This window comes from Tachysurus vachellii, chromosome 1, assembly GCF_030014155.1.
Source record: "Tachysurus vachellii isolate PV-2020 chromosome 1, HZAU_Pvac_v1, whole genome shotgun sequence".
Classification (NCBI taxonomy): Eukaryota; Metazoa; Chordata; class Actinopteri; order Siluriformes; family Bagridae; genus Tachysurus; species Tachysurus vachellii.
In genome coordinates, this window is record NC_083460.1 from 10,215,721 (window position 1) to 10,332,554 (window position 116,834).

The 116,834-nt window shown below is 38.2% G+C and overlaps 6 protein-coding genes across 9 annotated transcripts in view; all 6 read left to right on the forward strand.

The window, feature by feature from the left end:
- Positions 1 to 42,134, forward strand: part of kcnab1b (potassium voltage-gated channel subfamily A regulatory beta subunit 1b) — a 43,089-nt gene extending 955 nt beyond the window's left edge. Inside the window, exons 2-14 of the mRNA XM_060896481.1 lie at positions 12,092 to 12,135; positions 15,168 to 15,205; positions 16,292 to 16,371; positions 17,232 to 17,276; positions 17,505 to 17,549; positions 19,936 to 19,979; positions 23,293 to 23,379; positions 34,393 to 34,478; positions 35,714 to 35,834; positions 38,214 to 38,308; positions 39,780 to 39,900; positions 40,545 to 40,633; positions 41,296 to 42,134. Of these exons, the coding sequence (XP_060752464.1) occupies positions 12,092 to 12,135; positions 15,168 to 15,205; positions 16,292 to 16,371; positions 17,232 to 17,276; positions 17,505 to 17,549; positions 19,936 to 19,979; positions 23,293 to 23,379; positions 34,393 to 34,478; positions 35,714 to 35,834; positions 38,214 to 38,308; positions 39,780 to 39,900; positions 40,545 to 40,633; positions 41,296 to 41,385 (985 nt within the window). The 3' untranslated portion in view covers positions 41,386 to 42,134. The remainder of the gene's footprint in view (positions 1 to 12,091; positions 12,136 to 15,167; positions 15,206 to 16,291; positions 16,372 to 17,231; positions 17,277 to 17,504; positions 17,550 to 19,935; positions 19,980 to 23,292; positions 23,380 to 34,392; positions 34,479 to 35,713; positions 35,835 to 38,213; positions 38,309 to 39,779; positions 39,901 to 40,544; positions 40,634 to 41,295) is intronic.
- A 2,966-nt stretch (positions 42,135 to 45,100) lies between these two features.
- On the forward strand, positions 45,101 to 60,485 carry pask (PAS domain containing serine/threonine kinase). The gene is made up of 20 exons (XM_060871715.1): positions 45,101 to 45,249; positions 45,362 to 45,550; positions 46,287 to 46,480; positions 47,640 to 47,807; positions 48,326 to 48,457; positions 49,947 to 50,081; positions 50,222 to 50,348; positions 50,553 to 50,740; positions 50,937 to 51,051; positions 52,547 to 52,633; positions 53,084 to 53,237; positions 53,760 to 54,469; positions 54,626 to 54,795; positions 54,902 to 55,066; positions 55,187 to 55,312; positions 55,719 to 55,853; positions 56,014 to 56,213; positions 58,007 to 58,140; positions 58,390 to 58,533; positions 59,818 to 60,485. Exons 2-20 carry the CDS (start codon positions 45,370 to 45,372, stop codon positions 59,997 to 59,999), a joined length of 3,447 nt encoding a protein of 1,148 aa, XP_060727698.1. The 5' UTR covers positions 45,101 to 45,249; positions 45,362 to 45,369; the 3' UTR covers positions 60,000 to 60,485.
- Positions 60,486 to 60,720: 235 nt separating this feature from the next.
- On the forward strand, positions 60,721 to 64,854 carry mterf4 (mitochondrial transcription termination factor 4). The gene is made up of 4 exons (XM_060871726.1): positions 60,721 to 60,785; positions 61,982 to 62,381; positions 63,904 to 64,088; positions 64,375 to 64,854. Exons 1-4 carry the CDS (start codon positions 60,756 to 60,758, stop codon positions 64,786 to 64,788), a joined length of 1,029 nt encoding a protein of 342 aa, XP_060727709.1. The 5' UTR covers positions 60,721 to 60,755; the 3' UTR covers positions 64,789 to 64,854.
- A 3,262-nt stretch (positions 64,855 to 68,116) lies between these two features.
- LOC132846933 (probable G-protein coupled receptor 148) lies at positions 68,117 to 72,984 on the forward strand. 3 transcript variants are annotated; one of them, XM_060871750.1, is made up of 2 exons: positions 68,117 to 68,335; positions 70,723 to 72,984. In XM_060871750.1, exon 2 carries the CDS (start codon positions 70,778 to 70,780, stop codon positions 71,750 to 71,752), a length of 975 nt encoding a protein of 324 aa, XP_060727733.1. In that variant the 5' UTR covers positions 68,117 to 68,335; positions 70,723 to 70,777; the 3' UTR covers positions 71,753 to 72,984. The 3 variants fall into 3 exon arrangements, with proteins under 3 accessions (XP_060727733.1, XP_060727752.1, XP_060727742.1); XM_060871769.1 differs by lacking the exon at positions 68,117 to 68,335 and adding an exon at positions 68,364 to 68,556; XM_060871759.1 differs by lacking the exon at positions 68,117 to 68,335 and adding an exon at positions 70,006 to 70,288.
- Positions 72,985 to 73,055: 71 nt separating this feature from the next.
- On the forward strand, positions 73,056 to 74,648 carry LOC132846927 (probable G-protein coupled receptor 148). Its single transcript, XM_060871737.1, has one exon. The coding sequence runs from the start codon at positions 73,351 to 73,353 to the stop codon at positions 74,461 to 74,463; it is 1,113 nt and encodes a 370-aa protein (XP_060727720.1). The 5' UTR covers positions 73,056 to 73,350; the 3' UTR covers positions 74,464 to 74,648.
- A 9,034-nt stretch (positions 74,649 to 83,682) lies between these two features.
- Positions 83,683 to 112,143, forward strand: klhl24a (kelch-like family member 24a). Of its 2 annotated transcripts, XM_060871788.1 has the most exons (9): positions 83,683 to 83,892; positions 84,351 to 84,400; positions 85,516 to 86,359; positions 87,180 to 87,295; positions 88,464 to 88,648; positions 95,199 to 95,317; positions 106,656 to 106,844; positions 108,259 to 108,447; positions 110,288 to 112,143. In XM_060871788.1, exons 3-9 carry the CDS (start codon positions 85,559 to 85,561, stop codon positions 110,486 to 110,488), a joined length of 1,800 nt encoding a protein of 599 aa, XP_060727771.1. In that variant the 5' UTR covers positions 83,683 to 83,892; positions 84,351 to 84,400; positions 85,516 to 85,558; the 3' UTR covers positions 110,489 to 112,143. The 2 variants fall into 2 exon arrangements, with proteins under 2 accessions (XP_060727771.1, XP_060727763.1); XM_060871780.1 differs by lacking the exon at positions 84,351 to 84,400.
- The last annotated feature ends 4,691 nt before the right edge of the window (positions 112,144 to 116,834 follow it).

Sequence of the window (116,834 nt, forward strand, 5' to 3'; positions counted from 1 at the left end):
CATTTCTCTACTCTATTATTTAATAACACTAAAGAGTTAAAGACAGTTCATATTGTTAAAATAATATTCCATAACATTTAAACACCCTTTTTTGATAAACTGTAATAATGTAATGTTTTCACTGTGAGGGAAAACTGGTGTCTCAGTTAAGACTTATTTAAAGATTACTCTAAATTATAAGAGATATTCTAGGAGCAATTAAAGTAGAAAATGTATGGTGAGAAAGCTCTCATGTACATTTAGCCATTCTGCTCACTGTTTTTGAGTGAAAGAGTGAAATAGAGAGAGAGAGAGAGAGAGAGAGAGAGAGAGAGAGAGAGGGAGGTGTGAACTAATGGTTTTTCAAGTTGGAATAATTCATTGTGGTGTGCAATCTGTCAAGAGGAAGCACAACATTACCGTAAGCATGCAACGCAACATTATGTTTCCATAACAACATGGAACTTACTGATGTGCTTCATCAATTTCAAATATTTATACAAATGTTCATTTAGAAATAGATTTAATTGGTTACTTTAATTAAAGTAAATATATGGATATCAGTAAAAAAATGTCCTTATTTTGTACATTTTTTATAGGAATTGACTCCATATGGCTTACTAAACAAAATTAAGTGACCCAGCTTTCTAAAACACCATCATAACAGTTGTTTAATTAAAATTACTCTCTCTCTCTCTCTCTCTCTCTCTCTCTCTTTCTTTCTCTCTCTCTCTCTCTCTCTCTCTCCATCTATCTATCACTCTTTAGCTGTACTGTATAAGTGCACTGTATATCGTAGGGTCTACATTACTACATGCATTTTGTAATAGTTTCACTAGTTATTAAACAATTCTTGACAGTTATGAATAATATTAATTCACTAACAGCTTTATCATAGTTGGGTTCATGATGGACTGGTTTCCCATTCAGGGTTAATTACTTGCTTCATTTTGTGTTCTAGGTCCATCGCAGTACACAACACACACACACACACACACACACACACACACACACACACAAATACTCACATTTTAGCCAATCCAACAACGTGCATGTTTTTTAGAGGAATCTGAAGAAAACCCATGCGGACACAGGGAAGAGCATGACACAAACAATTACTCAAAGACCCAAAGGTGTTCACCGGGGTTGAAGTCAGGGCTTTGTGCAGAATACTCGAGTTCTTCCACTCCATCCGTGGTTTGTGCACAGGGGCATAGTCATGCTGGAACACGTTTGGTCCAGACCTCTTTGTTTCAGTGAAGAGAAATGGTAAAGATACTGTACAGCAGACAAAACTTCTATCCTATTGTGCTTCCTACTTTGTGGCAACAGATTGGGAAAAGACACATATGAGTGTAATGGTAAGGTGTCCGCATACTTTTACCAGTGGTACATTTGCTGCATCATCATGCCACATTACAGAGATGTTTATTCATGTTTTGTCTCTGTAGCCACTAGTCATGTTTTTTATATTTATATTTTTCACTCAGTGTCAGAATGACTGTAATGAACCACGGCTTTTAGTGCCACCTAAAATAATAACACCATAGCTTTGATAAGCATCTTCAATAAGTGGTTTGTTGTTGCGTATTTCATCCCACACTGTAATAAACAGTCTTTTTTAGTATTTTTAATGTTGTACTGCATATGACCTTCTCTCTCTGTATTAATATTCTCTTTTTCCTTGACCTTATCCCCGTGGTTAATACTGTTAACCATGACATAGTTCTCTCCTCTGTGTGTCTGGTGGGAATCACTGACCCTGCTCTTGCCTTGATCATTATTTTATTTGACGGCTAGTAGCAAGCACCTTGCGTGTTTCTGTCAACAAAGTGTTCTCCTCGGATCAATCCTTTCTCAATATAAAAATCTTCTCAGATCTTCTGAATTTTCTCTAGTTTCTTCTTTAGTGCTGTAAATTCATACAAATGTACTTAATGTGACCCACATTAATGGTTATAGCATTAGAGATACAAAAGTGTACGATTATCTACTGTAAGCTATCGAAATCGCAGTCTAAATGTAGGCAAAAATGAACTTATTAACTATTAACATTGGGGCAGGGACCATAGCTAGGGTGGGTGAGTTATTGGAGATGAACAACACCACAGTGGTTTTCATGTTTTTCTGATGGCTATGGTGATTATGGATTCAATACATGGATCTCACATAAAAATCACATACTTCAAACTAATATCATGGCTCCTATGTGGTATAACAGAAAAGTGCTTGCCCTAAGGGAGCTTGCAAGTTTGAATCCAGATGGTGCCTTGGCCATCCGTGTCTGAGAGTCAACGGAGCAAAATTGCTCTATAGGTGGGAAATATGTCATAATCTCTTTCCCAAATCAGGCATCAATTATGTGGAATAAGGTAGATAACGTAGATAGACTTCACATGTCTTGGAGGAGGCATCTTAATAGACAAAATTTCGTCTCTGTCAATCTCAGGACTGAGTGAGTTTTGGCATAATCCTTTGAGTTCTACATTTATCTTTCCTCTCACTAAAGTCGTTTCCAGCAGAAATAGGTTGTAATAGGTTCCCCTGAGTTTCCAACTTCCAGAACCACTTTTTACTCTGAGCTCTAAATCAATTCTGATTTTCATATGAAAAGCTGGTTTTTACACCTCTACAGCACACTGTAATCGTTGACTTGGCTTTAACATTGTTAAATTTGACACACTTCCATTTAGACTATGGTCTGAGAGATGTCATAAATGTAAATGAGTTGTCAAAAGCAAACCGGAGACAGTGAGGTGCATGGTTCGGAAATTCCCCATGACAGCAGCAGCAACTGTAACTGTTCGATTGCTGGTGAGCAAACGGTTCAATGCACAGAACATCCAATGCAATAATGCTGTTGCTGAAAACAACAGACTGAAGACACGGCAGAGAGCCAAGCCATTATGTGTGAGTACAACAGTGTATATTATCAAATGAATAACAAATGTGGAGTTTTATTAGTTTGCTAGTAAAATTAAATTGAAAACCAGATCAGTGACTACACACTTCTCAAAGATATTGTCATACAGTTACGCACAATACAACACATTGTCTGCAAAAACACCTTTATTGGCCTTGATTTCCTGGAGATGTTATTACAGTGAAAAAGCTTTTAACACCATCAGTTCTTTGTTCTCCATGATGCATTTTAACGCTGAAACCAAATCAGTTTTGCTGTGGCAAAGTAGCGAAGAGGGATCAGTTTAGATTTCGGCACTGATACTTTGCCCAATTTAATAGTGCCTTTACCTTTAAGCACAACTTCTGTGGGTAAATGACTGCCTGTGTTTCTCTTGACACCACTATTTGTTGTGAGGGAGGGGGTGGTCTGGGAGTTACCTCACTGCCCAATACTGCAGTGCAGATGAGTGCTCTCACACAGCAAATGTGTGTACATGAAGGTGTTTGTGTGTGTGTGTGTGTGTGTGTGTGTGTGTGTGTGTGTGTGTGTGTAACAGTGTGTGCGTTTTAATGGTGCAGCTGGCACTGTGAGGTTGTACTGTATATATATTAAACACCGTATATCACACACCAACAGGTGCATGTGGGTGTATATGTGTGTATTGTCTGTGTATATCTGTCCCTATGTGTGGGGATAAATTGTGCCATTGCCATTTTCCAAAGCACAGAGGTAAAGATGAAAAAGAAACACAATCACTTGACACAAACACACTGATCATTCTGACAGTTTTCAGTTTCATCTGATTTGTAGACCAGCAGCTTTGTCTTTATTATTACAAACACAAGGGCATCCCACACTGATTAAAATTTGACATATTCTGCTGTTTTATTTTTCCCGACATTTAAATGTCTGTGATCTTAGACCCTGGTTTAATTAAACTTCACAAAACATCACAAAGGAAATGTCAAAAGTTGATGTAAATGCATTAATGGATGCAATATTAAGTTTAATATAAATGTTTAAAAGGTTGGACTCTTGGGTTTTGTGAAGTGGGAACACATGCTGGATGGGATGCCAGTCCATGCACATACACACGTTCACATTTTTTGAGCAATCAGCAAACTTATTTTCTTATATGAAGGTTTGTGAGTAATTTGAAAAGGAAATCAATCTTGGTACCAGGACAAATGGCCTGCCAACTAGAAACATAAATCCCAAAAATCAATGGTGGAACAGGAACATACTGAGAGGAAATAAACACCAGGTATCACTGTTTAGCTCCAAACATGGAACACACATACACCAAGAAATAATAGTGTGGGAAGACAAAATCAGTGCAGTCCATACATGACTAGACAATAATAATAGACAAATGACCTTATAATGGCTTTATAATGTTTCAACAAATATTGTAATATTGATGAGTTAGCAGAGATGAAGTAGTATGATTTTTCATCCCATCATCAGACATGACTGAAATTTTTAATGTTTGGCTTCGAGTAATCTGTGTGTGGCCTTCTGGATAAATTGAGTCCATCTATATCCTGCTACACAAATGGTGAAAGATAAGACAGAAAACTGAAATCTCCTCTCATTTTGATTTTTTTTTTTCATTTCTTCTCTTTTACCTTTCAGGTCCCTGTTTTCTTTCCTACTCCTTTGTCTTGTTTCCTTCCTTTTCACTCTGCTTTTTTTCAATAGCAATATGCCAATTGATTTTTTTATATTGTGTAGCTGTTAGCTCTGTGTGTCGGTGTGTGTGTGTGTGTGTGTGTGTGTGTGTGTGTGTGTGTGTGTGTGTATAAAAAGAAAATATTGCTTTAGCACAAACAACAGCTACATATGCGTATAAAAAAAAATCAATGACATCAGTCTGACATCTTAGTCATCTCTGTGTGAGTCAGGCCAAGCGTTCAGATTAACCGAATCAGTCGAGTGGACACAAACCAACAAGAATGGTTTTGAAGTCCCGACTCCATCAGCCCTGATGTTTTGTTCATTACATTATCTTACAAATAATGCTAAATGTATAATCTGCTATGTGTATAATATCTATAGTATAGTATATATATACTAACAAAATTGATAAGGCAAATTTTAAAAAGTTTAGCGTTACATATTCTCACACATCTCTACACACTCATAACATCAAATGAAATGCTTGTTCACCTCTCAGATGAGCATCTGGTGTGAGACACACCGAGACTTCACTGTAGGCCTCCACTCATTCCCATGAGTCTCCTAAACTCGTTACCAATTCCCTTTAACAGAGGGCATCTGATAATGAGACTCAAACGCACACAGAATGTGTGACCCATATAGAAGGACGATATTTCTGCAGAACTGCAGAATACTGATATTTTCAGCATCTGGTTGTCGTGTGAATGACTAACAAAACTTCACACCTCGTTCCACACACCCTCTTTAGTATGATCGCCATCAAGATACTCCTTTCATCACATGCAGCTGTGTGAGAACATCCTGTTTCATCCTGACACGTTAATCCTCTTAACAAATGTGATGTTTCTTCAGCATTTCGTGTTTTCGAAGGTTCAAGTTCAAGTTCAAGTGCTCTTTAATGATTTACTGTGATGTTGCTCTGTACTAAACTGCTCTATTAGATCTGTGTAATCGCAAACATACAGTTATGATTTAAAACAAATCCACTTTTCATATATACAGGAAGTGGAACAGAGTGGAATTATTAAAAAGATCAAATATTTCCAGCTTTTCGCAGATGCACTTATTCAGAGCAACTTACAGTACAACTTTAATACAACTGAGCAATTGAGAGTTAAGGGCCTTGCTCAAAGGGAGCAAAATGCAGCTTGGTGGATCTGAGATTTGAACACACAACCTTCTGCCCAGTAGTCCAACACCTTAACCATTAAGCTAGCACATCCCTGACTGAAAAAATGAAGTAAGAATGAGTTACTCAGGTGTCGGACATTCAGTGCCCATCTAATGTTGTTCTGTCTGTATGAGCGTTAGGTTTATAATTATGGACCTATTTTAATACGTTATTGTTTCTATAGTAACAGCTTATACACAGAGGCTTGTACCATGAACACTCCATATAAACAATGACTGATAATTAATTCTTTGCTTAACAAGAAAAAAATGTGATCATTGATGCGTTAAAGTTAATTGTTTGGAGATCTTTTTTTACACATGGAAGCGTCTGGGTTTTCAGCGCTTTGTAACTGTCACAATAATTTGGACAGTTAAATTAGACTAAACTGTCCAGCAGAGTTAGTTTGAAATCAGTTTATTTTTAATCTGTTAAAATGAATGATGTGTCATTGAAGAGTAAATTAAAACAATGAAGTTTCTGTCAAATCACTGTGGTATAAGTGGAATAACACACTGAACACACACTGAGCGCTAATATTTAAATTCCTGTAATTTTTCTTTGGACTCTTAGTCACACCTTCGGTCGCTATGCCTTCAAATTACACAGTAGTGTGTTCAATTTCTTTGAAAGCTGCTTGATTTCGAACAGAAATTCAATTCTATGTATGGATTGAGGTCCAGCGTTTTGGTCAGTATTTCTTTTAACCTTTAGCAAATGTGCACAACAGTGTGTAATGTTTAGCAGAGTAGAGCGAGGGACTGCTGAGCTGTGAGAAAATACTTTCAGAAACAAATGTAAATGAAATCGTAAGCAGTCTCTGCCCTGCATAGAAATGAGTTCATTTTAGGAGTGTGGATTTAGTATTCTGTGTAAACTCCTGTATATTTAGTCACTGGAGATTGGACTGGAGATGGTTTGCCAAAAGCAATCCCAGAAGCATAAAAAACACTGTCAGATATTCAATCTTCATCATTGAACATTTGATGGCTTAAAAAATCTATTATGAATTCAAAAATTGATTCTTATGTATTGATGCTTATATAAATTATTTATAATCACAAAACTGGTATCAGATGTTTATCACCTTGATGATGGTTTTCTTTTTGAGTCTGATTCCTCTCAAGGTTTCTTCCTCTTACCATTTTAAGGAGTTTTTCCTTACTACCGTTGCTTCTGGCTTGCTCATTTGGGAAAAAATACAATTTAAATGTAATTTTTATTCTGAATTTTTAGATTCCTGTAAAGCTCTTTGGTGGCTATGTCCATTATAACAATGTGCCACTCTCACTCGCTCATTTTCTACCGCTTATCCGAACTACCTCGGGTCACGGAAATTTGCTGAGATATCATGAAGATTCACTGAGATATCATCTGTGACCAATTTCAAATTAAATTGCAAATCCAAAATAGTCTGAATTCCAGTTGAGCTGTTGAGGCCATGAAACTCACTCACTCATTCTCTACCGCTTATCCGAACTATCTCGGGTCACGGGTATCTCAGGCATCATCGGGCATCAAGGCAGGATACACCCTGGACGGAGTGCCAACCCATCGCAGGGCACACACACACTCTCATTCACTCACACACTACGGACAATTTTCCAGAGATGCCAATCAACCTACCATGCATGTCATTGGACCGGGGGAGGAAACAGGAGTACCCGGAGGAAACCCCCGAGGTGTGGAGCGAACATGCTAACCACTAAGCCACCGTGCCCCCAACAATGTGCCATACAAATAAAATTGAATTGAATTAAAAGGAGGAACTCAGACATGTGTAGATACTCTGCAACACTAGTGCTAACTGAAATATATGTAACATAAGACCTCTCTATATGTCCAGTGTCTCCCAAATGAGGATGAGTTCCCTTCTGTGCCTGGTTCCCTTTCAACGTTTCTCCCTAATATCATTAGAGAGTTTTTTATTGCCACCGTCAACTCAGAGATAGATGTTAGAGATAAATAGTCATTTTACAAAGATTTTACAATTTTTATCCTGTTTTTATACTTCTGTAAAGTTGCTTTGAGGCCTTGTTAAAAGAGTTATTCGAATAAATTAAATTGAATTAAATATCATTCTCAACCTGTGAGCCGGTCTGCAGCCTACAGTTCAGTTTCTACAAGTTAATGTAAGTTAGTGTTCATTCATTTAAAATGGCTGCTTTTTATTCTTCTTGCAGTCCACCTCTTCATTAATACTGTCTTTCTTTTCGATTGCAAAAGGCATGACGTTTACTCACCAAAGATATTTAAGGAACTTCTCTTAGTTCAACAGTCAGGAATAAAATTACTTTAAAGTAATATATAGATATAGTTATCTATATATAGATATAGATAAATGCAAATCTGTGCATTAGCAAAAATCAGTATGAACTTTGTTTAAATCATATCAGTGATCTATACAGATATACACAGGGATGCAGTTGGTCCTTGTATTTCAGTATATTTGTAATTATTCACAGATGGTTGCTTGCAATGGAGCAATTGGATTTATATTATGTCTTACTGCTGAAGCATTTATCTGTGAATTTAGTCTCTCTTGTTTTCTTGTATGTCTGTACACGCTGGTGTCACTTGTGCTACTGGTGTAACCTGTACTGTATCTGTGGCCTTGTTCACACCTTGCATGAGTGGTCTTCTGTGATGTAATGTTTTTGAACAGAGAGTGAAAAACTACTGCATAATCAACAAAAATGTCAGGCGAGAAAACAGCCTGCGTTTAAGGCATTGCAAAACCAGACACAGTATTCAGAACCAACTTTGTGATGTTTCCTACCTATAAAGGCCCATTTCTGTTCCCTAAGCTACCACTGATATACTGTAATACAATATACCATCATCTGTTTAATATCTTTCCCTCTGATAATAATAAAAAACCTTTTAGGATACCTGAGAGTGAAAAATCTATACATTTTACATATTGAGTTTAAAAGGTCTAACTCTATGTTTTCTCCCTTAGCAATCAGCATAAATTGTTTACAGAAGCACTGTGCTACATCTGAGAGCATAGCAGTCAGTCAGAAACAGCTCAAATGACCAAAGCCTGGGGGAAAAAAAACATACGTGAATTCAAGAGCCACTAAATAGCTAAAATCAGTTGTGAAAAATGTACAGGGGAAAAAAGAAACGCAAAATCTTCCATTCTCTCCAGCTGGGTTACATGACAAGTTTCGACTGCTAGTTTCATAATGCTAATTGACAGAGACATGTGAACATGCAGCGTGCGTCACGCAGCCTGCTGCCTTTAACAGGTGGCAGCTCAGCCACAACATGGGTGGTGTGAATTTGGATGAACATATCATAAAAAAAAATTAATAAATAAAAAACAATGGCTAAGAGAAATAGAAATGGGGGTGGGGTGGGGAGTTGGGTTAAAAAAATTAAAGAATCATACTCAAATTCCAATAAAGGTTTCCTTATTCATTAATTGTGTCTTTACCGTACAGTAAAAATCTCATCTAGTCAAAGAGCGTTTCAATTTCAGTGCAATATTTTAACAACCTGAACCTTGTTTGCAGTTTAATAATAATCAGTGTTGTGAAACAATTATAGGAAGCACATCATGTAAAGTATTATTAACAATAATAAAAGTCAAGCATTAAAACTAAAATGTCAATAATCACAACTCTAAAATATATGCTTAGGCAACAAAATACAGAGTTGTAATTATTAAATACGAATCAGAGGTACAGACTTCGATCCTCTAGTGCTCAATATAGTAAGAGATGTAAAGATACACTTGCGTACGCCATGAAGCTGAATGACTGAGCATGTGAGCTATTCAAATGTATAAAGATTGGACATTAGCACATTTTCTAGCTTATTGCATGCTTTGGTATCAACATTAGATGTACTCATACACTTCATTTCATATATCTTGAGTACCATGAATATATATTCAAACAGGGATTCTCTACATAAACATGATGGTGTAAATGTAGCCATGACACGTTTTAAATCTGATCACTTAAACCACTTCAGGAGGTGGTGAGAAGCATTGAAGCCACTTGTCAAAATGCTTCTGTCTTCCCAAGCTACATTTAGCAAACTTTAATAAAATGTTCATCAATATAAAACCTTTTTGGTTTATTTTAAAACAAATTTCACTACACGTGACCATGGAGCTTAAAGGCCACAATGTGAAGCCACCCTGTAAGCCTAAAGTTCTTGTATTAAATGACAGTAAGATGCTATGAAGCATGTAAATTGACAACAAGCCAGAGGCTCGGTATAAATCAAATCATGGTTGACATGAATCATAGAAACAGGCGTCTAAGAGCTAAGATTAACATTTATACTTCTCAGAATTGGTCAGAAATAAGTGTTTAAAATAAGTTTTTTTTTTTTTGTTTTTTTTTTAAATATGTGCAATAAATAATTTATTTATAATTACAGCATTCCAAGCAGCCAAACAGGACCTAGAAAACAAGCTTTATACTCTACAGTATATACACTATACACTGTACACCTTGACATAGAGAGCAGATTTTGCAATTGTAATTGTTATCAGTGTAGAATTTTTCACAGATGAAGATTAGGCTAAGTGATAACTGCTGAAGATTAGAAGTGTATTACAGTAGGTGTAAACCTTCACTGCAGCAGAACAGCATGTCTCTGATGAATAAAAGTATTATAGCTTCCCTTAATGTGATTTCTACTGCAGAGTAGCACGGTGCTTTAAGTGCAATTGGTGAAGGCATAAAACAATTTAATGGCATTATCTCAACTGATGAATAGTCACTGCAGGATGCATTTAAATGCTGTGGGGGAAAAGAGAGCAAGAGAGAAAGACAGAACGAGTGAAAAATATCTTCCTTTTTTTCACTAAGGTCACAGGGCAGCCTGTCTTACACCACACTGTTTTATAAAAGCAGTAGTAATGAATGTGATTGTCATTGACTATCAATCCAGATCAGTATTAAGGGCTTTGCAGAGTGATAGGGTGTTAACTTAAATTTGCATCAGGACCATAATACACACAACAATTCTAGTCCTCCACTGGAGCAGGATGTGAGGAGCATCCACATTAGGGCTGATCCTTCCTACAGGCAAGTGGCCTGGTCCCCATTCTGTCTTGCCCATTTTACCTGCCTCACAGTGTTATATTAGTGCTTAGTAACTATTGGTGAATGACATAACAGGTCCACTCAGGTCACTGGGATTCTTCATTGTCTGAGGAATTTCTCTAAATATACTTAGTACCTCGTTGCCCTGCACCCTTTCACTGTCCCCAGCTCCTCTCACTGCTCTGGGTTGCTCACATCTCATTTCCTGGGCCCATTTTAAGTGTCAGGAGTGTTGTGCGTCAGTCAGCAAAAATTAAAGGAAAGGTGAACAAGACAGTAGTGAGAGCAGCTATGCTGTATGGGTTAGAGACTGTAGCAGTGAGGAAAAGACATGAGGCAGAGATGGAGGTAGCAGAGATGAGGATGTTGAGGTTCTCTTTAGGAGTGATGAGGATGGACAGGATTAGGAACGAGCACATCAGAGGGACAGCTCAGGTTGGCTTTTAGGGGACAAGGACAGAGAGGCTAGATTGAGATGGTTTGGAGGGAGATGGCTATATTGGTAGAAGGATGTTGGAATATGGAGCTGCCATGTAAGAGGTCAAGAGGAAGACCAAAGAGGAGATATACAGTATGGATGTGTTGAAAGAGGACATGAAGTTAATTGGTGCGACTGTATGCAAGAATAGAGTTAGGTGGAAACAGATGATTCGCTATTGTGAGAAAAAATGGGAAAAGCTGAAAGTAGAAGAAGACAAAAGTATAAAAATGCACAATGTAAGTGGATTTATTTTTAATTCATTCATTTATATTCAGGAGCCAATTATTTTTATCTTTACACACACACATACACACACAAACACACAGATACATACTTACCTACCAGCATTTTGTGTCAGTAAAAAGAAAACCAGAGAGAATGGAGGAAATCAGTGTAAGAAACTCAAATTATCTACACAGAGAAACTGTGTAACACCAATGGTACCCACTGTGCCACTTTTTTTAAATTTTATTTTATTTTGGTGTTTTGAATGCATTTTTTCAGCTTGATCATAAGGTACCAGTTTCAGTAGGCAGGACATAAACGTTAATAATAAATAAATAATAAATAAATAAATAAATAAATAAATAAATAAATAATAAAAGTGATTATTAAAGCTAGCTTTTATGAACTAGCACCACAGCACCACCACAGCCATGATATTCCTGTAGAATTTTGTGAACTGAATGAAGCATCGTATGCTTATATACTGTATCAGTAATATTCACTGCATTAATTAACTGTTCATGTTACACCACAAACCAGATGAATGTGAATTCAACAACTTTCTTTTTTTTTCTTTACAGGAATCTTGGGAAATCCGGATTGCGAGTATCATGTTTGGGACTTGGTGAGTCTTTAGCCAATTATAAGTCTCTGGCTGTGAGCTTGAGCTCTTCATTTTCCGCTTCACAGCGGAGAGCTTCTCTCTCGCTTTTTGTGTTTCTCACCACTCACTCTCCAAGTGTCCTGACTAATCAATGCCTTTATGAATAAGTGATGAGCCAGTTTGAAAACAAAACAAAAAAACAAAAATTTATATTATCCTATTAGTTGCTTTGAGTACAAAAAGCAACAGTTTCATGAATGAATGAAAAGTTTCTTCTCCTGTTTCATCAAGTCAGATTTCATCCACTGTGTCTGAAGCATTACATAATTCATTGCTTTAACTGGCATCTGCTCAGCTAATCCTCCTGTTAAGCTTTCTCGTATTAATGTTTAATTTATAACCCATGACAGTTACAAAATGCTTTGCAGTAATAAACTCACACAGCTAAGACACAGCAGGGCTAAAACGTGTTGATGGGAAATAGTTTTCTCAGTCACATCTCACTCCATTTATAAAACCCAATAAAAGAACATTCCTGCTTAGAGAACGAAAGCGTTAACTTCTGTTTTGTGGAGAATGAGCTGTAGGGTGGAAAAGATTCTCTTTGTTTTCAGACATTTCATGATTTATGCTAAACATTTATTCAATGCTTTTGATTATTTTTATTAAACACCAGAAGCAGGTTATTAGGGATTATTGTACAGTGACAACATTTGTATTGTATATACACATGTATATCCTGGTCCCCAACGAGAGTTTTGTATGTTGGTGCTTTTTGTTAATAAAAAAAAAAAAAAGTGCTTATATGCAATTATAAACCATTAGACACAAATCTATAGAAAAAAATGTAAATAAGTGTCAGTGATCTGTACATTTTGAAGAACTGCACGCACTAGTTATCGATTCTAGGCTGGGATGTTACACTGAGTCTCTGGACACTTCTGATGCAATATAAAAAAAAAAAGGCTAAAAAAGCGTTAAAGCTAAAAGCATTAAAGCTAAAAGCATTTCTAAGGCTTAGGCCTACAGAATAAATGGAGACATATGGTGAGCACACAGCACAGCACATCAGAAATATGTGTATAGAATATAGCAAGAATGGGAAGAAGTATAATAAACAAACACTACCTGGTAAACTTGTGATTCCTGTTCTTGAAACAGAAGTGGAACCTGGGTCTGTATTCATAAAAATTCTAAGTGCAATGAGTTTCTCCTAGTGATAAAAGTAAGAAAGTTCTTAGAAATGTAAACGTTTCTGCTTAAAATTAAAGACAAGATCCTAGTAAAAGTTATTCATAAAGCAATTTAGGAGAAGTTTTGGGAAAGATTTAGAAGTAGTGAGGAGGAATTTTAAGAGGCTTATGAGTTTCTTTAGCAGAGGAGAAAATGGTGAAGAGAGAGAAGAATATATAATAATGATAGTGACTTAATAAGATGCTACAGATTACAGATTAGATCATGCAGGGATTAATTTTGTGACCAATCATTTTAGAGATATCATCTCCAATGCAGTGCAGCAATGTCATATATATATATATATATATATATATATATATATATATATATATATATATATATATTTTATATATATATATATATATATATATATATATATATATATATATATATATATATATATATATATAAAATGGCCAAAATGCCATACTGGCAGAAATGACATAATTTGGCACTGTGACATTTCTGCACTGTGTCGAAAATGTTTACATTTACATTTATTATTATTTGTAACATACTGTACAGATGTTAGCACATCTCTAATATAAACTGTCACGAATGTCATCCCTACACGATATAGCCTCAAATATCATAACATAGAGACAAAGTGAAGGCTTATAATAGACCATATTTTAAAAGCGCTCCTGTATTTTTTTATTTGATAACCAATCACATGTCTAAAGAAAGTGTCATACCTAGTCAGGGGTTAAGTCCCGCCTCCTCTCTAAGATAAACTTTGTTGTCTTACATTGCTGACATTGGTCCTGAATCACTCTTAAGCCAAGATTCCTAGTTAGAAATTGTGAAGTTAAATTAGGAGCTCTCTGAGATCATTCTTAGAGTCTTTATGAATACGGGCCCTGGTATTGAATAGCCTAGGTGCATTTCTGCTCACCACATTGGTATAGAGGGGTTATTTGAGTTAATGTAGCCTTGTATCAGCTCAACAACTCACTTCTGAGTGCTCTGCTGTGGACTCTCACGCTTCTCCACACTGCATGTGTTTTGTTTTTTTGCACCACTGTTGAATCTTTACCACTGCAATTCTAGAGATTTTTGTGCATGGCCTAATTTGTAGTGAAAACTTGTAGTGTAAATGATATATTTTTCTATTCGAGGAAACCTCAAAGTGGCTTGAGGTTAAATAACATAACAGTCCATTTAAATTTTATTCACCATTCAGATATGGGCCACCTGTTGTGTAATGGGTTGGAACTTCTACAATAAAACTCTGTTCCCTTGAAAGAAAGAGAAAGTTGAGTGTTATCATGTTTGAAATGCTGATGGCTGAAGTAATATTATGTGGATCTTTTTGTGGGACAGAGAACTGCGATCGCTACAGTGATGACTCAATGCATCTACCCAGAGCCACATAAAAGTTATGAATCATGGTTGTTGTAGTCTGTGGGCAAAGTCAATATAGGAATAACCTCTCTGAGGGTCAAGCGTTTCATACTCCTACTGATGATGCTCTTTATACATTAACTTAAAATATGGAAACAATTTTAAATATATTAGCAAATGTACTTCACTCATTCAGTATTTAGGAACAAATAAGATTAGCGTAGATGTTACTAACATCGAAGAATTTTTTTAATCAACATATACAATATACTTTACAGCCAGAAATATCAATGTCACAGACAGCAAATAAAAGCTTTTCTACTTTGATAAGTTATATTCAGATTCTTGTGTTGAACATCCTGCAGGGAAATAAGCTACAGAGGAAAGGATTGAAACTCTTTCTTCAATTTTGTCTGTTTATTAACGACTGACTACATGGAATTTAATAATTTTTTCCCCTCTCTCTCTTTCAGGAACATGGGTGACATTTGGGGGTCAGATTTCCGATGAGGTGGGCATGCCTGAAACACCTGCATACACAAGTAGTAACGTTTCATTTTAAATAAAAGATTCGTCTCTCAGGCAAACAGCATATCCGCAGTGCCAGAAGCCACCACAAGCTCTATAGTAACACCACATATGAATCATTCTGTGGTGCTCTCTTACTAACAATAGCTAGATTCTGCGTGGGTTCTTGCTGTCTCTGACATTCACTGGGGCATAGACACAGCCCCATTAGTCAATCATCCATCATAAAGGCTTTTGCAGAAAACTCAGTGTCCCCAGAAGCAAGGTTTCTGTTGTCCAGTCACATCAGGGTGGATATCTAATCAAATTAAGGTTAAGAGTGGAACATCCCATGTTTTGTTGCCCTATAGTAATTTGTCTAATTTAATAATATCTATAATTGTCATTGTTGCTTTTATGGTCAAATCTACACACCACCCTACGGTCACTGTCACTCGGAATAATAACACACATTGTGCACATCATCAGATAGAGAGAGAGAGAGAGAGAGAGAGAGAGAGAGAGAGAGAGAGAGAGCGAGACACACAAAGAGATTTTTCTGACTCCTAACCCCCAGTATGTTATTATTACAGCATTTGTATTTGTTCTTGTCATAATTTTTAAGCTTTGGGAATATAGTATTTGATATGTATAATAATAACAAAAAAATCTGATTTGAGAAACTTATACACTCGTCTTGTTTTACTCTGTTTTGCTACTTACACAAAACATGCCAAATATGCAGATGTGTTATTATTAGCTCTGACAGCTGTGCCTAATTTATGCTACATTACATAATAATGCATGTTGCACTGCTATTTTCAGCTATATTAATGAAGGCATCGTGTATGAACATTTTCTTTAAAAAAAAAAAAAAAAACAGAAAAAGAAAGAAAGAAAGATAAAGAAATATAGAAATAAAAAAGGAAAAAGGAAAAAGTAAACAGAACAGTACACTATATATTAGCTCACCACTCATGAACTGAAGTGCTAATAGAAAAAACAGTTATAATAATAATAATAATAATAATAATAATAATAATAATAATAATATATCATTTGTATAACTGAAATGGATGCGTGTGTGTAGGTAGCAGAGCAGCTAATGACTATCGCCTATGAGAGCGGAGTTAACCTCTTTGACACAGCTGAGGTTTACTCAGCCGGGAAGTGAGTATCACCATTCTGTTGTCTGTCTGATCTAACCAGCTTTTTTATAACCAATGTTAAAACATACCATCTGCATGTATAACTGGACCATGTTTAACTGGACCATGTTTAACTTTATGTTTTTTGTATTTCATACGAACAACGTCAGTAAACCTGCGCTAGCCATTAGCTTTTTCCCTTTTGATTTGACTTGACATTTTTATATTATGCCTTCAGAAAGCTCTATAGCACAAAACTACTGCTATCATCAGGAGATTGTTTAATATCTATGGCTAGAAGTCTGAAAGACGATATTTGACCTGATGGTAGCCTCATGTATAAAGTGAGAGTTAGTGCCTTTGTCCAAGCTCATCTAGCTGCCCTATGACACTGAAAAAAAAATGGATTGGTCTCATCCCACGTCTCATCACCCTCACACAGTACAGCAGTTATGCTAGCAAAGACTTAGCCAACTCCAACTGACAGCTGAAGTGTGTTCAAATAAGTTAAATCAAATGAAATGCATTTGCATAAAAACTCTGACCTCTGTTTGCTCATAGCCATGAAGCAAAATTTTTAATAGCTCAGAGAAAGACTGTTGGGGATCGAGCACAAAGGCAGGAGCTTTGTGTGTACATAACTAACCGAGACATAAAGCGCTTAATTGGTCTGTTAATTGGTCTGTTGAAAGAAATCGGATTATCTGATAACATTGACCACGTAGCTAATGCAGAAGCGTGCCTTGCACATTTCACAATAACAGGAATGTCAAGCTTTTGGTCAAATGTTTTCAGTACCGATAAAATATAACTCACTACTTCTCATGGTGTTGACAGATACACACGCTTGCACATTTTTGATGTGTGTTATCCTCTCCACAGAGCTGAAATCATTCTTGGAAATATCATCAAGAAGAAATGCTGGAGGTAGGAAACCACTGAGGCAAATTGCACTAACACTATGTATTGCTAAAATCAAATTGCTAATCTATAGCTTGTTACACTGATGTGATATATTACCATGGCAATGTGAAATATTGCTAAATTATTATACACGCTTCTTCTGACTGAATTATTTGAGATGTGTTTAATTTGTGTGTACTTGTTTGGACCGTGTGTGTGTGTGTGTACATGTGTGTGTATTTTTCTATTCAGGAGGTCGAGTCTAGTGATCACTACCAAGCTTTACTGGGGAGGAAAGTGAGTACATAAAAATACAGGATCTCACTTATTTATTGGTGTGTTGCTGTGTTTTGCAGGTATATCATTAATCATTTATTTCACTCTTATCATTTGCCCACATATACACATTTATTTATTACAAAACAAGGTGTATTCTTGTTTTTTTATGTCATGAATATAATAGTTTAATTCCAGCTAAACCAGCTATACCTTTATTCTCTGACCAGCTTTTCTAATTTGATTATCATAAAAACAAAGCAAAGCACAAGAGCCCTTTGCTGAGAAGGCTCCCAGAAAACCTCAAGTTACATTTGATTAAGATGTGACATGACTCTAGATCTAGAAGTTGTGCTGTCGTAGAAAAGAAACGACCTGAAAAATAAGAAAAAACGAGAGAGAGAGTGAGTGAGAGAGAGAGAGAGAGAGAGAGAGAGAGAGAGAGAGAGAGAGAGAGACTTTGTAAAGTAAAGGGATACTAATCAATATGCATTAACCATTAAGCTGAGGATCAGTTCCACAGATCAGAGTTAGTACCCCTTCAATCAGAGCAGACACACTGCTTAAGTCTCTAACTCTCTTTCCTGTAATGGTGGATTAGACAGAGAGGTTCAAAAGAAAAAAAAAAAGAGAAAATGCAGAGAAAGCAAGGTAGAGAGTGGAATTCCATTAAAACTATGACAAGAAAAAAATACTGTTTCATTCCAGAAGAAAAAGCATGCAGTGGTTTTGAAAACTCTGAATTAAAGTCTGTTGAGATTTTGTTGTAGCAAATTGATTTGTGTTCTAAAATTGAAGATGGTTTTCCATTTATTCAAGAGTCTTTATCCGGTCTTTAATCTTCGTTTGAATTGAGTTATAATTTATTTGAGCAAAATGCTTGGAAAGTCAATCAGGTCATTTTGGAATGTTGTGTAAGGTGCGCCAAATCGGTCTGGTGCTTTAAATGACATTTCCCCACTTATCCAAAGGTGCAACAGGAGCTTAGAAATGTCTTCAATAGCTTTTATAGCTAAAAACTTTTTATAGCTTCAATTTTCAATTCAATTTATTTGTATAGCACTTTTAACAATTGACATTGTCACAAAGCGGCTTTACAAAAGCGCAGAAACAGAATAGAATTTTTAAGTGGAAAATTACGTTATTATTTCTCTCTAACATCTAATTTACTATTTATTTTCTTCCAAAAACGTTCACTTCTGGTGATGGTGAAACTCAGGACAATGGACCTGAGTAACCATGATATTATGAAGACTTTCCACTGGATTTTGAAGCATGACTGTGGGATCTGTGCTTTCAGCCCTAAGAGCATTAGTGAGGGATAAGGATAAGGATAAGCACTGATGTTGGATAAGGAGGCCTTGGATACAGTCAGTGTTCCAGTTCATCCCAAATTTTTTCTCTTACAGCTGATCCAGTGCCAGCCAAAAATATGTACTGTTTTTCGATCAAATTAAATGTGGTTTAAGCGATTTAATGATCTCTAGATAGACATCAACGCTACAGGAGATTTGTGTAATGACAGACAGGTTCATACAGCTTGTAGTCTTATAATAGTTTTAAAATGATAGTAAATACATGGGTTTTAAGAGAAGTTTCCAGACAAACTATACACAAAACAGATATCAATTGGGGAAGTTTGACCCTAACAGCATTTTTTGTTCCATTCAAGAAGAAACTGTGACATTTGAACAGCGAATTGCAAAATATGAACAAGAGTTAGTAGAAAGTTGTAAGTCTTTTCAATTTGCCTTTATAATGTTATTAAGAGAATAGTTGGATAATTAAAATCTAAATATGCTTTGTGCAGTATTTTGGGTCAAATTACATTTTTTTCAACACTACTGGCACTACATCACTGCCTCCGTACACCCTACGCACATTTAAAATAGATGAGTCACCAAGCAACTGTTATTTTTAGATCCACACAAAAGCCAAACTAATATGTTTAATGTGTAATCTCTTTTATTTTGTGTGAGCCGAAAGTCCCGAGTCAGTAAATACTAAGTTCCTTGGTGCCTTGAATGCAGACTGAGTGCATGTATCAAGGGGATGAGACATAAACTTCAACGTCTTTCAGGAAAACGAAGCACTCCACATGAGCGTTCAGAGTGTGTGTGCGTATGTGTGTGAGTGTGTGTGTGTGTGTGTGTGTGAGTGTGATTTGTTTGTTTGGGGTTTATTTTTAATATTTTGTGAAATAATTTGTAGTTGTGATTCCCTCATGGTGAGTGAGCAAGTGTTACCTGTCAGCCCACATACATAAAACAACAGCAGATTATTTTAGGAAGAAATTCTGACATGAGAAGTGTAATATGATGCTGAGGTCAAGAGTTGAATGTCTTTTCTCTCTCTCTCTCTCTCTCTCTCTCTCTCTCTCTCTCTCTCTCTCTCTCTCTCTCTCTAGAGCAGAAACAGAAAGAGGTCTCTCAAGGAAGCACATTATTGAAGGTGGCTTTTTGTTTGTCTTAATTGAGTGTTTTTCTATTGCATGACGCTTTTTCAACATCCCGACGCTCTTCTGTATTCCTTCATGATTGATCCATTCATACTTCTTAATGCTGCAAGAGCTAGCTAATCCCGACATCAGACTCTCAAAAGAAATGCAGACAGGAACTCTTCAAAAAATGCACCAGAATGAATCTTGTGCCAAGGAGAATAATTACCTGTAAGGCCGTAACAGAGCTCTGCATCGTACTGACCGAATGTATTTTCCTTCTTTCTTTTCTTTTCTTTCTTTAGATAATATTTTGTTTTGCACCCTAGCTATTTTCTATGCTACTTACCATTGGCATTAACCTTTCATGGTCTTATCTTTCTAGGATTTTTGCACTTCCTGCCCACTTCCTCTACCTACGCTCAAAATGATTGACAGTAATACAAGGACACCTCAGTGTGTTATTGGTTAACACATTTGCAGTCACAGCAACTGGGTTTTTTCTTTCCTCAGACCATCTAATTTATTAGCAGCTGTTGGACTGCAACAAGAATTTAACCCTTTCTTTAAGTGTTTAAAAATTACACCGTGGAGGTTTAAATAAGTGATTTTCTATTCTTGTTCCTTCCTCCAGGTTATCGTGTCTTTAACAGGTCTATCATGACCACCTATTTGTGCTCTCAATATGTTTGAGCTTTGGAAAGCTGGGAAAACATTCCTCTGTCTCTGACCTTTATTTTTCATAATTTTGGGTTTTAGTTGAAAAGATAAACTTTCGTGAGTTGTTGTGAACCTAAAGTATCTACACATATACAAAAAAAAAGAAAAAAGTCAGTAGGTGTCAGAGCTGTGGTCACTGAAGTCATAATTGACTCACAGCAGCTGATTGGCTGGACCATACACGGCTTTGGCTTTGCTAGACTCAAGAGTGATCATATGCGCTGCTACAACTATTACCTCCATGTCACATCCTAGTAATGCATTAATCACCTTTAGGTTAATTATGAAGTCCTAGTGAATTGATCAGCTGTGTTTAACAAGGGGAAGTTAAAAAAAAAAAAAAGCTGTGTAATTCTTCCATCTTAAGGAATTTAATTTGGCACTTTAATTCACTTGATAACTATTATTGAAAACTACATCAGCTGTTTGTGAAACTAATTACTAAATATATTTGGTTTGATTTATTAGGTTTTTTATTGATGTGATGCATTATATTTTCTTAGAGATTTCAAACACCATTGTTTGAATGAACCTAAGACACTGTTTTTCTCACAGTTTCTTAATAACTATCATCTAATAGTAATTTAATAAGCTGATGCAGTGTAATGCTTTATGGTTGATACTGATTTCAATAAAGTGAGGTAAAATATAATTTAGGCTTTTTTTCCACGGTGACGTGTGATGTCATTTTTGAGCAATTTCATTTGGCAAAATTGATTTAGGGTTCCATAGCTCGTGGGGTGAAAATAGATTTTTGCACACTACTGTAGATCATCCTGGCATTTTTCCACTACTGTAATTGATTTTGTTTAATAATACTTAAATAGCTATGTAATAATATGCATGTAGACAGATCACATCAGTTAACAGCCTGTAAACCTCCATACCTCCATTTAAACGTACATAAATTAAACTTAATGTAACATTGCCATATTTAGGAGCTGTTTAAAATATTAGCACACTAAATCACTTCCATAATTAACACCTAAACAGTAGCCTGTCTTAAGTCAGAGTCCAAAATGATTCATTTTACATGGGGAGGAGAGGTCACTCCTTTATTTCTGGTTATTTCTCGTGTATCTCTGGGATTTTAATCCTCTCCGAATGCACCATGTCAATCATTTTTATGTATTGTGCCTATCTGGCTTTAAAATATTACTCTGATTTTTAGGTTTATTGTGTTCCTACAGTAACAGAGGCAACAAGCAGTTATAATAAAGGTCATAACAGTCAGTTTGTATTAGAGATATGAAGTTATATAGTAAGTATAGAACCTTTGGTGTGACAGCAATGAGTACTTTATGAAAACAACCCTATCTTTGTGACCTATACAGAGATCATTTCTAATTACTATAGATGTCCTTCTGCATTTTAACAGAATTATATCATTTAACTTTACATTTAATGTATGATTTTATATAGACTTCATCAAATATAGTGTTCCACAAGTCTCTGTTCTAGGGCCAATGTTTTTAGCCATTTAGCCACATGAGCATTAGAAGGGTATGGCACTGATGTTAGGCGAGGGGGTGGAGTCAGTGTTCCAGTTCATCCCAACGGTGTTCTGTGAGCTTTTGGTCAGGACTGCATACAGGCCAAACCATTTCATCCACACCAAACTTGGAAAAAACATGTCTTCATGGCCATCACTTTGTGCACAGGAGCATGGTCATGCTGGAACAGGTTTTATTAATAGGCTGAAACAGGGCCTGTGAACTCAGAAACGGGAAAATACACAAAGATATTCTAGACAATTCCTTGCTTACAACTTTGTGGCAGTTTAGAGAAAGCCCATATATGGCTGTGGTCTGGTGTTCATGTACTTTTGGCCAAACAGTGTATATGGTTCAGCCAAACCATATGACCTTTGATTAATGCTTGCTTAATAAAGAACAAATGCGTAAAGGACAGCAGACAATGACACATGCTAACTTATACCTACTTAACTCTCTTTCTATTTCTCACACACACACACAAACACACACACACACACACACACACACACACACACACACACACATTATGATAGCGTTAGCAAACTGGAAATCTCTTGTTTATCCCTTGCGAATGCCAGAAATAGCTGTATGCTAATAATACTTGCATGAATGGACCCAAAACACTGCTGGAAAACACACGCTTGAAAGATGTGTTCGCTGAGATTGCTGTTGCTGGGGTTGTCTGGGATTATAGAGCGTGAAGAAATGTGACAGGGTGAGAGTGGCGTTTGTTCATGGGATTAATTAGAGCAAACCACCTTGAGGTGACAACCATCACGTGCGCTCGCAGGCACGCACACACTCACGCGCACACACACACAACTGTCTACCTAACAGCTACCCAACAACTCTGCTTGAGCGTGTCTTTTTCTCAATGACTCTCATAAATCCTGCTCTCTGTATTCGTCATCTGTCTTCATCCCTTTCTTTCACATCCCTTTGATCTTTGTTCATCCTCTTCAGAATACCTGTACATTTTTTTCAAACAATTCCAATTCCAGGGGCAATATTTCATTCATTTAAACTTTGTTTTTGCTGCACATTTTACTGATATTTAACTAATCTCCCTAATCTAAGTCTCTCTATTTTTTAATGCTTTCTTCCTCTTCAGGTCTGAGAGGGTCTTTACAGAGGTTACAGTTAGAATATGTGGACGTCGTCTTTGCCAATCGGCCTGATAACAACACTCCTATGGAAGGTAAGTGTTTCTCACAGTGAAAATGATTATACAGGAAATTTAAGGAACTCTTTCTACAGGTCAACATTGCTGAAACTAATATGGCAGTGGAGGACAGGCTGGTACAGTATTACGCACATTAGATATGCTAATTTGCATATTGCTTATCACATTAAAGAAGCAGCAAGAACGTCTAGGTCAAGTTGTCCCAGTTCAATGCTACAAGTAATTCAAATCTTTGAACAGAATTTCCATTCGTCAGCCCAGACTGACTGTAGACAAAAACATGTACAGTACTTGTTCAGAGTAGCACAATTATATTTATTTAATTTGCAGCAAATTTCAGCATCAGATTTTATTTCGTGCTGAACATACGGAATAGGTTAGGTTCCTTTAGAAATGTGGATGAATGTATATAGAAACATATTTATACTTAGCACATTCTTATTAAACAGATAAATGCTGTGTTGTTATAATAATAGTTGTGCTATGAATTAAAACTCTTTTTAATATATTGAAAACAACGGAAAGCATCCTATTCCATAATCCTGTGGATTTATATAATTTCTTTGTCTTTTACAACTCATATCCCTAATTCATTTTTACGTACATACAAATAAGTAGCTAGAATTGTTTTTTTTTATTATTATTAAAGTTTCTAACTGAGTTTTTACATAGATTGAACATTATAATACTAACAATTATTTGCTAATGTAATTTTTTACATTTTACATTTTTTATTCACTTAATAACAATATCTTGATCAATAAATCACAAGTAAAAGAGGGTGTATTCATTCATTCATCAATTTCAAGTGTTGGTCATTGGTCACATTACTCGTAATACGTTCAAATTTATTTGTATAGCGCTTTTCAAAATGGACATTGTCTCAAAGCAGCTTTATAGAACATAAACATTGAAAAGTTTATATAAAGATTAATATAATACAACAATTCAATTCATATTAGATATATTTAAATGTGTTTGTATTTATCCCCAATGAGCAAGCCTGATGTAACTGAGGTGACTGTGGCAAGGAAAAACTCCCTTAGATGGGAGAGGAAGAAACATTGAGAGGAAAAAGACACAAAAAGGAACCTCATCCTCATTTGAGTGACACTGAAGGGTGTGATTATATTATACAGTCCAACAATTGTGTATTGATGAGGAGGTTGTTGTTCTCAAAGACCAGATGTACTTGGCATCTCCTCTTAGAATGTCCAAATACTTCATGGAGCAGAGTCCAACTGGAGCTGCTAAGTCTTTAGATGCCTTGGGATCCTCACATGGTTGACCTCATCTTAGTGAAGGTCCAAAATCTTAATGGCACGGAAGACAATTGAGGATTCTCTATTTAAATCTACAAAATGGTATCGATCAGACAAGTAGGATCTGAACCATCTAAATTCCTGTCCCTAAATACCTGTGTCATTTTGTAAGCAATCTAGGAGACTGTTGTGATCTATAGTGTTGACTGCATTATTACGATTCAGCAGAACTAATAAGTGAGATGCAGGCTTGGTCTGAAGCTAAGAACGAGTCATTTGTAACTTTAACAAGTGCAGTTTCTGTGCTATGATGTAGCCTGAAACCTGACTGACACTCTTCAAAGATGTTGTTCTCCTGTAAGAAGGAGCACAGTTGAACAGACAAAACATTTTCTAATATTTTAGACATAATGATAAATAATCATTAGAGCTATTGTAAGAGGTAATGCATGGTTTGGTATATACAGCATACATTTACACTGCTGCTGCTGTTAAGAAATGCACAGTTTTCTACTCCTGTGATTATTGCTGATACAATTAGGTTTTATAGGTTTTGTTAAAGATCACTTCAGCAAATGAACGGGGTAATATCATGCCTTGGAAATTAGCTCACTGCATGTATTGGTGGCCAGCTCCAATGTGACACTGTGGTAATTGACCTTGTTCCATTAAGGGGAACCTGCTGAAGGTTCCTGGTTATGCTCAGTGTGTGCCCTTTGGTGCTATTTAAACCAAAGTGTGATGATTTGATCAACAGATCAACTGTTTTTATGTTCACACCACTGGGTTTTGCACATAATCACTTTGGCCTAAAAATGAATCCTTTTCAGCTTCTGCAAGATTAAAATCATCTCTTCCACTGGCATGAGTACAGCACTGATCTCAGTCTTTGGGCCTAAGGTATTTCGTTTCATTATGATTTTTGGCATAGGTGATTAGCACATTATTCCTTGGAAGTAATGCCAATTAAGCAGAAACTTAGAAGAACTTAACAGAAGAACAAAGGAATAATGGCCAATAACAACAGTATTTATATCAAATATTACATCATACAGTCATTTATTTGAGACAGTTGTTGAATTTTACAAGAAAATATACCTTATTGTATAACAGCCAGTTCTGTTTCACCTGTTCCTATCGCTTGGGCCGAGGAGAGTCACCGTAGAGCAACAGTAAAAAACAAGGTCACTTAGACCACTTCTGCTCTACAAGCTAGAATCTGATCCTGAAATCTGTGGGCAGAGTCAGCGGTTGAGTTAGAAATGCATACGACAAACATCACAGCCAGCTGTACAGCAGTGTGTCCTGATCTATCAGACTGACAGTCTGAGCCATAGTCCCCAACTGATTTAGCAAATGATCCGCCTGTACGCTGGAAAACCTCTCCAGGTTTTGGCACCAGATTCCACTATCTCTATAAACATTTTATAAAAAGGCTAAAATACTTTATTTTGAGCATTGAGCTTTGAACTAAAGTTTTAAATAAGAGTCCCTTTTTCTGTTTTGCTTGCTGTTTACTGTTAACCAATGCACAGCATCACATTTGTATTTGTATGTGTGTTCTGAGATAATTCAGGCTTCACTGTTCAACATGGAGGAAAATGCTGCCCTATATTTACATTCTGACTCGCAAAGTCATGAGTCTGCCCCTCACCCTTTCCCCATCCCTCTCTATACTAGTCTCTTTCTCTCTCAGATGGGATTAAATGAGAACCTGTGGGGAATAGACAGTGTATTTTTAGGCTGATCTGCGTCGCAGTGAAAGTGAGGGAGAGAGAGAGAGAGAGTGCTGCAGGATGACTGAAATAACTGCAGTCTCTCACCAGTGGCTCATTTCAGACTTGCACAAAGAGAGTGAGGAGAATCCATCTGGATGGCTATGTGTGTCATACGTGTGAGACTGAAACAGAGAGGCAAAGAGACAGCAGGTAGAGAGAGAGATAGAGAGAGAGAGAGAGAGAGAGAGAGAGACAGAGAGAGAGACAGAGACAGAGAACAGGAGAGGGAATCTTTGCTGGATACTGACCTTCACATTTGACTCCCTGCTGCTATTAGACACACACAGATACAGACACACACACACACACACACACACACACAGACACACACACACACACACACACATACAGACACACCCCAACTGAAGCTGTAGTCCAAAACAACTTTTGTAATATTTGTGAGAAGCCAGAGGTTTCGTGTGTGAATGACAGTCACAGGCTTTGCCACATGCCAGAGTTCTACAGAGTTTTAGCTGACAAGCCAAGCAAAGCTTCCGCATGACATCTGTGTTGTTGTTTTTTCCACAGTTGTGTCATATTGTTTACCAAATCCATGTAAATGTCAGCTCCACAAGATGTACTGTATACTGAGCCCTTAAATGTGCGTTCACATTGCAGTGAAACACTTCATTTGCCACTGGCATTTTCATGTTACTAAAACAGGTTCGGAGTTATCTAGTGTTTACTGACACTATGTGGACATGGAATGACGTGGAAATATTGCCTATGTTCCACTGAATGATATCATCTACATCTATGCCGGTCTAAAGACCTCTACAATACACTTTCTGTAATACGGATCCTTACATTTGCTTTCTTGGCAAAAGCATGGGAAATAGTTTCTTTTATAATGTGGATGGTGTCTTTATAGAGCATGATGTTAGAACAATAAGACAGTGTGTTTTTTTTGGCAAGCTTATTTTGCTAAGAAAGAAAGGAAGGTTTTAATGGGAACCTGTACATGTGTGACTTGGTGAATAACCTAGCTGATAAACTTTCTTTTTTGGTGCGTCACACAGCTACGTGTTCACCAGTTTAGGATACAACATGTGACTGATGTTGACTGGTGATGTTTGTTAGACTCTGATACAATTTTTTTATTGCTGCACATTTTGACCCACGCTGCACAACAATGCAATTTATAAGAATAAAATATTTTATATGAGCTGAGAAAAAATACATTCATGAAACACTGAAACACAGAGACGCATGCTGACTTGGAGGTGGAGTGGTTGTGTGGGTTATGGTGTTGATGATAGTGGGTCTGTTGTCTGAGGCATGGATACAGATACAGAGAGGGTGCTGTAACAGATTAGTGGGGATGTGGAGCTTATACATGGTGTATTGGTTGATGTTTTCAAGCAAACTTGATCAGGGACAGAATTCACAAAAGTAAAAACCAATTAAATAAACGACATATAAATAAATGTAATTCAGGTCAGGTACAAACACATTGAGTGATTACCGCTTGTGTGCGGAAATGGGTTATTGTGTCCAGGTATGACTAAGAAGATGTCAAAGTCGGAAGGTGTCAGGATGCGTAGTTTATTGCATTGTAGTCTGCGTTGTGCTCTGGGGAAAAGAGTTTTCTGTGGAAGCAGGAGTTGACCTGACAGCATGAGGGTGACAGTTTGCCGATAACGGAAACATGTCAGGAAAAGCAGAAATCTTTTTGTTGTTGTTTTTACTTGTATTCCTGGCTGAATGAATTCTCAGACAGGTAATGCTCTTTTTATGATGTCAAAACTCACTGCCATTCAACTTAAATGCTTGCACTGCTTTTCAAATATTGTTAATGGAAACTGAACCAAAGCCTGAATTCCAAATGGCTTCCTATAATAACAATACATAAACTGTCATAAACTTCATAAAGCCATTATTCAGTGGCGTGTTAAGCTGTAGTGAGTAGGGGACATCTGGATATAGTTTTTGGTTTAGTAAATTTAGCTGCTGGAATGTTAATCGTGAATATAGCATGAATAATAACGTTCTACTGCACCATTTATTTTTGTGGCAGCATAGCAAAAGTCAATGTGGCTGAATGTTTCTGCCTGTAGCGTACTGACATCTCTACTTCACCAAAATGATGTGGAATTGTTGCTTTTAACTTTTTACTAACCTTGACTTTCTGCCAGTGAAGATCACATCAGCTATGGATGCCACAAGTCTGCCTAAAGATGTCTTTAGGAGCTAAATGTGTTGTCCTTTCACATTAAATTTCAAATTGCTCGAATTGTCAGAAAAAGGATGTTTTCCAGACTTATTGTAGGGGTCAGGCGAAGATCTCAGCATCACACTGCGAGAATGCTGTTGTTATTGCTGTCACCGTTGTCTGAGACATAAAAAATAGAAAGTCATGTTCGGTTTCCCTGCCCTGACCTGCACCCTTACACCCTCGGCAGCAGTAGCGTTAGGAACATAAAAAAAATAAATAAATAAATAAAAAAGAACTGTACAACAAGAGTGCACAAACCTTAACTAAAACATAGTCTACTTGTAAGGCAGCAGTCAGTCATGTTGGCTAAGAATCTAACAACGGAAATTTGATCATTTTTGGCTTTTTTTTATTCAACTATTCCTTGCGAAATTGCTCCATACCTGTGAAACTGCGAAGGAATCTCTTGTGCACAATATTGTTCAAATCATTCCAGGATTTTATGTTTTGGGTTGTTATTGTGCCAGAAGGATTCTTTTTTTTCTTTAGCTGTTTAACAGAGTCTTGCAGGGTTTTGTGACAAAAAGCTGAATGGAGTTATTCACGATTCAAGATACCTCGATCTTGATGCTGCCCTCACGGCGCTTCATCATGGGTGTTTTAATTTATCTGCTTTGCCTTAGGATTTTTGCTTTCCTTTAATCTTAAAAAAATGTAGTAAGTGTCAGGAACATTTATTACCAGTGACTCAATATCAGAGAAAATGCAGGACAGGGTAATCATACAGTCTTAAGCATTTATATATTTGTGACCAATAGCACTGCTATATTCTGGAGTCAAAGAGCCTAATAAAATTACACTTTTTCCAAATTATTCAGCAGTTGCGACACTATACATTATTAAATAATATAAAAGATTAATCCACCAAACTGAACACACACTGGAATAAAAGAACTGTTTCGCTGACAGGAACATTGATTCTGCAGTTATCTAAAATTCTATTGTGTTGGCAATTATAATTCATGTGTAATCTTTGGCCATCACATTTTCGGTTGTCTCATGAATTAACTTTTCTTACGTTAGCTTTTGTAATGTAACAGCATCTGCTAAAGTCTTACAAACTTTATTCAAAGTCCTTTTTATGATCTAATATTTACATAGCACACTTTGTCCAGACAATGTAGTATTATTTTCCCTGCCGATAAAATGCCCTGCCAGTAAAATTGAAACTGAATTATGGAATCAAACAGGCAGAAAGAGGCTGAAAGAGAGATATAGATTCCGACAGCGAGAGAGCGTTTAGGGATTAAGAACAAATAGCACAATACAGAGTGTGTACTGAAGATATTTACACTGATTGGCACCGGAGTCAACTTAGGGACTTCAAAGCCAACTGGAATCATAGATGTGGAATAAATTATTCCCATGCTGAGATTTGACCGCATCAGTGCTATTTTCATGCACTAGAGGCAAATATAATTCACAAATTATACATATCTACAGTGATAAATCCACACTGAACACAGCTGCTTCAAGTCAACATGGTAAAGACGCCTTAACACCATACTCGGGAATGATCATGTCATGGTGTGATGATTAGGAAGTCACTTTGCTTTTATTTCTTCACACCAATGTCACCCACGCACACACACACACACATACACACAACCCTTTCAGCAATACTTTATCTTCCGCTTGCCTCCTACACATATTATTACAGAATGACAGGTCATTTCATGCACACACTCATACACACTCACGGGGGACTGCAGTCACTGCATTGCAGCTCTAAAATATAAACATCGGCCTCTTGTTCTTTGGCTTTGCTCATGAGGTAATCTATTTCAGCTGCTAAATTGACCCACACGAGACAGGTCATCTATTAGAAATGTTATTTGGGGATTTTAGCAACATAAAATTTATATGGAAGATCAAACTATAGAGCTGAGAATTAGATTATACATTAGAGCTTAAGTATTAAATGATATGGTCCCAGTTGCTCTGAAGTATGCCTACACTTGGTAAACATAATATTCAGAAGTATTGCGTGAATATTACATCTAACATAAGTGGAGGATTTCATCTTACCTTTTGGGAGCTGTATTTAGCATATCAACATCTTGTCGTATCGACATCAACAAATGTTTTCAACTATTTAGGTACTGCTTACGAATCTATTTATAATAAAAAATATTTCATTCCATTGCCTTTATTGACATTAATGATACATGAACAACACGGTATATACTGGATGGAACCTTTATTACAAGTATCCCATTACACACACACATACACACACAGCTGTGATTCATGTGTGAGGGTGGACTGGAAATCTCTTACTACACTCAGATTGCCTTCTCTCTTTCCTTTTATTTACAACCCAATATTGCAGTGACTCCTGAGTCACATTACATCTCTCAACATTTCTCAAACTCTTTAAAAAACTGTGCCAACATTTCACTCATTGTTCCTGCTTCTGTATGGATTGCGGTTAGAAAGAAAGCTGCAGTGCCTGTTGCCGCAGTGCCAATTCAGATTATCTCATGCTGGTGATTCTACAGGTTTCTGATTGTGCGTTTTCATTTTATTTGAATAGTCGTTGTGATACTCGCTGCATCGTAAGCCTTAGTATAGTGTGTATGCAGATCCTCACTAAAGACAACTTGTTAAAATGAAATACAAAAACGCAAAGAAGCAGAGCTTAAAGTGCACGCAGAACACTGCAGGACATTTTTGGAGGGTTTGATAAAAATATTTAAATATATGGCATAATACCTGCATGGCCTACAGCTGGATATGTAAAACTCCTCCAGCATTTCCCATTCTTCCTTTCTCCCACTTCTACTCTCATTTCACCCATCTCTCTCCACCTCTCTGTGTGCTGATGTATTGTGCTCAGCTGACGTCCTCTCGTTACTTCCTCCTACTGTTCTCTCCCACACACACACACACACCCCTTTTGCTAATGAATGAGTGGGAGAAGACTCTCATTTCCATTATGTGCAGCTCCAGCTTCAGTATGCCTCTTAAACAAAGCCTGCTATTTTCTCCTCGCTCATTTTCCCTCTCACCTTCTCTCACACAAGTGCACACGCTTGTTGATGATTAAATTGACAATTAAATCCTTTTTGAAAAGCCTGTTTTGCTGTAGCGTATAGTGAAATTAAAAACCATGCATGGAAATCGTTCCCTTGTGGACTGCAGTGGAGAGATGGAGCGCAAAGTCAACAAAGCACATGGTTGAGGAATAGGCAAAGCAAACTGCCTTGAGCAGGACCAATGCAGCAAAATAAAACAACACAGGCATGGGGCTGAGATGGATTTCTAGTCTCATGGGAGTTCTGTCATAAAGTCTGATAGGCTGTTTTAGAGAGGCAGTAAGTGTGCAAACCTGTTGACTGATCTAGGAGCAGTATGAAAACGGTTAATCCAAAAAATAAATAATCTGCCTCGTAGGTTGCTTCTTAATTTCTGTGTACTCTTAGTTGGGGGGTAAAAAAGAGTTAATATCTTGCTTGGAAGAAATTAATATTCATTCACTTTATTTCTGCCAAACCCAAATAGCAGATTATGAAAAGCAAAATAACTATCACATGTCCATCTGTAACATTATTTTAGGTTTTGTTAAGGACAGTATGCACTTGCTTTTTAGGCGACTATGACAAACAGCTTGCAATCACGAGTTTAATGGTATTACATTTATTTATACTCTACAGTAATGCATACAGACGATTAATATCTGAAAGATTTATGGTGGACCCAAATGATTTGTTGCAGTTTAATGGCTCTCTGTGGCATCTGTTAACATTAAAATGTTGTAGTTTTGATGTGCTTAGCAATTCTGGTGCTAATTTGCTGGTAACTGATGTAGCTATATTGATATAACAGGGATTTCATTTCAAACACTCTCACTCTCATCTTCTACCGCTTATCCGAACTACCTCGGGTCACGGGGAGCCTGTGCCTATCTCAGGCGTCATCGGGCATCAAGGCAGAATACACCCTGGACGGAGTGCCAACCCATCGCAGGGCACACACACACTCTCATTCACGCAATCACACACTACGGACAATTTTCCAGAGATGCCAATCAACCTACCATGCATGTCTTTGGACCGGGGGAGGAAACCGGAGTACCCGGAGGAAACCCCCGAGAGACGGGGAGAACATGCAAACTCCACACACACAAGGCGGAGGCGGGAATCGAACCCACAACCCTGGAGGTGTGAGGTGAACGTGCTAACCACTAAGCCACCGTGCCCCCCTTCATTTCAAACAAAAATGTAAAAATCTCAAATACAAGGAAAAGCTGTTATGTTTTATTGTTAGTTCCTAAAAACGAAAAAGCAAGAGCGCCTTTTCTTACTTATAGCTTTCGTTAAGTTAAATATCATATTAATGAGACATCCACTGAAGACGCTCTAGAGATGGCAAACGCTGGACCTGGAGTTTTAGAATACGATATAAAACGATGCGGTAGTGTTGAGGTATGGCAGTGACTCAATTCAGTTTGTTAGAAGCCTTCAAGATGACATTTGCAATGGTGCTGATGGAGGTATTGACATGAAAGTTGAAGTTTTGTAACTTAATCTATGTGAGCAGAGTATACAGATGAGGAGGTGAGACAGTTGTACAGACTAAAGCACCGCTGCATCACTTTCTTTAGGTAGAGATGAGGTCTCACTAGCAGCACCAGCAGCAGGTAACTGATTGGCACTGAGGCAATCGGGGTGGATTTGTGTGTGCATGTTTGCCTTCTCCAATGCTTGCACAAATATTTAATACCTGGTGTCTTTGGCATGTTTTCTAGTTATATTTTAATACTACAGGTTAAGGAACTTCAGCATTCAAATCATTTTTTCCATAGTGTTCATGTACTTACTGTCCCAGGACTACTGACTGCATGGTGTAGCTTATAAATAGGAAGCCAATGCCATCTAGAGTTCATAATAAAACACTGAAGAACGGGTGAGGAGGTCTGTTTGCTAAACACAGGATACAAAACATGGTTGTGTGTGCGCTCTCTCTCTATTTCTCTCTCTCTCTCTCTCTATCTATCTATCTATCTATCTATCTATCTATCTATCTATCTATAGATTCTATAGAATGTGTGTGCATCTGTCTGTTTATCTATCTATCTATAGACAGACTGATGCACACACACACACACACACACACACACACACACACACACACAGAAGCAAATTACAGACTGGTAGCTTTAGGCAACTACATGCCCTCAGACTACATGCAGGCATCACTTCACAGAAAGTAATTGAATATTTTATTTACGTACATTTTCATTTTACATCAGATAACAGACATTTGTTTCTAAATCAAGTTTAACAAGTTCCAGACTAGGAAGTAAATTAAAGTGTACTTTTTAGATGGCCCTTGCTGTCTTTCTGATGTAGTGCATTTATTAAGTTCAGTGAACAAGCTTATGTGAGCAATGTGCGCCTACAGTTTTAACCTTTCTATTAAAGAGAACAGGTTCAGAAACATGTGAAGTATTATTCAAAATTTTTCACCATACAATTTCAGCGGTACTTAATTTTACAGGAACACTGATTAGAGATTGGAAAATTCCCAAAATTTTGCTATAAGAAATAAATCATCAAAGTCAATTATTAATAAAAGCCTAAAACCCCAAAGGGTGCAAACTGTAAATTTCTCATCAGCATGAATTTTAAAGCTATTAAATGCTGGTTTGTGTTGGCAGAAACTGTTAAAGCAACTGCAGCTTGTGTGAATGATGGTGTTTGATAATCAAATTTTGACTCTCTTGAAGAAAGAGGAGTGTAATGCATGATGATGCTTCTGTGTTTCTCAGAGATCGTGAGGGCAATGACTCATGCTATAAACCAGGGAATGGCCATGTACTGGGGGACATCACGCTGGACAGCTATGGAGATAATGGTCAGTTGAACTCAAATCTTCCATATAACCTAGTTATGCTTTAGCCCAAATGTTAACAGCATTTAAAGAGGATTTCTGATTAGTCATTGGGGCCAACTCCCAATACTACAGTACTGTATATTGTAAATGAGAAACATGATGTAGTGTAATCACAAGAAGGACAAACAAATTTATACATTCAACAGGAAACATTTGTGCTTGTGTGTGTTTGCATATATGCAGTATATATATTTGCATCATTATTTGTTTAAAAAAGTATTCATGACCCATACAACATACACTTAGAAACAACTAAGCGACTATCCCAGAAATGTTAAACTATATACATGAATTTAGACATGTATTTCCATTTAATTTCTAACCACTGTTATTTTTTTAAGCCTAAAAATCTGACTAACCTCTTATAAACGATTCACTATGGAGTATTCGCATAAAGTCTGCTTAAACTCGAACTGGTTTAAACAAAACTAATACTTTTACTCACTATCAGCCCAATATATATGAGGATGATAAAATATGTTTGCACTTACAAACTTTATTCATAGTTTCTCAGATTCCACATCCTAAACATCTTTGGTGGTAATTTCATGCGCAAAGGGAGTAATTGAGTCAAACAATGTTGATTCCTCGTAGTTCTTTTAACTTCCCATCGATTTGGTTCAGACTGATTTAATATGTCTCCCTGAAATCTTCCTAAGTTGTCAGGTTTCCTTAAGCCCTGTTTAAAAACCAGAATTTTTTATTATTCATACTGTTATATTCGGTTTCTTAAGATAATGTGTAATATCTAGAGATAACAATGCTTTCTGGTGTATACTGTATCCCTTTATAATGTATTATAATTTAAATGATCCAGCAATGGAACTAGTTCTGTTACCTTCATGTTTTGGCAAGATATGGACTCCGTTTATAAGAGCAACAAAACATTTAAAGCACTTAAATTTGAGGCATTTGGCAGACTGCCGTATCCAGAGCCAAACCCTCTAGATCCACCTACAACCACTATAGTTTTTGTGTGAAAAATATAAATGTAAATTTACCTCCATTGTACAGATTGTATATAAAGAAAGAAGGACTTCAGATTGGAGGAAGATTAGAATTATATATGAGTTTCGGGTAAATGCAAACAAATTATGATGCTAATTTGTAAATGCAGCTCATTTTGATTAGTAAAGTCAATACTTGTACTTATCAATAGAGTCTTTACTTCTCTCTCTGTTCCTTTTTGTCTGTAGGAGGCATACTCTGTGGCAAGGCAGTTCAACCTGATCCCTCCAGTGTGTGAACAGGCCGAGTATCACTTCTTCCAGAGAGACAAAGTGGAAGTGCAGATGCCGGAGCTGTATCATAAAATAGGTATGACTTTATTAAGTATACGAATTTTAGACATCTAATTATGTTGGCTTTGTAGAAGCCAACATTCTGATTTCCTTTATAAGCTTATTATTATTATTATTATTATTATTATTATTATTATTATTATTATTATTATGTTGGCTTTGTAGAAGCCAACATTCTGATTTCCGTTATAAGCTTATTATTATTATTATTATTATTATTATTATTATTATTATGTTGGCTTTGTAGAAGCCAACATTCTGATTTCCTTTATAAGCTTATTATTATTATTATTATTATTATTATTATTATTATTATTATTATTATTATTATTATTATGTTTGCTTTGTAGAAGCGAACATTCTGATTTCCGTTATAAGCTTATTATTATTATTATTATTATTATTATTATTATTATTATTATTATTATTATTATTATTATTATGTTGGCTTTGTAGAAGCCAACATTCTGATTTCCTTTATAAGCTTATTATTATTATTATTATTATTATGTTGGCTTTGTAGAAGCCAACATTCTGATTTCCTTTATAAGCTTATTATTTATATTATTATTATTATTATTATGTTGGCTTTGTAGAAGCCAACATTCTGATTTCCTTTATAATCTTATTATTATTATTATTATTATTATTATTATTATTATTATTATTATTATTATTATTATTATGTTGGCTTTGTAGAAGCCAACATTCTGATTTCCTTTATAAGCTTATTATTATTATTATTATTATTATTATTATTATTATTATTATTATTATTATTATTATTATTATTCTTAGCCACAAATTTATCAAGAGTAACTCGTCCTAGGGCTTTCGAGCCACATGCACCAAATTCGGATATGTCGTAGACCCTGGTCTGAAGTTTGTTGCTACTACTTTTCTAAGCGATCGGAATTCCGGCATTCCCGGTACGGAAGCTCAAAGTGGCCTTTTTTCGTATCCACTTCCATTATAAATTTTGGAGGTTTATAACTCGGCAAGTTTTCGAGCGATTTACACCAAACTCGGACAGGTTCTTTAGGACGTTACTCCGGACAAAGTTCCGGACTCTAAAAGTATTGGCACCCCACCGGGTATACTGGTGACGTCACGTGTAGCCCCGCCCCCAGAGTAAGAGAAATCAAAAATGAGCACAATATGGACATGTCATATATCAAAACACTCAGCCCAATGAGGGGAACTGCCCCACGTGTATTTTGGTCACGTCACGTGACGTCACGTGTATAGCCCCGCCCCCAAAATAAGCGAAATCAAAAATTTGCACAACATGGACATGTGACATATCAAAACACTCAGCCCAATGAGGGGAAGTGCCTCACGTGTGTTATGGTCACGTCACGTCACGTGTCGTCACGTGTCATCACGTGAAAATCAAAAATTTGCACAACATGGACATGTGACATATCAAAACACTCAGCACAATGAGGGGAACTGCCCCACGTGTATTTTGGTCACGTCACGTGACGTCACGTGTAGCCCCGCCCCCAAAATAAGCGAAATCAAAAATTAGCACAACATGGACATGTGACATATCAAAACACTCAGCACAATGAGGGGAACTGCCCCACGTGTATTTTGGTCACGTCACGTGACGTCACGTGTAGCCCCGCCCCCAAAATAAGCGAAATCAAAAATTATCACAACATGGACATGTCATATATCAAAACACTCAGCCCAATGAGGGGAAGTGCCTCACGTGTGTTATGGTCACGTCACGTCACGTGTCTATCAAAACACTCAGCCCAATGAGGGGAAGTGCCTCACGTGTGTTATGGTCACGTCACGTCACGTGTCGTCACGTGAAAATAAAAAATTAGCACAACATGGACATGTGACATATCAAAACACTCAGCACAATGAGGGGAACTGCCCCACGTGTATTCGGATCACGTCACATGCTCATGTCCGCTTGCCTCCAAAAGTATTGGCACCCTAGCGGTCCAGTAGCTTTCACAATCTTTCTGTCCACTTGCCTCCAAAAATAACACTGACCCTTATGTCCACTCGCCTCCAAAAAGCACCGGCCTTTGCGAATACTTGCACCGTCAAAGCCAACATCAAAGTTTGTCTCGACGAACTTTACAAATCTAGTTTTAATTGAAATAATTTCAACCTAGAACCCCCTTACTGTGCATTGCATGTTATACAGAGTTATATATGACAATGATAGTCCTGGACTCATTGCGAAACATGAAGTCAGGATGCAAGTGATGCAACTAGAAGAACTTGGATATTTCAACAGACAGTAGAGTTCCAGACAGTCTACATTAAAATCTGTTCTAAAATATTTTCTAAAATAAATCAGTGACAAAACACCCTGTCACTGATAGAAATAAATTCTTGCTTTATTTGTGTTCATCATGATGTACTACAGGTGTGGGTGTGGTGTCCTGGTCTCCTCTGGCCTGTGGAATCATCACAGGAAAGTATGAAAATGGTGTCCCAGAATCCTCTAGGGCAGCAATGAAGGTGTGTCTACATGTCAGATTAATAGAACTGCGGGAGGGTATTCCATGAAGTAAGCATGAATCTCAAAACGTCAGGGTTATGTTAAGCCCAACTTTATTTCTACCAATTTCAGTTCCCCAAATGAAGCTACAGTAACTTTAAGCTCCACTGAGTTATGACAATATAGTCATGTACACTATAAAAAGGATATATATTTAAAAAGGAAAAATATATTTAATTTCTATCAAAATGTGATTTAATTTGCTTCAAGAAAAATACATTTAAACTTTAATCTAATTGTCTATTTTGAAATGTGTAGACAGAATCAGATTGACTTGATTGTACTAGCGCTTCTTTCCCTATCTTTTGCATTTATAAAAAAAAAAACAAAAAAAAAACTTTGACACTTTTTCATCGTAACTTTGAACAATGTTTTAAACTCATGGTATCTTAAGTATGTAACCTAGTGAACCAGCATTAATGTATCCAGTGTTAGAGATTTAAGCATTTATGTACGTCGCCGTGGATAAGGGCGTCTGCCAAATGCTGTAAATGTAAATGTCAATGATTGTACATGGCTCTGTGTTTTCTTTCAGCAGGTTCTGCCTTGAATCTGAGCTGAAGGTGAATGTGTAATGTGTTTGTCTTATTCTGGAGATTTGAAAATACATGATCAACTCATGTATGTTGGCTGAACTCAATTTATTCCACATGAATTCCACATAAATTACTGGGCTAATTTAAAGCCAGATTTTTATATTTATTTATTTTCTTATTTATTTATTTATTTTCTTTTCTTTATACATAAATATAAAAATCTGGCTTATTTAGGTGACTTTTTAAAATCCACTATTTGTACTGAATGTTGTAAGCATTTTGATTATAGAACCAATTTAAAATGCGGTGTTGTATTTTGTATTTAGGTTTTTTTGTATTAATGTTCTTACGCATTTATTCTGTCATAATTTTCTTTGACAAAAAAAATCTTCTCGGGTCTGTCGCTCGCTTGTCTCTCATTGGCTGCCATATCACTGTACTCGACTGTTGCGGCTGCTGGTACATTGTTTGCATGTACAAGAGCTTCATTGGCAAACTGCAATTTAAATTAGTGGAAATAAGTTGCACCTGAGCTTCATTGATAGAACTGGACCTGGACTAAATTTTTACGTTAGGTCAAGTGAAGCTGTTTCAAATAAACTTTTATTAGCTTGCTTCATGGAATACCAACGTGGTCAACATTAATTTTGCCTGAACTAATAATTTTGTATTATTATTTTGCATTTTATAATTTATTATATGCTAAATAATTTGATCTATTTGATATAATAATAATAATAATAATAATAATAATAATAATAATAATAATAATAATGTTTTTGTTGTTATAACCTAATTGTTTTATAACATTTTATATTGAATACCATTATTATACCTACAGCATCTATTGCTTAACCTGCTGTGTTGTTTTAATGTGTTCTTTGTATGGAACCAGTCATACCAGTGGCTGAAGGATAAGATAGTGAGTGAGGATGGACGAAAACAACAGGCTAAGCTGAAGGAGCTGAGTCACATTGCAGAAAAGCTTAGCTGTACACTACCGCAACTTGCTGTGGGTGAGACACAGCCCAAAGTGCCACATTTACCATTAAACCTTTTATGAGGGAAGGTTTTACAGTATGTGGGAAGGTTTAAGGGCCCTTGAGAAAGGCCCTTAAACCTCAACTGCTTAGCTGCATACAATAGAAACAAATAGAAGATCCTCATCCTACTCGAGGGCCAAGATTTTATGGCTCCACAGAAGCTTATTCATCTTATTCATTTTCAGTGTTATATCCTTTCACTATGTTTCTAATGAAATGATCTTTAATTTAGTCTCATTACATCCTAGTACAGAATTGTTCGAATTAAATAGGCTGCTGGCTATTATTTTAGATTTCAGTACTCTACACTCCTAATCTGGGATCAGGCTTTTTACATTCACATTATTCTTTTAAGATGTTATAGGGTAGAACTGATCAAGAATTTGGATTAATACACAGAATAACTGATAAACGATCCTACTTTTGCGAATGCTTACAAATATGGGGTTTTTTCACTGTAACTGAAGCCATAGTCTAAGAGAGCCATAAGAAAATCCTTGCTTGTTTTTGTTTTTTTAACCTAATAGCTTTTGGTTGACTGTGGAGGCAATCAATCTGATGACATGAGACCATGAGTTATTCTGAAATGCTCTTGTCTCTTCTCTCCTTGTCTGCAGCTTGGTGCTTACGGAATGAGGGTGTGAGTTCAGTTCTGCTGGGAAGCTCCAACCCTGCACAACTCACAGAAAACCTAGGTGCAATACAGGCAAGAATACTGGTTTATTTTATCAACCATGAGTCAAATTTTCACTCAGCGCACACACACACACACACACACACACACACACACACACACACATACTATTCTAGAATCAAAATAAGATGCAATTGAACAATGTTTAATAACAGTTATAAAGCAGAGAGTTCAAAAATGTGAGGAAATATGGAGTAAACAGGGGAAAGGCAGGGGAAAGGCAATCCGCAGACTGAATGTACAAGGGTGGGCAAGATCAGAACAGTTAATGTAGCAAAAACGTAGAGGCTTGGTATCGAAAGACTTCAAGCAAAACTAGACATATACTTTGTGAAGAATAGGAGACACACAAGGGATTAAACAGACAGATAAATCAAAGAAAAACTCAAAACAGATGAGGCTACTCACGACACATTATGGCAATAACCATTGACAATACATGTGTGGAGACATGACACGTGGCAACAAACAAAACCAACACATGAAAACATGAAACATGAAGCGGACATGAACGCCGAACTTCGGCATGAGGAAGAGATCAACCTTTTAAATTGGATTTAAGCTGTCGTTTCATTAAAATTTAAAAAACAATATTCATTTTCTTCATGAATAAACAAATATCATTCAGTTTTCCTCTAGTTATTAATGTTTTTTAAATGACCTCTTTATTTCAGGTGCTTCCAAAGATTACACCTCACATTGCCTCAGAGATTGACAAAATTCTGGGCAACAGACCCCACAGTAAGAAAGACTATCACCACTGAGGGATTCTGGGACTGAAAAGGATATGTGTCATTCCTGATCTGTCAGTGTGTCTCTCACTGTTATGTGGGATTACTGTAGACCATTGCTGTTATATCCTCATAATGGCAGTATATTCTGCCCATACTGTTTCAGTGTGTCTTGAGTCAGTCAAAAAAAGCCATGCATGCTTAAGTGTGTTAATGGTCAATCATCCCTCGTCCCCCAAGTCTGTTTGAATCATCACGTCCGATGAAAAAAAACTAAGCTTTAATTAAATGTACTTTGAAAAGGGACGCTGCAGATACAATGGATAAAGATGCCTGTATGAATACACAATGTGATTCTGATATACTGTACAAGTTGAAGCAGAATAGAAATGATGGACAAAAACTGTGCTTACCAAACTGTGTGGCATTTTCCTCTAAAAATCTAAATACCAATTTCCATACCAGTGTATGCCTGTTGTCTATTCACGGTTGTGCTGTGTTCTGTTTTTTACCACAAATCGTTATGTACCTATTCAAGAGAATCTGATATTCTGCTGCTGGATTTTTCAAGTTAAAATTCAGACATCGTTTTGTGTTTTATTTAATGGCTTTGTTTGTAAATGGCAGCGATGCTGGTGTAGTTGCTTGTGTTTAAGCTGCTCCTGCAGATTTCAGATTTGGAGAGAAATGTAGTATGATGCATAGCATAATACTATTTATTTAAATCTGACTGTTCCAATGAAATGGTCAAACTGTTTACAGATTTGTGATATAGGCTATAAAGTACCTTACTGTTCAGTTTGCTTTTAGAAATGAAATAAAAAGCTCCTCTACAAATTGCTGGCTCATTTTTCTTGCAACTCACTAAAAGAGATGGTTATCTAGACATTACAATTATGATTAATAGTGTGTTCAAATACAATTCAATACAGACTTTTTATTGCAGTAAAGCAGTATTGTTTATATCAGTCTAGAAAAAAAGAAAATAATGATAATTGCGAATGTAAAAGTAGACAAACCTTGCATGAAGGTTTGGGTATTCTGTTATATACTAATATATAAAAGAAGTCAGTGGAAGTCAGACCTCAGGACCGAAAAGGCTTCTCTGTGTCTGTATAAGTGTAACAATGTGATCAGAAATGTGAGGTGCTATCTACAGCGGATATTTTCACAAATACTTGGCCTATAAATAAATTAAAAATAGATTTTATATATATATATATATATATATATATATATATATATATAAAACACTTCATGTCAAAGTGAAACTAAAAATACAATACTTCTAACATTATTTAAGATGAACAACTACAATATGTGGTTATATACTGTAGGTATACGCCCTCTAGACTATAACATCCCTTTAAACAATTTCTTGATCAAACAATTGCCTTCAGGGTACCACAGTCATTTAACTTGATAGTTTGAATAAGAAGGCAACAGCATGGAGACCTCACAAAGACCTCACAAATCAATTTTTGTGAGATACATTTCACGTGAATATAAAAAGATCTTTAAGAATTTAAAGATAAGATGGAGACTTTGATATGTCTTCCAAAATCTAGATGTCCATCACAACTACAAAGCTGGGAGAGAAGACATTTAGTCAGAGAGGCCTCCAAAAACCAAATAGCAACTTTTTAAAAACTTAGTGGGTTTTATAGCACACAGACAAAAATTGTGCAACATACAACTATATTAAAGAGATTGCATACATCTAGCCTGCATGTGGAAAGAAGAAAGCCATTTTGAAAAAGGAGTCCTATTTGAAGTTGCACAAAGACACCTGAAGTATCTTGCAACAATATGGTGCCAATGTATGCCAATCCTCTTACTGTTTAAAAATCCTCTAATTTTCAAAATGCACTCTTTTGCATGTTTTGTGCACTTTTTTTGCACTGTTCACATTAGATTGCACATTATGCATTATGTTGCTAGGACAACTTAGCCTTTAGTCCTTAGCTGTGTGTTGTCTTATGTAGCTCTGTGTTGTTTTATGTAGCACCATAGTCCTGGAGAAACGTTGTTTCATTTCATTATGTACGGCATCACCTGAAATGATAACAAAAGCTTCTTGACTTGATTTGACTTGACTTGACTTGACTTGAACAGAGATTTACAAGATTAACAAAAAAACAAACAATTAGAGGGAAATAAAAATAGCAACCCTAATTGTATATTAATGAAGGATGTGCAAAGTGGCCAGTGCAAATGTTCCATTAAAAACGTTTTACAACATTACCACTGAAAAATGAATTGTACATTAGTGCAGGATATACAAAAGTGGACCAGTGCAAATGCTCACAGTTTGAGGTAGGAAGGTACATTATTAAAGTCCGCGTTGGTGGAACAGTGGGTGGGGTTGTTTGTTAATGTCCAATAAAAGACAATCCTGGGTCCTGGATATCGCTGATGAAGCCAGTTGCGGATGGAAACAAACTATTTTTGTGGCGTGAAGTTTGGATGGACTGCAGCCTTCTGCCAAAGGGGTGTGCCTCAAGGAGATTGTGTCCAGGATGCCACAATCTTAACTGCCTGCTTCAGGATCATGGAAGTATACAAATCCTGAGAGGTGGTAGATTACAGCCAATCACCTTCTCAGCAGAGCAAATGACAATCAACATATTGCTCTTGTCTTTGGCAGTGGCAGCAGCGTAAGAAATGATGATGGAGGTGGTGAGCATAGACTCAGTAATTGAGGTTTAGCTATGCACCATCATTGTTTTTGGTAGGATGAATTTCTTTAGATGCCACAGTAAGAAATACACCAAAAGACTGTAGCTTCTGCCAAAGATGCCCCAACCAAGCACTTACTCTGGGGAAGTGTAAAAATGAGGATATGTCAGTCCTGTCGATTAAATACACTCTTTTATTTACGTCGAAATAAATTTACTGCATTTGTGATATGCCGTGTTATTTAGATCAGGGAAAACAAGTCTTGTTTAAATCTATGACTTTTATAGAACCTGACAAAACAAAATGTAAACATTTTGACAGGATCTCTACTCATTTTCTATCTCTCTTGTACAAGCAGCGTTACTTCTCGCTCGCCAAGGGTACAAGAATAAAACAAACACATACCCAGGGCCTCCTCACCTCAAGTAAATATCACAGAGCCACAGAGCACCAACAGCACTTTTTGACTCATACTGACATCCACTAGGTAACAAATGGCTCTGAAAGTTTTTGTCTGAGGCATGATGAGGGCAGGCTTTAAGGCAACTAGTATCCAGTGTTCACAAATTGGTATAACATGCTTTTATAGAATATACATCAGTGGATATAAAATATGGAAATATGTGTCATTCAGTTGAAAATTAATTCAGTGCTGGTGCAGATATCGGCTCAGGACATCCATAACATACACAAAAGCAATAACTTAGTGGATTTTGAATGCACCCTGGTATGTGGTAGGTCTATAGTGTTGTTGTTGTTGTTGTTGTTGTTGTTGTTGTTCTTATCTCTGAGTACAAACATTAATCACATTTCCACCAATGCAGGGCAGAATTTAAGATTTTTAGAAGTCACAATATTTCAAGAGAATAAACTCAGAAATACATTACAAAAAGAATTACTCCATAATACCATTGATGTTAGTTCTCTTAAGCGTACTAGATAAAGCTCCGCCCACTGATGTTTCTAATTGGTTGATTTGCTGGCCCGTTTGCTTTCGCGGCCTTTTTATTGGTTGGTTGTGGCGCGGCATTTTCGTTTGTTGACTTAATGTATCCGTGTTAACAAAGCTGGTGTTTTGATTCTTGATCTGTGTGTGTTGAAACAAAAAGTTTTATAGTTCTTCAGTTTTGGTGAAAACTGTGTTTTGTGTGCTCTTCGAGTTGGCCTGCCTGTGAAACAGACAGTGTGGCGGTTGGTTTCTTGAACAAAATAAAACAGGTGAGTAATGAGAGCTGGCGGTGAACCGACTCCTAGGACTCGTTTATATGGCTTCATAAGGGTATAGAAAACGTTTATATAGGTGATGTGCAAAATGCGTGTTTGTTTCCAGGGCAGAAAATGTCGCTGTGGCGCCACATAGTTGATAAACAGAAGGGTAGCCATGTCAGTACTACGGATGTCAGTGTTTGTTCAGTTGCTAGGAGTGAATCGGATCTCCTGGGACTTGAGGAGTCGATGACTCCTTCAAAACATCTAGCAAAGGAGAGCTTTTTTCAACGGACTCCAGACACCACTACAGGTGAGACAACGTTTTTGATCACTTTACACATGTAAGTTGTCAAGGGAACTTTAAGTTGCTAAAATGCTACAGCATTTCAAACAACTATGCTAACAAATACTTGGCTAACACGCTAACAGGGATGGCAGGATATCATGGATTGCTGCTAGACGTCGCCTAGCAACGCAAAGCCCTTGTGTAAAATAATACGAAAGCTAGATTTTTATTATTAATTTTATGTGATCTTAACAAATGGCTTGAAGTGGATTATATTTTAACTTTTGTTGAATCAGAAACCTGATCACAGATTAAAAATACATGGGGTTGATTTTATTCCAGCCCAGGCTGTAGATTCATGCATCCTATCAGTAACAGCCATGTTTCTTGTTTGCATTTTGTGAAAAATTGTATGCTTTTGAGCTAGTGAAGCCTATTTTGCTGTTACACCCATGACATATCATTAGCACTGACATAGAAAATATAATAAACGTATGACAGTTTTTCAAAATGGTGAAACGCAAGTAAATCAAAGTCAAAACAAAACCATTTTCTGTTTTGAATGAACAAAATAATCTTTGAATAAACTTGCCATTTAGAAGACACACCGTGCAATTGCATACTTGAAACCTTTGGCAATGAAAGATGAAATACAAATGAGACTGAGAGATACAGATCATTAAATGAGCAAAAAATAACCTGTTCGATGTGAACGCAAGTGTATGTAATAACCTCACATGGTAACTCCGCTTACTCCTAGGTGATATTAAAACACCAGTGATGAAGGATGTGCATTTATCCCCCATTTCTGGTTCTCCTTGCCGTTGTGGAGCTTTGGAGAGCTCACAGCTTGAGCAACTGCTCTCAAAAAGTCCCTGTCTTGGGAAGAAAGGGCTTAAGCTTATCCACAACCCTAATAAGGCCATCATCACTGTGGACCATACTACAGCACAGGTATAATAACACCATCGGGTTGCAAGACTTACTGAATAGGATATAATACTTATTATTCAATACCTCTTGAATAGGATAACCTGACTAGGATAACCATCAAAATGTGTTTAGACTGCATCGTGCCGTCATGCTCGCAGACATGCGTCATCATACATCTACAGGTTTGATTATTACCAATAAAAAGTAAAAGAGCCATATGGAACAGCCCGAGTATTATTGTAGAGTTCTGGTATTTAATTTTATTCAGAAACTGCTACAAATGTTTATTAGCTTCGCTTATTTATAACTTCGCTTATTGACACTGCCTTCTGCTAGAGTGAAGGACAGGAGATGGGTCAGTCACTATTGCTCCCTTGAGTGTTGACTGTTCCTAAATGGACTTCTATACCTTTTTCTTTGATATGTCCTTCATCTGTTTCTCTGATTTTATACATATATAGAAGTTCTGCTTTAACCTGGAATCACCAGGAGCATTCAGGGTAAACGTCTAGTCTATATCAACAGCCCTCATAAATAACAGTCCCATGGAAAAAAACAGAGAAGATGGTATTTGATCCCAGGGTATGTTTGACGTGAAACCATTGCACAGAAGATGCATTTAAATGTGCTACTGGTCAGTTACAGTGCTTCTAACAGTCAAACTATACATGTTTGTACAGTAAAGTTATTGGACTGGAACTAACTGCTGTATTATCTTCCAGTATGTGGCAGATTCTTAATGGGATTTCGAAACCTTTCATAGGGCCAATCTTGTATAAAAATAAAAAGGCTCCTTAGGAATAATATGCTCTCATAATGAGGGTCCACCATATTGCCATGAATCTTAAACTTCCTTATTATTTTCACTGCTACATAGATACGTTTACAAAGCCCCAGCAGCAGAAATTGTCTGAGGAGATATTTAGAAATTCCATGTAGACTGTAACATGAGGATTATTCAACATGGAATGTTAAAGCTGTTGCTGTACATCACATGTAAAATGATGTACTGAATGCAATTGTGGGAGACTTAATGGCGATTCCAAAGGTTCAGGAGTTTGAATACATTACTTTCACAATAAAGTTGGTCATGTATTCTGTTGCTAGGAACAAAAAAGGCAGGGCTAATGTTCTGCAAGTTGCAGGTATAAGATTTTTGAAGTGTATGTATCTGTTGAAGGTGGTGGATGTGAACAAGCAAGCCTGCAAACTCTTTGAGTACACACGCACTGAGCTGATTGGGCATATGTTGACGTTCCTTCTGAAGACCAGCCAGTTGACTGAGGATGTGTTGGGAGAGGAAATCCTAGATTCTGCAGGGAACTTAAACACCATATCCGGAAAAGTGGTATGAACACTTGATGAGCTTTTGGAGGTGAAAAATCATTAGCATTTACAAATAACAAAATGTGTGCACAATATAAATAAAAACATCTTCATGGGCAAATCATATGCTGACTATCACAATGACGGAATTTCATTCAGCTGAAATGACTGCTTCATCCTGGTAAGTGTTTTAAGAACACTGGCAGTGAGGCAGAAATACACCCAGAATGGATTGCCAGTCCCTTGAAGGGTACCGTACACACCATGATCACATTGCAGACTCATTCACACCTAGGCCAATTTAACATGGCCAGTTCACCTACTGGCACATTTTTGGGAGGTGGGAGGAAACTACAAACCTACAAGAACCTGAGGAGAATGTTAGAAAGATCTCAAGGAGATTCGGTCCTGATTGAATCCTTGATCCTGAGTAAAGACACGCACACGGTGTGACAGTTGAGCTCACTGAGATTTGTAGATTGAGCTACACCAGTTTTCCCCCTCTAATTATTTTGTAATGTGCTCCATTCTTCCCTACAGGTAAATGCTGTGAATAAACCAGGCTCCGAGTTCCCAGTGTCTGTGTGGACATGCTCACATAATCACAAAACCTGCGTACTGTGTTTGGAGAGAGTAGAGAGGATATCAGCCCACTTCTCCTTCTCTACAGAGGTCAGACTTCTATTTGTATTTGCTGAGTAGTCAATACTGTCTGGAGTGATTGAGCACACATCAAATGATCTGGTCCACTCGTCCATGTAGCTTACACTTTCAACAACATTTAAGGATTTGTCTTTGTGCTAGAAAGGTGCTCTGGCTCTAAAGGATTAAGATGCTAATTTAAGGCTTTCGACTTCCCTTGTATTAAGTATTGGAACAGCAAGTCAAGTTCTTTTTCCAATGTATTGGACTTTTTGTTTGTGAAAAGAATATGAGCTATGGATTAGAATTTCACTTTAATTTCATTTGCTCATGATCCAAAACATTCAGCTCACGAGTCAAGCAGGGTGTTAGTAGTGTAATGGACTTGCTTGGCTGCTTCAGTAACAGGTTCATTACATTTACAGCATTTAGCAGACACTCTTATCCAGGGTGACTTACATTGTCTTATTTCAGTTTATACACCTGAGCAATTGAGGGTTAAGGGCCTTGCTCAGGGGCCCTGCAGTGGCAACTTGGTGGTCCTGGGATTCGAACCAATGATCAGTAGTCGAACACCTTAACCACTGAGCTACCACATCCCACTACGTTAATGTTTATTGATGATGTACCTCATGATGGTAGCAGCAGAAACGGTGTCTGCCAGTTTACAGAGAAATGCATCCAATCTAATTGGGAGGAAATTTATCATGGAGCAAGAAAATGACACCAGACACATGGTCAGCACAACCGAGGACGAGTCCTTAACCCAACTAGGCAGCATTTTATTTTCTGAAGAAGAGCCTGAAGGGAGAAACACCCAAGACAAACAAGAACTGAAAGCTGCCGTAGAAGACAGGAAACGCATCATAAAAGAAGAATACGACATCAGTGGGTCACAAGCTTAATGCAGTTTTTGTAAGCAAGGGATATTTGCTACCAAATATTAAGTGCTATTTAATTTAAGACTCTTTGCGGCAATATTTTTGCCCATGAGAAAATTAGGTAGTATGCCACAAAAGGTATCAGTTTCTAAGTTGCTTATCAATGTTTCTTCCTTTAGGGAAGGGAGTTTTTCCTTGCCACAGTCGCTTCAGTCACCTCAGGCTTGTTCATTAGGGACAAACACATTTACATATATCTAATTAATCTTGAATTTTTGTATTATATTAATCTTTATATTAAGTTTTTGCTTTATGTTTATGTTCTGTAAAGCCGCTTTGAGACAATGTCCATTGTTAAAAGCGCTATACAAATAAATTTGCATGTATCTGTAAATCAGGAAATAAAAGCTAGAGCTTTGATCAGTTGTGAGCTCAAACCCAAATGCCTTAAGTGTATAACAAGACAAATGAATTGCGGTTATACTTTCAGATGGGATTGTACTTTATTTATTAAAATGGATAGTAGGGGTGGGTAATAAATATTGTGTAATGAGCTGTAAATATTTACATCTTGCTACAAAATAGTGGCACATCAAGACTGTTTATGCTTATATATCATATCTTTACAAAAACTTTAGGGTGGGATTCTCAGCTGTGACTCCACCTTTGCTCATCTCCATGGTTACTGTGATGCTGAGGTGATGATGGGGCTTTCAGTCACATCTCTAATGCCAGCACTTCAAGTTCCGCTGCAGTGTCGGACCATACCAAAGGTCTAGAGCGCACTCTGATTTACGAATGCTTGAACAAAATTATTTTTATGTGGCTGTGTACCCGGAAGCAGGAATGTGAATGTCTAAGTACTTGGGTTTGTGGATGAACAGTTGATGATTAAATGACTTGCTGTGTGTAGATGATGCGTGTGCAGAAGGTTTGTTTGCAGGGCAGAGGCAACACAGAGCTGCATGCATGCGTGAGACTGCGTGCCGCTGTGTCCTGTGGAAGGCCTCTGAGCCAGAAATTCAGTGATGCAGGAGAAGGTTTGTATTTATGCTTTGATTCATTGTTTCCACAGGCTCAGCCAGACGATTGACTAAATTCTATTTTTCAGTTCTGTGTATTTCAGTGCTTTCCAACTGTAGCCACAGAGTCACTGAATAGCTTTGTGTTTTCTGCAGTTTAAAACCGAATATCACACCATATAAACATTAAATAACATTAAACCTTTTTGTTCTGTTCTCCAGTTATAAAAGATGGCGCTGGTGAAGACATGTGCTCGTCCCTCCCAGATGTGGTTTATTCTGGCTCACTGTGGACTTTTGTTCCCTCCAGCAGCCTTTTAACACTCTACCCCAATGGCACTATTAAAAGTATCAACAGCATCTACTGTCCTCTGCTAATGGGATATAGCATGACTGAGATTCTAGGAAAGGTACTGCTCTAATATACCTACTCTTTTAAAGAAAAATACAGTTTTCAGTTTACTTTGTTAATGAATTCAACAAAAACTCTTACTAAAGCATTTTTTTCATATTTACAATCACATCTTATATGTGAAATATTTGACTAGATGTGTCATGTCCTATAAGCCATCTACAATGTGCATTTGTATCTTTGCCCATGTATAGAAAATCACCTTCTTGATCCCAGCCTTTTACGAGATGATGTCTGCCTTTGGCAGAATCCCCAGTCCAGTGTCCTTTCAAGAAGATGGTTCAGCATCCTCTTCTAGAAGCCACGCAGGTATAAGCGTTCTCTGAGACATCTGGTGTGAATTGGCAGATCACAGTGGGTTTATCACGGAATATCTTGAGCGCTTTCCTGTTCTTTAGTTAAATCTGAGATGTTAATGTTTGATAGGGCCTGGTGATGGGTTGCTGTCCTACCCAGGGTGCATTCCTTCCTCATATTGTCTTCCATGGTTCCAGGGTCAAGGGCTCCAGAACCACTTGGACCCTGATAAGTTAGTTACTAAAGATGAATGAAGAAATCCCTAAGAGTTATTTTTAAAAACATTTCAAAGTGTATTCTCTAGTTATTTACATTAAATCTTTTTTTAAGATTATTTTACAGCGGTCAACAGCAGCACCGCATCCAATACGGACCCATGTTTATCAGACGCACTATTTCTGTTGATTATTTCAGGAGTTTTAGGAGAAAAGTTTTAGGTAACAAACCTGGTTGCATACATCTAGTTTTGGTGCATATGTCTGTGCTCATGAATAAACAATCACGTTTGACCTCATATTTAAGTGTTTTAACACTTGTCATACAATAAGTTATTCTGATTAACATAAAATGGCCGTTTTTAGTAGGATTTTCTTGACATTTTGGTTTCATCTAAATACTGAAGTAATTTTTAAAAAGTATTCATGAAAGGTGTGCAAAATGTGTCCAAAATATAAGAACTCCACAAAGAGCCTTAATTTGCTTCATAAAAATCGCATCCAAACCAACCTACATCATAATACACATGATAAAATGTGTTTTGGTCTGATGAGACCATGGGAGATGTTTGGTGCGAAAACAAGAACACTTATAAACCAAAGAATCCTGTATATGCAGTAAAGCATGGTGGTGGCAGCATCACGCTTTGCCAGGACTGGGGCTAGTCAAATTAACCATGGATAACAACAAATACCAATCTACAGTATTTTGGTTTGGGGGAAAAAATAAAACATCTATAGCTGAGGATGAAGAAAATTTTCAGGTAGTAGCAAACACAAATCCATAATCAACATTTATTTTGGCATAGCCCAGACATTGAATCTTATTTAAAGGACTATTTTAATCTTTAAGAAATTATCCCAAAACTGTATATGCCGCCAAAATCTTATTATAGTAACACTGCAATTTAGCAGGACCATGATCCTTGATAGTAGCCTGTAATTCTAGTTCAAGTATAAATGAGTTAAGGAATTACAAGACATTGGGGTCCTAAATTGGGCTTTAGGGCCAAAAGATTTTGAGAACCTAGGACCATATCAATCTTTGGGGAAGATTTGTTGCTGGTAAGTGAACTGTGATTGCAATGAAAAGATCAGTTGTTTGATTTCAGAGTTTGAGTTCAATAAACCGATAGCTAGTAACTGAAGTGAGAGTGAAGAAAATTGCGGGTGATGGACAAAATACACTATAGGATTAATCCATCAGGCAGTATTTATTCTTTACAACATCATATGATAAAAGCTGAGTAAAAGTTAGCTGATGCCATATTTTTCTATTCTGATCCACCCAGACTGCTGCACATGCTCCGGAGGAGGTAGTGGTGTTTTAAGCCAATCTGTGTGTGATACCTCAGCAAAGGGAAATCAAGACACGTGTAGTGAGTTGTTTTTTTTTTGTTTTTTTCTTCTTTTTTTTTTCTTTTCCCCCTCCTCTCTGTGTCTGGTTTATTATTATGGAGAGGAAATTATTTTTAAATGTTTATTGGAAGTGGCACATGTAGTGTAGACTTTGGAGTGCAGTACATCTGCTTTTGTGTACATGCTAATTTACAGCCTTTTCTCTCTTTACTCCATGGTGCTTGTGATCTTGCACTTATCTTACCCTATTATGTATAATGGTTTTTATTATAACCCTTCAGCTGAGGATGATATTTAATGATAGGGATGCAACAATGTGCACTACAAAAAGACCTCAAGGCACTGCCAATTTTGTGCCTCTGCAGTCAACAGTGCTTTTTTTTTTTTTTTTTTTTTTTTTTTTTTTTTCTTCCTTCTTCTTTTTAAATATATGCTGAACCTGTATATTGTAATGTATATGCTTTGAAAAGGTCCCCAGACTCTGCTGGCCAAAGACAGTATGTTGTTTCCAGCCCTGAAGAGAAAAGGAAGTGCTGCAAAAGGGAGGCGAGCCTTTGCTGCTATCAGGACCAAGCAAGAGCATCATGCCCCTGTTCATGCAATTTCTCCCTTGCCTGCAAACAGGTGAACTAACCTCTTGTTCAGCAGCAAGTTCAGGCAGTAAAACAGTTCTGAAATATCATCTGAACTGCCTCTCCACCTACCTACTGTTACTTAACAGAAATAGTCAGAGCTCCTACTGATGACCAGCCTGAACTCAGTACATGCATCTTAAAAAAAAAATTTAATCAAGCGTCTTATTTCTGAACTTGTTTTATTGGCCAAGTAGCAGAGACAAGCATTTTCATTTTCTAAATACAGTATATACTTTTTTTTTTTTTTTGATCAAAATCCATAACGAAACAGCTTTTTTTTAAATCTCCAGTACACCGGCATTAAAATTGTTTAACATGTTGGTTGGTTTGAGCTTCTGTTCTTTTAAAAAATGAATTGAGTTTTGTATGGAATTAGACTTTTGGGGAAGTGGGTTGTTTGTTTAAATTTAAATCACCACGTCAGACAAATTAGAAAAGAAGCATAGAAATATTCTTCATTAGTCTCTGGCTCTGGTTTTATGATTGATAATGATGTTTTTATTTCATTCAGTTTGGATGACACTACAGAGCTTTGCAAAGAGGCAGCTGCAGCAGTAGCTCAGTGTGACGAGTCTGTTCCAGCCGATTCCACCACAGCTCTACTCCACACCTTTGCATTGCTCGAGTCCCAGGATTGCACAACACGACTGCAGAACTCCAGCTTTGAGGTCATCTCCCTAGGCAGTCGCTCATCCTCGGGATTCTGTGAAAAGTGGGCAGGCCCTGAGAAACCAGACGACACGCAACACGAAGCAGAAGTAGCACATTCAAGCAGCTGCTTTCTAGACTTGGATGTTAATGGTGACACAATTGCACTTGCCTTTGGACAGCTGGAGCTAAGTGAGTGTGACACCGCTGAGCTCCTGCGCACTCCATCCCCTTGCATTGTGGAGTCTGAGCCTGAAACCGAGCCCCCTGACATCCCAAAAGACAAACTTTCTGTACAAGAATGTCTGTTTCTATGTGTCAGTCCATCACCAAAAGAATTATCCATTTTAGAGGGAGATGCAGAGCAGTGGAACATGGCGTTGAAAAATTCTGAACTGTGTACTCCATTCTCAGAGCTATGTAAAAGTGGGATGATCTTATCAAATGACAGACCAGCAACCTCAACCCCAAAGAGGCCGTTGTCGACCCCTGCTACACCGCTCTGCCCACCTACCCTGATAAAGGAGGGCAGGTTTCAAGCCAACTGCTACCATAGAGACGGAACACCTATTGGTATAGGACTATTATTCATTATAAAACTTTAAAATTGGACAGTAATTATGTACTGTTAAACTAAAAACCTCAAGGCATTATTTTACTCAAACTAGTACCTGTCTAGCAGTGGTTGTGGTTCTGATTTCTGACTGTATGCTTGTATTTGACATTTAGAGGTGCAGTGTGATGTGCGTAGAGCTGCTGGCTCTAGCGACGGTGTGGTGTTCTGCGTATGGCTGAGCGGAAGCCATCTTTTCCTCCACAAGCAGGAGACACTGCAGAGCACACAGACTTCTACAGCAGAGTCTTTCGCAGAGGATGGCTTAGCGTCCAGCCTGCGAGAGGTGAGACCAAAAGATATCGCATTTTCTCTGTCAGTTTATATGGTGCTTAATGGCAGTAAAAATGTGGTTTGCTTGCATCTAAATGGCTACTCCGGTCCTTATTCAGGTCAGTGAAGCAGACCATGGTAAAGGTCTGCACTCCTCCATGAGTCTGGAGCAGTCTGGAGCATGTGAAGGACAGTTTGAAGAAGTCTATCATCCAATGCAACCCATAGGGAAGGGAGCATTTGGTGTTGTCTGGCTTGCTTCACGACGTCAAGATGAACAAGAGGTTAGACAAGAAATTTTAAGTATCTCAGCCTTTCAATTTCTGTGTTCTTGTTCCTGTCCACATTCTCCTCCTTTCTTCTCTTTCTTTAATCTCACCATTTGTTTTCTCTTTTTCTCTAAGGTGGTAGTGAAGTTTATCAGGAAGAGCAGGGTGGTGGAAGAGTGTTGGGTGGAAGACCCCGAGCTGGGGCAGGTCACTCAGGAAGTGGCCATACTTGCTCGATTATGTCACCCCAACATTGTTAAGGTAGTTTTTCAGCTAAATATCATTAACAGAATTTCTTTTGAAGATCAGATCCCTGATTTTTAGGTACTTCTGTGAATGGTTAAGATTTCCAGGTATACGTCTGTCGTGGTGGTGATTTGATTTACACTGGATGGCCTGGTCTCTGTATACATTAATATGAATGTCTTAAAATTAATATGTTCTGCAGACACTAATTTTATATGCATGTTTTGTTTTGTTTTGGTTTTTTTTGGGTTTTTTTTAATAAATGCCCATAGATTTTATGCTTGATCATTGAGTTACACGTCCATAACCTACGAACCCTTAGGGCTTACATGATATTTAAGCCTTGTGCATATTTAACTGTCCTGTGTGCAGTGCATTTCACAAAGTATATTCTATATAATCTGTTTTGTTTTGTGTGAAGGTGCTGGAGGTGTTCGAGAATGAGAAATTCTTTCAGATGGTGATGGAGAAACATGGAGATGGCCTAGACTTATTTGAGTTCATTGACATGCAACCCAGGTTGGACGAAGCACTTGCCAGCTACATCTTCAGGCAGGTGCGTGTAAGCTGGGTCATGCGATACCTTACTTATTCAGAGTACACACCTAGTAGCTGTTGAAGACGGACCAGGAATTATTCACATAAATAAAACAAATGATTTAAATTCAAATGTAAAACTGGGAATAAAAATCAAAAAGCATGCGGATGTTTTACAGTTGGTGTCAGCCGTGACTTATCTTCATGGGAAAGGAATCTTGCACAGGGACATTAAAGACGAAAACATCATCATCAACACAGAGTTTCATATCAGACTGATTGATTTTGGCTCTGCGACCCTGCTGGAGCCAGGCAAGCTCTTCCATGCGTTCTGCGGCACGTTGGAGTACTGCTCACCCGAGGTGCTGCAAGGAAACCCGTATGTACATGGCGTTAACATTCGTTCCCCCTACACACTAAACATGCTCACATGGTGTTACCTGGCCTTTTGTATAATTTACAGTATCTTTTTTTTTAGATTTGGAGTTTTCGGGACGTCACATTGACATCACAGAGTACAAAGAGGCAGCGCTGTATTTTTTTTTTTTTTTTTTAACGCATTCATGTTCATAGGATCAGATAAGGCTACACTAAACAATGCCTGGGCTCAGAGACTGATATCATTCCCTCAGTTTAAAGTTTGGAACAATCACTGAAACATTAGACAAGTTGTGGTAAAGTTATTGACATGTTTTTATGTTCAGTGTTCAAGTCAAGAAGCTTTTATTTCTATTTCTTCTACTTATCACTTCTATTATGTGGCTGAAATTAAAAAAAAAAACATTTCTCCAGGACCATGGTGCTACATAAATCAGAGCTAAGGACTAAATGCTAAGTTGTCCTAGTGACACAAAGTGCAACCAATGTGCAACCTAGTGGAAAAAATAAGTGCAAATCAAGACAGTGCAGACAGACAATCCAATACACTACAGTGGCTTTGCGAATGCAGCGTATGGTGTAATTGTCTGTGATGGAGGGAACTCCCAAACAAGACAGTGATGCAGCTGCTCAGGATGCAGTGGTCCATCTGTAAAACTTGACAATCTCCATGGAGGATCCATCAATGTTCAGCAGAGAGTGCGTACTCTGTGCTCTTCTGAAGTCAACAATGATCTCTTTACTTTTGCTAATGTCAAGAGAGACCGGTTGTTGGCTCTACACCATGCTGTAGACTGTTGCACATAGCAGAGTGAACAGCAGTGGGCTTGAGTACACAGCCTAAAGTGGCATTAGGGCTCAGTGTGGTGGTGCTGGAGATGGTGCACCTGATCCGGAATGATTGTGGTTTCCCAGTCAGAAAGCCAGGACACGGGTGCGAAGGGAAGTGTTCAGGCCCAGCAGGCTCAGGTTCTTAATCAGGTGCTGAGGAATGATTCTGTTGAATGCTGAATTGAAGTCTATGAACAGCTTTCGAATATGTGTCCTCGTTGTCCAGGGGTAAGAGGGCCATAATGGAGGGTTGTGGCAATGGCATTGTCCATGGAGCGGATTCCATGATACGCAAACTGCAAGGGGTCGAGTGAGGGTGGCAGCTGGCTTTTTGATGTGCCTCGTGACAAGCCTCTCAAAGCACCTCACCACGATTGGTGTGGGTGCGATGGGACAATTAGACATTGAAGCAGGACACTGTAGACTTCTTTAACACTGGGATGATGGTAGTGGTTTTGACACATGTTAGAATGATGGTGCTGATCAGGGAATGTTTGTCAGTGAAGACCGCCACTAGCTGTTCTGCACAATCCCTGAGCACTCTACCAGGTATGTTGTCTGGTCCAGCAGACTTTTGTGGGTTAACTATAGAGTTCTCCTCACATCAGCTGTGTTTAGCACCAGCTCATTGGGAACAGAGGTGGTCTTCCTTGCTGCTAAATTGTTTTGCACCTCAAACTAAGCATAGAATTCATTCAGAGCATCTGGGAGCGATGTGTCACGGGCAGCTAATGTAGTTTGTGTTCACCTGGATACCCTGTCACATGTGCTGGGTGTCACCCCTGTCACAGAAGTGGCTGTGGATTCTCTGGGCATGTGAATAAAGATGATCCATTATTTACACTCTTGAATAAATTGGACTTGACAAATATTCAGGGTGACCATGTGATTACGCTGTGTAGATTTTCAGCCACATTATGGTAAATGCTTTCTCCTGAAGTTCTTCTATTCTATTCTCTGTAGGTATAAAGGTCCAGAACTGGAGATGTGGTCTCTGGGAGTACTTATATATACCCTACTGTTCAGTGAAAACCCTTTTTGTAGCGTGGAAGAGACCATCCAAGCCAAACTCCGCATCCCTTGTGACGTCTCTGCAGGTAGATTGCGTGTGCATGTATGTGTACCTTTTGTCATATATGTAGATGCCAACTGCAGTGCTCTGTATGTGTGGGTAAAAGTTACAGGTAAATGTTTGCCCTGTAAGAGGTGTATCATGTCTATAGGTGTAGGTTAATCCCTACAGGTTCCTGTAGACAAATCTGTTCTGAGATTTTTGCGCAGGGAGTCATTGGTTTAGCAAGCACTGACTTTATTACAGATAATAGAGTGGAAATGTGTGTGTCCAGATTTGTACAGTCTGCTGGCTGGTTTGCTGCACAGAGAACCGACAGAAAGAATGACACTGGAGGAGCTCCTGTACGAACCGTGGATTCGGCAGCCCATTAACCTAGCAGAGTACAGCTGGAGTGAAGTGTTCCCCTGCGATCATGGTAAGTTTCCTCTCTCATACACACAGACCTGTGGTTTGTGGCCTGCTTTTTATTCTTGAGTATTCTGCACATCTGGGTGGAAAAAAAGCAACATTCACTCACATGTCACAGACAAAACATTTCTGTGTAGCAGGTTGAAAGGTCAACCAGTAAAATGCTTAGCATTTGGATGGCATGTTTTTCTCTGTGCAAAAGCAATGACATCTTAAACATGACTGAAAGTTGAGAGGGGAAAAAAAAGAAATAACAGCTCGGTCACTGTGGTCATGAGCTACATCGCAAATTGCATCGTGGACATGTTTCCCCCTTCATCTAAACAGAAGACCATTTATTAATGTTGGCACTAGAAGATTAACAGAAACAAAAATTAAATATGATGCTCCGTTTGCTTAAGTTATTTGTATCCTCAATGTTCACATTATTATTTTGCCCAGTTTTGGATATATTATTTCAGTTCTCTACCTGTTATTATTCCATATGTTCTTTATTTATTCTGTGGAAGATATTTCCTTTTCCTTGTTTAATTTTATATAGAACTGTTGATACTAATTCATACTAAAAATAGTTTATAATGTTAATGCCTTTAGAAGTCAGGTGATGAGGAGAAACATTTTATTTTATAGATTAAATCATCATTTTAAGTGTGTTCATGTGCTCCGTTTTCAGTTGATACGCTCGATTCCAGTTGTCATAATTTTGTCTTTGCATCCTTTCCTCTTGTCCTTAGAGGAAGGAGCTAAGAAGCGATGAGGCAAGTGTAGTGTAGTTAAAGAAAGGAGAAACATCCCAAACCACCCCCTTTGAATAAGAATCGGGCCTTCGCCTGGTTAAACGTAGACATGTCCTCTGAGCATGAAGTCCCATAAGAGGCTCTTACCCAAGCCCTGTGATGTGGTACTGCTCTTTGTCAGACATGTTATACAGACACAAAACCTTTATGAATGTATGCAAGTTAAACAAGGACATCATGCATAAATGACATGGGGAAAGATTTCATTCTAAAGACTTGTTTCATAGATTGTAGCTTCAATTTCTGTTACTGTCGCAAACACTCTACCAAATCCTCCAGAATAAAGCACATCTGGTGCTTGTGTTCTGAGCTCCACTGCTCTGAATCTCAATATAATTAATGTGTTCCTTCCTGTTTCAATTTGTGCTTTAAAAATCACAGTTTAAAACAAAGTTTAACAGTTTGTTTTTTTTTTTTTTTTTTTTTTTTTTTGCTTATTGTTTTGTCCCTTATTATGGATTTGACTTGATTTGTCTTCTTTTCTGTGGCTGCAGATTCGTTTGAGCAAAATCACTACAGTCCACATGTACAGCAGGAGGCCAGCACTCATGGTGCTACTGATGAGACTCCTTTGCAGGATGAAGATGAGGAAATGGAAGAAGAAGAGGATGACGAGCAAAGGAGAACCATGGCAGCGCTGGAATCTGAACTTCTCAAGTATCTCACTGATAACTGAAGACCAATGAAGATTTAGAGCTGCTTTCGAACATAGAGCTGCACTTGGAAAAGGTTCCAATTCTGGAAGAGGGAAAAAAAAAAAAAAAGGAGGTGGGGAAAAATGGCACAGTGCTGCTACACTTTCCCGTTGTTTTTGATGATGTTCCTGAAGATGAGATTCATGATGTCCTACATGAACACCAATCTTCAGAATACATCTATTCATTTCTACACTAAATCAATGAATGGCATAGAAGAAAGAAGACTAGCTCATGTTTGGGGGTGAAATTATGTGCCCTGATTTATGTGAATCCCAGATTAAAGAAGCATTGAATGTATGAATTTTTACACTCTTGGTTTCAGAACACTGTTTTTTAAATTGAAGGACAACATTACTGAATGTAATGAATACTGTAAAAGCAATGAATAGTGCTTCATGATCTATGGTTTTATATAATCTATGTCGATTTGTTCAAGGAACAGCTTTGAAATGCAAGGTATAAAAAGAAGCAGTTGTGTAAGCAACTCATTTTAAGTTGACTTTTAAAACTAAATTATTTACATTTTAAATATTATATAAAACAATACATTGAATAAAATCTTTTATCTTCATTTTATTTTGTATTTTTGATATTAAAACCTACTTTGACTTATTCAAGAACATCGTTCTGGATTTAAATGAAAGAAATCTAAATATCTGTCTCGTCCTTTGCAACCCGGAACGACGTTTATAACCGGAATTGTATTCGGGGGAACGTATTTTGGCGTCGGACCAATGAGTAGCCAAGCGCACACCGCTTTAGGGGTGAGTGAGAAAACTAGAGAATTAAATCATTTGTGCAGCTGATTAATAATTTAAGATGTGGTTCATCAGATAATGTTAAAATAAACTACGTTTCTGAAACACTACACGGAGGGAAGATGTAGCTGTAGCTAGGACGAGACAGCAGCCGAACCCAAAATGGGTGCAGTTACAATAAAGTGTTGTTTACGACTCAGTTTGTAGAAAGTGTTTATATATCTTGTTTTACGCCTCTAAAGTCGTAAAGAGTCATTTGAGATCGGCTCAGTAATGTAAATCTAGCTAAAGCTGCACGTTTAATCAGAATCTAATCGATCACGTTATCGTTATGTGTTAATAAACTCTAGTTGTTCAGACATTGCTGTGGAATAAGAGGAATAAAACACTTAAAGACATTCAGCAACACCTAATTACAACATTTACACTGAACACTGGGTCATACAAGATACGGCGAATTTAATCTACTACATTTACAGTATTTGGCAAACGCCATTATCTCATTTTATCTCATTATCTCATTTTATCTCATTCTCATTTTATCTCGCTTCTGTTCATTATACTTTTTTTTTCTACCCGAATATTCTATATTCGAGTCTGATTGGCTGGAATTCATTTTTATTCATTTTCTATCAAGTTTAATCACCATCCTGTCAACTGATCAACTGCCTGTAACTAACTTTAACTGTAGTAACGTTCAGTTCACGTTGCATACAGACTGAGAAAGCTCACGCAAACAGTGCGTCGTTTTCTTACTCGGCTAAATTGATGATTTTTTGCGTCATTTAGCTTAAAAGGAAAACATGCCTATTTTTAAAATAACATACAAAATTAGATAAATAACATTTTTGAAGTTAAATTCAGATAATCCTTCACACACACAGTCTGTATCTACTGTAACTGTCTATTTAGTAACTAATTATTATAATTAAATCATTAATACAAGCAAACGTATCGACGCACTACATTAGCTCTGTTTGAGTTACAGTGGGATCTAACGACTGTTATAACCGTTATTTTTTATCCTGCTAATATTTTGGGCTGTTCATTCTTAAACAAAAAGTACAATAAAAATATTATTAATAATAAAAAAATTATCATAAATGATAGTGAGTGTACGTCCTACTACTAGCTAATAAAAGAGTTTTATATCAGTATAAGAGTTTTGAGCCATCATCATATGCCATTGTATTTTGGGCCAGATTCTACGATGGACGTGGAGAACCTGCTTTCCAAAGTGTGCCCCTGTGAAAGAACTGGCCAGGGCGCCATTATTTCTCCTTCACCGACCATTCTGTTCATCACAGCTGGTTCCACCCTTGTCTACTCCTGCTCAGACCGTCCCGCAAGGAAGGACAGAGCTAACCATACAGTCTTTGGCTGAAATTGGTTTCTCTGAAAGCCAGGCTCAGTTGGTGTATGAAGCAGCAAGTAAAAACCGCTGCAAGCATGACGTGCCAGTGTTAACTGTCCTCTTCAGCCTCGGATTAAACCCAAGCAGCGTGATGAAGATCCTGGAGAAATGTCCTGAGTTGTATTCTCTTAAAGAATCTCAGTTGCAACAGAGGGTTATGAATCTAAGGAAGCTTGGCCTGCTTGAAGGTGAACAGCTTTTAATTATACTTACCGTATTATTTGACTTCATATTTAATGTCTTTCATGGATCTCTCCAGGTCAGAGATCATGAAGTGTACATACCCTTACATTCACAAAACAATATATCATAAGTGGTTAAAGTCATGTGTGAGCAGAAGTTTTTCTGTAGTGTGCACGCTGCATTCAGTGGAGCTTTTTGCCTTTATTCTTACTGTAGGAGAAATAATTATTTGATTCCCTGCTAATTTTGTAATTGAATGCTGCATGATTTTAAGACAAACATTAGAAAAAACTTTAAATACAGGTTAGAAATTAATTTGTATTTGACCGAGTGAGATAAGTATTTGATCCTCAAGCAAAATGTGACTTAGTACTTGGTTCAGAAACCCTTGTTGGCAAACACCCTTGAGGTCAGGCGTTTTTTGTAGTTGACCACCAGGTTTGCACACATCTCACTAGGTATTTTGGTCCACACCTTTACAGATACTCTCCGAATCCTATCATATTCATATTCAGCATTTCTCTGCCTCCAAACACGGAGGTGGTCATTGGCAAACTTCAGATGACATTGTACATGTGCCTTCTTGAGCAGGTGGACATTGTGGGCACTGCAGGATCTCAATACATTATGGCGAAGTGTCTTACCAATGATTTTTTTTAGTGACTGCTGGTTTCAGCTCCCTTGAGATCATTAGCAAGCTCCTCCTGCGTAATTCTGGGCGGATCTCTCACCATCCTCAGAATCATCCTTACCCCACGAGGTAAGATCTTGCATGGAGCTTTTTTCCAGAGCGAGGGCGATTTATGTTAACTCGTATTAAGTTATCTTTCTCACCAAGCTTCTTTCTGGTGGTCTTGTAGCCCATTCCAGCCTTGTGCAGGTCTACAGTCTTGTCCCTGATGTCCTGTGACAGGTTTTGTTGGAAGAGGTGGATTCTGTGACAGGTGTCTTTTATACACATAAGGAGTTGAGATTAGGAGTAGCTTCCTGAAGGAACAGGACTAATTTGTGTTCCTCATGGACACATAAACGGTCTGTGGAGGTCAAAATTCTTGCTGGTTGGTTGGGGATCAAATACTTATTTCACTCGATCAAAAACAAATTAATTTATAACCTTTATTAATATTTTTTTCTGGTTGATATTATGTCTCTCTCTCTTAAAATAAACCTACCATAAAAATGATGGGGATCAGCAGGGGATCAAATAATTATTTTGCCGATTGTAAGAAGGTGCATAAATCTGGACATTGGTCAATGTGGAGAGTTAGTAACATTATTAAGGGATTTAATGGTCACTGTAGTGTTTCAGTGGTTCTGACATCCACAAACATCCTATTTGTACTTATGTGTAACCATAAATTCCTTGTACAGATCCGGTACTGACAGCGACAGTTTTATTCACAACATTGACATAGCAGTCATTATGGAAACAGTGATTTATGGCTTGGGAAATTGGCTCAGGATTTGAAGTGAAACACAGTATGGCTGAGTCAAATTAGATAATAAACCTTGCTCTCTATTTGTCAGGCTGTTTGCAGAGGGTGATAAGCCACTACCCAAAGATACTGTCATTTCCAGTGAAGAGGGTGAACGCAGTGTCTCGGCTTCTCAGAGAAAAGTGCCAGTTCACTGCTCAGCAGATGGCAGACATCCTCCGAGACTCACCACACGTGGTGGAAGAAGATCCTGCACGTCTGGAGTACATGTTTCAGGTAAGACGACTTTTTCTATATTATTCACTTTAGTTTTTTGTAACATTGTCAAGGCAGGAAATGTGCATCATGTGTTTGCAGTAGATTTGTTTGCTTTCACCATTTTCAACATGCAATGCTGCCAGCTCAGAATTCTTAAGATTTTAAATATGTTCTTTTGAGTCAGGAAGCCAGACAACAAACCAGCCAGTGTGAAGCAGGCTGCTCTTTGTCCTGACTTCTTGTCTTGAATTTCACTCCTCACTTTAGTATGCAGCAGAGTTTATTGTCCCTCCTCTTATTGCAGTATGTATATTTCCGTATGGGCTGTCGCCAAGCTGAGATGGTGAAAGCGAAGCTCTTTACACTCACCCTGGAGGAGCTGCGGTGTCGTCACAGCTTCCTGGAGCGTCGCGGACTGTTCCAAACCCCTGACAAGAAGGGCCAGACACTTGTCCTCAACCCTCGCCTCAAAGACTTTCTCAGCATCTCCCAGGAACTTTATCTCACCGATGTAGCCAACGCTACACAGGAAGAGTTTGATGTGTTTCAGAAACTTGTGGCAAGAGAGCAGGAGGAAGAGGAGCAAAGTGAAGAGTACAGCAGTGATGATTATGACGAAGACGACGACGACGACGATGATGATAATGAGGTCACAAAGAGGTCTTTCAGTTACAAAAAGAAAACAAATCAGAGAGCGAAGAATCCAGAAAGAAACTGATCACCAAAATATCTGCTACTTGTAATATGCATCTTAACATCAACATAAATTGTTTTTTATCTTCATGCCTTTTATTGATTTTCTTCTATCAGATAGCAGACCAACACTGAATTAAGGTGAAAGTTTCAATGCTAATATAGTTCAGGGTTCCCACGCGTCCTGGAAAACCTGGAAATCCTGGAAAATTAATGACCAATGTTCCAGTCCTGGAAAACACATGGAAAATGAGAGAAAACATAAATTGTCCTGGAAAAAATCTTGTTGTCCTGGAAAATTATTATTTTTAAATGTTCTTGATCATTTAAAGAACAGTTTACAACTGGTCGAAACAATTAACGTTAGTAACAGAAAGCGCTATGTTCAGGGACGCTGAGTTTTGACGGGTTTTTCGTTATGTTGTTTAATCTCGCTGTGACCGATGACGCTGTCTCGTGTTGGCGGTTTCAGGTGCTAGGAATGTTTTAAGTGCTCGAATGTTTTCAGCAAATGGTGACGGGTAAGCAGGTTATATTAACCTTGTTAATCTGAATATCATGTGCAAGGGGAATGCACAGCAAACTAAAGCATGCATGACGGCATTGGCCTGAGAAAGGAAAGGGTATTAATATGTGCGGTCTTTTTATTTTATAAAGGTTGAAATTTCATTCACATGACAAATTGTCTTTAAAAGTATAGTTAAGTAACAGCCATAAAGTGTACGTTGTTTTTAAGACTTCTGGAGAGAAGAACATATTACTTTAGGCCGTGAATCTGTGAGCCTTGTCTTTTTTTTGCTAAATTTGAAATGTCCTGGAAAAGTCCTGGAAAATGATCTCTGAAAAAGAGTGGGAACCCTGTAGTTGAATCAGTGTTGAAATTTTAGGTTTGCAGCCTCAAATAATATTAGTTCAATGGGAAAAATTCAATGTATGTTCAACATCACTTCAGTCACTGATTTTAATCAATAATTCAATACTGTAACAATATCAAATCAATCCTGCTGTATGTTGAGTAGGATCCATACCATTTTCAGCCACAGTAACATGGTTTTAAACCAAAAACTCACACACATTATTTACTCACACACATGCAAACTAATGCAAACTAAATGGAGTTAAATGTCTTAAAAGTGTAATCACTTGCAAAAAAGGAGCAGGACACAGTTTTCATAACCTTTAATGCATTCTATTTTTTTTTTTACTGTTGCCACCAAATTTCAGTATGAATTCAGTTGACAACTGAACGCAGTTGGCAGCCGTGTTTCCTTCTGGGTTGTACAATGATGTACCTGTTAACACGTGACTGGTAATGATCATTCTAAAATGTATTTGGATGTCATCACATGGAAATGTATTAAATTTAATTCAATTAAATTGTTATCACACACCAACCTATAAAGTAAGAGAGCCAAAACACAGCCATTGACTGCAGAGGTAAAATGGAGAAAGGTTAACTAGAGAAAAAAGCATTTTTTTCCCCCTAAGTAAATATATATATAAAAGTTGATAAAGATGTGGCTTAATGTGCTGTGTATCTTTCCCCTGACTTAAGGCTTCCATATCAGGAGAATACTTAGTAATCACAGGAAAGAAAAAACAATACAAGTAATATATAAAATGATTGATTAATTTAGTCAAAGCAGCAGTTTGTCTCTTGTCTGTTTACTGGAGCTTACAACTTCCCAGAATTCAAGCAAATATGCAGTAGGATAGACAGATGTGGCTTCTGACTGTGTAAACATCAACGTGGCAAAGTAGAAAAAAGCATTTATTATGTCTTAGGACAAATTTCTATAGAATGAAAAACATCAAACTGACCATAACGGCAATAGGGGAAAGATGAATTAACAAACAAACATAATTCTGTTAGAAGAATTACCGGAGCCAGAGGACATTTTGCTTTTTAACTTCAGTGTGTTGTTCCTCTGAGTCAGCATCCTGACTGTAGGGCTTAGTTTGAGAAAAAGGATCAGATAGCATGATGAGCTTTTAAAATATTTGTTCATTTTCAATAACAGTACTTTTGCTTCCAGCTTTCTGTCCTGGTCGACCATCAAACTCATCCCAAGTGATGCTCATCGTCAAGCTTTGTATCACCTGTACCAGGTCATAGTTTAACATTTGTTACAGGGTATGTCTTCTGGATCATACCATAAGTGAACAACAATCCTTTGGCCTGGTCAAAGTGAGAATATTCACCTCCCTCTATTTTGGTAGCGAGTCCTAAGTCCGTCTTTTCGGAGCCGTGGGGTGAAAAACCCTCTGAATACACTGAAGCCCTGTAAATGCATTGAATGACACTGAGAAAGTTGTGGCTCAGTATCTCAAACTCCAAACAAGCAAATCATGAGTATCATTATCATCACTATGAGGCACCTGATTCACTAGTTGCTGATATGTAAGAGCCATCAGCTGGAATTGAAAATATACTATTTCAGAAAATTGACCAAACCCTCTATTAGGAAATGCAAATGAATCTGAACCAGTAAATTCTTCATAAACTCCAATGCAATAAATCAGAATGCTCGGTCCCATTAGAGCTTCAAGATCGTTGTAAGTTTCGCTTCCGAGAGGACATTGATCTGGAAGTGGTGCGATGTTTAGTGAAAAAAAAGGACACACACACACACACAAGGCAGGAAACATACAAACAAATGAATAAATTGGGGGAGGGGAGACATACGTGTGTGCTTTAACCGCGCGACAGTCAATCGTGAGCGTTCGTGAGCTGGTGATGATAAGATGAAGACTCATGTAAGTGCTGAAAAGCAAGTGAAGTATGAATCTTCCTCCTCAACCAAAAAAGAGCCTGAACACATTGTATTTATTAAAGTAATCAGCTTTTTGGGAGAAACACTGGGTGTGTTGGTAACCTTGTGGTGAAGGTGTTGGGCTACCAATCAGAAGGTTGTGAGTTCGATCCCAGGTTCACCAAGCTGCCACTGTTGGGCCCCTGAGCAAGGCCCTTATCCCTCAATTGCTCAGGTGTATAAAAAATAATAATAAAAATTTAGATAATGTAAGTCAAATGCTGGAAAATGAAAATGTTATGAATAGCAAAAGAAGCTCCAGATCTGGGCTGGGAAGTTAAAAATCTTCCAGATCCCATTTACAGCGAATGAAGGATAAGATCAAGTGAAGTCACATTGAATAGACATCAAAGGAACGTTTAGGATTCGACACCAATGTCACCATGCATATGATCACGTGTAAATGGTGTGCGTAAAAGCAGGAAGTTGACGCGCAAATATGTATCATAAAACTTTGTTTGCTCAAACAAATCCCCAGTGATGCCAAAAGCTGTAATGATACTTACAGTTGGAGTTATCTAATTAGGGGGAAGATATCTTTGGTGACAGTCAAGTGTGGCTGAAAGCGCACTTTGTAGCCTGGAGCGCATGGAGAGCTTGTGAGGTCGCGTGCGCGTTCACGCGTCGGTACAACGCTGACGCGCAATTCGGACGCGCGCCAGCTTGTTTGTAGTGTGCGTGTAGCAGCAGGTCTGGGAATCGATTCGCACTTTGATGTGAATGAACGGACGGAATGGACGTGTGAGGGGAAAAAAAGAGGTAAGCAAGTGGCCGTTATTTCTGTACAATTGATTGGTGTGTGTGTGTGTGTGTGTGTGTGTGTCTCCTAGCTTAAAGTGATTTAAATCGATAGAACAGACGAGACTTTGACTTAATGACGCTTTCAGGGGACATTATTTTGACCATGTAAACAACAGCATGTGGAGCCTCGAATCTAATCCCTTTTTCTATGTTCAGGAGAATAACAAGTCAGGAGGAAGGTAAAAGGCTTTGTGTCAACTTATATGAATGAATAAATAAATAAATAAACGAGGGAAAAAAGTGCTTATTAACCTGTCAAATGTATTTAATGTTTAAATTATAATATCTAGACATGTTTATCAAAACAAAAGGTTCAGTTAAAGTGATTAGATATAAAATACCTGCTTAATAAGCCCAGAATACACACACACACACACACACACACTCACACACACACTCACACTCACACACACACACACACACACACACACACACACACACACACACACTAGAGCATAAACAAATAGAATAAAAATAGTTTTTATGCCATAAACCAAATATAACACACAATAGAATGAAATAGGAGAAATACGGAAATGAGCCATGCACTGTAAATGAGATAAGACAAAGTTTTACTGTCGTTTTCACACGTGTACGCTTGTTTTTATAATGCTAACAAATAACTGTCACATATACTCCAACGCCACTTGGTTTGTTCACCAACATAAAATGTATATCACACTATATGTGCCGTACTATTTCTAATATTTAGGTTACAGTAAAAACACGATTTGCCATAACCATAACCAGACCAGCGCACGTGAGAACCAGTCCCACCTTCCAGACCAGCGCACGTGAGAAACAGACCCACCTTTACACACATCCGCATTTGCCGTAATTTGGACCAAGTCTTATCAGAAGTGGATATTTGGGGGGGGGGTTCTATGGTTAGTCACTTGAACCATATTGAACATTGTTAAGGTCAATATACTTGAGATAACACAAGTCTTTGAAAGATATGAACAATATCTCAAACAACTTGCATTTAAATATTGATATATCGTTATTTAAAGCTGCAAAATGTCGTTTTAGTGTTTCTGTAAAAGTCAGTGTTATGCCAGGCATAAGGAAGATGTTAACATGTGGCAATGAAAAATTGGTGCATTTGCATAGGAGCAGGGTGTAGTGCAGGTGCACTGGTGTACACAATGCACTGGTGTGGGTCATATTATAATACTAGAATAACAAATTAATTACTAATATCTAATTAGTATTCATTTTTAAGTCAGAAATGTGTTCCAGCTTGGGTTCTAATTACAAATATTATATCAGACAGATTTGATGAGGACAGCCTAAACACTGTTTACAAGTTTATATTTACATACTTGGTGGTGCTTGAAAGTTTGTGACCCCTAAAAAATGTAAATATATTTTGTATAAATGTGACACAAAACATCATCTAAATAGTTGGTCGTTTATTGATTGAGGAAAGATGATCTAATATTACATTATGAGTGAAAAAGTGAGTCATTGCTTTCAGTAGCTGGTGTTTCAGTAGCAGTAATTGTTGATCAATCCTACACACCAGTCCTGCTCCTTTTCTCACTATAGAATAACTCCAACCCTGGGTTTCATCAACTGCAGCCACAAATTTATATCAGGAATGTAAGTCACTGGCATATTAAAAACATTATCTTATTCTTCTTTAGCCATTCTTTGGTAGAAATATTTGTGTGCTTATAGCTGTTGTCTTGCTCCATGACCCAAATTTTCCTTTAGATATTGCTAGTTTAAGTTCAGAATTCATTATTCCTTCAGTGATTGTAACCTGTCCTGCCCCAGATGTAGCAAAACAGCTCGTCCATTTCTATATGGTCACCAGGAGATCTGGGATATGGCGCAGTCGCTACTCGCGAGCCCGGATGACGCTGCTAGCACACTCTCTGATGTTGCTAATATACTTCGCACCAGGTTTGGCGTTCACAATGGAGCTTGCATAGTTTTAGCAGTTATCTAAGCATCTGCACCTCGCTGTACCAGATGTAGCAAAACAGGTCCAAAGCATGATACGACCACCACCATGTTTCGCAGATTCTTATCTAAGGTTCTTATGCTGGAATGCAGTGTTTTGCTCTTTCCAAACATAGTGCTTTTCATTTACACAATTTGATTTCAAAGCATTTATCCAGATGCCTCCTGGCTTTGTGATCTAAGTATGAGGTTCTCGTACTTTGTCCACTTATTTCGTTGCATAGATAAAATTGTCAGTTTTCTGGCTTGCCACAGTTCCCTTTAAACCAAAAGAAAATCAAGTGATTTGAAGTGAAGAGCTGAATAATCAAAGTTTGTATAGTCACTGCAAAACAAATGTTAACTTTCTTGGGTTTTTGTCCTTTATCTTGTAGGAAAAAATTGAACCTGTTTATCCTGAAGGCTCCTATCTGAAAAGAAGATACAAAGATGAATTACTCCTCCCTCTCTATCACGTCTTCAAAGTGGTTCCTGGTCATGCAAAGTGAACGAATGAATTTCCTGCTCATCCCTGCTGTTCTCCTCACTACCATGACTCTGGTGATAAACCCATTAATCCTCTTCTGCATCTTCTGCAGTCCATCTCTCCGGCAGGAAACTCGTTACCTCCTCCTGGCCAATACACTGCTATCGGACGTCCTCTTCCTCTGTTTCAACCTCGCCAACATCTCCTGTAATGCACTGGACATGGAAATTCACTACATATTCTGTGAGGTTTTAATGCTTGCCATTGTGACTACATACTGCTCCTCTGTGTTAACTGTCACGCTGATGGTCATTGACACGTTTTTGGCTGTGCGTTGGCCATTGCGCTACAATGAAATCCTGACCCCATCACGTGTAAAGAAGATCGTCGGGGTTGTGTGGGCCTTAGCTGTGACGTATCCGCTCTCTCTGCTGGTGGTAATGGCGGTCAGTAAACAGGGCAACCCAGAGAACCTGAAGGTGTGTCTGGTGCTGCTCATTCTAGGATTACTGGAAAAAGACATTGGTGTCAGTCTGCATATCTACTTCAGCGTGTGGGTGATTTTTTGCACTGTGCTGATCCTCTATTGTTACGTCCGTCTCTATATGGTTACCAGGAGATCTGGGATATGGCGCAGTCGCTACTCGCGAGCCCGGGTGACGCTGCTAGCACACTCTCTGATGTTGCTAATATACTTCGCACCCGGTTTGGTGTTCACAATGGAGCTTGCACAGTTTCAGCAGTTATCTAAGCATCTGCACCTCGCTGTGTGGATCAATTCAGTGAATCTGGCTGTGCTGATGGTTGTGCCACGTGCTTGTGCTCCATACCTGTATGGCTTGCGTTACCGGGAGATCTATGAGACAGTTCAGCTGATGCTGTGCAAAAGACGGCTCAACCAGACCACCAACAGATCGCCAACACCAACAGATTCTTAAAGAGCATAATTAGACAAAAAAAACTCAACATGGCATGAACATGAATGGAATTTAGTGGGTTACAAAACAATACAGTGGGATTCTTATCTCACTAATTTCTACTGTTGTATAAAGAAAACTAGCAAAAAATGATCATCTGGCATTAAATGAACATTTAAACGCCAGATCACAGTATCTATGATTGCTTTGGGCAGCGGTGTCCAGTCTTATCCGGAAAGGGCCGGTGTGGGTGCAGGTTTTCATTCCAACCAAACAGAAGCCACACCTGATTCCACCTGTTTAATCATTTGTTCTTGGCTTTTTGTAGACTTTGGTGTGGCTTCTGCTTGGTTGGAATGAAAACCTGCACCCACACCGGCCCTTTCCGGATAAGATTGGACACCGCTGGCTTAGGGTCATCATCATTTGTGAGGAAACTGCCTCGTTATTTTTACTCTCATGGTAAAACCTCTCTCCGTTTATATTCTTGTTAAGAAATGCTTCATTCAAGACTAAAAACAGTTACACACATTAAAGGTGCTATTCTAGTCCTTTAATTCAAAATCTACTCATAGTGAACGACTTTCTAACACACTCAGTCCTGTTTCACTTTATTATATACAGTTGTAGAAGAGTAATGATTTATAAAACCCACTGTCAGGTGTCTGGGTGGATGGTTTCCCTTTTGATTCTGGTTCCTCTCAAGGTTTCTTCCTCATGTTGTGTAAAGCTTGCCATTGTTGCCTTTGGCTTGTTTATTAGGGTTTGAAATCTTTATCTGGATTTCTGTAAAGCTGCTTTATGACAATCTGTTACAATTGTTATAAGAAAAATAAATATGCTAGACAAATTAAAATTTCATTTAGGAAATTAAAAACAGTATAAGAATTATTTCTTCTTCTTTTTTTTTTTTAATAAACTGATTAGTTTTGGCTTCAGTGGAGCCACGGGAAAGTCTTTTTTAGCAGGTTAGTTTTATGTGGTACAGACACAAAATGCTTCTCTGAGTGTATCAACAATATGCTGCCTATCATGAGCAATAAAATAATTAACACACCATGACTACAAAGCTAAATATTGTGCATCTTGTACATCTAGCTGTTTAGCCTAGTTGTATGATGTAATGTTTAGTCAGAATTTCAGCTTTATTTGCAGGAACATGATGCTTTTTTTTTTTTTTTTTTTTTTAACCAAAAATACTAGGTTTTACTCGTTTCTTTATTAACATACAAAGACTATGTAATAAATATAATTGATGTTTCATTCATTAAATCCATACCCAACAAAACTGCATTTTACTTCCAACTAACATTTTTTTTCTTAATTACTTTCTTTAATAAAGACTTGTCAACATGCTTTAGTTTATGTACAGAAGTAGATTAAGTTATACAACAGGCCTAGTTATGGCTAAGCTATCTGTTTTTATATCTCTGTGTAGTGAGAGAGCGCACTCTGCTCCATTTACCTGCAAAGTGATGTTTACCCTCATCTCCACCTCCATGGAAACATGACCAAAACCGTTCAATATCACCTAGCTCACACGCTTGCCTGTCATTCTGTAGTGAGGAGAAGAGGGATCTGCCAGCGCTGAACACTTGCTTAAGTAGATTTAAGTAGTAATGGAGGCTCTTCTGCAGGGGCGAACAGAGAGGCTTTTCATTGCTGCGGAGGATTTCATACTGTCACTTTTGTGTACATTTGGTGATTGGTACAACAGCTCGGGGCAGGCGGAGCGCCTTGGAAGACAGTTTGCCCTGACTAACACCTCTCGTACTGCAATGGAGTTGTTTGTTCAAGAGTGGCAGGTTTTTCTCCCTCCTCTGCATATGAGGGTATTCCAAATCTGCCCCATCCTTGGATTTCTGGCTGTAATTTTAACCACACCAATCATCCTGGCTCGGATCCTGTCCAGAGCTCACTTGCGGCAGCAGACTCGTTACCTTCTCCTGACCAATGCCTTGCTTAGTGACCTACTCTTTGTGGCTCTCTACATGCTTGCCACCTGTTTGAATGCAGCTACTGTGCTGATGTCAGACTTTGCCTGTGCTGCCATGCTTTTCCTAATGGGCATCTTTTACAGTGGTGGGATCTTCAGTGCCACTGCCATAGTGCTGGACACTTCCTTGGCTATATTAGCACCATTACGCTATGCTATGTTGTGGCCAGTCTCCAGAACCTATGTAGCTGTCTTTACTATCTGGGTCATTTCTGTCTTCTTTCCCGCTGCGTCTGTGGGTCTCTTCCTGTGGTACCATACGATGAGCCCCTGCGTCCAACACATCTGTTCTCTGCCTCTGGTTCTAGTGCTAACTGTTAGCCACTCAAAGCCTCTCCAGGTGTGCATGCTGCTAACTGTCACTGCTGTCCTAATCACCCTGCTGCTGGTGGTCTCTGGATATGTGGTTCTGTACTGTCATACCAGCAAGTCCGGAGTGTGGAGAGGAGAGCGGTCTTCACGGGCTAAAGGAACATTTCTCATTCACTATCTCCACCTGTTCCTGTCTGTGTGCCCCATGCTGCTACTGATTATTGAGTTGCTGCTGTACAGCTACAGCAGTGAGCTGCATCCTAGTGTGGGCCTTTGGGTCTCAATGGTGCTCTGCAACATCCTGTTGGTTTTGCCCAAAGCCCTAGCACCCTACCTGTATGGGCTCCGGTACAAGGACCTGCGTGGGGCTCTGCTGGATTTCTTTAGGCTGAATAGACCTAGGGCCATAACACCTGTGATGTGACTGCTAATCATTTTATGAAGATTGTATAAAGGAGATCATTAGACCATTTAAGTTTTCTTAGACTTAACCCTTTACACATTTTAACCGCCATCCTAATTCTGATAAAAGCCTCTTAAATTGTATTTTATGTCTTTTTTCAGTTGAAATTGTAATTTTACCGTTGTTAGTAAAGCGATTAACATTCATGTCCAGGAAAACCTTTCATAAAATGCTTTATTCAACACCCGTTGTACTGTTATATGCATTTTATTATACATGGATCATATATATGCATTTTCATATGCATTTCATATGCATATGCAAGATCATATGCATTTTATTTTATATGCAAAGATTTTCTTATATCTGGAGTCTTAGATGCATTTTATATAAAAAGTCTAAAAAATGTTTTTTTGTACTGTAAAAGAAATGAAACCAAGATAAATCACATCAGAACTTTTCCTAACTGTTTTTTGTTACATTTTCACAATAGTCAGAAACAGTTTAGGGGAAAAAGGAAAATAAAAATATTGCAATAACATAGTTGCATAAGTGTGCACACCCCAAATATTTTCTCAAAGCAGCTTTACAGAAGTTGAAGTTTTACATGGAATAAAAAGTTTAAAGTTTAAAATTAAGTTGTCCCTAATAAGCCAATCTGAGGCACTGGGAGCAAAGAAAGACTCCCTAAGATGATATTAGGGAGGAACCTAGAGAGGAACCAAGCTCAGAAGGGAACCCATCTCTTTTTTGGGTCCTTTGTACAACAGTTTGAAGTCAGGTGGAATGTGCAACCAAGAGCTGTTGAGGAACTAAAAGTTCATTAGAAATTTAATACTAATTCCATCCTGCCAGTCCTCAAATGTTCACCAGATCACAAAGCTGACGCAACGGCAGTTAAAAGACGGTGTGATCATACTGGGAGCTCAGACCACTGGGAGCTCGGGAGTGGCACATATAGCTTGACAGAGACAAAAGCAAGAGCGAGAGAAATATTAGGTATGCTTATAATCATGTGATGATTATAAACAATGGACAAAGTGGAGACAGTGACTCCGGCAAAACTAGCTACAGTCGTATGCAAAAATTTAGTAACCCCTGACAATTTCCATGATTTTCATTTATAAATATTTGGGTGTTTGGATCAGCAATTTTATTTTGATCTATCAAATAACTGAACACAGTAATATTTCAGTAGTGAATTGAGGTTTACTGGATGAACAGAAAATGCGAAATTAGACAGGTGCATAAATTTGGGCACCCCAACAGAAAAATCACATCAGTATTTAGTAAAGCCTCCTTTAGCAGAAATAACAGCCTCTAGATGCTTCCTATAGCCTGTAATGAGTGTCTGGATTCTGGATGAATGTATTTTGGACCATTCCTCCTTACAAAACATCTCCAGTTCAGTTAGGTTTTATTCAACTTCAACTTTGTGACTGATTCCTCAACATTATTCTAAAGAATCTGCTGATATTGAGTGGAATCCATGCGACCCTCAACTTTAATGATGGAACCTCTACCAAATTTAACTGTGGGTAGCGAGTGTTTTTCTTGGAATGCTGTGTTCTTTTACCGCCATGCATAACGCCCCTTGTTATGACCAAATAACTCAATCTTTGTTTCATCACTCCACAGCACCTTATTCCAAAATGAAGCTGGCTTGTCCAAATGTGTGTTTGCATACCTCAAGCGACTCAGTTTGTGGTGTGTGTGCAGAAATGTCTTCTTTCGCATCACTCTCCCGTACAGCTTCACCTTGTGCAAAGTTAATGTTGTAGGTCTTTGGAGGTGGTCTTTGGGCTGTTTTTGACCGTTCTCACCATCCTTCACCTTTGCCTCTCCAATATTTTATGTGGCCTGCCATTTCTGCCCTTAACAAGAACTGTGCCTGTGGTCTTCCATTTCCTCACTATGTTCCTCACAGTGGACACTGACAGCTTATATCTCTGCGATAACTTTTTGTAGCCTTCCCCTAAACCATAATGCTGAACAATCTTTGTTTTCAGGTCATTTGAGAGTTGTTTTGAAGCCTCCATGTTACCACTCTTCAGAGGAGAGTTAAAGAGAACAACAACTTGCAGTTGGCCACCTTAAATACCTTTTCTCATGATCAGACGCACCTGTCTATGAAGTTCAAGGCTTAATGAGCCACCAAACCAATTGTGTGTTCCAATTAATCAGTGCTAAGTAGTTACAGGTATTCAAATCTACAAAATGTCAAGGGTGCCCAGATTTATGCACGTGTCTAATTTCATGTTGATGCATACTGCACATTTTCTGTTAATCCAATAACTGAAATATTACTGTGTCCTTCAGTTATTTGATAGATCAAAATGAAATTGCTGATCCAAACACCCAAATATTTATAAATGGAAATTGTCAGGGGTTCCTAAACTTTTGCATACAACTGTATGACGGCATAACTAAAAGAGAGCCAAAAAGGTGAAACAGACATGAGGGCTTCCTGGGACTCAACCACTTACTGTAACCACATACCCAACATCCACCCAGTCAACAGTCAGCAAACCTGAGCGCCTTGCAATGGTGGCAAGGTGACAACATCCAAACATCCCAATTCACCAAACACTAGGAAACAAAAGCCATGTGCCCATGAACCCTACAGATCTGGAAGGTTAAACAATTAAAAACATTAAACAAATGTGCATTCAGCCTGGACTTATACACAGACTGTGTCTGAATCCCGAACACTAATTGGAAGGCAGTACCATAACTGTGGGGCTTTGTAACAAAAATCTCTCCCCCTGCTGTAGCCTTTACTATTTGAGGTATTAATAAATAGCCTGCATCTTTTGATTGCAGTAGTCATGACGGATCATAAAAAATTAAATTAATAAAAAATATTACCTTTCAGTGCTTTAAAGTTCAGTAATAGAATTATATAATAAAAGCAAAATTTGACTGGGAGCCGATGCAGTGCGAATAACAGTGATGTGTTCATATCTTCTGGTTCTAGTTAGGACTCTAGCTGCTATATTCTGGACTAACTGGAGCTTGTTTATGTCCCTACTGGAACATCCGTACAGTAAAGCAATGCAATAATCCAACCTAGAGGTAACAAAAGCTTGAACAAGTGTTTTTGCATCATGTAGTGATATTAAATTTCTTATAATACCAATATTAGTTGAAAGAAGCTTACCATGGTGATATTATCTACATGAGCTTCATATGAGAGACAGGAGTCAATAATCACGCCAAGGTCTTTTACTCTTGCACATGATGAAACAGAAAGACCATCCAAAGTTGCTCTGTAATCAGAAAACTTACATCTGGCTGCCTGTGGTTCTAGTATCTGCACTTCTGTCCTGTCAGAGTTAAGCAGAAGGAAGTTAGTAAGCATCCACTGTCTAATGTCCTTCACACAATCTTTAATCCTATGAAGCTGGTGTCTCTCATCTGACTAAGATAAGATAAGATAAGATAAGATAAGATGAGGGGACACGGTGGCTTAGTGCTTAGCACGTTCGCCTCACACCTCCAGGGTCGCGGTTCGATTCCCGCCTCCGCCTTGTGTGTGTGGAGTTTGCATGTTCTCCCCGTGCCTCGGGGGTTTCCTCCGGGTACTCCGGTTTCCTTCCTGGTCCAAAGACATGCATGGTAGGTTGATTGGCATCTCTGGAAAAATTGTCCGTAGTGTGTGATTGCATGAGTGAATGAGTGTGTGTGTGTGTGTGCCCTGCGATGGGTTGGCACTCTGTCCAGGGTGTATCCTGCCTTGATGCCTGAAGACACCTGAGACAGGCTCCCCTTGACCTGAGATAGTTCGGATAAGCGGTAGAAAATGAATGAAGATAAGATGAGATATACCTTTATTCGTCCCACAATGGGGAAATTTCTCTGTTACAGCAGCAAAGAGAAAGAAATACAGATAAATAAAAGAATAGAAACATAATATAATATATAGTATAAACACAACACAATGTATAAATACAAAGAAGAAAAAAAGAGACCATGAGTAAGTAGTTATACTAAAAGACATATTGTACACAGGTAATATTACACGTTTTTCAAAATGTTTGTTATTGCACGTGTTATTTAAAATACTTTGTTATTGTTGTTATTGCAGTTAAACAGTAATCCAGTGTGTAATTATGGTGACTGTTCACTGGGAGCAGCTTTGATTGTACAGTCTAATAGCAGCAGTGAGAAAAGACCATCTGTATCGCTCCTTCAGACACTTAGGATGTACTGTACTGTAACAGTCTGTCACTGAAGGAGCTGCTCAGAGCTGAAACCGTTTCATACAGGGGGTGAGAGTCATTCTGCAGCAATGATGATAGTTTTGCTACCATCTTCCTTTCCCCACCTCCTGTACAGTGTCCAGAGGAATCCCCAGGACTGAGCTGGCCTTCCTGATCAGCTTGTCCAGTCTCTTCCTTTCTGCAGTAGAGATGCTGCTGAACCAGCATATATGGAGAAAAGCAATGGGCCTAAAACAGATCTTAGTGGAACATATAACCTTAGTATGTTTAGTATGTTTAGTATGTACTAGGACCAAGTAACACCAGCACAAAGACACAACACAGGTCAGAGGCCAATAACAGGTCATTTACAACTTTAACCAGTGCTGTCTCAGCGCTATGATGAGGCCTAAATCCTGACTGATACATTCCTTGAATGTTGTTCCTATGCAGGTATGAGCATAACTGCTGAGCACTGACTTTTTCTAATATCTTGGAGATAACGGAGAGGTTTGATATTGGCCTAGGAGTTGGACAGGGGTTGAGGTTGGGTTTCAGGGTATCAGGGGCTTGATAACCACTATGTTATAAGATTTCGGCACATAGCCAGTGCTAAGGGAAGAATTTTTTTATTTTTTAGAATGGGTTCGGACAATAATTCAACTGGAATTATCTGTTTAAAGAAACAGGTAGGTAAGGAATAAAGTATGCAGGTTGATCATTTTTTAGTGAAAATAAACCAGTCTCTAGAAGGGGAGTAAAACAGTCTGTGCTGATCAGAAACAGTAACATTATTATCTACAGTGTTATCTATCAAATTGTTTGGTTTTTAATTAGTAGTCTGGATTTTCTGCCGAAACCAGTGTCAGTATATTTTCTAGATTTAATCTGAAGTTTAGAATGAGATCAAGAGTGTGATCTGCATTATGAGGTCCTATTACGTTCTGATTAACCCGTATTGAATCTGAGATGGACACAACTGCGGTTCTCAGAGAATCTTCTAACTTCAAAACATCAAAATGAATAATAAAGTCTCCCAATATTAATGCTCTGTCTATAGAAACAACTAGGTTTAAAATGAAATCTGCACATTTACAGAAAAATTAAATGTGAATTATATAAATTAACTTGATAAACTTATTTTTTGTGGCTACCTATGTTAAGTTAGTATATAGAACTGCAAATGTGTTGAATTTATGTCTAAATTTTTGCATGGCTTATCACCATGGATAACTTCGACACCTCCTGCCCTGCTTGTTAGGTGTGGCTGATGTATATTAAATGTAACCTATAAAATCTAACATTTAATGCGACAAACTCGTTTGGTTTAAACCATGTATTTATTAAGCACAGAACAATAAACGTCTGATCAGTAAACATTTCATTATCAATAAGCACTTTATATGCAAGGGATTATATATTTAACATTCCTAGCTTCAATTCAAAGATGCTGGTTGTTTATTCACTATGATGTATATTTATGTTAATCTTCTTCTTCTTCTTCTTTCGGCTTTTCCCTTCAGGGGTCGCCACAGCGAATCATCTCTCTCCACCTATCCCTATCATCTGCATCCTCAACACTTGCACCCACTAGCTTCATATCCTCATTAATTACATCCATATACCTCCTCTTTGGCCTTCTTCTTTGCCTCCTGCCTGGCAGCTCCATGTCCAACATTCTCCTACCAATATACTCACTCTCCCTCCTCTGAACAACTAACTTTGTCCCCCAAACATCCAACATGAGCTGTCCCACTGATGTACACGTTCCTAATCCTGTCCAATCTCGTCACTCCCAAAGAGAACCTCAACATCTTCAGCTCGGCTACCTCTAGCTCTGACTCCTGTCTCTTCTTCAGTGACACTGTCTCTAAACTATACAAAATGGTTGGTTTCACCACTGTCCTGTACACCTTCCCCTTGATTCTCGCTGATAATTTCCTATCACACAGAATTCCTGACACCTTACTCCACCCATTCCAACCTGCCTGCACTCTCTCCATTACTATCTAAATTTATGTTAATACTAAAACAAATTTTGTTTAGTGTTTATACATACTTTAATAGCTTGCGAACCCTGGGTGACGACTCATTGCAGCTAGTAGATGGTCAGATTAGACTGCTTGTCTGCTCCCTGGCCCTGTCTCCTATTGTCACCGAATTACTAGGCCTGTTCTAAGGCTTATAATGTGCCAAAATAATATGGCAAAAATGTTCTGCATGTAAATTTAGATGTAAAAACAACTTCTAGAAACATTTTAAAGGTTGAATAACATAGCATTGTGTGAATGAACTTTTTTTGGGACATATATTTATATAAAGACAGCGATCCACCGACACTCACAGGTCCACAACAACTCTGGTCATTTAGTGGTGTGTTTATGGTAAAGTCTTCAGCTTGGCTGAGTGTGTGTGCAGTGTCAGTGTGTGGTGTCTTATTGACTGAATGTGTGCCTGGTCCATTATTGTTATGCTTTAGGGCTTCATCAGTGATGGTGCTGTGGGGTTCCTTTGTCTCCAGGAGATGGCATGTTACTTCGATGTTCCTCTCCATCAGCAGTGCACACATGATAGGATCTCTCAGTACTGGCTGCTTTGATGATGACAGCTGGTTTCCAGTAGCCTTGCTAGAGTACTCTATCTGTTTGTCCTTCCTTGAGATGAAGATAAATACTTAGTTAATCTGTTATAGTAACCATCTTTGCTTTTTGACAATCTTGCAGTGGATGATCTTTGACAAAAGCCGTTGGTCTGCGTTGGGTAAAGTTGTACACAGACCACCAACATGCTGCTGTTATGGTTTTCTTTTGGTGATGTACTTTTTTTTCACCAAACATACCTTATGTGAGATTGTGGCCACATGCACATCAGTAATAGTCATATATTATCGGACCTTCTTTAATGTTGTTATAAATCTTTTGGAAGCCTGGTAAGTTCCTTTTATACATTTTGGAGGGACTTCCTGTTTTTGGTGATGACACAATGCTACTCCATTCCTCTCTTTGTTTGATGATGGCCTTTACAGTCTTCCATGGTACAGCTAATGTAAATTATGGAAATTTGTTTATACCCCTCTCTTGATTGACACCTTTAAACAGTTGGATGAGACCTGGTAAGAAATCCACCAGGAACAGCTGATCTTTTATGGTTAATCAAAATAATTACTTTTCAAACATAATATTGAACGTGATTGGTTCATTTTGAACACAGTTACATTCCCAGTTATAAAAGGATGTGCAACCAGGTTACTGTAAGTTATTTTCTTGTTTGTTTGTGCTCCAATACCCCAGCTTATTAACCTAATTACTACTGTAATTTAAGATTGGGTGAAGCACCTGACATAATTTATCTTGGGTTTTTATACATACGTATCGTGCAGACTTTTTATATCCATTGTAAAGTTGTAAAAGAGTATTGATTTATAATCCCACTATCACGTGTCACATAGAAGAGTACAGGTTCCCATCTGAGTACTGTTTTTCTCAAGGTCTCTTCTTAATGTACTCTCTGTTAGACTTCCATCCAGTTGTCACGTCTGGCACTGGGAATCCATACATCTATATAACTCTTGGTAGGCCTCGGTTTCTAGAACTGTACTTACATGACTGCACACACTGGTATATATTGCATATTTCTATACTTCCGTCAATGTCTATCACACAACAACTCAGGGTATTTTTTAATAACCAAAAGAGGGCGATAGTAGCTGGGGATATGGTATGTTGACAGACAGGTAAACTAACAATTCCAGTGTTATACCTATGCAGATTTAAGGAAGTTAAATGTCATGGTCAACAAAAACTGCTGATGTGTAACCCTCACTTTTACACTAACCAGCCATTTATTTAGTTAGTGTTATTTATTGTCATTGTGTGTACACAGTGGTTGAAGAAAAAAATTAAATAATTAATACCTTTATTATGAAAGTAAACAAAAGACAATATTTGGACAGTGACTACATGTGGTTTACAGTTGTTGATTGTTCCTGTAACTTCAAGGGAATTTGAAAGTTCTGCTACAGGAGCTGAATGGCTTTTATTAACAGGGACACAAGGTGGCAGCAGAAACACAACATCGATTTCCAGGGAAATTATTTTCTCTTTTCCTGTTTTTTGTTTCCTGAATGCATGACCATGTAGTCAAATTATTAAGTAAAATTAAACAATACTGTAACTCTTCTTAATGTTTCAGAGAACATACATTATGATGATGATGATGATTATATTCTATCTTGGTCAGTATCAGAATTATTAAGGTTTTGCTTACTGGTTTGGTTAAGCTTACCAAATGATGTTAAATTCAAATGATTTCATCTTTTTTGACTATCCTGCAAATGTTTAATATAATCAGTAAATATTATGACTTGTTTTCCAGGTTGTTCCCTAGTGATCTGGGTTTTTAAGCATTTGAGGCACTATTTAAGCATAATCAACTACTTTCTAATCTAATGCTCGGTAATTAATCATTAATAATTGAGCTAGTTAATTAAAAACTTCTTAACAATAGCAGGGCAATGATACACAAGGGTTTAGGTCACATGAGAGGAAATAAAAAAGCTTTAAAGTCTCTGATTAATAATGCAATGACTTATTAATATAATCTAATCAATAATAACGATCCATACAGATTAAGCCTGATTTCTGAGAGAACACCCATCATAGTTTCACCATGATGTTTTGTTTTGCTGCTGCGTCACTATGTAAACACTAAACCTAACCGCGCACGTGACGACGTTTTTGCTGTAAATCCATCACGTTTTCGGTGTTTGTAGGATGACAGACGTTAATGACGAAAAATCTTGCAATTTCTGAAACACGCGTATTCAAAATAAGTTTCCTCCAGCCGTCTCTAGCTGCGCTTGTTTTGTTTGCAAACAAAGTCGGTCACGTTGGCGGCCTCGCCGCGGAGAATTCTGGGTAACGTAGTTCTTGTGCGATATCCAGCATATTACTCTGTTGCTCATTTAAACTACATTTCCCAGTTTCCCTGCAACAGCTGACCGTTTAGATTTTTTTTCTTTATTATAAAAACTCTATGCGTTATTGACCTCAACAGAGTCCTTTGTGTCAACACCGGTGGAAGATATGACGTGGGAAGTTTGGGTGATACATATATTTTGTACTATCCCGCCAAATTAAACGAACTATTTGAGCTTTTGGGAAATCAGTTATGCGTCTCATCTCTTTTGCTCTTTGTTTCTTTTGTTTATTTACGTGTTAACGTGAGAAGTTTGCCTCTTTTGTTTAAGGTAGGTTCAGCAGTTCAGTTAGTTTTTACTCTTATTGTGTTTATTTGATAAATATCAATAATATATTAATATGACTATACTGTTGTTGTTTTTTGTTGTTGTTGTGTTATAAGTGTAGTGTCTCTTTGTTGTGTTCAAGAGCGCCAATGTTTCTGAACAGGTGATAACAACGTGGTTGTTTTTGTTATTCGTCTTATTATACATTTTTAATTTCAGTCAGTTTAATGACATGGACCTATTAAGCAGTGTCGTGAAATGACAGTGAATTATCTTAATATTTCCTTCTAAATTGTATTTGATTGCACCTGTTGTAGCCTGTAGGCCTACACTTATAATGCAGCGTTCGGTGGATCATTAAAAGTTGGTGACGTTTGGTTTACAGTGGAATTAGAAGTAGGACACACAATAGGATTTGTGCTCATGTTTTGGTACCAACCTTCTGCGTTTCTTGGTCACAGGTAGAATACGACGTCCTTGAATAGTGTAGAAGTCTACTGTATATAAGGAGGTAATATTAATCTTAATCCTTTTGAATTTTTAATTATCTTGGTCACTATCTAAATTATCTTGGTCACTGCTAAATCTTTACTAATTGACAGCTAGTTGATCAATAAAGGAGTGGGGATAAGACTTTTTAATCTCCAGTTTTATGATGACAAACCGATTTCACCTGTTTATTGATTATTCTAGAATTTTATTATTTGTTTACATATATATATATATATATATATATATATATATATATATTATATATGTATGTGTGTATATATGTGTGTGTGTGTGTGTGTGTGTGTGTAAATAAGATTATTAATATTATTCAGCATGTTCTGAATGTTCCAAAAATCAAAACAACCCCAGGACACAGTTTGGAAAAAAAAAGAACGAGAGAAAGAACGTTGTGCAATTTGCCCACTTGCTCTCTCTCTCCCTCTGAATGAAATACAGTATTATGCAATTTTTGCAGGATGTGTGTTACTGTGCTGAACGTGTGTGTCAGAAGTGTTTTCTCGAAATTTGGTCGTATTGGCTCGGTTAATAATATCGGTTAAATATTATTTTAACCGAAAGCATAATTTAGAAACAATATCCTAATCAGTAGTACAGCCTTCTGGTGGTCCAGCGGAAGGATCTTGCACTCTCATTGCCACGGCCTGGGTTCAAATCCTGGGCAAGGGGAAAATGGGAGGGTTGAGTCAGGAAGGGCATCAGGCAGAAAAGAAAAATTTTGCCAAATCAAATATGTGGGCCATATGATCTGAACAGGGAGCAGCTGTAAGACCAACAACTTCCTGATCAGTAGCACATTGTTAATTTATACTAGAAGGCTATGATTTAAAACTTGTAGGCATTTTGGTTTTGTTGAGATGCTTCTATGAAAAGTACACAATCTACAGTTGAGATGCAATTGTTTGTTTAAGGTTTAAAAGAATTTGTAAGTTCTATAATACTCATTTCTTAAATGACATTTAATTATTATTTGTCAACCGTCATCACCATTGCTTTCAAATATTATAAATATTTAAATATATCAAGAATTTTTTTAAAAAAATGGTTTGATCAACTAGTAATTAAGAAAAGTTGTCAGGTGTAGCTAGGAAATTGATGTACTTTATCACCACACAGGGATTGTCAGTGATTGATCTGTAAGCAGCCTCAGTCAGCAGTCATGGTTTTGATTTTGGGACGACGTGTGAACCGTGAGGATCCGGCAGTGGTCCCTGACTTGCCGGCTGTTAAGCGTAAAGTCTTTGAGATGGACCCCAAGAATGTGGACGACACCATGGATTTCTCTTCAGGCTCGTCACACGCTGAGGGCGTGCTGCATGTTTTTGACGAGTTTCGCACAAATCGTCTGTTCACAGATGTTGTGATTGGTGTGCAGGGACGAGAGTTTCCATGCCATCGCGCCATGCTCTCTGCCTGCAGCGTCTATTTTAAGGCCATGTTCTGCAACGACCACCGTGAGAGCCGGCAAACCCTGGTGGAGATCAGTGGTGTCCAAGCTGATGCCATGGAAGTCTTGTTGCAGTATATCTACACAGGCCGTGCCACAATTACCACACAAAATGTGCAGTATCTCTTTGAGACATCCAGCCTCTTCCAGATTGGAGCCCTGAGAGATGCCTGTGCCAAATTCCTTGAGGATCAGTTGGATCCATGTAACTGCCTTGGTATGCAGCGCTTCGCCGAGACCCATTCACTCAAGCAGCTGGCTGGACGCTGTCGAGCCTACGCGCTGCAGAATTTTCCAGAGGTGGCTCAGCATGAGGAGTTCCTGGACTTGCGCAGGGAGGAGCTGGAGGGATACCTAGCGAGCGAGGAGCTGTGTGTGAGCAGGGAAGAGGTGGTGTTTGAGGCCGTCATGAGGTGGGTTTACCACAGCGTGGAGTACCGTCGGCCAATGCTAAAGGATCTGCTCCAGCACGTCCGGCTGCCGTTATTGCACCCCAACTACTTTGTACAGACGGTGAGTAGCATCATTAAAGCGGCCATATATCATTTACTTCAGGATTTTGGTTTCACAACATGAATTCAGACAAAGTCCTCTTGGATTCACATGGGTCGAACATGAGGGCATCATAGAAAATAATTACTTGTGCGTCTTTAATAATGGTAGATTAAAAGAAGGATCCTGTGCTTGCAATTTTGCGGATTCAAGTAGTTTCCACAAAAACACCAAAAATTCCGAGGTACACTGCCAATGTTGGAAAAAAGCTGCAGTGAAGTTTTTAGCTGTTGTAATCACACGCACAAAAAAAAACAAAAGACACTGATATACTAAAATGTTCTAAACAATACTATTTCTATTACATTGTCTCATCTCTAAAGTGTCTTGCATCATGATTGTCATGTATTAATGTTCCTGCCACATTTTCTCATTTTCCCATTTCATCTAGTGATGTTTTCAGAATATACTCAGTTGACTCATTGACTCATCCTCTGCTCAACATATATACAGTTGCAATAGAAGGCAAACATTATTGATTATGTTCAAAGGACGTTCAGTATAAGCATATTGTTTGGGTCCTGTGATGAACACAGGACAGCCTTTATAATTACAGCAGCAGGTTTTGCTTCCAAATCTACAGAAATCAGGTGAGAATATTCACTGAAGCAAGCTGAAGTCCGTGGAATGCCTTGTTGTTATTTGCGACATTTTTTTATGCCAATTCTATTTCATTATCCATTATTGCGAATACTTGCTAGAATTGTTAATGTCAGTTTTACAGTGTAATTATGATGATGGTGTCTGACACAACATTCCTGTTCCAATGTCTCTGTGGAAGGTGGAGGGAGATCAGCTGATCCAGAACGCTCCCGAGTGTTACCAGCTACTGCACGAGGCCCGGCGCTACCACGTGCTCGGGAACGAGATGATGTCACCTCGGACCAGGCCACGCAGGTACCGTATGGATACTGAAACTCTGCGGAGAGCATAATCTTGTTTACGCTTGATTGTGTTATCGTACGACAATTTAAGGTCATCAGCTAAAAAAAAAGCTGTTGTAATCTTCAACATAAAACAGTGAGTCATCAAGATGAGGTAGATAATGTGTAGCAGATTTTTGTTTTGTGTTTTTTGAAGCAGAGGCCTTCATTTGTGTCAAAAAAGAATGTTCTTGAAAATGGTGTGTGTGTGTGTGTGTGTGTGTGTGTGTTTGGCTTGTGTAATGTTATCAGAGCACTGTGGTTATTGTGTAAAATGACACCTACAGACACACAGGAACCTTCGCAGTAACCTGTGCTATGACAGATTTGGGCAATGCTTGAAGTTAGCTTTAGTATTGGCGCCCTATTCAGATCAACTGAACTCGTTGTTTTCTTGTTCTGTGTTTGCACGCGCGCCTAGCCCAGGGGCAATGTCTGCTATCCCTCTCTCCTTCTTGTGAGTGTGTGTGTGTGTGTGTGTTCGTGCATGTGAGAGAGAGCGAGAGATCAGAGAGCTGTCTCTCTTCTCATTTGTTTGCTTTCTGGTATGAACTTCTCCCCACTATCTTAGGCTGTGTGTGTATGTTCTTGCAACATGTCATTAACTGGTGTGTTCAACTGTTCAAAGCACCACACACACACTCTTTCTGCTGAATCAATCCCAGGCCGTGCATGATCAGATTAAATCAAGTTATGCGGGTTACATTGTTCAGCTCCACTCATAATTCCTATAAGGAAACATTTATGCTGTTCTTTGCTGTTGGATCTAGTAGCGATTTGAGAACAACAACAGTTCCCTAAAGTCCAACAGACAGTAACAGTTGGGTGTGTGTGTGTTTTTTTTAGTGTCACACTGGTTTATCTGACTTCCTAGTTGTTTACTGTAAATTATTATATGTTTATATAGTAATATAAGAAATTCTTAGTTTATTTTGCTCATTTTTACTGCCTTTTTATTTTTTTCTTATTTTCTCCTTTTAGTGTGTTAAATTTGATGTGGAAGATTAGCTGCTGCTCAAGTGACAGCTAATGGGAATTCTCCTAACTAAACAAATCTCTTCTGTGACTCATTTTCCATTAGACTTAATGCTACACTTGGCTCACACTTTTACAATCTGACGGTCTCTCTGTGTCTGATGCAGGTCGACAGGGTTTTCTGAGGTCATCGTGGTGGTCGGAGGCAGCGAGAGGGCAGGAGGATTTAACCTGCCATACACAGATTGTTATGACCCTGTTACAGGCGAGTGGAAGTCGCTGGCCAAACACCCTGAGTTCACCAAGTCGGAGTATGCAGTGTGCTCCTTGCGCAATGACATCCTCGTCTCAGGTGAGCTCGCTTGACTGATGCACTCACTGTGTGTGTGTTTCCATTCGTCCAACCATTTCCATAAAGAAAATGAAGCTACAATGTTAGATTATTTAATCAAGGCCTGAGTGTAATATAACTGACTATGTTTAATGGTGTCAAAATGGTTCTCCATCCTAGTTTCCAACAGAGCATGCAGAGTTTTTGGTGCCATGAGAACCAGCTTTGTGTGCTTCTTTAATACAGTGAGTCAGCATTTAGTGAATCCTGAGGTCAGTTTACTGTCCCTCTGTTCCATCCAGAGTATTTTCACCTACAGAACTGCATCCAAATCAGTACTCTATATGTGATCAAGCTTAGTTATGCCCTTTTAATCAGCATAGTAGAGTTTCACCATTGTCTACTCCAGCTTGCTGATTCGAGATCTTATCAAACTCGCATTTCTGTCTAACTGCTATAAATCCGAACGCGACGTCTTGTGTGTGTTTCTTCTGCATTGAATGAGATGTCGGTAAGGAAGCATCTTTACCAACCTAAATCTCAACCACTTCAAATGTTCTTATTTATAGCCAGGAACTACAAATATTTGACTTTGTTTTCCTTTCAGTAGTGGTAGTTTACACGGATGTCGTGCAAGTGTTTTTTGTCATATCTGTGGTGGTTCCAAGTAAACATCTGTTCTCTAATTTCAGCCAACATAACACTCAGCTGCGCTCACGGGTTTTTGTTTTTCAGAACGGTTCATTTGCAGAGGAATCTTTTCTTTGACAGGTTTATATTTCCATACCGTGTTGGCAAAGAGGATTTTCAGGCACGTGCAGAAACAGTTCAGGGGAAAAAAGATCGCATCTGTTTCTGTGAGCTCAGGAAAGAGCTGCCTGTGAATATTCCCTCATGGCAAGACCCATAGTCTTATTGGTGTAGGTGCAGGCTAGAGTTAAGTCTGATTGGCTGTTCATCAGGTCAGTGGAGTTTGGAGGTGGGGTTGGTGATGCTTGGTGGATTTGAGTTCCAAGTTTCCTCTGCAAAAGTGTTTGGCTGCACATTTTTGGAGAGGACGGAGCAAATGACTTCATGCCTGCCATCCAGAGGTCACGATTAAGCAAAATACAGCATTGTCCAGAAATGAGTAAAACTGTTGGCCATGCTTGGATTTGCATATGTTTTGTGCACGTTTATTGTTAGTGACGTCTTAATGAAACCACTGTTTCTACATGACATTATCAGATCAGATGCTCTAAAGATCAAATGCCGGCTATTTCATTTTCAAACTGAAATAAATGTATGAGCTCTGACTCACAGGTTGAACGCCTTTTGACATCTTGACTTGATCCACACTTAGAAATATGAGGAAACTCGTACTCAAAGTGTTTTTCTGATCATTCCTCTTCGCATGATCAGGTGAAGGATTCCATTTTCCTCAGAACACCCAGTTTCTGTGGGGTTTGACTAGTTACACCCATGTGATCGTTGAGGTTTGCAGGGAAAAACAGGTTCCCTGAGATTTAAAAAAAAAATGAGGCTTAAAACTGTAGATAAAGAAAGTAGTGAACTTTTGTTTATAGTGTGCAAACTAACCCCAGTGGGCTAGTGCCTACCAAGAATAGAGTTACTGTGAATTCTGCCCCTCCTCCTACGTTATTGATGCGCCTCGGGTACAGAAAAAAACCGTAAACCAAGTCAGGAGGTCAGCGAGTCCTTTATTCCATATTTCCAGTTGAATCCTATATTTCTTAAAAGGTCACCAACCAAAAACAACTGAATAAAGAATATCCATTTTTACAATGAAACAACTTTATTTATGTTATAGTTTATATCTAGAGTATAATTATTAGCAGTAGTAGAAGTAATAGGATTATTTTAAATAATTATTGTATTTTTTTTTTTGTCTTTGTTTTTTTTTTGTAATATTACATGGCAGCACAGACCCCAACACGACCTTGACCACAGTCCCGTCTGTGTCGAGTTTTATTGTTACTACTGCGTTATGAGCTTTATCAACGTAAATTGGTGAAGAATGATGTAATCTTGTTTGAGATGATGTAGTTTATGTTAAGTCTGATTCACACTGAGCACATAGGAGATACACTACCAGTTCTATCCACAACATCTCGCACAAAACTTGATCCTATCTGTGTAGCTGTGGGTCGCTATTTTTATTTATTTATTTATTTATTTATTTATTTATTTATTGGCACTTGTCTGTGCTGATTCATGGCCAAAAAGTGTCTGCATGGTAATGATACTCATTACACCTACCATAAACTACACACATGCTGTTAATGCCCTGTCCCTTTGTCTTTTGTTTCGTGTGTGAGTAATGCATGTTGTGTGTAAGTACAGACTTCTGGAAGTCAATTTCTGTAGGCTTTTAGACTTGCTCAAACATGCTGCTATGTTTTTTTTTTTTTTTTGTAAAATTACTAAGAAATGTGAAACATCTTAGACATCTGAGCTTTGAAGGAAATCTCTCCTTCTTTGGAGTTTACACATTTCAATTATACAATCACACAAACCCCAGAAGATGAACGGGTGGCACTGGAAATGGGTGAACGAGTGTTCCCAACTTTCCATTATTAACTGACACGTTAACTGAAACGACTAATCTCTCATCCTGTCTCTCTTGAAAGATGCTGGATGCTTTCTGTGAAGGTCAGTTGAGAATGTTTTGAGCTCTTGAATGGGAAGTAGTGTCTATCAATGTATGTTAGACTTGGGTAGATTAGTATAAATTTAACCACAACTATACCAAGTATATTTATTAGGGCCGGCAGTGAAACCTTTTGATTAAAAAATGTAATCAGTTTACAACAAACTGTCAGTTGGTCTATGATTATGTCTTTTATACTGCAGGTGTAGTCAGGGGTTTACAGTAACTTCTAGGTGCTTCTTGTGGTTGATTGTGGTAGGATTGTGGAAATAAAAATACATTTTTCTACTCGAGTTAAACTTAATAATTAGTCTTTTACACTCCTGTGTGTGTGTGTGTGTGTGTGTAGATGGACATTGGTATGTGTTTGTTAAGGAAAAGCTGCTGAATGTGGACTTGATAAGTATTTGATGGAAAAGCAAACTGAGTGAGGAGGACATGCAGCTTTGTGTAACTCTCTCAAACCGTTAGATAAACTGTTCACCTGTCGTGATGGGCAGAGATAAGTGACTGTATGCTGCTTGTGTACACGCTCATCTCCTCAGCTGGGCTTTTCTGTATAAAACTTCAATACTGGATCTACATACAGTAGATCTGGTCTTCTGATGATTGATTTATTAAATTTCTTCAATAAACCAATATATGAAATAAATAATGAGTTCTTAATTTTGCATGCATTAAGCCGCACATTCGATGGTTACTTTAAATCTCTTTATACGTGCACGTTTATGGCACTTTTTCACACTTTCAGTGCTTTGATGTCTCCGTCGATGAACAAGTTGATGGCGGTTCGCTAGGTCACAGACTAAGGATACCAGGAGTCTAAAATTTTGTTGTGAAGAAATATAGCACGCACACAATTTTTACAGAATCAACAATGCTATACAATACAACACAATTCATATAACACAACTGAATAAAGTACATGGTACACAAACGTCTGAATCCTATGAAGCAGTCAATGTTTAATTGAAGTGTAGACTTTCATACAAAAAATCAACGTTGCATTAACCATTTAGGAATGAAACCATTTATACACAGTCCCTCCATTTTCACTGCCACAAAAGAAACATAATTATAAGGATTATTTTTAATATGTGCAACAGGCCTAATGGTGGTCCAGCGGCAGGATCCCACGCTCTCATCCCATGTCCGGATAAAAACGTTTGGGTTGCGTTCGGTAAGTCATCCGGCATAAAATCTGTGCCAAATCTGATATGCGTACCACGTGATCTTCTGCGGGGACCCTGAACAGGGAGCAACCAAACGACCAAAAAAAAAACTTTAATATGTGCAACATTTTTTGTTAAACACTTTTTTTTTTATTCAAATCTGGGTTGCTTCATTCCAAATCCACTGTGGTGGTGAACAGAGAAAAAAAAAACGTAAGAAAATTGGTTCACTGCCCAAATACTTATGGACCAGACAGTCTATGCACACCTTTTACCTTAGACAAGTGACGTCTGAAAGGACTACATTGAAAATGTTGCACATTTTTACCCAACCCCAAACCCGAAGAATACACATTATATTCCACTTCAGGTTTGGCTGGTTGGAATCATCTCTTTAAACTTTTCAATTTTCTTTAAAGAATTTCACTAATTCTTTGGTGTTTGGTGTGTTAAATGAAAGCTTATGACAGTGGGCAGCAATTACATGAACAATAGAGAACAAGTGATGAATGCATTTCAATTTAACATGTATTTAAAATATGTTTGGCAAATTGTTTTGGTATAAGAGGAATAAAATATCTTGTGCTTTAATAGGAAAAGAATAAACTTCAGAGTAATAAGAACAGTAAGAGATCATTTCACATCAGGGCACAGCATACTGTACCAATTTATTTTCCTATAACAACATGGCCCAGTTCTTACATAATTACTGTTCTTTCAGTTAGTGTATTATAGCTCTTACAGATTATCGTATAGGAAATATGTTTTCATGCGCCTATGTTCAACAATTCAAATGAATTCATTCTGAATGTGAGTCTAAAAGTCAAATGTTTTTATGTACTATAAACATAGCAATCTGATTCAAATACGTTTTTACGATTGCGTTGCATGTATTACGAACAAAACTTACGTGCAGACGCAAAGTGACTGTTGGAAAATCCTGTCAAGCGTTTACATGACCAAATGCAACACATTTACTGGCTTATTTCAGATCTACACACCCCTTTCAACTTCAGATCGATTGAGGTAATCACATAAAGGCTTTTTGAGCTATTTGAGACATAAGTCTGATTACTAACAGACTATATGGTGTCTGTCTGTGTTTTAGAGTTATTGCAGGAGTCTAAAGCCTGTGGGTGTTTCATTTCATTCACCTTAAACAAAGGAATTTCTCAACTTGTCACAATGATGATTGACAGGCTGGCGGTGCGCTTCCTGTGTGTGTATTCTAGCTATGTTTTAGGCCAGACAGCTACTCTGTGGTGACATAAATAGCTTCTGTTAGAGTGTGTTTTGTAAAAGGCCCTGAGACAGTAATGCAGTGTGTCTGTGTGGTCTTTTGTGTTGATCCTGCTGTTTGATGTAACAGACACTCGCTCTATCTTTACTGTCCGTTTTCGGGAATTATCTGTGACAGGTGTCCATGATCTGAAAGCCCTGGATATAGATGTCCAGTCAGGTCAAAGCGAGTGCATCTGCTCAAGTTACAGATAATAATCTAACAGCGGGAGTCTCGCACAGCAAAACGCAGTCCGATATTTAACTCTAGAAATGACCATTTGTGGATATGACTGAGGTTTTAAGTGCTGTTCTAATTTTATACCGTTTTTCCACTTCTTCTTTTCACTTCCTTGTGTTTTTTTGTTTTGTTTTGTTTTGTTTCCTCTTCTCAGGAACTCTGGTAGCAGTCTTTCTATGCATGCTTGTTTCCTTGTTATCCAGGGTACATATACACTACAAAGGAGAAAGAGTGAACTGCAAATTATAATCTTGTGTAAATATAAACATTTTTAATGTTACTGTTCAGCCTGAGCTACTAATCAGATCAAGTAGTTAACTACCTTGTGATATAATCATCTTAACACTGCATAAAATAGTAAACAAACACTTTTTTTTTGAGAAGTGTGATGAGCTGTCTCCATTACATAAAATGCTGAAAAAATAAAAAAAAAGACACACATTAAACACCGGATCTTAAACCGTTTTCTGTTAAGCATTACGTCGGTTCTACACCATCTTTCTGTTTTACATGCGTTATCTTATACTCTATATGGTGAGCATATTTAGTAAATATAAAAAATGTATTGTCAGCAGATTTTTTGCTGCCTAGCAGAAAAAGGAACGTATTATACTGTTTAAACTGGTGGTGTTACGTAAAAGAGAATAGGGTCATGAATGTGTATGTATCTGTTTATTTACTACAGCAGCTCAAAAAAAGCAAAGTACTGAATGTTTGATTTAATCTGTGGTTATTTACATCCATCTTCGGTGAATCATATTCAGAATCATAATCATAGAAATTTAGCACAGTTGTTCTCAAATCCTTTGAAAATGAAAACTGCCTGTGATCTGTAGACATCACTACACACAGTGATCGCCTGCAGTAATGTGTTTTCTAGAGGAAATGAAAGAGAAATTCAGTGGAAGAGAAAGGCAACAGAGGGGAAGTGTCTGGGCATGACTTAGTTACTGGGATTAAAGAATCACTCACTTGGAATGAGCGCCACATTTGTGGGAATTTCAGTACTGGGCATGCTCAGTCTAGAACTGTTGATTTACTGAATGTTTTATTAGTTGTACTTGAGACGGTTCTCAATATTCAAAAAACACAATGTTCTAGTTACATGGTTGCATTATGCATTTTAGGCAAGTTTTTTCCCCAGGACTGCAGTAAATATGTGGGGAACATCAGTTTTTTTTTTTACTGAGGAATTTGTCATCACTGACAACATCCTTTGTTGTTTTACAGGTGGACGCATCAACAGTAGTTATGTGTGGATGTACAACTCTCAGCTGAACCTGTGGATCAGGGTGGCGTCGCTCAACAAGGGCCGCTGGAGGCACAAGATGTCCGTTCTGCTAGGAAAGGTAAGAGTGGAACCATTAAAGGCTTAGAACTGCACAAATTCCATTTAATCACAGGACCATAGAGTGTAAAATCTTTAGATGGAAGACCTCAAAGTTCTGGTGAAATGGGTATAAGATGATGAAATGGGTTAAGTACCTGAGTTCCGGTACTTCCGGTACCGGGTCTCAAAGGGGCCTTATTTTTACATAGAATCCCATTCAGAATTCCATTCTCGGCAAGCTTTCGAACTATCTACACCAAACTTGGCCAGCTCCTTTAGGGTGATACTCCTGAAAACAGTTTTAAATTGGTTTTACCGACTGGCCTATCGGTTGTCCTGTAGCCCCACCCCCAAAATATGCAAAATCAAAAAACTTTCCACAACATTGACATGTGACCTATCAAAACACTCAGAACAATGAAGGGAACTTCTTCAAGGGTATTTGGATGACATCACGTGCAGCCCCACCCCCAAAATAAAAAAAATTACCACAAAATTGACATAATATATCAAAACACTCAGCACAATGAGGAGAATTTTGTTGTGGGTGTTTGAATGACGTCATGTCAAGCCCCGCCCTAAATAAAAATTACCACAAAATGGACGTGATATATGTGAAAACACTCAGCACAAAGCCAACACCAAAGTTTGTCACGACAAACTTTACAAATCTAGTTATTATTAAATTCTATATGATCACAAATTTGTAGGCTGTTCTGAGACCACCAGTTTATTTCAGAAGTTGGCAACTTGAAATGCATAAAAAAATATCTTCAGTTAACATTGAGTTTATTAGGCTGTAACTTGTACCACAGTTTGACCAGCTTTAAAGCCACTATGTGATAGTGGAAATGGTGCAAGTGGTCAACAACTGAGTCAACAAAAAGCCTACTAAAGACTAAGAAGAAGTTAAGTAGAGTAGTGATGAATATTTTTAATAAATTTCTTAATAAATAAAGACTGCTTTGTGAGAATGAATAAATGGTGTGGCTGTGAATTACAGATGATATCGTCGCTGTCGGGCGGAATCCTCGTATCTCCAAAACCATTATTTTTCAGGAAATTAAAAAAACGCCGTATCTTATCTGCAATGCACAAGGTTTAGTCAGCGTTGCAGTGGATTGTCTTGCGCTAAATTCCTGTCCTCAGACGAGCACCAGAACTAGCGGGGGCCAAAGATTTTTTTTCTTTGAGCCAAGTGTTTTGAAGACATTTACCTCAGAAGACGTGTTGATTCGTTGCGACTCTTCTTGAGGAGAAATATGCCACGAAGCTCTCCCGTGGAGTGAAGAACAGGTGGACAGTTGAAGTGTCCAATGGAGTTATGAGATTTGCGCTCAAGCTATTTTCAAGACTTTAGATTGGTTAATAACTTGTAAAAATAACAGACCCACGTGGGGACTGACCAATAGTATCGATATGTGAAAAAATATGAAATTGACAAAATTTGGACATACGAGGTTTCCGCCCGACAGCGACGATATGCTTTAGGTTTATTATTGCTTTCCATTAGGTTTTACCCAAACATAAACACTACTGTGTAGTATGTAGAAAGTGTGAAAATATTTTTATTTGGATTGTGTTCAGCTGTGGTTGGATGAATTCAAATTTCTGAGCTATAACCAGGGTCCCCAGATTTGTATGGCAAGGATAGATTAAAGCACTAGCATGAACCTGAGCAAACTGATTAATTAACACAAAACACATAGATTATTTGAAATTGGGTGATTGGATCAAGAGTGGAGAATGTGTGGTCACTAATCCATGATTTAATAAAATCAAACATAATGCAATATGTCTTAATTCTAGTCTGTGTTTAAAAAAATATACAGTGCATTCAGAAAGTATTTTGTCCCCTTAACTACTTAGAAACTTTTTCTTATTAATCTACACTCAGTTCCCAATAAGGACAAAGTGAAAACAGAATTTTAGAAATGTTTGTAAATGTATGAAAAAAAACTGAAATATCACCTGTACATAAGTATTTAGACCCTATGCAACAACACTTTAGCTCCTATGACTCCCATTTCTCTTGATCATTTCTGCACCTTGATTGGACTAAATTAAATTATGGTAAATGAAATTGATTGGGGATGATTTGGAAAGGCACACATCTCTCAGTAGAAGGCCGCACAGCTGACAATGCATATCAGAGCCAAAAAAAAGAAAAAACAAGCCATGAAGTCACTGAAGAACTGCCTGCAGAGCTCAGAAATAGGATTGTTGAAGGCACAGATATGGGGAAGGCTCCAAAAAAAATTCTGCTACACTGAAGATTCCCAAGAGCGCAGCGGTCTCCCTAATTCTTAAATCTAAGATGTTTGGCAAAACTAGGACTATTCCAAGAGTTGGTCGCCCGGCCAAACTGAGCGTTCAGGGGAAAAGGACCATGGTAGTGAGGTGACCAGGAACCAGAAGCTCAAGAGATCCTGTGTGGAGATGGGACAAAGTTCCAGTAGGACAAACTCACTGCAGGCCTCCATTGATCTGGGCTGGAAGAAACAAGCCCTGACTTGACCCCTGACTTGCTTTCTATAGACTTGCTTTGTATGTTGCTTGTTGCAACATACCCAGAGACTCAAGGCTGTAATTGCGGCCAAAGGTGCTTCAACTACATACTGAATAAAGTGTCTGAATACATATGTACATATGAAATTTGACTTTATGGAAAAAAATTAATTTGACCGATCAGGCTGCAACATAAGATTGAAAAACAGCCTGCACTTTTTTGAGGCATGTTTGTGAGGATTTGCCCATACAGCCAAACAGAGTTCTGGTGAGGTTAGGCGCTGATGTCCAGACTTGAGGCCTAGTGCATAGTCAACATTCCAGATCATTTCTTCCGAATTAATCTTGGTGAACCATGTCTTTATAAGCATTGCAACGTCCCTTACTTCGGTTTCCAATTGTGTGGCAACCGTTTGAGGAAGTCCCGCATATGTGTATAATGGTCAGGTGTTTCATGCAGTACTTTTGGCCATGTGTGTGAAGAATAACACACAGGCTCTGTTTTGCCAGGAACATGATGTATAAGCTGCTCACTTAAACTCAAACGCACCTCTTCTCTTGTCTGTTGAACCTATCAAAACCACTCTCATTAAAATATAGTTTCACGGATCGTACACAGCGTTTAGCTGTAGAAAAAATAAATACATTTATTATACATGGAGGCTAGATTCTATCATATCGAATTAATTAACTGTGTAATTTTATTCAATGTGTTTGGACACTAACACAAAGAGAGAATAAGAAATGGTTAAGGAAATTGAATCAGATGTATTGTGTATAGTAACCATTGTTAAATGCTTATGAACAGTTGCTGCAATCCGACGACTCCATGCCAAGATTCTGGCATGTATGAAAGTAGCTTATATCATATGTTTGTCATTGTTCTTACCATCCTTTCTTAATTATTCCTGTTTTCTCAGCATACTGCTTTCTCAGTTTGTCATGAATGTTGTTGCCAGAATGTAGTATAAGTCTTTTGACAGATATATGCCCAACAGCTATTTTGATATTTTAGTTCCCGGAAAGGGCCTGTTTTTGCTTTTTCCATGAACTTTTGTATCCAACAATGACACTTCCCCCTGCAGCCTGAACTCATCTCTAACTATATACATTGGAAAATTCACTGTGTCTCATGTAAAGGCTATAAATATGATGTATAGCTTCTTCAGCTGTTAAAGGACTAATCCAGTAAATAAAAAAGTCATTAAAAGTCATTAAACTCATGGTTGTTTGAGTTTAAAAGCATTGGACATGATGGCATTACTGGCAGCAATCCTAGCTTTTACGACGGCAGAAATGAAGTTAGGATACTGAAGAGGAAAGAGCATGAATCTGATTTAAATGAAACCAATAACAGGTAACATTGCCACCTCACAGCTCCACTGAGCTCAGGTTACTGTCTTTGCAAGTTCACATCTGCATGGGCTTCCTCTGGGTTGTCCGATTTCCTTCCACATTCCAGAAACATGATGGTAGGTAGATTGGCTGAGCTAAATAACTCCAGGTGTGAATGAATGTGAAATTGTGTGTGTGCTTGGGGCAGTTTAATGGCTGTCTTCTTGCCTCAAGCCCAGTCTTCCTGGAATAGACTCCACACCCCTGTTCAGGAGAAAATGGTTAGTGAATATGATTAAATGGATGAACGCGATGTATGAGTGTATATCGTGTCTTCTGTTGGTCCACTGCTGTGATCCTGAGATGACATTGTGGTTGACATTGACTGCATTTCATTGACTGGTGCCTTAAGTGTCTTTCAGAATGTCTTTCAGTGTCTTTTTGATATTCATTTTCGATCCCTTTCTATACACCTTCCTTAGACCACAAAGCTCTGTTCCTTTCTGTCTAGATAATGAAGCAACACTGATCATTAGTGCTACGATTATTGTTTCACCATTTGGCAGACATTTTGTTTCAACTATAAAATAATGGATAGTTGTCTTGTCCAATACCCTTAGAGCTCACATCAGACATTAATATAATATTTCTTTCTTTCTTTCTAAAAACTATTAGCATGAGAAACATCCGGCATTAAAAAATATATTCCAATTTAATAGGGATTAAACGATATCTCGAGTTACTCAAGTAATTTGAATACAAAAAAACATCAAGGCCTTGTTTAGTTCATTTACTGTAACTACACACGGAGCACTGCATTTCCCCGCGTACCATTATCTGACTGTAGGTGACATAAGTTGAAGTTAGCATTCGCATTTAGCCTAAATCTTTATGATTGCTAGTTGAAATGAAAGCCTGTATAAATGTATGTTGATTGTGGCTGTATGTAGTGACTATTTAATACCACAAATCAATATAGTGGCTAGTTATGATGTCCCCAAATTAGCTATGTTTTGTGAAGGCCTAAGCATTATTTATGTTCATGCTCACACACACACACACACACACACACACACAGTCCCACAGCCTGACCACAATGCCACTTGAAGAGAGACACCCGGCTGCAAATATTGCAGAGTGGCTTGAAGGCTTTATTGCCAAATTCAACATTCCACCAGAGAACGTAATATGGTAATTAAATGCAGTAAATAAGTTTGGTTTACACGGTTATTAATATTTGCAATTACAGCAATAAATGTCTATTTTTCTAAAAAGTAAACAAATTAGTTGTTCATTTTAAGAAACCTGTCTTATTTTTTCTTGCATATTTCTTGAATATTTTCTTGCATATTTCTTTCTAAAGAAAAAGAACTTCTTATCAGATTACTCCATTAATCGATGGGATAATCGATAGAATACTCGATTACTAAAATAATCGATAGCTGCAGCCCTACAATTTAACTTCATGTTTCTTTGTTGTTCAGTCACGTCACAATTTTTTCTTCCTGCTGTTTGTCGGTCATTTATAACTTTAGCCCAGTTTGAACATGTTTATGATTAAAAAAAAAAAAAAAAAACCTGAGGCAACATTTCAGAGTTAAATCTAGAGCCACCTTTTTACCTTTTATAACCTCTTTTTCTCTCTTTTACTCTGTCTCCACTATGGGTGTAAATCTTACTATTTCAGATTATATGATAGCTTGATATGACATGCTAAACAAATACAATGCACTGTTTTAATTCTTTAAAGTATAAGTTCATCCATTTCATACACTGTTTGAGTTAGTTCTGCACTCTACATTAGATCTCTCCTTGTGTCTTGGGGAATTTTACAGCATGGGGATGCATGTTGCACTAAAGTGCTTCCAGCCTGGTATTGTGTAAGTGGCTTAATATCATGTGCCTGAATTTTATTTTCCTGTAACAGTGTGGGGAGCATGTCTGTGCAAATAAACCTATCCATTGCATCAGCCGACTGTGCGTGAGGTAAAGAGCTCCGAACAAATCAATAGTGTCATTCGTTAAACTTCAGCTGCAGGCTTCGGTTAACGTTTCCCCATGCTGCCTAAACACGTATGTAGCAAGGCTTGTGATGCCGTTTTACAGGTTTACCATACAGCAGTGCTGCTTTTTCAAGACATCCAACTAAGCTTTTAGTGAAACCAAAGTATTTGCAAAGTTTAGATTAGATAACAGGGAGCATACAGCGATTTTAAGATAGCAGCAACGGAGTTAACCGTTTTTCTGTTTTATTTGATCCAGCGTTTTACTTGTAAATTGATGCTGCTGTAGCAGAGACCACTGGACAGTTTTCTGGATAGTCTTTTTTGAATAACCCTAGTCTGTCTCTCTATCTCACTATCCTTTTGTTTCTGTCTTTTTTTTCCTTTCTCTCTGTCTCTTTTGTGCAGTCTGAATCTCATTCTGTCTCCCTTACTCCGTCTGTCTGACTCTCTCTTTCTGTCTCTCTCTGTGTCTCTCTGCGTCTCGCTCTCTCTCTCTGTCTCTCTCTCTGTTTGTGTGGTTTGTGTGTTTCTCTCTTTGTCTCTCTGTCTGTCTCTCTCTCTCTCTCTCTCTCTCTGTCTCTCTCTGTCTCTCTCTCAGTGTGGTGTGTGTGTGTGTGTGTGTGTTTCTTTCTCTCTCTCAACTAGACTAAGTTTTATTGACATGAATGTTAATTGTCTCTTTTTTGCCAACTCGCATAAATAAATAAACAGATTGTTAAAACAAATCAGCAGAATCTGTGTTTTACACAGCGCACAGACACACACCATGGGTCTGAGAGCAGTGTACTCTGGACTAGATGTTCGTTTGGATGTTCCTGCCTCAGTGCACAGAGCTCCTGATGGTACTGGTTTTTGACTTCAGCTCTTGTGTTATCAGATTTTCAGTGTGTTTTTCAGTGTGCTTTCTTTGTCTCATGTTCTCTCTATCTGTCTCTCTTCGTGACTATCTCTATCTCTCTCTTTTTTTTTTTGACTCTCTTCTAGCTTTTCTGATTCCTGTTGGACTGGTTTTGTTTCTAATGGCCAAACGTGGACAAGCTGGCTGACTTGTCATTACAGTTCAGTAACAAGCACAGTTCGGAGGACAATGTATATGTGTGTGTGTGTGTGTGTGTGTGTGTCTTCAACAGAGCGCTCATTTATGTCTCTGCATAACTTAAAATCTCTTCCAATCCACACACACCAGATTAATGTTGTTAAGCTTGTTTTAGCTGTATCTTTTAAATCATTGTAAATCAATGAATCATCAATACATCAGTAATAATAACTTTATGCCAATTGTAACAGCACATCCCGACATATGCACTCACTGAACACTTTATTCGGGAACACCTTTACACTTTTTCTTATTCAAACCATTATCTAATCAGACAATCATGTTGTAGGGATGCAGTGCATAAAATGATGCAGGTATGGTCCATCAGCCTTGGATAGCTCTCAGGTATTTTAATCGTGATACGATTGTTGGTGTCAGAGGGGTTGGTTTGTGTATTTCTGTAATGTCCTGTTATTTTTACAATGATGACCCTTTTGGCTTCCGTGTCCAACAGTTCCGTGTCTGCAGTGGGCACAGATTCCTCAAAACTGGCCAGCTGAAGACAGATTGTACACGTAGATTGTAGGGTCAGAATATTTGTGCCAACAGCATGAATCCCTCCACTTAACATGCCATGATTACTTGGCACACATTTATACTAATTAATCATTGCTTGACTGCCACAGAATGTTTGAGTACTATATTTCTGGCATATGTTTATATCCACCACCTAAGGTGGTATACAGTCCACCACCTTAACCACTGAGCTAACCTTTTTGCTTGACATGTGCCCACTGTCATGTCCACAGTTTACTCTTCTTATTATAGTTACATTAAGCATGATAATGCACCATGTCACAAAGCAAAAGTCTGGTTTTATGGACATAACAATGACTTTAGTGTTCTTCAGTGGCCTTCCCACTCACTGGATCCATATGAATTCAATAGAGCACATTTGCAGGAGAACAGGTGATTTGCAGCATGACAGATGCAATTGAATGACACAATCATAGACCAGAATCAATGCCGTGAACATTTTGAGAGCAAAGGGAGGCCTTACAAAAAGTTTTGGTATCATGTTCCTAATAAAATGTTTGGTTAGTTGATTTTATTGCTAGACAAATAAAAAAGTATTACTTATAAAGTAAGACAGTGTTACTTTTAGAAGCAAGTGGACAGAAAGCTAGGGTGCCAAAACATTTGGAGGCAGGTGGAGACAAGCATGTGACGTCATCCGAATACTCTTGAGGAAGTTACCCTCATTGGGCTGAGTGTTTTGATATGTCACATGTACATGTTGTGCTAATTTTTTATTTTAATGTGACGTCACGTGACATCACCAGAATACACGTGAGGTAATTCCCCTCATTGGGCTGAGTGTTTTGTTATATGACATGCCCATGTTGTGCTAATTTTTGATTTTCACGTGACATCACGTGATGTCATCAGAATACCTGTGAGGAAGTTCCCCTCATTGTTCTGAGTGTTTTGATTTATGAAATGTCAATATTGTATAAAGTTTTTTGATTTTGCATATTTTGGGGGCGGGGCTGCGGGACAACCGAAAGGCCAGTCGGTACACCAATTTAAAACTTTATTCAGAGTATCACCCTAAAGGAGCTGGCCGAGTTTGGTGTATATAGTTCGAAAGCTTGCCGAGTTATAAACCTCCAAAGTTTATAATGGGAGTCTATGGGAAAAAAAAGGCCATTTTGAGACCCAGTACCGGAAGTACCGGTACTCGGATTGCTTAGAAAAGTAATAGCAACAAACTTCAGACCAGGGTCTACAACATATCCGAATTTGGTGCATGTGGCTCTTGATATATTTTTGTCTAAGCTTAAATAGAAAAACAGAAGGTTGGCTTCTACAAAGCCAACATAATGAGCGTTTTTCGTACTATATGCTACATACTACACATAAAACTATATGCTACACTCGAGAAGTGGAAAAAGATGAACGTTCCATTTTTATGTGTGTAATAACAGGCCTATTTTGCTCAATTATAGAACTGTTATTTGTAGTCTTTTTCTGGCATACAGAATACAGCACACGATTTCCCATGTGGCGTTCTTGTTAGTCAACACAAATAGCCCTTGTACAGAATTGTTCAAAAGTATCCAGTCCTACTGGCCAGAATGCAACGTACATGGAAACTGGCCATTATTTTTGAGTGTAAGGGAGGTTTTAGGAGGACATTGAATGTTTCTCAGTAATATGAGACGCTGTTTTTGGTGTTTTATTAGCTGCAAGAGAAAGACAAAAAGAAGGCTGGTGAGGGAATTGTTTATAGACACTGGAACACAAGTGATTATAGGAAACTAACATTGAGCCTACCTAGAAATGGATAAAAAGTATGGCAAATCTTTAATAAATAGAAAAAAACAACATTGTTGTGCTATAAAACTAAGATAATTGAATGTGGTGCTATCGAAAAATACTCAGTGTCGGTGATCATGAGTGAAGCAGCTGTACTGCCATGTTAGTGGGAGTTTTGCTGTCTCAAGTCCACTTGGCACTGGAAGTGTATAACGAAAAGGGTTTAAGGCTTTTTTATAAACTCTTGCAGTTTAAATTAGTTTCTATTTGTAATGTTACATATGTAGATAGTAAAGTTAATGCCTACGAATACTTTTTTTTTTTTAATGAGTAGCTTTTACTTAAACATAAAAATAGAGTTAGGAGAAGGAGCCAGCAAGTTCTTAGTGCATGTGTCAACTCGGTTGAATCGTTCTCCTGGAGCTGGTGCCAGGACCACTAGGGTGAGATCATCTTTACAGCATTTTGCAACCAACTAAATATCTGCAACCATTTTTCCAATAAGCAGGAGGGGGTTTGGTGTAAAGACTGTGATCTGTAGCATCCTGAGGCTCCACTGACGCTTATCACTAATGCATTTCATCTGTTTGCTTGTTTTCTGTACATTCTTGTGTGCATACTCTCTACCAGCCATATTATTGTCATATCATTGTCTGTCATATTATTAATATCACTATAGACTACCTTTATTACATGTCCAGTGAAAAATAAATACAGGGAGTATTATCTAGTAGTCTAGTCTAGTGACATCATTTTTTTATTTTATTTATTTATTTTATTTTATCAAAAGAGATCTCCCACTTTTCTCTGTTCCTGCATTAAACCTCCAGTTCTTCATGCCCTGCCATCTATCCTTCTGTTCAGAGTGGAGTTAATCTGGCTTTCAGAAAGAGGAAGAATGCATAATCCGACTGATTAATCTTGTTTCTCATCACAGCAGCTGGTCGACATTAAACGTATCATAATGATGAATTTACTGAGCTCAGGTGACCATGTTATCTGACACGTATTTAATGTATGTGTGATAGAATAACCATGAATAAGCATTTGAAACCGTCGTAAAATATTTCAAGGAGGTTGCAACCTGAGACGCGCGTGTGTGTGTGTACGTGTGTGTGTGAGAGAGAGAGCGCGAACGAGAGAGCTCTTATCTTGTGATGTACAGATAGTCGAGTTCTGAGGAACTAATAGGAACTAACACACACAGCAGTGAGCATACCAGCGAGGAAGTGTACTATGACAATCTAAAGTTATGTGTATTGTATATATGTGTATATATATATATATATATAAAATTAAAATACATTTTTAGAGCCAAAGGGTTTTTTGGCATTGGGGCTTAAATTAGAGTTCATATTTTGGCTGCTGGTCTTTTAAACAGCAAACCTGATGTGAGTTATGACATCACACCTGATTATTTTGATCATGTATTATGATTATGTTGGTTATTGTAATTATACCACAGCAGGGTTGAATTCAGATGGTGTTTTTTTTATTTCCTAGAGCAGCAAAGACATGAATTGATAGGTTTGTTTTAATGTGCTCGCACTGATATGTTACTACACAGTAACAGCTATTGTACCTGGGCTTTACAGATGCTCCACATAATTTAAGCCTAATGATACCTGGATAAACACATCTTGTTAAATAACAAAGAGAACATATAAATGAAATATTTAGTGAACTTTATTCATGTTAGCACTTGCATTATGGCAGCTGCATTCAGCTGTTCCCTCACTTATCTGTTTTTAACATTCAAGTCTGTCTTGAAGGTAAACAGATAAACAGAGCTTGGCATATCACAGACAAACTGGACAGTCTCTTATGTCCTGTAGACTCAGTCCTCATGGAGATTCTGTGATATTAAAAACGTACTCTGAAAAATTCATTTGTGTTCAAGTACAACGTGTTCATTAATAAAGTAAGAATTGTAATTGCTAGCAAATCAGTATGGCTCTAAAAACTACTCAATATATTCAAGTATAGGATTTGTATAGAATATTTCTCCTGCAAGTCTGGGATGCTGGAGCAACGTCAGCATCCCAGCTTCACATGGATTTAGGTGTAGCATAGCATTAATTAACTGCATTAACAATTATGTGAGTGTTCTTCACATGCATAGTAAGATGTAAGTTGTGTGTGTGTGTTTGCAGGCATATGCCGTTGGAGGATATGATGGTCAGACTTGCCTCAGTAACGTGGAAGTGTACGACTCCTTCTCTAACCGCTGGACGGAGGTGGCTCCTCTAAAGGAGGCTGTGAGCTCTCCAGCTGTGGCCAGCTGTGCTGGGAGACTGTTCGTCATCGGTGGAGAACTAGACGAGAACAGCTGCACAGACAAGGTGAGCAAGTGTGTTAGTGTGTGTTAGCTAAAAGAATGAATGAGCAGTCATGCCAACTGTGAAGCCCCACGTTTATTATTTTTTTTAAGATTATATTCAATCCTCTTCCTGGATCTGTATTGATTTGTGGTGAAAAGGGAAACTAGGTAAGAAAGAAAGAGAAGTAAATGGAAAGAAAAAAGTGGCCAATGTAATGGAGAGGTGGTTGATGGAGAAGAGCAGCTGCTCTATGCAGTAATCTGGTTTTCTGTTGAACTTAATGTCAAGAGCCACTCATGTATAGTACTCTGTTTCTGTAACTGGAGCCATGCACCTCATTCTGAAACCAACGGAAATTGCTTTATTGGGTCTGACACACACAAACACACACACATAAACAAATGTGTCCATATTGACTTTCTATGGTGTCAGGTAACCACTCACACAGACAGTCCACTTGTGTGTATTGTCTCCAGGATGGTAACGGCTCTCGGTGAGTTTCTCTTCTGCTCTCTTTATATCAGCCATCTGCTGCAGAGAAAGTGCAAGAAGGTGACCGAGACAAGCAGGTGATTGAGCAAGATAGGAGATATAAAGGAAAAAGAATTTGAAACGGCTTTTTCCACGGGAGAGGGTCTACAGCACGCATCTTACTAATTATTCCACAGAGTACCGGTTTCCAGAACATTTCTCCTTCCCCTTACGCGCTCTTTGTATGTTTAAACAAATTCAAAAGCATGTAAATCTCCATCTCTGTGTGGTCACGTTTTTGTTTAGTCATTTTCATTTTGAGATTAGCGCACCTCGTTGTTCGCACAGATTCTCTGATTCACCAAAGCGCTCCCCAAATTAACGTACTTCATCTGGTATCGTAGTCGGTTTCGTTTTTGTGCCCTTGAGCTTTGTTGTTTTTTTAGGAATCAGTTTTCTTAAGAAACAGTATTGTTTACTCAGTCATCTACCCTTTGTTGCATATCTCACATTGCAGTGTTTGTACAGTGAGCACAAAGACGCAGCGTGTAACCTACCTGAGTGTCTCGTGATTACAAAAAGGCATTTCAATTATTTCAAAATGTCTGTGATTGTATACTTGTTATAATATCAGCCAAAATTTCCATTTGATAATTGTTATTGTGGGGTGCACAGTTATCTTATGATAAGTAAATTTGCCCTGTGGCTCTAAAGTTGGGGGTTTGATTGTGCTTCAGGGTGTTCTTCAGGGGGTCCTTCCAGTTTCCTCCCACAGACCAAAGACATGTTAGGCTGAACATCTCTAAATTGTCTGGTGTCTGTGTGTGCCTTTGCTTCATGTTCCCTGTGACCCAGTGAGGATGAGCAGTTTAAAAAAATGAATGAATGAATTCTCCACTATATGTGCATGTGTACGGCTGGGTAGGTGATCCACGTGCTCATCATGCGTCTGTGTGACTCTCAGGTGCAGTGTTATGACCCAGAGACAAACAGCTGGCTGCTGCGATCCAGCATTCCCATTTGTAAGCGCAACATCACTGCCGTGTCTCTGAACAGCCTGTTGTACGTGTGTGGTGGACTCACAAAGTGCATCTACTGCTACGACCCAGCACAGGACTTCTGGATGCCTGTGGTTAACACCTTCAGCAGACAGGTACCAGCATACACACACAGACTCAGAAACACGCATCTAAAGATAATGCTTCATTATGAGATGACACACAACAGACACGGTTAAGTTTGCCATGCTCAGGATGCTCTACAGCCACACTCCACATGTTGCAGCACTTGATCATAGAAACAGTATTTATCTTGCTTTTTTTTCTTACTGACAGCTACAGTATAATCAAAGAGGAAGTTTTTGGATTTGTTGTGTGAAGTGGAATAAGAGAAAAGTTAAATCTAGCCCTTTTACGAGTTTAAGAGAATAGTGCTGTCTGGTTGGACATGATACCAGATCCCCCGTCAGTCAGTGCGACACTAGTCAAGCTTCGGCACATATGACCTACTGCAGCGGTGTCCAGTCTTCTGCTTCTGCTTGGTTGGAATGAAAACCTGCACCCACAATGGCCCTTTCCGGATAAGATTGGACACCGCTGACCTACTGTATGTGAAAGATGGCTGTTCTCGATCCAGGCTGATTCGGCCATGTCCCAAAGGTCTTGGGTGTACCACTTAAACCCACCAGTACCTGTAACCAGCCACAGTGGCCACATATTTCTAGCTATTTCTCTAGATCTTCACACATTGCAATGGCTGATATCTTGAATAGTTAAAAAAGGAAGAAGCTTGTATCTCAGCAAAGCTTTGTTCTATAGATACTAAAGGTAGTTGGGTTTAAGATCATACTTTGAGCGTGACACCATGTCAATCAATTAAAAGACTCAAGTTAGATTATGACTAGCTTCATATAGCTTTACTACACAGTACAAATCCATGACTAAGCTTGAGCTAAGCTCAGAACAGTATAGTGCAAAAGCTCTTTTCTAATCATTCTATAACAGACCTGGGCAAACTAAGCGTGAGGCCAATGATAAATTATAGGGATGCACCGAAAATTCGGCCGCCGAAAATCTTCGGCCGAAATACCTAAATCACTGAAACAGCGCACAGTTATCTGGATAAGAGCCAACATGTCTGCAGTGTGGACTTATTTCAATATCTCAGAGAAAGACCCACGGATAGCGATTTGCAAAACGTGCAATGCTGACATTTCATGAGGGGGAGTGTCTGCAAAGAGTTTCTCCACGTCGGGTTTAATTTATCACCTGAAATCCAAACATCCCGATTGCCATTCTAAATATGAGAAGAAAAGAAAAGTCAATCCGAGCACGCCCACTCCTTCTGTAGCAGACGTTTTTGAAGGCAAGAAAGTTTTCCAGTGATGGTGCCAAGGCAAAGGGCATAACACAAAAAATTATGTAGTTCATTGCCTTAGATCAGTGGTCGCCAACCCGCCGATCGTGAATTTGAACAGCGACAAGTGACGCTAGCCAGAGAGATTAACAAGTTAAAAATAAGTTGCACTGATTCAGTAATTGTTTTTGTTTTCTTATTTGACCTATACACCACAATTTCACATTGCCTAATATAAATATTTACAGAATAGTTTTATTCTTCCAGTTATCAGTACCAGCTATTCAAACTATATAATTTAGTGCATTTTACAATGGAAGAATGTTGAGCAGAATTAAGTTCAAGTTATCGTTGGTGTGGCCCTCTGACACAATTCAGGTTTCTCATGTGGCCCCTTGTAAAAATTAATTTCCCACCCCTGTTCTATAATATAAGGTGGTATCAGTGTACATTTAAAGTTATGTCAATGAAAGCAAAGAAGTTATCCAGGTTCTAGTAGCACCTTTTACCACACTAAATGTGATGTCCTTAGATGTCAGAGAACAATCCAGCTATGTCAGGGGTCAAACAATGGTACATTTGAGGTTCTCGCTCATGAAACTCTGAATGTCATGACAAGTGTTCCTGTGTCTGTTTAGGAGTGTTGCGGCATGTCGGTGTGTAATGGAAAGATCTTCATCCTGGGGGGACGTGGTGAGAACAGTGTGGCTTCTGACAGTATCATGTGTTATGATCCTGCCACTGGCATACTGACGGGTGTTGCTGCTATGCCCCGCCCCATTTCCTGTCACGGTTGCATCACTATACACCGCTTTGACGAGAAGCTGCACCGGACCTGAGAGTGACGCTCCCACACAAACACACACACACACACACACACACACACACACACAATACTAACACAGCGGGATCTGTTAATACACTCAGAACACAATCTGGACTGTACTGATGTTAAAGAGATGAGCTCAAGCTCGTGTGTTTTGTTCAGCTTTTCTTGAAGGTGATCAAACAATATAAGAAGAGTTGATCCACTCACTTTCACATCACTCACCACTTTAACAAGTTTCTTTACTTTGACACCAGTCTATCATACACAAATAGCACACCTCCTCTATGACCATCTTCTTTTTTGTTGTTGTTGCTTATTTTAACCGGATGTGTTTTGCCTTTATCTTTTATTATTTCTCTCCCTCTGTTGCAGTTATTTCTGTAATGTTTTTTCTCATATTCATTACTGTAGCCTCATCTCTCTCTCTCTCTCTCTCTCTCTCTCTCTCTCTCTCCCTCCCTCTCTCTCTCTCTTTCTCTCTCTCTCTCCCTCTCTCTCTCTCCCTCTCTCTCTCTCCCTCTCTTCCTAGTAAAAGAATGTAAATCACCCTTCTTTTAAGATCATTACATGCTGAGGCAGTGTGTTCATTCCTATCATGCAACACCATGCAGTAGTATTTTAGCTTCACACTGAACTCTAGACAGGACGATAGCAGCAACATTCATATATCAGCTGCTTGGCAATTGTATCTTTTGTGTAAAGTTTTTTCAACCTACTTGTGTGTTATTCGGCGTTATGTTAACAATCACTTTTAACTCGTCTTTTTCATTTCGTTTTTTTATTCAACAGTTTGTTCATCTTGCTTATTATTCATTTATAATTGTATTTAATAGCATTTGAACTTTTTATCTGTTTTTTTAATGACTTTGTATTTTGCAGTATGTAACATTAACTACAGTACATAGCCTGTAGATGAATTTGCTCAATCAGTGTCAAGATGTGTGAATTTGGATCTCTTTTATTGACACTTGTGTTTTCCTGTTTTAGTTTTTTGTTTGTTGGATTACACATTTTCCTTGCGATGTGTGATAAAACAGAGAGATGGACTGTTCTGAATCAGGCAGCGTATTTGCTGTGAAACTTTGTTTTTGTTCTTTTTATTTAAGCATGTCTCTGTGACAACCATTGTGCCTTTTGTGTGTGTGTGTGTGTGTGTGTGTGTGTGTGTGTGTGTGTGTGTGTTTCAAAGAAACCCCAATCATGCACTTAATGTCATGTTAATGTGTGTCATTGTTAGTGCTATGATATCTAATGTTAATACGTTGCTTGTGTGTTTTTATGCACTATATTATTAGCATGTATTATACTTCTGTTTGTACTCCAAGCCATTTTTTTTTATGTCAGACATAATTTGCAAGCGTTTAATTTCTGAGAATTGGAACCCTTTTTATTTTTTGTTGGACTATACTAACTCTATAACAGAATTCATACTAAGCAAACAATATGAATTCTATTTCGTTTTTTTGTTTCTTATGTTTAGATCACATTCGTGGTTTCCCCACAAGCCCCCTGCAGCTTTAGATAAGTAAGGTGACGAAGCTGCATTTGGGTGGCAATTTTTTTTCCCAAAAAATCAAATTATATTATGGAAATCAATCTTATAAAATGTGAAAGTGAAAATAATCATTTCCAAAGCCAAGCATTAGTTTATTTATCCAGAATAATCCCAGTTTATATATATATATATATATGTATATATATATATATATATATATATATATATATATATATATATATATATATATATATATGTATATATATGTATGTATGTGTATATATACATGTTTTTGCCACATTTTGCTCCTAGCTATGTGTGTGTGTGAACATGTAGGTAGATTGATTATTAACTGGTTAGAACATTTAAAAGTTAATAACCATGTGTTACCAAATATACAAGAATCTGTTTCATTTTTAGCTCTATTTTGATATAAAGTTAGCAGATTTTGCTATGTGTTATCAAAAAGCATCAAGTCAAAATTTCATCTGTTGCTCTTAACAGATTTTATGGTAGTGGGTATAGTAATAATTAGCTTCAATTGTGGAATGTGAATTGAACAATGCTTTTTTAATATAAGATATCTACATTCAGTACATATAAGTGTGTGTGGGAGAGATAGAGATGTTTCTGTATTGTACTGTATTCTACATCTGTTTTCAATAAATATTTTTTTTATGATTACCATCACACATTGTGTCACTAGTCATTTGAAAGTGTTGCCTATGGTATTAATGCATAAACAATCATGTATAGTTATACAGCAGACCACCCGATGTTTAGATGAGCATCAGTCTAACTGAGCACACAAATTGTCAGTCTCAAAAAGGTTCCAATATATCTGACTGCTTAAAAAATGTTTTTAAAAAAGTTCAAACAAAAGATGTCATGGTCTGCTAACGTATCTAGATGTAAATAACAGGAAATGAAAGCTGAATAATGAATTGTGATAATCATCTCATTGTAGTGAATTTGGTTTCTTGGTGGTGGTTATATTATATACAACTATTATATTTTAATATATTTCCAGAAATATATTAAGGCAATAATATGCCAAATACTGTTGGGTAATAATCACTCTTGCCTGTTGCTCATGCAGACATTAAGCAATATGTATTCGATACAGCCTTGCCATACACCTAGTTGGTCTAAAAGCCAATAATTTTTATGTTTCAGTGGAAGCGAATGCCAGAAAGTTGTTACAAAGAATTTCAGTAATTCAGATCATAAAAATGACTTGAATTTTACTTCAGCTACAACAACCTGCATTTTAGCGTAAAGTGTGCAGCTTTATCTGTGAAGCTTTATCTCTTTAACTGGCCAGTTTCAGCCAGTTGTATTACATTTAAAGCTGTTTGTCTTTATAAACAAGTTACTGTACCAGTGCTATCTTTTATCTTTTATTAAAAAAAAAAAAAAGTTTGTGTGCTTCACTCCCCAGTTTTCAATCAACTTTTTAACATAAAGGTTTTTGAGTATTACTCTAAGAGAAAACAAAAACGGTCACTCTTAATTCTAGTACTTTTATACTATGTATTCCAAATGCATTTTGGTGTTATCAGCATACTACATTTCTATTACATCTAAGGAAAATCTTAATACTGAGATCTCTCTAGTTGTCAAATAAAAAAAAATTGATGTTTGCGGAAAATATAGGCCTTTTGCAAAATATGACATTTTATAATCCCTTTAAGTCTTCAGAAATTCTGAGGATGTACTCAAATAGGCACATAATATAAGATGTACATAATCAGTTAAAAGTACCATTTAGAGCAATTAAGATTATAATCAAACACCGGAACAAATAAACTTAGACAGGAATTGGACAGATAACTGTTTCTCCCTCCCCTCAAGCCAGACAAAGAAGAAGATTATGAAAAAGAACTTGCCATCTGGCTGGATATTAGTATACAACCTCTTGTGCTCTTGTGGCTGAATTTGCTTAAATCTGGTCTAAATTCTACTAGAATGCCTTATTAGAAGAGTGGAGGTTATAGGTGTGGGAAGTGGTGGCTCAGTGGTTAAAGTGCTAGACAACTGCTCAGAAAGATGTAGATTCAAGGATCAACAAGGTTTCATTGATGATCCCCTGAGCAAAGACCTTAAAGGACCCCATGGCCCTGCGTCATTATGGAGCAAGTACTTAAGCGTCTGATGGAAGCCAGACTGCAGCAGCAAGCCATTACCAAGGAACTAGCCAAAAGCATGCACGCAGCTGCCTCAGAGCTCAGAGTGGCAGCCGCCACTCCTCTCTCCAAGCCAGAGCGTGACGCCATGTGCAGCTTACCAAGTTGACGGCAGAGGATTACATCAATGCATTTCGGCAGATGTTTGAGCATCTCGCGCTGTGCAAAGAATGGTCTGAAGAGGATTGTCCCAAGTTCTGACTCGAATAAAATAAAATCTGACTCAAATGAAACATGAAATAGTTTTTAAAGCCTGGCTAACAGGCTCTGCCCTACATACCTTGCCTACTCCTAACTGCCCTACAGTTTGAGTGGAGATAAACGCCTGACCCCTCTCAGTACTCTTGGACTCCAGCAGCAAAATCACTTTGGCTCAGCCTTCAGTCCTGGGGCCCACACAAAGTCACACAAGTGCAGATCCGGAGCAGGGAGGGTGAATGGCCATTATTAATAGGCTTGATTTCTGATCTGCCTGTTCCCCTGCTCTTAGGTCGGTATTGGCCCGGGTTCTCAGCCAAACCACCCACACCAAATTGGCGGCGGTGGCACCAGGCCCCCATTCCTCGCACCAAGAAAGGATATATGGCTCGGAAAGGAGCTATACATCATCTAAAGGTGAGACACCTTGCAAATATAATAACCCTGTCTCAGCTATGTATCACAGATTTTCCAGTTTTCCAAGGAGGGCAGTTTTGGCCGGAAGCAAAAGGAGGATAACCGTTTCTGCCATTGTTGGGGCCAGGTGCTGAAGACTGAAGTCAAAAAAGGTGTACAACAATCAAGACCTGCCTGCTACTTACTCCCTAATCCATCAAAGGGTCCTTTATAAAAGCATGGAGTGAAGAGGTCTATGTTAATTATTGGTGGTTCCCATGAGTAAAACTTAACTGCTTATGCACCTCACCCATGCTCACCTGCTGGGAGGCCAACTGGGGGCCCAAAACACTCTGGAAAAGCTCTGCATCATCTAGGCAGGTGTGGACACAGAGTTTTGGGCCTTCTCTCAGAGAAATGCAAGAAATGCAATCACGTATTAACCAAGTTACTCCATTTGTGAAGGAACACATGAAAACACGGGCCTACAATCACCCACACAAACTTGAGAGTTCGCCCCACCGCCTGTAAGTTCCTAGCCCAATTACAAGGCCCGTACATAGTCATCAAGAGAGTGGGGACTGCCAAATACTGCCTGCAACAGCCAGGTAAGTACGCAGATACGCAGCTTTATCATGTAAACCTGTTGAAAAATTGTCTGGAGCCTGTTGCTGCTGTGTTTTTATTTGCCCCCCATAGATACCAGAGAGCATACCTTGGTCCAGTGGGGGGGCTGAACTCACTCCATCCCAGCGGCAGGATTTGGTTGACCAGTTTGTGTTCTCCTCATCCCCCGGGCCTAACCCATCTTATCCACCAAGAGATCAAGACACCCCTGGGGTGGTGGTAAAGCAGCGGCCATATACAGTCCTCGAAGCCCGCCGCCAGGCCATAGAAGCAGAAGGTGGTCAAATGCTACAGGAAGGCATCATTGACTGGTCTGCCAGTCCTTGGTCTAGCTGAATTGTGGTTCTCCCGAAGCCAGATGGAAGCCTGTGCCTATGTAATGACTTCTGGCGACTCAACCAGGTATCGGTATTAAATGGCTACTCTCTTCCCCGGGTCAACGACCAAGTGGAACGGCTTGAAACAGCCCAGTTCGTCTCCACCCTGACCTAACTAAAGGATAATGGCAAGTTGCCCTCGCCCCAGCGCAAAAGAAAAAATGACCTTCAGCACCACCTCTGAGCACTGGAAGTTCCTTGTTGAGCTGTTTTGTTCCAGAGGGACCCCAAGGACAATAAGCTTCTCCTTTTTACATTTTTCTCTCGTCGACTCACCCTCTCCAAACGGAACTATGCTATTGTAGAATGTGAGCTGCTGGCCACTCCTCCATTGCCCTGGAGGAGTGGTGTCACTGGTTGGAGGGGGCAGAACAACCTTTTCTGGTCTGGACAGATCACAAGAAACATGAGTACCTCCGGACAGCTAAGAGGCTAAACCCTTGACAGGCTAGATGTGCTCTCTTCTTTGGGGGGTTCAACTTTTCACTGTCCTACTGCCCTGGGACCAAGAAAGGCAAGGCAGACGCCCTCTACCATCGGTTTTATCCAGATTTCGTCAAGGCCGCTGCTGAGCACGTTCTTCCATCCTCCATCACCATTCGATCCCTCTGGCTGGACATAGAAAGCCATAGAGTCCAAGAAGTCACATTCAATCCGTCTATTCCAGATGGCTGTCCGGAGGGTAAGCTCTATGTCCCGGATGGCCTCTGGTCCCAAGTCCTCCAGTGGTGTTATAAATCACATCTCTTCTGCCACCCTGGTTTTCCTTAACAACCTGTTATTAAACTCTTCTAATTAAATTAATGTCCTGCATTTGGGTTCCTTCTACTCACCTTTACCTCGACACGGACATTATTTACATTTACATTATTTACTGTCAAGCATCACCCAAATGAGGATGAGTTCCCTTCTGAGCCAGGTTCCTCTCAAGGTTTCTTTATCATATCAGTTAAGGGAGATTTTTCTTGCCCCCATGGCCTCTGGCTTTCTCAATGGGGATAGATGATAGAGATATGTACTGTAGTAACTTAATTTTAATTGCTGTTCACCAACGGTCCCCATCCAACTTGACCGAGG

Bases quoted from the DNA above. Each gene is read 5' to 3' on its own strand.
- pask (XM_060871715.1), top strand. From the start codon at position 45,370: ATGTCGCTGTGGCGCCACATAGTTGATAAACAGAAGGGTAGCCATGTC. The intron at 53,238-53,759 runs GTGAACTAACCT...TATTTCATTCAG, and splicing joins TCTCCCTTGCCTGCAAACAG to TTTGGATGACACTACAGAGC. The intron at 54,796-54,901 runs GTGAGACCAAAA...GTCCTTATTCAG, and splicing joins TAGCGTCCAGCCTGCGAGAG to GTCAGTGAAGCAGACCATGG.
- klhl24a (XM_060871788.1), top strand. From the start codon at position 85,559: ATGGTTTTGATTTTGGGACGACGTGTGAACCGTGAGGATCCGGCAGTG. The intron at 86,360-87,179 runs GTGAGTAGCATC...TCTCTGTGGAAG, and splicing joins CCAACTACTTTGTACAGACG to GTGGAGGGAGATCAGCTGAT. The intron at 88,649-95,198 runs GTGAGCTCGCTT...GTTGTTTTACAG, and splicing joins CAATGACATCCTCGTCTCAG to GTGGACGCATCAACAGTAGT.
- mterf4 (XM_060871726.1), top strand. From the start codon at position 60,756: ATGAGTAGCCAAGCGCACACCGCTTTAGGG. The intron at 62,382-63,903 runs GTGAACAGCTTT...TCTATTTGTCAG, and splicing joins GAAGCTTGGCCTGCTTGAAG to GCTGTTTGCAGAGGGTGATA. The intron at 64,089-64,374 runs GTAAGACGACTT...CTCTTATTGCAG, and splicing joins GTCTGGAGTACATGTTTCAG to TATGTATATTTCCGTATGGG.
- LOC132846933 (XM_060871750.1), top strand. From the start codon at position 70,778: ATGAATTACTCCTCCCTCTCTATCACGTCTTCAAAGTGGTTCCTGGTC.
- LOC132846927 (XM_060871737.1), top strand. From the start codon at position 73,351: ATGGAGGCTCTTCTGCAGGGGCGAACAGAGAGGCTTTTCATTGCTGCG.